The following is a 144,179-nucleotide window of genomic DNA, read 5'->3' as shown; positions in this document are numbered from 1 at the left end:
GACACACATAAAAAGAACATTAAAACAAGAGTCAATTAAGATTTAACATAGGGCTGCTCAACTATGAAAATGATCATAGTCACAATTATTTTGGTTATTATTGACATCACGATTAGACATTGACTTTAAAAAAAACATATCCTTTAAACAGTGGACAAAGATAAATAAATCAAATCAATTGTAAATAATATATAATCATTATATATTATTGAAATAATTACCACAGTACTATAAGTATGCTGAAGAAAAAAAGAAAGCATTATTGCAAAACAGAATTTAGCAATATCTTTCTATCTCGGTTATCTTGTTTTCATGTTGAAAGCCCAAACTGTAATTGAAAGTAGGATTTGATTTGTTGCCCAGGCCCAGTCCAATAAAGAAAAAAAATGATTGCAGAACAGCTTTGCAAAAAAACAGACATAAACAAAGACAGTAATGCAAGCATGTTATGACTCAATAAGAGACGTGCTTTTCAGCTGTTGTGGTGTACAGCATCAAACACAGTTCCCCATACTCACTTGTTTGTTTATTTTTTCTTCAACATCCAACAGCCAAGACTTAATGGTGCCATGATGAAGAAAGTCGTGGCGGCCATCCTGCTGTTGATGCTGCTGTTCCTCACGGCGCATGCAAAGGGAAAACGTAAGTGTTTTGGCTTGAACTGCAGCCTCTTGAGAGGTGACAAAGGTGATAAGTAACATTGTTGTTGCGTTGTTTATCTGTGGATATTTTCGATGGTATATTACACATCATTTACAATTCACATCTGGTGTTCTCTATTTGTATTACATAATACACACTGTTTGGTATATAATCTAGTATTTGCTTTAATTTCCTCTTCTTCCTGTGTGTCCTTAGGCTACAGCTTGCCAGGGAAGCCCGCACTGACCAGATGTCGTTCTCCTGAAAAAGAGACTTTCACCTGCTGGTGGGAGCGAGGTTCTGATGGGGGACTGCCCACAACACACGCCCTGTACTATCGCAAAGAAAGGTGAGTGGCTTCCAGTTTCATGCACTAACATGTCGTCTTCATGAGGTTTAATTCTGACTGTGTACAGTGAGAAAACAGAAAAGGAATGAAAATAACAAAACAAAATGATCTTAAATACAGCGTGCAATGTCAGGAAACAGCATGTGATGTAGCTGTATTGTCCTTTGAGTGGAAACAGTAGGTTTTTAATGTTTTAACGGCTTTACGCACACTGCACAGTGCTGGAAACAGGTTGTAAATCCGGAGAAATACAGGAAGATTTTGACCCCGGGAGGCAAGGAAAAGCGGGAGTCTCACATTGTACAGTGCAAGTCTCATTAACATAGAAGAAGAGCTTGATATCAGCTTAGCAATTGAAGCAAACACTATTGGACGTCTTGACATTGTCGAGGTCGGCACAGTTCTCAGTGACCAACCTACCTGGTGGTTTGAGGCATACCCGTGCCATTGGCCTGGGGAGGTTGTGCTTGCAGACCGTACACCATCCTCAGAGTAGCTGCTAGCTGCTTTCTTTCAGCTCACGGCTGGATGAGCGTCATACATCCATCTTTCCTAGATGTACCCTCTAATTAACAGGGCCTCCGACTAATCATTATCAGTTGCTTTGTAACCCCTACTTTCTAAAACATAAACGCGTTGTGTTCTTTAAAGCACCCAGGTCTACATCAAGTGTCTATGGAGTTATTGTCGATGTCCTGTTGAAAAGAAAACAGCCTAGAGAGGAAGCATATACCTGTAGTAGAAAAGACAGTTGTGTTGGGACGACCTGAAAAAGAAGATGCAAACCCAAGTACAAATAACAAACGAGCTACTGTAGGACAGTGTAAGAAATGGGAAATGCATTACACAGTACAGTAGTTTTATCTTTTGTTGTAGTTAATTGCTCCACTTCTGTCTGCAATTCATAAAAACATGGTATCTGTCTCATTTGTCCCACATACACACAGAGTTTCAGGTAATGTAGCATGAAGAATACATGCTGTTCTTAAGAAATGTAACAGTGCAGCACAGTACAAACGCACACATGCGATGACATGCCGTTCCCCTGCGTCTTTTGCAGCTCCGAGACAGTGTACGAGTGTCCCGACTACCACACAGCTGGAGAGAACTCCTGCTTCTTTAACAAGAACGACACGTCCATCTGGGTCAATTACAACATCACTGTGGTGGCCACCAACGCACTGGGCAGCGCCTTCTCTGATCCCGTGGATGTAGATGTGGTGTATATTGGTGAGGAAATGTGTGCTTTTTTAAAAATGATTTGTTCTTTTGATGATGGAGCCACAATTTCCTAATGAGGATTAAAAACGTGTATTTTAGCGCACACTCACGCAGCTGCTCAGTGACTCAAACGCTGGGTCACACTGGGGCTAATGCTTTCTGAGTGTACTAACCCTACCCCAGCTGTAACTGTGCTCTGAAGGTCACCATTTTAAAGCAGTGAAATAAAAATATATATATTTTTTCTGCTTTTTTTTTTGCAAGCTTATTTTCATACTTTGTATTTTGAGTCTCTACTAGAACACATTTACATGATTAAATGTTAAAGGAATAGTTCAACATTTATATCTATTCCAAAACTAATAATTTCCTCTTTGTTATTCTTCCATTGTCATTCAAAAACTATCAAAAACACATTACATTTCCACATTGTTGCACTGACGTTAGCTTTTGTAGATTATTTTGAGTCACTCCCTCATAACACCTTCCTGCTTTTTGGAAATACTCACCAGAGCACCAAAGTAATCCAAGGTTGAACATACGTAGTTCCCAACAACTGCACTATTTTCTCCTCTAGAGGAAGATCTACAGTGGCCTGCTGTTTTAGGAAATTACTTAGGCCTTTTTTTTTTTTTTTTAAATATATATATAAATAAATAAATATACTGTCTTTGTGACCCATCTTAAAAGTAGAAAAACATGGAGCTTGGGGATGAAAGCCACAAACAGCTTAGGGAAGTTTGATATTACTGAGAGGTGAACTAACACCACTGGTTTTGCTCTTTTGACTTTTTTATTTCATCGGACATCTGATTAAATATGAATACTGGGCAGATCTACTTTGTATTATGCAACAATATATACATATTGTATGAGGTATGGAGTTAGTCCCACCCTGTCATGTTGCTGAATTTCATGTTGTTTTTTTTGGTCATGAAATATCCAAAAGGTGTAAAGAATGCAAAGACTTAAGTATGTCCCTTGCCCTTGAGGCTGCTTGTCTGAATGCGCTCCTCGTCATGTATTGACCTGATTTGGTTATCAGCCCTACTGTAAGCTGTCTTTATCAAACCTCACAGTTGTCAGTTATTTTTCCTCCAAGAAGATAACTTAAAGCCTAAACATGAACATTTATCTCAACTATGTTGCCACATGCACGCTCCAACAAACGTGTGGAAAGTCACTCCTGCAATGACAGTGTTTGGCTGTTGGAGGTATGCATCAGGTTACTGTAACAGAGAGGAGGTCTATTGGGAACACTGGAAACTACACAGTCACAGTTTGATACTATTGTGTTACTGTGTAAAGAACATTATTAGCCGCTTAAATACTTCCTCCCTCCCTCTCTCTCACACACACACACACACACACACACACACACACACACACACACAAGACACTTATCTCATTCACATTTTCTCTCTCTCCCTCCTCTTGCAGTCAAGCCTAATCCGCCAGAGAAGGTAACAGTGACTGTAATGGAGGACAAGGACTGGCCCTTCCTCCGGGTGTCATGGGAACCACCTAATAAAGCTGACACCCGCTCCGGTTGGATCACTCTCATCTACGAGCTACGCGTCAAGTTGGAGGAGGAAAATGAATGGGAGGTACGTAACTCATTGCACGTCCAACGGAGTGGTCTGGCGGTTAGAATGTTCAAGCCTCATGAGGTGCTGTTCTGCACTTTAACCTCCGACCTTTTTTTATTTTTAGAAATTATTTACTTGTATACATCACTTTGAATTGCATTTTATGTATGAAAGGGGCTAGAAACGTAACTATAAGTAACTTACTATAATTTATTCATCCATCCATTATCTGTAAGGACTGAGTGGACTGTGGTTCTCACATGTGTCACTTGTGTGTGCTGTATTTCCAGATGCACCTTGCAGGCCAGCAGAAGATATTTAACATTTTCAGCCTGCACTCAGGTGGTAAATACCTTGTTCAGGTGCGCTGTAAGCCTGATCATGGCTTCTGGAGTGAATGGAGTTCCACTTCCTATGTCAAAGTTCCTGACTGTAAGCCATCTACAGTACACTACACAGTATATATATACTATAAATACATATATATATATATATATATATATATATATACTTTTTAATACGATATAGTGCATTTATTAAAGGAATAGTTCAGCATTTTGGGAATTACACTTATTCGCTTTCTTGCCAAGAGGAAAGAACCAGACTAACAGTTTCGTAATACGGGTTGTGTGCATTTGGCTGTGAATTGAGCAATTTGATACTTTCACAGTATTTATAGCACTACGGCCTGCTTTATAATAATTCAAAAAAGACATGGAAATTTTACTTTTTACAATATGGGACCTCTACTCATCTAATGACCAGTAAGAAAGCAACTAAGTGTATTTCCCAAAATGTGAATTACTACTTCCATTGATGGTAATGGAATATATGCAGAATTATTATCGTATTGTGCATTAAACTCAGCTAAACTAAATTATTAATCACCATTGGAGGAAATAGATCATAAGACAAGTTGTGTTGTGTCTTACAGATTTCAATCGAGGACAGTCAGTGTGGATTGTGGTTGCAGTCTTTTCTGCTTTCACCTTCCTCCTCCTCACATGGTTGCTATACACAAACAGCCACAGGTAAGACAATGATCATGAATGTGTTTGGTCGAATCTTATTTTTATTGTAATAAGAACACATATTATCCGTTATGTGCTACAGAGGAATGACCTTACTGTTCAGCTCTCTGTTGTTACATTGATCTCTGTGTATCGTGCCTCTTTCTGTTGAAGCATTTTAATGAACTGTGTTTTTAAAGGTGCAATATAAATAAAGTTACTAAATTATAACTGCTGATACTCTGCTGCTCACAAGCCCTGACATAGATCTCTTATTTTTTCCCATGTGTGAAGTCTGAAGCATTGTATTCTGCCACCGGTCCCTGGTCCTAAAATTAAAGGATTTGATGAGCAGCTTCTCAAGGTAAAGCGGCAATATGTGGAACAATGTTTTGATATATACAATAACTGCTAAAAATATACTTTAAATCAGGAAAGGGACTTCTGACTGATTCTGATGACTATTACTACTTTCTGTAACTGAATATGTATCTCTGTGTGTAGAATGGCAAGTCCGACGAAATCTTCAGTGCACTGGTGGTGTCTGATTTCCCTCCAACCACATCATCTAACTATGAGGACTTGCTGGTGGAGTACTTAGAGGTGTACATCCCTGAGGAGCAGGAGCTGATGCTGGAGGAAGGCAAGGATCTACATGATGGTTGCAACAAGTCTGAGAGTTCTACATCTGACAGTGACTCTGGTCGGGGCAGCTGCGACAGCCACACTCTGCTGATGGATAAGTGTGGGGAGGCAAAAGACAAAGAGAGGCAAACCGATCGGGAAAGCAATCGAATGTTGATGGTACAGAGGGCACAGAAGGGAGAGATGGTTAGCCCTGACGTGTCCAGTGGGAGGGTGAAGACCTGGCCCTCTGTGTTTTCTCCACTGCCCCAATACAGTTTAAGCCCACTTGAGAGGGCTAGACAGCATTCCCTCTCCACATCCTCCTACCTCATCCATCCTAGCCACAGCACCAAGGAGGCTTTTGGACCGAGCTACTGGGACTTCTGCTTGACCAACAAGCAACCTCATCTGCTCCATCCCCAGACGCAGGTCCACCAGCAACTCCAGTCCCACAGCGATGTCAACATCTCCAGCATCGGCCGCAAACAGGCACCTGCTGCTTGTCTGCGGCCGCCCGCTCTCCGAGCCACAGAGTACGTTGAAGTCCAGAAGGTCAACGAGGAGGATATGGTGCTTCTTCAGCCCGTTGTGTCAGGCTGTGGCCGCGTCGAAGGTTTCCCCCAAATGCTCCAGGGTGAGGACTACAGCAAGGTGAAGGGGGTGGACAGTGCCAACAGGCTGCTGCTCCAGAGAGAAGCAACGGAAGAAGACAGGTGCCTTTGTGTGGAGCAGGAGACGGATGGGAACTGCTACACATCGTCCACAGTTAGCTCTACTCAGAAACCTACAGCCTGCATTCACACTGCCATGCCAATACAGGACGAAGTAGCCTGGGCAGTGAATGGTTATGTTGACACTGCCACCATGTCTGCGCTGCCCACTTGCTAGGTGAACTGGCAGGTCTGGGACATTGCAAAACCTGTTTTAGGCCGGCACTAAGACAAAAACAGTAACACTGTGTGACTCAGACAATGGTAACTCAGACCCCACACACTAATGCACACAAACACACACACACATTATGCTCAAGGCTCAATATGGAATTGCAATGCCCAAGATGGTCTCTAGTTTGCTTTTACCTTTTATTTATTTTTCATGTTCTTCTCACGTGAGACATGATTATGCTGCAGTGACACATTTTGAAAAACCAAAATATTTTGGTTGAATGATCTGAATAACAATCTTTATTGAACTTTATAAAGAATATGATTGATTGTATACATCATTATGTGTTACCATATACTGTCATTAGGATTAATACTATGATGAAGTATTGAAGTACTATGATCAAGTCTTTAAGTCGTGTCATGAATATTTTTCTTTCATGAAATACATTGCTCTCTACTGGTGTAATGTGAGTATCTGTTAAAATTATTTGTGTCAAATCGAAATAGCAGAAAGCTCAAACATAAAAGATTTTTGTTTTGTTTCAATTTTTGTATGTGCTTATTTTCTCTGGTCCTGGAGAACACTACATCATAAGGTCTTTAGGGGTACTGCAGTGCCCCCTGCTGAGTGAAACGCATTGACTTATATAATACAATTATTTTAGCTTTTATACTTACTTTACTTACTTTAAACAGTTTTAGTTTTAAGAACTTGTAGATGTATCATTCTGCTCCAGTTGCGAAAAATCTGGTAAATTTGAAGGATAAACATATATATGATTGCCGACATGCCTCTTCCTCAGCTAAATGCTGTGAGGAGCTGCTAAACAGAACTGGCACATTAATGGCACAGAGTGTTAATGTTAATTGCCAATAACCAGGCAGAAAAACATGCAGGTTGATCAATTAGGTCTACATCTTGGTCTTCTAGTTTAATAATTAACGGGGGAGACCTCAAAACTAATTTGATGATGATTTAAACTGTCTTTAATTGAAACGTTCATGTTTTTGAACTTTGTTTACAAAAATTCAACATCATACTTTTTAAACACATATATATACGGTATATCTATCTAGATAGATAAACTATATATATATATATATATATATATATATATGTGTATATATATATATATATATGTATATATATGTGTATATATATATATATATATGTAGTCATTTTTCCTTGCAATGAACATTACAATCTTATATTATGATGATTTACACATAAGGGAAGTACTATATATATAATAAGAAAAAAGGAGTAGAAATAAACAAACAAACAATAAATATTGTATAAATAAATAAATACAAAAAAATCCTTCCTTGAGAAAATCTTGTAGTATATCAGTTGTTATTCATTCATTCTTTTCTTAATAATAACTTACGAAATTCAATTTTGCAGGGAATCACAATTGGATTTTGAATGGATGTGATACGGATACTGTTCATACTGTCCATGGTACATAGTTGTACATTTTCCTTGTACTTTGCTCACTAACTGTGTGTACCTGCGCACGCATCCTGTGACGTTGCAGAGGGCCACTCGGGTGTAATCCGGGGTCGTTGATTGGTCGCTGACAGCCCACCTCAGACTCACAAAAGTGTTCTGCTCGAGGCACCAAAGCCCAAAGTCTGCTGAGTGTCAGACAGTGAAGGCAGTGCAGAGTAGGAGAGCTGTGCACCGGTGTGCACTCTGTACCTGCTCAACATGTATAAAGTTGTTTCCTTCCTAAGTGGCCGCTGTGCAGTTTTAACAGGACAGTCCTGCTCTCGGCCCGGTTCGGTCAAATTCCACTTGGCAAGTGGTGAGTTACCATGGAGACGAACAAAATCCAGAGTTAAAGTTAGTCGGTTATGGTCTGTTAACGCCTTCAGTGTGAGGTAATGTAGAAGTGGTACAGTTGTTATAAAAGTGTTAGATAATAATACGCGAATAACTTCAACAAAATAACGAACCCCGAGTGGTGAGTTTTGCTCAGTTTTAGCCCAAATTAACACGAATAACAGTCCTCAACCGTTAACGTGACGTCACTCCGTTGCTTGTTTATTAACTTTGAACTTAAGTTTAAAATTGTATTGTTTATTGAAAGGAGAATTGGTTGCCTTTGTATACATTATACATACTATTTTTGAATATTTGAGATAATATGCAAATAAAGTAAAAGAAAAAAAAACGTTAACTCAAGAAACGTTTCACCTTGCTTAACCCTCCTGTTATCCTTAGGGTCAATTAGACCCCACTCAATGTTTAACATCTCTAACTACATGCTTAACACAATTTGTTTTTGCTTTATATTAAATGACTTTTCCTAATTTAACGGGGACAACTGGGAAAACCTAAAATATGAACATGATTATATTTTTTCACTGTCGTGTACACAAACTTGTCGCACTGGTGTTCCTTTGGGTCAAGTTGATAATTTGGACGATATAATCATTATTATTATTATCTAATTTCCAATAAAAATATTCAGAAATACATGCTACTGTCCTTGATAATGGAAATTGCTTTCATTCCAAATATGATAAATAACACAAAATTGTACTGACTAATAATATACTTACTTTAAAACACACACGAATATCCTTCAATCCAATTTAAGGTAAATTAGTAAGATATTTGGGTTATTTTCCTGTATATTTCCAAATACATGTATAAGAAGGTGTTTGCGGTGCTGTGTTTAATTTAAAACGCTATTTAGGCAGTCAACAAATACACATAGAGTACCTGACATAAAAACTTGAGTAAAAACTTTGACTAGATCATTTTCTGGATGTTTAAATTGCTGGGGTCAAATTAACCCCAGGGATAAACATTGTTAGTACAATGTGAAGGTAACAGGAGGGTAAAACTAACTTAATGCTGTGTCATACAACGGTTCTGCAATAAATCCGACCTCAATGAAGTTTATAATGTTCCGTTTTTGTAGAATTTACGTCAGAGTGGTAAATCTGTGTGTGAGGTATCCTTTTTCCATCTATATCAGAAACACCTGTCAGTTTAAGGTTAATGCAATACAGTTGAACAGAACCACAAACCCCATACAGTTGATTTAAAACCTCTCCAAAACAGTTGATACAAGGTAGGATTTACAGCAGGAATGTTATAATAGACTGCATTCATTTTAGTTACGTAAAACTGACATTCTATCTTACATTTTACAACGAGAGACCCAAGAGTATACAGGCGGGATTTTATCCTGTGTTGCACAATGTGATGTCTAAAGGGAACTTAATGTGGTTAGTGTCACCCAGGTTTTATACTAATTAAACACTGAATGTCTGAATGTTGTAAGAAACAAAACAATAACAGCATCAACACTTATTAAAATGGCTTGAATGTGGATCATAAGGCGAAAGAGAGATAAGAGTTGAAACACCTCTGGGTAAAATGTCACTGACTCCCCAATGTGACACAAAATGTCACAGTTAAAGCTTTGATTAGCCTCATCCAAGGAATGCATTCAGCTCCTGGAGTTCCTCAAAGAATAAATCTGTCTTTTACCTCTCTGTCTAAACTTCAATCGCAATTATTTCACAGGTGCATTATGTCAGAAATCATCCTTCAAACACCCTTCCACAGACATCCCAGATATGCCCCAATGCAATTTCAAACCAGAGGAATACACGGTAAGCACAATATCCTCCAGGCATACACCTTAAACATGCTTGTGATGACACTGACTGTAACTCCTGCCTTGTGCATTTGTCTCTGTCCAGGGTATGTCCAAAGAGCGGATGATGGAGATCCGCAGACAGAATTGCAACCCCATGATCATGAAGGTTACCTCCTATAAGAAACCAGTGTTCGTCCACCAGGGACACATGCAGTGGCTGTGGGATGTGGACGGGAAGCGATATCTGGATCTATTTGCTGGAGTGGCTACTGTCAGTGTGGGCCACTGCCATCCGTAAGGTCTTTTTTCTTAGTCCTTTATTCCAGTGATTGTAGGTTTAATGATGTACGGTTTATAATGTTATTTGTACATGTTCTTATATCTGATTCCTGACCTGTGGGTACAGGAAAGTAACAGCAGCTGCAGTGCAGCAGTTGAAGAAACTGTGGCATACTACGAACATCTACGTCTATCCTCCTCTCCATGAGTACTGTGAGAAACTAGCTTCCTTCTTCCCAGACCCTCTTAAGGTATCATGATGGATTTTTTTTCTTCTGTTTAGCTGACCGCAGCAGCCTGAATAAACATGTAGACTGTAATTTAAATGCTGGTCTGTTTCCCTGTCCAGGTGGTATATCTGACCAACAGCGGCTCAGAAGCCAATGACCTGGCTATGTTGATGGCTCGACTTCACACGGGCAACTTTGACATCATTACTTTCAGGTACAAGTCTTTTTTTAAATAAGATATCAATAGAGCGAGACATCCTTATGTCTTCTATGATTTTATAAAAAAGTGTTTTGTGTTAATCTAATAGTAATGCTTTAAAAATGATTTTGTGTAGCTAGTAACTTGCCTTCTATAAGGCTAAAGACTAAATACAGTCAAAAAAAGTGTAATAGATCTTATTAGTTTTGCACTTAGTTGTAATTTCCCCTATTAATTCAAGTTTCATTCACACAATTTGAGTAAATGACAAAATACAAAGTGGATGATTCCGGCTCCAACTCAGGGATCTAAAAAAATATTCTCTGTGAATATGTGTGTTTGAATCATAAGCTCTCTGTAACCTAAATATCCTAAATGTGATTTTTCTCTTCCAGAGGATCATACCATGGTGGCAGCCCGCAGACCATGGGTCTTACTTCCAACGCAGCATATAAATACCCCGTTGCCAATGGTTTAGGCTGCACAAATGTATGTATGCATATATTACAGTTCAGAAACATGCAACTGATGATGCACATTATAATTTCTATTCTAATGAAGGTGAATATATAATATGGAGATATAAAAAGAAAAGATAATAAAGATGTCACAGAAGACAGAGGGGAAGCTGTGTTATGCTAAAAAGTGTGTGAAATTAAATGTTCTCAATTAGGGCAAACACACACGCACACACACGCACACACACGCACACACACACAATGCTCAGGCAGCATCTGCATAAAAAATACCTGCAGTTCCAAGCAGATGGTCCAAACAATACATTTCTAAGCTTGAAATGTGTTTGAGTTAATTAGTGGTCAATCCAAACATCTTTTATGTTCTCACTGCCTCTTATTGTTTATATTCTGGTCATTGTCTGAACTCATTTCATTTCACAGTGTTTTCGAATTAAACAGCTTCCCTTCTGTTTTGTATATAATCTATGATAATGATGCGGTGGCAGCTTTCCCACTGCCATGATGTTTTCATGCTGCATTCATTATGTGTGACTGTTGCCGTCAGGGTGATCTAGCTGACTAGGTTTCTGTCCAAACAAACAGACCATGTGTCCTGATGTGTTCAGAGGTCCGTGGGGAGGAAGCCACTGCAGGGACTCTCCTGTGCAGACCATCAGGGACTGTAGCTGTGCCCAAGGTTCACACAACACATGGCTCAACACTGCTCATAAACAGGAAAAAGCACAACCGAGATTAGGCATTTTGATCCGTTTTGCAATATTCCAACAAAACATTAACCTTACTGTCTTTTAATGTGTTGTTGTGTTCATGCACAGTGATAAACAATGATTAATTCCAGAGGTTGTGTGCCTTTTGAGGTTGATTTTTCACTATCCAAGGTGAAAAAACAAGTATTTGCCAGGTATTTTTTTATTTCAGTACATATCTCTGTGACAGCGTCAAGGGATGTTTATTTTATTTAATTTGTGTAGAGTTGCAATTCACAAAATGTATTTCTTTCCATAAAATCTGCCTAAAAGTAGTGAAACAGGTGGTGTTGAATTTCCTGTATCCAGTTCAAAGTCTTCTACGGTTGATCATTTACCTCTTTTACCTTTTTTTCAGAAATTATAGCTATGTAGTGTCCTGTATCTCAGCTAGAGAGCCTTCCTGGAAATGCTTAGTATGTTAGCATATCTACAAGACTGTTAACACTAAACAAATAACCGTTATTCTGCTTTGATATATCAATATCAGTCAATAACAACATTGCTGCTCTGCGTTAAAATAAATATACACCTGTTTTTGTGGTGGGTAATTTGGAAAAAATGTATTTTGGGGAAACTAAATAGCCATATCGCTATACACAAAATACACTATAATTACAATAATGTTCATAACCCCAGACATAGAGTCAAATATCTCAACAACAACAAAAAAAGATGTTTTGTATTAGTTACGTATTAAGGTCTTTACACTGTGACTGATTTTTGGTAATCTTTTACTTCCATTCATTAATTAACTGTGACATTGTACTATACAGTAGTCTAGAATGGGAATGTTATCAATCCTCTAGCTTTTGTATAAAGATGAGCCTTATTTTTGGAATTTTTCCATTTGCATACTGATGCAAATTACTTTTTATCTGTCTAAAAGAAATTACTTTACTTTCTTTAATCCCACAGGTCATTGCATGGCAAATGAACAGTACATTGGACAGCTCAAAGAGACATTTGCTACTAGTGTCCCAAGTCAAATTGCTGCTTTCTTTGCAGAGCCGATTCAGGTACTAAATTCTGTGTTGGAGTATTATAAACAAGAAATGGAGTCAACATGTCGTAAATGATTTTGTATGTCTGATCTGTTGCTTTTGCTACATTGAATATTTGCATTATGGACTGCATGTCTTTAAAGTAATATATTATCAAGTAAATTATGAATGTATTGAGTAAATCCAGCTGACATCAAAGTTATTTGATAGTATACCACCCATGTTCATTGTGTCCTCATGCTCAGTGTCACGAGTGCTTGTGTTAATTACGATGGGACTGTGGGATGTGAATGTGTTTGATGTGTCCAGGGAGTCGGAGGAGCTGTGCAGTACCCTAAAAACTATCTGAAGGAGGCTTATAAACTTGTGAGAGAGAGAGGAGGGATCTGCATTGCTGATGAGGTTAAACACATTTTATATGTTTTAATTATTTAAGATGTTTTTCTTTTTTCAATTTAAAACATGTTTGATCCATACAAACAATATTATTAATTTGTTCAATATTCACACTACTTATAGCTCTGTTTTGCTCCCCTGAGAGAAAATATTTGACTCTTTTGCTGCTAAATGAATGTTCCACTATGTTCATCAGCTAGCTGCTAACGTCACCTGTATGCAGTTTGGTGCTGGGCAGGAAATATACAGTGAGTTTATAGAGCTGTTTTTGCTAAAAACAGACAGACTGTTGCTGCTGGAAACAAGGTTGAGTCTGCTTCTAACTTATCCTCATACAGATTTACTGATCTTGCATAAAAGATTCTGCACATGAGGCTAACAGTTACATGACAGTTAGTATATTATTCTCAAGAGGAATATACAAGCAAACACCATAACATCTGTCCATAAAGTTAACCACAAATGGACTGCCATGGGGTATACATTTGGTTCCCATCCGTTTTTGTTTCCTTTTTTATAAGATTCTTTTTTTTGGCAGTTTTTCAAGCCTTTATTATATAAGACAGACATAAAATGAGATGATAGAGGGGGAGACATGCAGTAAAGGGCCGCAGGTTGCAGTCAAACCCACGGCTGCTGCTTCGAGGACCTTCAGCCTCTTTACATGGGGCGACTGCTCTAACCACTGTGCCACCGGCCGCCCCAAGTTCCCATCTCTTTAACCCTTCTGAAAAAAAAAACTGTAGATAACCTGAACTATCTATTTTGCACCTGGCAGGTCCAGACTGGATTTGGGCGAACAGGAAGCCACTTTTGGGGTTTCCAAGGTCATGACGTCATTCCTGATATGGTTACAATGGCGAAGGGTATTGGTAATGGATTCCCAATGGGAGCTGTTGTTACAACAGCGGGTGAGCTAATATTGATGATTATTGAATTGAAAATGAATTAATGCTCTAAGACATAAAAGCATTGTTTGAAAATCTGCTCGTGCATTCATAAAATATTAAATGCAGTTATAAGGGAGTGCATATGGTGTATTATTCTTCCTCTTGTCTACTATTACATTGTCAAGATGCATGGGAAGAGATAAGATAACTCAGATATAGATGAATCATACAGATTTATTTTGTGAGTTGAGAGCTTGAACAACATTGTAATTTTAGGCAGCAGTTAGTGGACACTGGTGTGAGCTCATTTATTCATGTGTTTCCCAGAAATTGCTGCTTCATTTGCCAAGGGGGTTCACTTCAACACGTTTGGAGGAAATCCTGTGGCTTGTGCTGTTGCTTCATCAGTGCTTGATGTAAGAATTCATCTTTTCTTCGTACATAAATTTTTTTTTTTCAGTGTATATCTATGTGTTATTATTGTAGCCACATCTGAAAACTTGATCTTTAAAATCCTAGAAGCTCAGTGAATTACAACTCAAACACGACTAATGGTTTTTTAACTCAACAGACTATCAAAGAAGATGGCACACAGCAGAACAGTCTTAATGTGGGCACCTATCTGATGACAGAACTGGCAAAACTCAGAGACAAGTATGAGATAATCGGTGATGTCCGTGGAAAAGGCCTGATGATCGGTTTGGAAATGGTCAAAGACAAGGTATTGAGTTCGGAACAAAAGTGACATGCACCTCTCCTCACATGCTTGAACAACGTGTGTGTGTGTGTGTGTGTGTGTGTGTGTGTGTTTCTCTCTCTCTCTCTCTGTCTCCTGGGGGCATGGTTCAGCAGTGCCCCAGTTAACCATTAGCCGGAGCAGCAGTGGGCATCTGTAATTGTGAAGGGAACAATCTCAGCTGCATTACACATACTACTGACTGAAGCTCGGACATATTATTTTGATTGTTTATTTTGAATCTGTTGATACCGGAAGATAATTTTAAATGTATAATGTTCAGATTTGTTGATTCTGTTTTTTAAAACAACTCAGTAATTTTCAAGCAACTGCAACACTGTTTGGGAAAAATCCTGCTGTGTCGGGGATTTCATTTTGACCAGTGTTCCTGGTTACACACACACATACACACACACACGCATAATAAATAAATGCATAAGAAAGTCTCAGACCAAGGGAGCTGCCCATGGTAATGTGCTCTGAGCAGTTAGGTGCCTTGCTCAAAGGAAGCTCTGCAGTGCCCAGGAGGTGAACTGACAGCTCTCCAGCTACCAGTCCACCTCCATACTTGGAGTGTGTCCGCATGTGGGACGCGACCCTCTGGTTCCTAAGCCTACAGATTTTTGGTCGCACAATTCTCAGTTGAGAGAAGGACAGTGAGGACTGCAGCACCGTGGCACCCACACCTGCGTGTGTGTGTGTGTGTGTGTGTGTGTGTGTGTGTGTGTGTGTGTGTGTGTGTGTGTGTGTGTGTGTGTGTGTGTGTGTGTGTGTGTGTGTGTGTATGTGTGTGTGTGTGTGTGTGTGTGTGTGTGTGTGTGTGAGTGTGTGTGTGTGTGTGTGTGTGTGTGTGTGTGTGTGCCTGAGAGAGAGAAAAGATAGAGGGAAAGAGACATTGGACTATTGCACAAGTTTATTGAAGTTATTAATAACTAAGGCTACTCAGAATGTTTTTTTTCTCACTTTTTGAGCTGCACTTCTGGCTCACAGTTGCAACAGGAGCTTATATCATAATGTATGAGTTGATTTATTTTTTTGTATTATAACCTGAATTTGTAAAGTTATGAAAGAAATGTTGTTGAGGTTGCGATTAAGTGGGGTAGGAGTATAAAGTAGCATAAAATGGAAATAGTAAAGTACAAACACCGTCAAACAAGTTACTGTAACAGATTCATCCTTTCGCCCCTCTCTGTCACAGGCCAGCAGAGCCCCGCTGCCTCCTGAGGCAATAGGTGAGATCTTCGAGGACCTAAAGGACATGGGAGTCCTGATAGGGAAAGGAGGAGTCTACGGACAGGTAACAGCACTCACCCTCTGTCCCTCTCCCAGTTGATATGTTGCTTTGTGGTATAAACACAGCTGGCAACTACAACACCAAGCTGTTTGTTTTGTTAAAAAAAAGTCAATCAAGTTAGATTTTAAATGGGGCTTTTCACCCTGCATCAACAAAGACAAATGGTGCTTTTGGCAGTGGTTTGACAAAATTATTCACTCTGACAATTTGATTTGAAGTATGTAGCATGAACCCGTGCCACACGTCACAGCATTAAGGGCTGGGTGATAATTCAATGTGATAATTAATCGTCTTTCAGAGGAATTGTATCGTGATGAAATCATATATCATGATACACAATTGTGTTGTCTAAATTGATAATGAACATATATTAACTCAAATTTCTCAGGAAATCTGGTGTGAAATATTTTGACGGAATATTGTTAAAGGATTGCTCTTAAAAAAAAAACTTTTTCCTCTATAACTTCACTTTAAAATGTTATGTTCAATTTGCATTGAAGTTCTTAAGAAAATACTTTTAATTTGTAATATTTAAAATCACACAGGAGTATATAAAAAGGCTTTACCATGTTGTTATTTCGTATAGACTTTTTAATTACTGAATTTCAATGCTAGATCATGACATTTATTGTCATGAGCTATTAAATGACCTATATCGGTATAGAAGATTTAGCGATTCATAGCCTGAGCTGTGCAGTGCCCTTCCCAAGAAGGGACATATATATATATATATATAATATGGATTCATATTATGAATATTGGTGTCTGAATTATCTGCCCTGCTTTTACTATGTAACACAGAAAATAAAGAATCTGACCTGGTTACATGTTTTCCCGGTAATCTCTGGCGCTCCATAATCTCCCCTCTTGTTTCTGTTTTTCTCACTACTTAAGACCTTCCGCATCAAACCACCGATGTGCATCACAATGGAAGATGCCGATTTCTTCCTGGCAGTTTTTAACAAGTCCATCCACAACTACATGGAAAGAAGATGAAAGTCAGATAAGGGTCAGCTGGAGTGCTCAATGCCAAGGACCAAACTTGGAAACCACTAGACTGCATTTTGTACATCCTTTATAATGTTCAAAATGTTAGTATCAGTAATGTCAGTATCAATCATTTTGACCTTCTGAGGAAGACCAACTCTGTTATTGCTTTAGCAAAGCAATTATAAAAGGGAACTTTTTTAAAACTATGTTGTAATTTGAAGACTTAATTCACCTGACAGTGCATTTCTAATATCTAACTTGAAGTGGATTAGCTTTTTTTGGATCTGCTGAATCATGCTTGGATGTAATGTTTTATAATTGTAATTTCTGAACACATGCTTTATTGCTAAATATGGATGTAAATGTAATGATAATAAATATTTGATTTTGAGAAACAGCCAGTTGTACTATAACATACCTGCCCCCTGCAGGTATTAATTTCATAGTTTCTACCTGTTTCAGGTGCGAAAGCCGAAAAGGACTGTGGTTAAAGTCATCTTTTTAATCCTGTAATCTTCTAAGATTATCCACTTCGCTTGGTTCTGTATCAAAAGCAGGTCAGCTCCATAGTGTTGCGTAATGCTTTGCAGTGCCTCAGTAATGGCTTATTGAGTTTTTGTCTTTGAACACTGTCCTGGGATGACCTAACCTGTGTTTCAAGGTATTTTGTCCTTTCTATGTGTGAAAATCCGGCAATAAATATTCTATGATAAGAGACTCCTTCAGCAGCAACTACACACCACATTTGATCAGATGCTTACCTGCTTAACACTCTTAATTCTTTATTTTTAGTTTATTCAGTTAAAAGAGTACTTCTTCTAAATGCTTTCAATGCTGTTACACAAAACATGGTCCAAATACAAGACTGACTGATGTCTGCAATGCTCCATTGAAGACACTTAAATGTGCTGTACTTAACCCAAAGTGCATACAACAATTACCGGAGACAATATAACATGGCGCTCCAGCTAGAGCGTTTTAGGACTCAATTCTTGAAAAGGGGAAGTGGTCTTTTTTGTCTTTGCAGTGATCTGTCTTTGGTTCAAGCATACTTATATGCTTCTATCCTTTTTTTTGGAGACAAATGAGGGCAACCGGATCAAAACAATGTGGGATTAAACAGAGTTGGCCATGGCTTCCATCATCTGGCTGTAACTCAAGTCTCACCTTAAACAAAGGGCAGTTGATTTCCATTCTTTCCTAATACAAAATATAGAGCTTTCTATCACTGTTTGGATAACCCTAGCATCGTAACATCAAATTCAATGCTACTCAAATTATATATATTCAGACCATTTGGAGTTTGGCATTGTCAAAATATGATTTTTTTTCCTAAAGAAACTGCAATTGGTGTGAACATCAACCGTATAAATAACAAAAAACGAGTCCACAAACAAATTTGGAGTTTGAGTTTACTAAATGTTATGGAGATGCAGGAGGAGTGAGTGGGGTCTGGTTATCTGAGCATTTTTAAAATAAACAAAGGCGTTGTGGAGACCATGAGAGACAGTGACCTCGGACAGCAGGCCTTTTAGACACATGGCTTCTCCCACTCCTCGGGTGCAGCCAGATGCTCTGAGGACCTGCTGCTCTGGTCGTCAAAGCACAGGGAAAACGGGTAGGACATAAAAAGTACAGTCGAACTTGATGCACATCTCCCACTGACCTCAGAGTAAGGTTAGCATAGTGTTGTTTTTGGCGGCCTGTTTTACTTTTAGTCTAGTTTTAGCTAATTGTATATGAGTCTCTTTTTAGTAATGCAATTATATTTAATCAATATAATAAAAGTAGCTAGTAGTATTAACGAAACCAACATTTTCTTTTAACCAAACCCATGCACATATCTTTAGTTTACAGCATGTACAGGTCTAGAAGAAGTAATCCAATTTATGTTGATGCTAAATTCAGTTCAGTGTGATTTGCTCTGTGAAATACAAAACTAGTGAATGTATTTGGCCAACAAGGGGAAGTTTAGTGCACTTATAGAGTGAGTCAGTCAGGTAGGAACCAAACACACACTCACAAACAAATACACACACACTTATGTTGGTGTTTGCAAAAACATATTTGTCTAAGAAGAAATGATGCCCTAGCATTTTACATAGAAGGATTTGCGCGGAGTGAAACCGACACACACACACACACACACACACACACACACACACACACACACACACACACACACACACACACACACACACACACACACACACACACACACACACACACACACACACACACACACACACACACACACACACACACACACACACACACACACACACACACACACACACACACACACACACACACACACACACACACACACACACACACACACACACACACACACACACAGTTGTCGCTAACCCTAACTTTAACGTTAATGCCCAGAATCCAAATAATGCGCGTGTGGGGATAGAGGAAGTGACGTCGCCCTTACGCGAGACTGGGAGAAAACTACAAAATAATAATAATATAATATAATAATAACGTGACTAAACGAGACGAAACGACGTTATTTCGTCTCGTTTTCGTCGACGAAATTGAAGAGACATTTCTTCTCCCTTTTATTCCTTAAAGAAATTGCATTATATATTTCGTCTTAGTCGTCCTCACATGCCCAGCATTTTCGTTTCGTCACGTCTAGTTTTCGTCACGTGATAAAGACAATATTTCGTCATCAATTTCGTTGACGAAAGCAACACTAGGTCAGCGTCAGCAGGAAAGAACCGGCACCACCCAGCCTTCTTTCTAAACTCATCAGTGAGCATGTAGTGGACATCTAGTGACCTGTCAATGGTTATATATTTCTATGTGACGTCTGCAGGGAAAACACTGCAGTCTGGTGGGATCAGGGTACCATTGGCTAAGCACTGTCCACCCATCTCTGAGACCTTTTAGAAAAAGAAGTAAGTCTGCTGCTGAGTGTCAGACAGTGAAGGGAGTAGGACAGTTGTGTGAGCCCTCTGCACCTGCTCAACATGTATAAAGTGGTTTCCTCTCTGAGTGGCCGTGGTGCAGCTTTAACAGGACAGTCCTGCTGTTCACCTGGTTTGGCCAAACTCCATCTGGGAAGTGGTGAGTTACCACAGCGATGAACAGAAACATCATTTGCTGATCAAGACCTGTTGCTGCTGATTACACAGCCTGTATAGGAGGTGTTTTATGTAGCCATTAAGTTTGTCCAAAACTGAGAATATCAGGTGACAATGATTTTTTTTTCTGGTAAATCATATCAGCTTGTTAGCTCATGAATTAATGAACTAATATAATTGTAGGACAAGATCATCTGTGTGTGCAAAACTCAGGAATCAGAGATAAACATTGGTTAAACAGTGGTATCTTAGGCTGCAGTAGAGATTGGTGCACCATACTAGGTAATCAACTCACTGCCATTCAGATAATTCTTTTTCAATTCAATTAAATTGAATTCAATTCAATTTTATTTATAGTGCCAAATCATAACAAAAGTTATCTCAGGACAAACTAGATAATATTTCACATTATGCAAATAAAAATTGTTGTGGTGAGTTAAGATTTTAGGCAACTGCATAAAATTAAGTAGAGAACTTTTCAAAGCTAAAATCCGACACACAATGCAATAAAATACAGTAATTTTAATTAGAGATGTTCCATTTTTTCCTTCCTGATACCCATTCCGATACCTGAACTTGTATATCGAGTTCCAATCAGATACCCATGCGTTAAAAAGTATATATATATATATATATATATATATATATATATATATATATATATGTATTATTTATTTATTTTGTTATTATGGATGTGAAATTATTTTTATCATACATGCATACAGAGAATTAACAACACAGAACTTTAGTTTTCTATTATCCAGTTTGACAGGTCTGGTCTAAATTATGTGGTATCAGATCGGTGCAGACTTACGCTTGTGGATACTGATACACGTCCTATGGTTTATCTTGCTGATAAACTTGTTGTTTTTTTTAAAGGGGCTATATAAATAAAGTTATTATTATTATTACCTCTTGAACCACAGCTCAGGGGATAACATCATAACATTTTATTTAAAAATAGAAAAAATGTATTTGTTCAGTTTCAACTGACATTTTCCAACCATGGGTAGGCTGGAAAAATAGGAAGTGTAGTTCTTCCTGTGTTGCAGAATGCGAAGTTAATGTGGTTAAACCATCAACCCGATTTTGATAGGTTTAAATATTGACCAGATATTTCAGTATCAAAATTCTACAAATCAACTGGACAAAACGACAGTCACAAAAACAAATGTCACAGAGCTGTCAGGCTTTAATAAGCTCATGACTATCTCCTTTGTATCTTTCTAAACTTCAATCAAAACCATCTCACAGGTGCAGTATGTCAGAAATCAGCCACCAAATCTCGTCCTGCAGACCTCCCAGAGATGCCCTCATGCACTTTCAAACCAGGAGAATACAAAGTAAGAGTGTTGTCTACTGTCTATTTTGCACTGTTGGACTCTGTTTTCTGTTATGTTTTTTTTTTTTAAACGTTAAAATGTTATGTCATACAAAGGTGGTGCACTATAAATGCAACTTTACCTGGCAGGTGCTGCATGTGACATTGCCTTTACTTTAACTAGAGTCATTGGAATAATCAGCAATAGCACAGTACACACACTACAGTAATAAGAGGTTCCCTGTGGAGCTTTTGACCACCAGTAGTGCTGAAGAGCAATGTGTCATGTCATGTACATAAAAGCTTCTGACTGCAGAGGGTGGTATAATGCATATGCACTGCTGGTGGCTGTAAAAGGTAGAAATTCAAAGATAAATAAGGAGAAGAAGAAAAAGACTGCAACCAGTCATGGCCCGTTTTGAAACAAACTGCAATTTCCCAGCTTGGGATCGACAAAGTATTTCTATTCTATTCTTTTCTCAAATACTTTCTAAATATTTTACAAGGTTAGTGAATAATTTTACATTCTTTAAAGGGCATGCAGCTGCCCAAAAGTGAAATTTCAACAGGGTTAAAGCTAACTAAATGAACAATTATTCAAGTCAAAATATGAGTCTCAACCAGGGAGTACAGGCAGGGCAACTTGATTAACTGCTATGGCTGACAAGCTAACAGCTAACATGCTAACTAGCCAAGGACACACTAGCATGAGTCAGTCACAAGCATGGTCACAAAAGCTCTCTTAGTTAGCTACCTACGTCCCTAATGAGACTATGAAACATACTATAAGACAATTAATGCGGTTTATTCAAGAGATCAGTTTGTACTATTACACCATCCTTTGTACCAAATTTTATATTTGACTACTTTTCGCACATGAAATGAATTGCTTTCGCTGCCAAATTTAAAATGACAAAGGAAATTTAAGAGAAAACTTTGACCTGCTAGTGGCAATACAAGAAAAGTCAGGGGATCAACTAAATAATCAGGATTCATTTTCTGTGGATTTAGAAAGTCTTTACTAAATTTCATGGCAATTTTGAGACATTTCACTCGTAACCAAACACGTGTACAAACCGTATCTTTTGAAGGTCTGTACCTAGTACTAAAAAGATCTATCTTCCTATACTGTAACTCTTTGCCTGTGTATTTGTCTCTGTCCAGGGTATGTCCAAAGAGCGGATGATGGAGATCCGCAGGCAGAACTGCAACCCTGTGACCATGAAGATTACCTACTATAAGAAACCAGTGTTCGTCCACCAGGGACACATGCAGTGGCTGTGGGATGTGGACGGGACGCGGTATCTGGATCTATTTGCTGGAGTGGCTACTGTTGGTCTGGGCCACTGCCACCCGTAAGGTCTTTTTTCATACTGTGAGAGCATGTTTAATTCTAGTATTAAGTCAAAAAACACTGCTCATTGTTGCCCCAACCCTGACATTTGTGGGTTCAGGAAGGTGACAGAAACTGTAAGTAGGCAGTTGAAGAAACTGTGGCATACTACAAACATCTACGTCCATCCTACTATCCATGAGTACTGTGAGAAACTAGCTTCCTGCTTACCAGATCCTCTCAAGGTACAATGTCGATGGCAGTGGATTTGATCAGAAGCCTAGATAAATATACAGGCTGCAGTTAAAAATGTCTGCTGGTCTTTGTTTCCCTGTCCAGGTGGTATATCTGACCAACAGCGGCTCAGAAGCCAATGACCTGGCTATGTTGATGGCACGACTTCACACGGGCAACTTTGACATCATTACTTTCAGGTACAAGTCTTATCTTTATGTGCTTTATAATCACATACAATTAAGAAATGTTTAAATGTTCAAAATGTTTCTGATAATGTTCCATTTTTATTCTCCAGAGGATCTTATCACGGCGGCACCCAACAGACCATGGGTCTCACCTCCAACTCACCGTATAAATACCCCATAGCCACTAGTATTGGCTGCACAAATGTATGTACATTGATGTATCGCAGTGTCATTGAATGGCCACTTGATGCTGGCTCCAAAAGCAAATCAATCCCCATAGAGCCCCAAATTCCCAGCTTTACAGCAGACATAAACATGTTTACATGTGCTTAAAGCTACCGATCCATTAAGTGACAATGGGGTCTCGGTCAGTTCAGCTTCAAGATTTCTTGTTATAGTTGTCTACATGTACTGAGATGCCTGTTTATGGGTACAGAGGAGCTTGAAAACAAAGTTCACAAAACCAGCATCTTTTAACGATGAGCTGGGTCCATGCTGCTACACCTCATCCAAACACAAACACCTGATGCCACCACTAATGAAGCTCACTAGCTGTTACCAGAAACGGCTTAGCATGTTAAACAAGAGCATGGCACAGGCTGCACCACTAGCATTCGCCATATGTGTGCATTGATTGAGCCGTTCTGACTTTTCTTACCTTGTATAGGTAGATAATGGTAAATAATGTGACCGCATTGCCAGTTTTATGCTGATTTCTTTGTGCTGTGATAATTATGTGTGACTGTTGCCGTCTGGGGGATCTAGCTGACTAGGTTTCTGTCCAAACAAACAGACCATGTGTCCTGATGTGTTCAGAGGTCCGTGGGGAGGAAGCCACTGCAGGGACTCGCCTGTGCAGACCATCAGAGACTGTAGCTGTGCCCAAGGTTCACACAACACATGGCTCAAAGCACTTACGTTATCTCTCTTCCTGCTCTCCTAACCACCAGTGTCAATACTTTTGTATTAGATGGAAAGACATCAAACAATTTAGTAAATAAATGTTCAGTCCTTAATAGCTGCTGTGTAAAGTATTACCCATTTTGAGTATTCTGCATTTATACTGTTCTTTAATCCCACAGGTCATTGCATGGCAAATGAACAGTACATTGGACAGCTCAAAGAGACATTTGCTACTAGTGTCCCAAGTCAAATCGCTGCTTTTTTTGCAGAGCCGATTCAGGTATTAAATTCTGTTGACGTAACCTGAAAAAGTCTGATCTTTATTGCATTCTTTGTTATCATGCCGTCCATGTTCATTGTTTTCACTTGTTGAGTATGTCTGGTTGTGTTAATTAAGATGATGAATAAGATGTGACTGTGATAATGGGTTTTGTTTGAACAGGGAATGGGAGGAGCTGTGCAGTACCCTAAAAACTACTTAAAGGAGGCTTACAAACTTGTGAGAGAGAGAGGAGGGATCTGCATTGCTGACGAGGTTAGATACACAAAGTTATATTATCATGAAATTTGAATATTAAAAAAAAGTAAATCATTTCATCTGTTTTGTCTCACAGGTCCAGACTGGATTTGGGCGAACAGGAACCCACTTCTGGGGTTTCCAAGGCTACGAAGTCATCCCTGATGTGGTTACAATGGCAAAGGGCATCGGTAATGGATTCCCAATAGGAGCTGTTGTCACAACACCAGGTGAGATAATACTATAAGACATAAAAACCTTCTTTGAGGAAGCAGTGAGTGGAGGATTGAGCTTGTTTATTCACGTTTTCCAGAAATTGCTGCTTCCTTTGCGAAGGCCTACCACTTCAACACCTTTGGAGGAAGTCCCGTGGCTTGTGCTGTTGCTTCATCAGTGCTTGATGTAAGAATTCATCTTCTTATACCAGTCGTGTTCATAAGCACAACAGAGTTTAATCTGATCAAAACGATCAAAACCAAGTATTGTTTTACTCTAGCACAGGACCCTTTTGGGGGGAAATAGGGACGACCCACAACTCTTCACCTAGGCTACTAGCCCCCAGTACAGCCCCAGCATCACCATTTTCTGATGTGACCAGACCTAAACTATTGGCAATAAGTTAATGAAACATTATTCTTCACTGCAAAAAGAGATGAAATGTAATTTAAACAATACTTTTTTTTGTTTTGTTCGCTTTTTTAACTCAACAGACTATCAAAGAAGATGGCACACAGCAGAACAGTCTTAATGTGGGCACCTATCTGATGACAGAACTGGCAAAACTCAGAGACAAGTATGAGATAATCGGTGATGTCCGTGGAAAAGGCCTGCAGATTGGTGTGGAAATGGTCAAAGACAAGGTATTGATTTGTTTTGTTTTGGGGTTTTTTGCATTTTGTAACCTGTGTCTGTGCTGTTTGCTGTTTACTATCCTTACCATCTGATCCTTCATGTGCAATATCTGACACTGTTCATGCTGCTGCGTGTGAACTGCCTGCTTTACCCCTTGGTTTTGATCAGCCTGGAAATGTTAGATGTACAATGTAGTAACCTGTCAGGCCATTTTGCAAAATTGTTTAGTTGCTTGGACACAGGCATGTGGAAAGTGTTCATAATGTTATTTACATAAATATAGTTAACTTATGAATATGTTTGACTTCTTCTCTGTTATCCACAGGCCAGCAGAGACCCGCTGCCTCCTGAGGCAATGAGTGAGATCTTTGAGGACATAAAGGACATGGGAGTCCTGATAGGGAAAGGAGGAGTCTACGGACAGGTAACAGCACCTGTCCCTCTGTCAGTTTATTTTGCCAGCCTTTATAAACACTACAGACGAGTCTTAGAGCAACTCTGAGGAAAAAAGACAACAGGATTTCAAGAATAAGACTTCTGAAAATACAATACTACATATGTTGTTTCTGTTGCATTGGTTAAACCGACCAATTTAAATAGAAGGATATGGGGCAGATGTTTTTAAAAGTCAATTCACTGTAGTCACCACCACAACTACACGCCTTATCTTGTCATTAGAAAACTTTGAAGATCACAAAAACATCATCTTCTTCTGTTAAAATCGGTTTCCCATACATGATGCACAATAAATAACTACGATTATGAGTCATTTATAAATTCCAGTACCTCCTGGAATTCTAGTTCACTGAACGCTTGTGCTTTACACTCAACGACCTACTAACATGTGCCAGAAATGTCTCAAAAGTGCCTGCTCTGCCTTCAGTATGTGACAGAATAAATCACGACCTGGTTGTGCATGTTTTCCTGGTAATCTCCCCTCTTGTCTTCTGTTTTCTCACCACTTCAGACTTTCCGCGTCCAACCCCCGATGTGCATCACAAAGGAGGATGTGGATTTCTTCCTTGCCGTTTTTAACAATGCCGTCCACCGCTACATGGACAGGAAATGAACAGATCAGAGGAGTAAAGGACCAAACCTGGAAACAACTAGCCCTCAGCAGTAAACTGCAGCATTTAAAATGTTAAAATGTAATTATTCTCCATTTTTGTCATTTGTGAAAGACTGTTATTTACGTCGTAAATGGGAAACATTTAACATTTAACTCTGATCTGCATGGTATAATTATGAAGTCACTCCAGCTTAAAATGTTTTTCTTTTAGTGAGGACTCATAATTATTCAATACACTGCAAACATCACAACTCAATCATATCTTTCTAAATTGTAATTCATTCTGCCGTTTCGATCTACTGAATCAACATTGGTCTTTATCATAGCTTTGCAGAGGGTAATAATTTGATATGTGCTTTAATATGTCATTTTGTTTGTATGCGTCACCAATAAAAAAAACATATGAAAGGTACAGGTGCATGTTTTACACAGATTTCCAACAGAAAGTGGTTTATTGTTAGAAATGGTTACAGCCAGAGGCATTAACGCAAATCCTTACAGAGTTGGTGTATAAATATCAACGTGCAGTATCACCTTTATTCTTATGATGCAGTAATACCACTACAGGGCTCTTCATGACAAACGGTAACAGATCTGCTAACAGAGTGTATCCTATGCACATCCTGTATGTTTGTTCTCCACTGGTTTATCAGCACAGACGTTCATAAGTTACTGGGAAAAGTACTGACAACTTTTAAATCATTCCAATCTGGAAGACTCATGAAAGAAACACAATCGCTCACACATACATAATCAACCATCTCACTGAACTGGATTCTTGTGTAATTAAAAAATAACAACTATCCGCTCTCGGTCAGCCAACCAGTCCATTAAAAGTCCACTTTCAAAGGCTTCTTTTTGTTTATCTTCCTCTCGGGAGACCTCTCAGAGTTTACCGTGTCCCTGCCGAGTCCCATTTTTTTTTCAGGTTCATCCGCCTTGATGAAGATGTGCTATCTGTTCTTCTTCTTGTCTTTTTTGCTCTTGTTCATGGAGCCGTGAGGAGCGTTTGAGGAAAGAGCGCTGGCGTGACCGCTGCTCTTCAGATGGTCAAACAACTTGTTTCTTGTGGAGAACTCACTGCTGCAGGTCACACAGTAGAGGTTTACTTCCTTCTAGAGATGGAAATGGGGATATGTGATTACACAATAGAAGCATGGATCATTTTCTTACAGTAAATAATGTAAGAGGGTTATTTTTGCTAAATCAAAGGGTTGGCAAATAATAATAATAAAATGTATTTAGATGAACTGTACACACCTCAGCACACTGGTCTTCTGTATTAGACTTGACATTCTTCACTTTGTCTTTTCCTCCTCCCTTCTTTCCTTTTGTCTTCCCAGAGCTGATGAGGCAACATTTAGATGACAGATAAGTAAAAACCACATTCTCACCGTTACATTTAAAACTCAAATAACTCATGTTGGGAATAATTTACTGTTTAATCATTAAGAGACATTAAGAATTTTGAATGATAATATCAGTTAAATAGTTGAACATAAAAAAGAGAAAGATAGTAATAAAAAAAAAAAGGTTTGTTGCAAGCTAAAAGAAAGGGAGACGATACAACATATTTCTTAACTGCTACTTAACCTGCTAGTAACAACTCTGCACTAGCAAGTTGTGTTTTAAGTTATTTTTTTCTGCCGAGTTCATGGCTTTCAAGACTAACCGCTGGACAGCGCTCGCAACGGCCGACACATGCCACTATATCGATGAGGACTGGTGGGTTTAATCGGCCATAGTGGTGACGAGCTCGGACATATGTTCTTCATCATTGCACAGCTGCGGACATGTACCTGCCGGGCACGCACGCAACACTGTGACTGCTACAAGTCTGCAGCTGTCCGCCAACGCAGAGACAGTAGCAAGTCCAATTTTTCACACCAAGCAGAGAGAGTTCTTGCTAGTCCTTCTCTACAGAATCATCGGCATTTTTGTAGGTTTATTACCTGACTGTGCATTTCACCTCATCTTTATCTTTCAACTCAATGTTCCGGTTTTACAACCCACAAACCCCCATCAAGCTCACTGCCAACATGCAGTTGTATCCAGCGAAAAAGCTCCAATAAACTCTTCAGCACCAAACCACTGACAGACAAGGTCAGACTAAGTGGTGAACTGGACTGACCTCTTGACCTCTGTGGGAGTGGGTTCATCCTGCTTCTCAGGCTCTGTCGGGGTCTCTGACTTCTCGGGGGCTTCCTCCTCACATGTGGTTAGTGTTGGTTTCTCCTCCTCCTCTTCCTCCGGTGCACTTTGCTATGGAGAAGCAGATCATTGATAGCTTATAAGAAAGGTTCACTTCACCCTAAACAAGGCACAGTGTCTGAAAGAAAAATAGAAACGACTCACCTGTACTACTTTCTGCTGCTTCTTTTTCCTCTTTTGCTTTTTGGAAAGCCTGTGAAAGCGAAGGAAAAATGTCAGGTGTAATATTCTGATGTGTCAACACATTCTAACCACCCTGACAACTAGGGGAAAAGTAAGTCAACTCCACACCTCTGCTTTGGCTTGTCTTCCTCCTCCTCGTCTTCGTCCTCCTCCTCCTCCTCCTCTCCATCCTTTCCATTAAGGTTCAAACCAAGTGACTCATCTTCCTCTTCCAGCTGTTGCCGTAGAAAAGCCACCATCTCCCGGTGCTTTTTGGATTTTTCATGGTTTTTCATACTTTACAGAGGAAATGAAAGCAATGAATGGAGAAAAAAACGTGGTTTAATGCCATTTACCAATTTGTATTAATGTCACCAATGTTCCAAAGGTTTTAGGGATTAAATGCACAGATATTAACCATTTTAACGGCATTATTTGTCTGACGTGTGCATAACTACAGAGTAAAGAGTAAGAAAAAAAATGGCACAAATAAAAACTCCAATGCAAGCTTGACTTTTAAAGTTTTTCCCCATTGTTCAGACTCATTGTTGGTAACAAAAATCCCTTCACAACAGAGAAAAGAAAATAAGAACATAAGCTTGTAGCACATGAAGTCCACAATGTCAATCATTCAGTAATGAAAGTAAGATTTTAGTCTCATATCCTTTCTGTCATTTACACCAGGACGTGATTCAGTCACATCACACCTACTGTTTTATTAACACTTTGGACAAAAATATCTTTCACACTTTCACCCACGAAAAATCATTCACTGCTTATTGAGGGAAATTAGCATGTACTGTAGATCCATGGGTATGAGGTTACTCACGCTTTATCGGATTTGAAGGATTTGTCGCAGGCGGGGCAGTACAGACCATCATAATAATCATCCAGTGTCAGTTCCTCTCCATCAGGCTGCTCTGCATCTGTGAATAAATATAGATGCATTGGAAAAATAACACAAACACAAACACACAGGGATAAATTAAGCTTAAATCTCAAACACCGTCTCACTGACCCCCTCCCTCTTCGATGTTCTTCTCCTGTGTTTCCACATCCAGCTCTTCTTCCTCACTCTCTGATGCATCTCCAAACTCCTCTCCGTACTGAGCCTCCATCTGCTGCAGCTCCTTCTCGAGCTCAGACATGGCCGCCCAGCTCTGCTCCTTGTACTCCTCTGCCAGTCTGGGATGGAAACGCAGTAAGAGTATTATGAGTATGAGGAAGAAATAGAGAAAAATAAGTGTCACATTTACCAAACTATCCATGATCTATTTACTTGGCGTGACTGAGCTTCTGTTTCCGCCTCAGCTCCTCCACCTTCTTGGTCTTCTCAGCGTTCTGCTCCTCCACAAGCTTCCTATGGGCCTGCACACGGCGGTCACGCTTGCGAACAAAGGCCACGAGTTGCCGCACAAGCTCGTTGCGCTCTTTTCGAGCCTTGTCTCTGGTCTTCTTGTTGTCCTTCTCCATGGCCCTTTTCTCCCAGCGGTTGGAGGCCTGTCTTGTGTCATATTCCTCCTTCCAGGCAAAGTTTTTACGAGTGCAGAAGCTCTGCCAGTAGCCGTAAAACTTGTGCACTACCTGTAATACGGAAATAGAAACGAAATAGAATAAGTACACCAGCCGACTAAAAATCTTTCTGGTTCACTATCGATACTTTAGTCTTGTTGCTCTTTAGTTTTTATTTTTACTCAGTCCTAAAGCTTACTATTTTACTCATGTAATCGAATGATATAAAAAGCTCTTACATCATCCAACAGAGACAGAACTTCGAGATAAGTGTTTTAAGTGTGGTGCTGGCTTACGGTATCATAGTCACTTTGAGAGTCTCCAAAAGGAGGAAACTCGTCCTCATCATCGTCATCTTCCACCTTGGCCTGCTCCATCTCCTCCTTAACAATGGACTCAAAGAGATTCCTGTAGACTGTGTAAAAGCCCTAAGGGAGAGAGACAGAGTGGATAAAGCAAGAGGGAATAACACATGAGGAAATAAATGTTCTGAGATGCACAAAGAATTTCCCCAAAATCCTTCAAAGGATGAAGCTGCCAGCATCAACTTAAACAACGAAAGCTGTCTTGTTTTTCAAGCGGGGCTTTGTTTCCAGCTTGCACACATTTTTGCCACTGGGGTTCATGTTGTCAGTGCTTTTTATCTGCCCTCTGATAATCTCATTTCTCCTTCATCTTACTTGTACAATAATCCAACAATCCAGACAGTCTGGCCTTTTATTTAGTTGTGACTTTTTAAATCAGGAGACATGCCGATTTTGTTGTGTGGTATGTGTTCTGAGTTTAAGATTCCATTTCTAGGTCATTCATACTTAGAAACGTACGACTTAACAATAGTAGTTTTTCTTTTCTGGCACTCCTCAGCATGAAACATAGACAACATATAGAAGCGATCAGGCTATGCTAATTAATTTATCACAAAATCAGACTCCAAGGATGTTTGAAGCCATCTCAGATTGAGCATCATGATCCTCACCCATGACCACAAACACTAACCTTTTCATCATCTCCAAACCCAGAGTAGCAGGTGACCGTGAAGTACTGCAGCAGGTCAATGCTGTCATCTTCATAATCTCCACTGACTCCACCTTTCAGAAGAGCATCCCTGTGATTGTCATACCTGCCACACAGAAGGAGACATGGGCATCAAACTAAGGCATACTTAGCGAACCCACACAGTTTGTACATAAAAATTGTACAGATATTGAGAGTCAGAGGCTTCGCACATGGTGAAATGAATGTGTACACACCAAGCTCTCTCCTGTGGATCACCCAGGACATCATAGGCTGCTTGAATCAACTTGAAGTGCTCGGCCGCATCCTCAGCATTGTCCAAGTTTTTATCTGGAAATTTCACACAGAAACACGCAGCTATTGTTAGAGTGAAAAACATCACTCAAAGCTTTATTTATAATCTTGTAAGGTTCGAGTTTACAGCATTGCATGATGCAAAGGATTAGTAAAAGTACAAGTAAAAGGAATATACCAGCACAAAGCAGCATAGAGCATAACGTTGTTACAATTTTCAATGTACAATGTAATCAATATGTAACAATTTGTTGCAGATAGTACAATTATTTGGAAAGCTATATACATTACCTGTATAACTCCATACTTAGATGTAAAGATAAATGTTATATATATATTATCTTTACTCTTAACTGGCAGGTGTACTCGCTTGAAAGGTTTTAATGTATTACATACCTTTTTGAGGACATTACATTAGCCAATACCATATATATAATATACTTATAATATATATAATATACCATCATAATGTAGTCTCACACTATGACACATAAGGCTGAGTTACTATTCACTTTTAACACTTTTTTTCACATGATTATGATGGAGTAACTTAAGAATTGTTACTTTAACTTGAGTGTTAATTCAGATACTTTCACATCATAAGGCTTCTTCTACAGCAACTTACCTGGATGCCATTTCAATGCTAATTTGCGATACGCTTTCTTCAGATCATCATCTCCCGCGTCTCGTTTCACGCCCAAGATTTCGTAGTGACACTTCATTGTGACCTAACTGCGAAGACAAACCTGACCCTCGGATAATAAATACTCTGTAAAGCTGCTCTTCACGTTGCCCCACACGAAGCTAACTTTAGCATGTAGCTAAGTGCGGCATCTTTATTCTATCGCTTAAAGGAGCCAGACTTCTCATGTATATTAGAGAAGACGATATAATTATGTTTTGGCATTACTTATTGAAATATAAATAAAACGTCCATCATCACAGACTAACAGCTTTTGTACAATAAATTACGGTTCGTTTACGACCGGTCTTTGGGACTCTCGGCATAGACCCAACTAAATATCGCGAGAGTTTATCTTCCTTACTCTATAATTTCTGTAAACTTGAAGCTACAGCTGCTTGTTGCTGCCCTCTACAGTTCGGAATAAGGCAAGGCAATACAAACAGCAAAGACAAAAAAACAGTTAAAAACAGGAGCAAAGAAGAATAAAAAAAGTAAAATTAAATAAAATAGATAAAGTTAAAATTTTTTTGAAAGGAGCCAGTGGTTCGGGCATCTAGTAAGGATGCCCCCTGGGCGCCTCCCTAGGGAGGTGTTCCAGGCACGTCCAGCTGGGAGGAGGCCTCGGGGAAGACCCAGGACTAGGTGGAGAGATTATATCTCCACACTGGCCTGGGAACGCCTTGGGATCCCCCAGTTAGAGCTGGTTAATGTGGCCCGGGAAAGGGAAGTATGGGGTCCCCTGCTAAAGCTGCTGCCTCCGCGACCCGACCCCGGATAAGGGGATGAAGATGAGATGAGATCAAGTTTAAAGTAGCTCAGCTATAAGCAAGGCAAGGCATGTTTATTTGTATAGCACAAGTCAACAACAAGGTAATTGAAAGTCCTTTATATAAAACATTAAAAGCATTGGGAGAAACAAACGTATAAACATATACAAGATTTAAAACACACAAAGGGCAATTTAAAAAATATTGAATATTCAAAACACATGAAAGGTCATTAATAACATATAAAAGATTTAAAACACACAAAAGGTAATTTAAAACATATAGAAGACAGTTACAGTTACATTAGTTACAGTGTGGTTTACTGAAAAGTAAACAAACACGCAAACAGGAAAGTCTTCGGTCTTAATTTAAAAGAACTCAGACTTGTAGCAGATCTGCAGTTGTCCGGAGGTTTGCTCCAGATATGTGGTGCATAAAAACTGAATGCTGCCTCTCCATGTTTGGTCCTGACTCTGGGGACACGGAGCAGACCTGTCCCAGATGATCTGAGAGGTCTGGCAAGCTGTAAGCACATGGGAAGAGAAATGCTGATTTAAAAATGCTCACAGTTGGGGCTGATCTCAGAGCTCTACTGGGCTTATACTCTTTTAACATGTTCTTATTTTTCCGTATCTGTTATTGATGTCACTGGTTTGGTTGTTGATATTGTATATAACTTATATTATTATGAATATGATGTATGCCTTTGTGATTGTGCAATAAATATAAATAAAATAGATATATAATTGGACTCTTCTCTTCAATGTGGTGATAAAAAGTCCAGGGACAAGGGACACTGAAATGAAATGAATATATATATAAATGTACTAAATTATAATGTATATTATAATGTATCACAATGCACATTGACTACCACTTCCATCCCGTTCCAATTAACCAGTCTCTAACTGTAGATAATAAGTGATGTCTTTTTCCTATCATTAGTGATCACACTATGATGCCCTCTGGTGGTGACAGGGAGACTTGCATCCTACTTGCATTTAAACCATAAACAATATAAACAGGCCACCTATTCATGTGATTGTTTTTCTTTTTTGTAAGAATACTTTAAGGCAGACACAATGAAAATGTAAACGTAAAGACAGGCTTCAGCAGTTCTTCACCATGATGTTATTGTTTAAGCGGAGCTTTGAAGCAGTTTAGGAAATGTGGTGACGTTTTAAATAAGCAGTTAACTAAATAAATACAATACAAAGATTTTTTTTTAAATTAAAGAAGTTAGAGATCGTAATTTTCTGGTCCAAAATGTTAGAGGGTTGAGGGAGGAGGTAAATATCTGCTTAAAACTGATTTAAGTTACTTGACATGGAGTTGAAGGTGGAGGTGAGTTCACTGGTTTAATTTAATCGTTAACATTATTATATATATATTTTATTTTTTTGGTGAAGGGTACACTTTAAATGTAAAGAAAATAAAAAACATAAAATGAATCAAATTATTGATTTTTTTTGACTGAAATTGCTTTGAGGATTGATGAATAAAATATCATTTTCGTGTGTGTTTTTGGATGGGGTGACGTGGGCAGTACCACCGCCGCGCCGCCAGGGGTCTCTCCATCCTCTCCGTGCGCACGTGTGTTGTTGGAGTCGGACGCAACCACGCAACGCGAGACTTGTGTCGGCAGTCTTCGGTGCAAACATGTCGGCGTTCAAGAGAAAACGTGGAGGACAGGCTTCTGCTAACAAAAAGGCAAAGAAAGTGAAGTTTGTAGCAGATGTAAGCGAAGCAACGTCTGAAGGCGAACAGGAGAAGACACATGAAGTCACCATTCCAGCTCCGGTGTCGAAGGTAAATGCTCGTGTTTTGTTATTAGCCACGAGAGTTGGTAGCAGGATTTTCTGGTTATTATTAAAAACCAAGAGACCATGTGTAATTAACGAGGAAATGCTTTAAACTCTATAATAATAAATGTGTTTTGTTTGTAAAGACATTGTGGACTGTATTGTTTTGAAACAGGGCAAATGGACCAACAAGGAAAGGGTTCTCATTTTCTCCTCAAGAGGCATCAACTTCAGAACAAGACACTTGATGCAAGACCTGAGGACCATGATGCCTCATTCAAAAGCAGGTTAGTGCCTTGTGTCAATCATACACATACAGTAGTTCACCCATCTAAATGTGGAGTCACCACATTGTTGCTTCTGTTGAGCAGAGCAGCGTTTTGTTTATTCCACTGCCATAATAACAAGCCTTTCTGTTTGTCTGTTAGATACAAAGATGGACAGAAAGGACAAGTTGTTTGTCATTAATGAGGTGAGTTAATTTAAAATGTAACACTATATTCAGGCTTAGTATGGCTGCTGGAAATCTTTGAAAACATCTGGATTCTAGTGTGGTGTTTTCAAGGTTGGAAAAGTGCTTTGGTTTTGCATAAAGTGCTTGAAACTGCTTGATATGGTATGTTTTATGGGATGGCATATATGAAACATCAAAGGGATAAAAGATCTCCATATTTGAGAGAGTGAATACAGTATTTTCTGACATTTTTGCATGAAAAATGGCCTTATGATTAACAGATGATCAAAATAGTTGGTGATTACATTAAAGTCTTTTAGTCGCGTTAGTTTTCTTTTGTCGTCCTTCTGTAGAAAGCTTTCTCTCGACATCATGTTGGTTGTTTACAGGACAATGACGTCTTATTTAATGTCATGAACAAGTGCAATAATAAGTATACTGACTGCTAAGTACTTAACTGAATACAAATATGTCACAGCTGTAAGGTGGTGATTGACCGATACATCTAGCATTGGCCGATACTGATACATGTAAAAAACGCAAATATCGGTGGGCGCTGGATAGTTTTTTCCCGGCATTATTTACAGAAAGGCGTCCACAGGCAGCTCCATGTTGCTGGAGACGCCTTTATTAAGTTCAATAACTGTTTCTTTAAAAAAAATTGAGATCTGTAACATTTGTAATCACCATTGTGTAATTTTTATGATGTAAATTGAGGGAGCAAAAGTAATATTGGCTCCAAATATCGGTTCAAGAAAATCAAAACTGTATCGGTCATCGACTAAGGCTGATGAAAAAAAATCAGCATCGGTCCCAAAAAATCCATATCGGTCGATCCCTGCTCTATGTAGCTGGAAAAGCATGAACATTTACCGTGAAATGCTTGAAAAGTGCTTGAATCTGACTTTGGAAAAGTTGTAGGAACCCCGTATATATAATTTCATGCATTGCAGTATAACTAAAGAATCTGAATTGTTCACAGGTGTGTGAGATAAAAAACTGCAACAAATGCCTCTTTTTTGAGGCCAAGAAGAAGAAAGACCTCTACATGTGGTGAGTATATCTTTATGTTTTCTGCACCTTAAGCTGGCCTTTGTGTTTGTTTTTATAAAACACATTTAAGCTCAATGCAATAATGTTCTTGCCTTACAGGATTTCAAACAGCCCTCATGGACCTTCTGCAAAGTTTCTTGTTCAAAACAGTGAGTTACTAATCTCTTTCAATCCTGGAATTCAGTAGCCAACACCTGTCAGGGTTTCCCCCTTGTGTATATTGACCCTGGCCATGCCTAGACCCTGGCCATAAGACATCTTATAAACTACAGTTACATTGGGACAACTTAGTTGGAACTCCAAATTTCCAGTCTGTATTTAGCACTAACTTAAAAAAAAGACACTTGCCACTGGGCCTGTCAACTTTTCTAGGGTAAAAACCTTGTTATGTGCAATGAGGGAATCATAATCAGAAATACTTTAATAAAAAAAAAACTGATTTACATGATTGTCTTCTTCACAGTTCACACACTGGCCGAACTCAAGATGACAGGAAACTGCCTCAAAGGATCCAGGCCGCTGCTCTCGTTCGATCCTGTGAGTAGCAGGGGTCAGAGGGAGACATGCTGTTAGTTATTCTGTCAAGAATATAATTCCATCTGGATTATATTTTAGAGATGGGCTGCTGTGTGCCACCTGTAATCCCACTCTAACATGACACCAGACAATTTAACTCCATCAGCACACTAATTATTGTTTTAAAGTGTGAGAAATATACACCTGCACCCTGTTGGTCTGAGTAATAAGCGGCCTTGTATTTCTCTGCTGCTTTGACAAACTGTCTCAAATGTGCATCTGTGCACGTTGACAGCTGATAGATCGATGAAGGTAAGATCTTGTCACAAACGGAACAAGCTAAACTTTTTTTGTCTCCTCTGCTGTTTTTGTTTTTTTTACAGAAATTTGACAAGGAGCCCCACTTTGCTTTACTGAAGGAGCTCTTCACCCAGGTTTGTAAACAACGCTGTTTTTCTCTGACAATGTCCGATGGATCAAAAGCAGACATGATCCAAAGTCGCTCTTCCTCATATGTAGCACACAACAGAAGACCAGATTGTCTTTGCATGTAATATGACTCGGACGGTGTCAGGGGACATTGTTTGATGCAGCAGTGGATGTAACCATAAGCAAACTTTACTTTATTTAAAAGCTGAGTATGTTCATCTACATTTTATTTAAGGAAGTACTCATTCACTGTTGCAGACATTTTCCACCCCACGCTACCACCCGAAAAGTCAGCCTTTTGTAGACCACGTCTTCACGTTCACCATTGCAGACAACAGGATATGGTTTAGAAACTACCAGGTAATGTTTCACCGTCCCTCTCAGTCTTATCATTGTTTTTGGTAAATATTAAGTCGTTCTTCTGTTGTGGGTTCAGTGTTAAGATATTTTTTATGTTCTTTTCCTGTGCACGTTCAGATCATTGAGGAGGATGCCTCGCTGGTGGAGGTCGGCCCTCGCTTTGTTCTCAACCTCATCAAGATCTTTCAGGGGAGCTTCGGAGGGCCTACGCTCTTTGAAAACCCAGACTTCCAGTCTCCTAACATGGTAAAAATCCAGTGCATACTAGTTTAGATTGTAAGCATATTGTGTCCCTGATGTATTACTGTGATGCATCCCATTTTTTCCTGATCGTAAGTCACCGTTTCTCTTGCACACCCACAGCACCGGCGAGATATCCGACTGGCGGCGGCAGCCAGAGTGCGTGAGAAGCAGATGGTGAAGGAGATGCAGAAGATGAAGAGGGCTGAAGCAAAGGAGGAAGTGGTCAGAGACATCACAGCGGACGTCTTCGTAACACCAGCTGATGAGAAAACGGTTCACATCCAGACAGAAGCACCTCAGCCAAAGGTGGCAAAGAAGAACAAACACAAAGCTTTTAAAAGACAAAGGCTGGCACGCAGATAACTGGATGGACCTGATTACTCTGAGTGAATCAGTATGAGCTTTTTGTGAGGTTACAGAGACTAAATGTGCAACAAGTCATTTAATTACCACCGCCTTTTAAGTACAAGAGAATCTTAAATACGCACGTTTTCATCATCTGTTGCCATAGTTTGTGGATTCACACATTATATATTTTTCTCCCTCCCTCACTGAGGATTGTGTAGAGTATAGCTGGTCGTAAAGGTCTCAGCTTTTACGTGCAAACAATATATGCACATCCCTTTTGATAAAAGTAAATATTTCAGTGTAAAAAAAAACTTGTTTATTGATTGAGTTGACTACAGTTGTTTTCTATGTCATGAAAATAAAACAATTCAAACTTACGGTCTGCTGCTGATACATTGTCCACACAAACGGTCGTCAAAGGTGTCAGCATACACAAACATACAGAGCTACTGTACACACACTTCACTAGATATTTGAGGAAAATGTATCCATGTTCCATGTCTAATATTTTATGGGCTGTCCAGCTGAATGCCTGTGTCAAAGGGGAAAAAAGGCAGAAACTCCAGAAAGAGATGAAATACTGTAAGCAGATCATTGCCACAATTTGGGCTACAGACTGAGCTCGTAGAGTTGCATGTCGAGGAATTTAGTACTAAAAATACCTGGGTCTCCATAGCTAACAATACAATATACAGCAACTGTTAATACTTCCCCATGTATCTATGCAAGTATGTACTTGTGACATTCTAACTACACACAGGTACCTGACCAGACCAGGAGGGGGCATTAGCTTTCCACATATCCTGTGGCAATGCTCCACTTAAATGACTGTTGGCATATGATGAACCAGGTGATTTTGTTTGAAAAAAGTAACCTTTCCCACTCTGTTCATTTTCCATTATGCCTATTAAGTCAGCATTGGACACACAACTGGCTGGTAGCGCCTCCTACGGCACACTTTCCCTTCTCATTCAAAGCGACTGGCCACCACTGAAGTTAAGGTGCTTCTTTAAAGGGGAATTCAACAGTCCAATCAATCCTCCTCCACCTCCTCGTCAGGACAACAGTAATATTCTACGAAGCAGATCTGCCCGTCGTCGTTCCTGACCAGGTACTGCAGAGAGAGGAAGCCCCTGCTGTCTGTCCTCACAGAGACTTTACAGGACAAAGCTAGGGCCTTGGTGGACGGCTTCAGCAGGGACATCTTGTACCTGTCACAGTTAAATAGAGAGGACAGCACAGAAGGTGGAGCTTTAATAAAACTCATTAATTACGGGAGTATTCCTTAGTGGTACTCGAGGTGGACATAATGTAGAACAGTGTGTAAAAAAAACAAGCTGAAGCAGCTGGATGGTCCCATTTCATATTTAGATAGTAGGAAAAGCAATAAGTAAGTATATAGTAATTAATTAAAATATTTATAATTTTCTTCTTCTGGTGGTCTTGTTGCTATCTTTTGCTCCCCTAGTCTATCTCAGGGTTATAACCATGAGATCATTCCTCTGTGCTAACCTGTTGGTTTGTGTCTTGTTGCATTTGAACAGCTCCATCATGTCAGAGTCTTTGGGATAATCATAATGGGCATTTCCAGAGTTCCCAAACGTAGACAACCTGTAGAGCAGGACAAAGCAAACAATGAAGCCAAAAGATTGGTAAGAGAGATGAGATAAACTTCACTGATCCCACAGCGGGGGCATTCATATGTTCAGTTTTGATAACACACCTAAAGTATGGCTGGCTGGGGGACATGGTGATCTGCAGCACCTCACTGGTCATATCCAGTTCAGAGAAGGCTTCCTTCAGACTCTCTGACTGCAGGATCACCTTTGAAAAGAGCCAGAGGTACATGAGAAGTAATCAGTCATGTATTGTTTTCATAAAACTTGCAGATGCTGTCATATACATTCCTAATGGGTTTGTAAAGTAAGCGACATTGGGAAGAAACCAAAAAGTAATGTATCTCTTCTGTTGTCCACCTTGTTGGTGACGTTGGTGCTGCAGAACTCAAAGTCAACTGGCTCTTCTGGTTCTTGGGTGTTGATCTTGCACACAGTTACTACACCACCCTCCTCCAGGAACAGGCTCAGGGGGTAACCGTACCCCCTGTAGCACATCCGCAGGGCTGTGGATACTCCTGCAACGTCACGCAACGGAGATAATGAAAATGTTTAGTCATAAATAAGATGGTTAATAGTCTAAATATGGCTAAAAAGTTGAACAAATTTATGTTTTAAAAAGATTTATATCTGGTTTATTTATCTATTGCTTCCTTTTTCTTTACCCGGTACTGTGCTTCCTCCAAAGATATTGAGGCAGTCCAGCAGAACTGTGAGGTTGACCTGAAAACCCACTGAATCTTCCCTTATGGTGTACTCTTGAAAGATCTCAGCCTGGAATAAAAAGACATGTCTGTGTGCAAAAGATTGCTGGAAAAATAAAAATATATATACGTTTAAAGATTATTATTATTATAGATGGTGCAACTTGCTGCTGCTCATGGAGGATTTGTTGAGTCTCTGTAAATCATATATAAGTCAGTGTGTGATCTAGACCTACTCTATATGTAAAGTGACATGAGATAACTTTCTGATTTGGCACTATAGATAAAATGTAATTAAATTGAACTGAATGTAAAGCCAACCAACCTGGATGAAGGCATTGGCTTGCAGACATTTGGAGTCCTCCACAGTGACCTTCAGGCCGTTGGGTGTGGCGCTGAAGATGGCATGGTCTTTGAATGTAATTGCTTTCAGTATGTTGGACAGGTTGCGAGCATTATCCAAACTGGCCACTAAAACGTATTGTTCATCATCGGCTTGCGACTGGGTTGACAGAGGCATTGTGGTGCTGAAATGAAGACACACAGAACTTAATAAAAGGACACGTTTGGACGGCAAATCTTCAGGAGGTAAAGTACTGCAAGAAAACTATAAAACAGTTACTGTAAACTATACAAAACACGCAACAAATTTCCTTTTAGCTCTATAATGACTGATTTGAAGCTAGCTCATCACCACATTTAAGTTAAAAACAAAGTAAATAGCTAATTTAACGTCATGTAATGTATTTTCTAGCATCCCTGGTAAACAAATGTTCTTAGAAATGTTACTGTTAACGTTATAATGATGGTCGGTCACTTACAAAGTTGTATTTCAGAAACTCATCTGGTTGTTTTGAAGAAAGGCGCCGCGGTATACAACAACTTCCGCTTTCCCCTCAAGGCTAGTAGAAAGAGACTGGGTCACCCTAAAAAATGTCTGCGTTTTGGGGTATAACACATGCGCAGTAACATCTGGGCTTCTGGTGCGCTGTTATAGAACGAGAATATATTTTTTGTTTTTATTATTCTTCATTCCTTCTCTCTATGTTTTACTGTCTTTTCACATTTTAATTTGTTATTAATATTTCTAGATTTAGAAATACACTTGTAGCACTGTGCATAACGTTGGAACAAGTAAGAAAAGTAATGTAAAATTGAATCTTTTCAATAAAATTTAAGAAAAAACAAAATCACCGTCGCGTCCGCAGTATGCCTTGGGTTGGAAAATATTGTATTTGATACATTTATGTATATATTCGCCATCCTTTGAAGGTTATGTCAGACGGGGACATTTTGGTGAACCAGCCTCCTTCTATTAGCCTCGTTTCCGCTTCTTCGGAAATGGGAAATAGGTTCTGCGCATGCGTAAACTCATTCTGGAGCTTTCGCAGTAGCAGAGACCACAACACACGAGAAATATCCTGTCTATACCGCGGCAATACGTGACAAAAGTGGTGTCTTCATCATCCAGACAGGTGAGAATCATTACTCCGTTTAAACTCTGTGTTTAATCAGCACGTTGTATAGTCTGCGGGTTAGTTAAAGGTCCTCATACCTGTTATGTTCACCGAGCGACGGTGGCAGGAAGCTAACAGTAGCCAACAGCTAACAGTCACTGATGACGTTTTTTTTTAATTAATTTTTTTATGCATCATATTCAAGTTAATACAAGTTATATACAGTATAAACAACCACGCGAAGTGATATTAATAACAGCTCCATAAAATAAGAATAAGTAAATTACTAGATAAAGCTAAATTGGATAATAAAATAAAAGTAATTCTAAATACAAGAGGTCAATCAGGAAATTATGCACACAGATACTCTTACAGATGTAGGAATTTTGCGATTTTAAAACATTTTACATATTTTTTGTATAGATTCATCTTATTTACAAGAAACAATATTTGTGTATAAAGTATTTTGCCAAAACTAAGGAGATTATTGTTACAAGAAGTCAACACACAAAATGTCCTCTGGATACTCAAGAATTCAATAAACAGGTCGACGACTGAAGATGCAAAGGAGAGCCTTTCTTCTGCTTCTTTTCCTTAACATTAGCCTCTTAAACATCAGCTTACTGACATGTCGCTGGTGAAAAACCTCACCGCTTTGTGGTGGAGGGAGGTGTTTACTATTAGTGTATGGAGAATTAACTTTAGATACAGTCACTTGAATTCTGCTTGTTATACTCTCAAATATTCTATCCCATTATTCAATTCTCAATTTTTTATTTGTCCCCGGGGGGCAATTCAGGGCACACAGAGCAGCAAATAACGACAGTGCAACTATACAAAAACATTTTAACTAACAACAAGAATAAAGTGTAAAAGAAGAGTCAGGATGTTAGTGTGTTAGTACAGGTTAGATACAGAGAACATCGTCAGCGTGAGATGTAGAAAGACATGCGTGTATCAGATGTAAGCAGACATGTGAACGGATGTATATGATGTAAATAATGTAAACATGCAGTAGACTGTTAAAACAGGTATGAACAGAACTGTAGTGCAGAAAAGATGTAAGTGGACAATGATTGGATTCAGATGTGGTCAGACATGATACATGTGTGTAATGAGCAGACGTAAACAGAATTATAGTGCAGTAATAGAGTATAAAAATAGGTGATAGCGTATCCCTATAATGATATATATAACAATATAGGATTTTTCTGGTAATTCAATAAATAATCAGTCTGAAATAACCAAATGGTAAAGCTTATTTTTTATTTATTCTGAGGATTTCCTTTTAATTTGTTTAGAATGTTAGTGCAAAATAAAAGCGTAACATATTTCACATCAGAGTGTCAGAGAAATTTGACTTAGTATGTGCCTGATTATCAATTGAGATTGTGTAAGTGTTCACAATACGATTCCATTAAAAGACGATAAATGATCACATTGAATAGGCGTTTCATTGAAGTTCTCAGTAATCAATATTCAGTCAACTACACTTGTAATAACTTATGGCCTTGTAGACAGACGTGTAGGGTTTTAACCAAACCTTTCAAATCAGTTAAATGTCTTTCTTATGGTAGGTTTATCCACACTGAAAGTTTAGTTACATGTCTTGGACAATTAAATCAATATATATGTTGACCTTCTTAATATATGACAATTAAAGGTTTTACTCCCCTGTGGAAACTTATATAGATGCGCATTATTATTCGTATTATTTTGACAATAACTGTGTCCTTTCTCTGCTTCAGCTTCTTCGTTTTGGGCCGTCGGTCTGAGCCATAGTCATGGTTTGCATTCCCTGTATCGTGATTCCCGTCCTGTTGTGGGTCTACAAGCGGTTCCTGGAGCCTTTCCTCTATCCTTTCATTTCACCGATTATTAATACGTTCTGGACCAAAAAAGCGGTCCAGGAGACTGCCGCCACTGACCAAAAAGATAGTGAAAAGAGTAATGGGATTCACAAGGTAAGTTCATTGACAAGTAGTAATTTCATTTCACCATTTTATGAATGAAACCTTTTTTTCCTTTATATATTTATTTATTTGTGTAGGGTTCAAAATTGTGTGTTGAATAACAGCATAATAGAGAAGAAGCATTCTTTCTACATAATGTGTTGCTGTGGTGGTCAGCACTGTCGCATCACAACAAGAGGGTTCCTGGTTCAAATCCCGGCTGGAGCCCTTCTGTGTGGAGTTTGCATGTTCTCCCCGTGCGTGGGTTTTCTCCGGTTTCCTCCCACAATCCAAAGACGTGCAGGTGTTAGGTTAATCAATGACTCTAAAAATTGCCCGAAGGTGTGAATGGTTGTCTGTCTCTGTTCGTCTCTATGTGCCCTGTGATAGACTGGCGTCCTGTCCAGGGTGTACCCCACCTCACGGCCAATGTCAGCTGGGATCTGCTCCAGCCCCCTCACGACCCCGACAGGGACAAGTGGTTGAAGATGAATGAATGAATCTTAACCATATTGCCCTGCCCTAGTGCAGGAATATCAGATAAATGCTTCAAAATCAGTCTCTTCAAAGGAACAATTTCTGCAACTCACCTAACAGGTCCTCCAGACGCTCTGAATGTGCCTTCCCTCATATTTAACAAAGTGATGGAATTTTGCGGGTTAAGTTGACTTGACCTAATCGTGACTGAAACTGCTTTTAGTTTCAGAGCCACTTTCATGACTGTATGTTGTCGCCGACAGCATTTTTAAAGACATTTTGTTTCTCATGTGTTTCAGCCTGAAAGCAACGGTGAGGCCACTGCCAACGGATCCACTATAGCAGCAGATAAGAAGACAGATTGACAGCTCTAAATATGTATAATGCATCTAAAACAGTGTAAATATTCCATTAATATAATAGAGAGCAACTATGAATTAACTTAATAACGCTTCTTTAAATCGAGTGATTTTTAATAACCTCCCATACCTTGTTTTGTAAGTAAAATAAATTGTTTTCCTCGTTAATCATGAATTGATTCATGCATTTACTGTGTCGAATATTCACTCTGAATGGAATAGTTTTTCAAAGTCAAACTTGCAGTTTAATGAATAAATAAAAGGAAACCTTCAAATAAAAAAGACGCTCATTTATTTCTCCCATTCTAAACTGTGCCTCCACTTTAACTAGCTTGCTCACTTCATATTATAAAGTTATTCATTGATTTTGGGATATTTTCAACAATATAAATGTGACTGCAATATCATATCATGAAATGGCTTGAGATTGATCATTGCCATTGATTTTTAATGACAAAATTTTTCATGACAATTTTGTTTACGTATGACATGAAGCAAAGTTTTAAGATAAAACGGCTTGCATATACATTTACAGCTCTGGAATAAATTTAGACCACTGCAAAATGATGAGATGCTCTGATGTTACTATTTATATGTGTTTGAGTAAAATGAACAGTTGTGTTTTATTCTATGAACTACTGACAACATTTCTCCCAAATTCCAAATAAAAATATTTTCATATAGAGCATTTATTTTCAGAAAATGAAAATGGTCATAATAACAAAAAAGATGGTCTGTTTCAGACCTCAAATAATGCTAAGAAGGGGCGGCCAGTGGCTCAGTGTTTAGAGCAGTCGCCCTATGTAAAGAGGCTGAAGGTCCTCGAGGCATCGGCCGCGGGTTTGACTCCGACCTGCGTCCCTTTGCTGCGTGTCTCACCCCATTTCTGCCCTTTATAATAAAGGCTTGAAAACTGCCAAAAAAATCATCTTTAAAAAAAGAAATTCATATTAATTCAAAAACAACACAATAGTATTTTTTTTAACTTAGGAAGAGTTTAGAAATCAATATTTGGTGGTATAACCTTGTTTGTCAATCACAGCTTTCCGTGCGTCTTGGCCTGCTCTCCACCAGTCTTTCACGTCACTGTTGGGTGACTTTATGCCACTCCTTGTACAAAAATTTAAGCAGCTCAGCTCAGTTTGATGGCATATGGTCATCCATCTTCATCTTGATCACATTTCAGAGGTTTTCAATGTGGTTCAGGTCTCTAGATTGGAAGGGTCATGACAGGGTCTTGATCTGGTGGTCCTTCATCCACACCTTGAGTGACTTAGCTGAGTGGCATGGAGCGTTGTCCTGCTGGAAAAAACAATCCTCAGAGCAGAAGGAATGATATATATCACAATATAGGATGTTTTCTGGTGATTAAATACATTAATAGTCTAAATTAAATAACCACATGGTAAAGGCTACTTTTGTATCCTCCTATTTAACTAGTAAACAAATGAAAAATACTGAATATTTTCTAAATTTATTAAGAACGCTAGTGCAAAATTCAGGTATAAGCGCGAAATATTTCACATTAAGAGTTTCAGAGAAATTTAACATGGATGTCAATAGTATTTATGTATAAAAATGTGATGTCTTTGAATCTATTTTATACAGTCTATGGTTTAGATCAGGCACTTGGGATCTATTGATCCTATTTCTATCTGCAACGTCACAGACGTAATCAACGCCCACATGTCGTCATCACGCAAGGGCTGGTGACGTGGAAAACATGGAGGAAAAGGAGTATGTAGAGTAAACTTAATGGTCTCAAATTATCTACAGTATCAAGTGTTTGCCTTTGGAAAACACATTTGATATAAAAATAGGACAAAACGGTCCATTCGCTGTTGAAACAGTCTTCTTTTAACGGTCCTGGGAGTCGAGAGAGCCGCGGAAACTGCGAGAAGCATTTGTGACAGGTAAGCGGTCAGCTGATAGCAAACAAGCCGCGAACGTTAGCTGCTCTCTGGGCAGTAATATTCACCGGACACGCTGATGAATCGGTCATTTAAAGAGCCATGATTTCATGCTAACGTGTGACTGTCGGTACGCCGTGTTGAGGACACTCAAAATCACCGATATCGTTTACTGCACTTGAAACAGGACGAGCTAGCTGACGTCGTGTAACGTTGAGTTGGTTAACTCAAGAGGCAGATGCGAGTGCAGTGCTTTTTATACAGTCTATGGTGCAGTTACATTATGAGCAGATATATGCACAAGATGGCACACTGAATCTGGACTTTTTGATCTAGCAAGGTCACAAATGTCTGCAAGCCAGTCACAAGAACTTAAATATCCCCTCTAGACGTGTATTAAAACATCCAAATAGTCTTTTTTGAACAATGATGTGTGTCTGATATGTTTTTAATGCAAACAGATGTATAATTTCCACACTGAAACACCTTAAAACGGCACCTATTTGTTCTACCTTCTTAAAAATTCCAGATTCTATTATTATGCAAATGTTGTTAATTCCTAAAGTTTTCCTGCTGGACACAAGATGTCTCCTACTTCACTGTAAAGTGCATTTTCAGTTTATGTTCACCGGTGGCTTCAAGTTTTTACATCACACTTTTATAGTTGAATATGCTAAATGTACCAGGATTGATTTCCAAACTAGTTGTGATGTCACAAATCATGCCCAGAGGCCCGTCCCTTGAAATCAGATTTTCAATGAGCACAGAGTAGAGAGGTACTCATCCGACACTTGGATCGGATTTTGGCTCTGATATTGACTGATTAGCTGTCAGCAGTCATTTCTTTTTCATTAATATCATACACAGCCGTACAGTTACAGCGATCTAGTCACTTCACTTCTATGTTTGCCACACCGGTTAGGGTTTTATATTACATCTTCAAATATCTGATTGCAGTGCACTTTACAATGAAGTGTTATTTATTTATTTTTGCTGCTTATGTACACTTTATTTGTTAATAAATAATATTAAGTATGTTTATAATTGTGTTAATTTGTTATTGTTATTGTTATTTTTAACAAAATTAAATGTTTGAGCCTGATGCCTTCACTCACATGGATAGGTGTACGGACCATTCATTCAGCAGTCGTATCGGATCAGTCTCAGGTATTGGCTGATACACTCAGCCCAGGTATCGGTATTGGATCAGAAAAAACTGGATCGGTGCATCTGTATGACAGAGTAACTTTCCACTTTCTGCAGATTGATGTGAAAACAGCCTTCAAATGTCAAACTCTGCACAAACATCATTCTACAGAGTGAAGCTAAACATCCAAGAGGAGGAACAGGGAAATACATATTTCTGAGTGGAGGGGGGCTTTAAGCAATAGCATGTTTTGGCAGCATGTACAGTAATATGTCCCCTCCCAGCTCATAATTGTGCCCTTCATGTACAACACTAACTGGGGTGTGAACCATCCTTGTATTTGGTTAACCATAACTGTGGCTTCTAGTGTGCTCCAGTTTACTTGGGCAAATGTCAGCTTGCTGGCTACACCTGTGTGCTAAAGGTGTAGCCAAAACACACGTCCGGGTTCCTTTTGTGTCATCCTGTAGTGAACTTGACCTCCCCTTAAATTAATGCATTGGAGTTGGTGAGGGCAGATGATTTTACTCTCTATTTAAGAATTCGATTTGAAATGCATGGATAGGGAGATCAGAGATCCACATTAAACGTCCCAGGGGCAGCATGCTATCTTGTTATTGTTTCCTGGCTCCTCAGATTTCTACATAGAACAAAGGGACACATGATAACTCTGCTGATACATGTTTGCCATAGATAAATGAAACCAACTTAGAGGTGATGTTTAATCTGAATTTTAATTATGTTTACAAGTGCTGTGATATAATGACTCTCATTTAGGTGCATGTTACATCTCTTCTGGCCTCTCTACTTTACATTAATGTTTTTTAGCCATCCCTGTGACCCAATGTCCCTGTATTTAAGAAAGAGTCAAACTCTAGGTGCCTGTTTAATGAGTCAGGACCTGCAGTGGGGCAGTAATTGCTGAAGTATGGTTATAACAATGTTATAGTGACTGGATTATTTACTAAGCTAAAAATGAAACCTAGCAGAGAACCTGGCTGTGTGCTGAGTTGTGATATTTTCAGGTACATTTGAAATCAAGGAAAAATATAAAGTTTTGTAAGTTACTTTCCAACATTTTTTGAGAGAGATGGGATCGACAAGCAACAAACAAAGGTCCCCAGGCTGACTCAAACTGAGGATGCTGCGGCCGTTTATAGATTTTTTGCTGTCTGTGATAACATCAAAGATTTAAAGCATTTCCTCTGCCCCAGGATTTGGCATATGCCTGGTGAAAACGCAGTGAAGAGTGGTGAGTCTGGCTGAGTGGAGCCAGGAGAGAGAGAGAGATGGGGGCTAACACCAGCCAGGTCAGTGACCTGTCCGATAACTCCAGCCTTAAGGCCCTGGTGGGCACAGAATCCATATCTGAGAACGATCCTTTCTGGAACCAGCTCATCTCCTTCACCTTCATCAGTCCCACCAGCAGGTACACAAACACACACAACTGGAAAGTTTCTGTTAGACATTTGTTTGATTATGTGCCAAAATGTTGCACGATTCATTGATCATTAGTTTACATGTTGAAGTACCAAACATCGCCTGGTTGCATCTTCACATACTTCATTTGACAAATAATTACTAAGATAAGGTTCATTTGTTAGCTTTTTTCCATATCTCAAGATATATAATAATAACAAAAAATGCAGCTGAAAGCTTAGGAGAAAGAAAGTAAGTGAAGTTCGTGTGAATGTGATTTTCAGCCAAACTAAAGTCAAGATGTTTCATGAGAGCATATAGACTAAATCATCATCAGAAGAATCTTTTTATTTCATTTTAAAAACTAAACATTGAAATAAATGACAATAAGAACAACTGTTAGTTCAGCTCTAAATGAAGACAACAAAGGAAACCAGCCAGGGTGTAAAACTGATCATGACAATAGCGATGTTTCCTGAATTGTAGACCTTAAAAATATGTCCCCTGGGAATGTTTCTCATTAAAGTTTTTATTGCTGCTGTGTTTAAAAATGTAGACGACCAGACATGATAAGTGACTCCAAACAGCTACTTCAAAATCTCTAAACCCCCCCCCCCCGACGTTTATATAGAAGTTATATTATGCTGCTGTACCAACAGACATTTGGCACACAACAGGGATCCAGCATTAAAGTTTAGACAGGATGTTTGCAGAGCTCGGTAATGATCCAACAGGGTTATTGTCCTGGACTGAACTGGACTTTGACTTTACACATTTATCTGTTAAGGGTGGTCATTCATTCATCTCTAAAAACTCACATTCTGTAAAATGTTAGAAAATTGTACAAATGCCCATCCTAGGAGCCAAAAGTAAAAGTTTACATATTTACTGCTTGTCTTCTTTAATCAACAGCAAATATTAATTTTAAGTGTCAAACTATTCCTTTAAATGTCTTATAATTAATGTGAATCCCTCTAACTGATCTAATGAACCACTGTATATACTATATATTTGTGGTTGCAACAAAACTACAAATAGTTGCATGTCCCATTCAGACTTTGATCTTTAGATTTTATATTTTATGTCACTGCAGACTCAAACTGTCTGAATGTTATTTGTTGTTGGTTACACTGCAGTGTTCTAGCATGACAACAGAGGGCAGTTGATAAAAGCAGTCATCTTCTCCGATCGTTTTTCTCTTGCATATCTTTTATCCTTTTTTTCTAACTCTTTTCTTTTTCCCCTTTAAACCAGTGGAGACTCTAAGTTACTGGAAGAGGCTGTCATCCCCCTCGCCAAGATCCTCAGTATGTTGCCTATGATATAAATATGTTTCATCATCTGTTTTTCTTCTCTTTTTTTTACTGGTCAACATGTTGATCACAACGAGTATCGACTTCTGCAGAGTTTAAATACAAAATAAACATTTGCTTTTTCTTGTTGTATGCCAAACTATCCGATGTCTGGATCTTATGTAATGCTGCTGATAACTTCTCTCCTTCCCCTTTTTTTTTCCAAGTTGAAAACAATCCCAGATCGGGGAACTTTGGCGCTCTTGTGAGAATTTTCTTGGGAAGAACCAAAGAGCTGAAAATCTCTACAGAATGCCAAGAGTGAGTATGGGAACACCAGAGGAGAGAATTAATTCAGATGTCAGTAATGATGGAGCCTTTGCAAGTCTCTGTTCGCTGTGCGGGAATGCAGGCATGTTATTGTTTGATCGCAGGCAGTCAGGGAATCTTTATTTTTTTACAGGGGAGAAACACCGAAGTGGTTGTAGTTTCCCATGAGAAAGATCCTGAGGTATAACCATCAACACATGTGGCATTATTCCACACTCACTGCCAAGCTCCATTTCCACAGAGATTGACCCTGCCTTAGTCACCAACAGGCTTTGGGTGGGAACTTCTCATTCTCTATTAAACCTCATTAGAGGTTCACTCCCCATCCACTCCCATCTATTTTTCTCACATTTCGTAACAGATTTTGTTCTATAAACAAACTGACAACATAACTGATATGTGCAAATCCTCAATTTGTGGGACTGATTAAACACCCCTGTGTTGGTGTTCAGTGGTTGGGAAACATTGTGGCTTGCACTGGATGGTTCCAATAATTTTTTGTTCTTCATGCTTGATTTGTTTCTCACCAACTTTGTCCCAATTTTGACTCTGATACTACACGAGTTACTATATATTCACACAGTGCTATGGGAAAGAAGACAATATTCTCAGTGTTCTTGTTTATCTATAAAAATTAAACAAAGTTTAACAGAGTTAAAAACAAATAAGTATGGCTGCATTTCCACCCAACGTCAAAACACACTCAGCAGCCTGCATTTCAGTGTGTCCGCCTGATTCACCTAAACGCATTGGAGATAAATATAGTAAACATTGTGTCTTGTTTTTACTGTCGACCCGTGTCCCTGCAGATGAAACGCAGTGTCCCTGAAGAAAGTTGCTGCGGCCGTAAAGGGGCTTGAGATACTTGCTTCTTGTGTGTTTTTGTTCTCTTTCTTTTTTACATAATTTTGCCATGAGGAAATTAACTTTAAAGTTTGGGTCCAGTTTCTTCTTTCTGTAGGCAAAATACACAAGGGCTCTAATCCAGAGTATGTATGGCGACTCTTGAATGAATATGTGTAGCTGTTAACACTTGAAGGAACATATACTGAAGAACATACACGGTCAGCCAAGCTTTCCTGTGTAAATGTAGGACATAATCAATGGCACATGGCAAACCCTTACATAACATTTTTTCCCATCACAGTTCTATGTTTGATCTTGAACGTGATCCTTTTTCCTTTTTCTTTTTTTGTTTCTCCTCCGCAGTCAGCTGTTTATCTGGCAGGCACACAACGCACTGTTCATGATTCGCTGCCTGCTCAAGGTGTTCATCAGGGAGATGAGTGAAGAAGAGCTGCACCTACAGTTCTCCTACCAGGAGAGGGCACCAGGCTTCTGTGGAGGTGAGCTCCATCACAGATTGATCTTTAAAAAAGGAAGGTGTGTCACAGGGAGGCTGAAGTGGAGCCATAAATTGCGAAAAGAAATCAGCATCACAGGAATCATCAACTGATTTTTGAGAGATTTCTTTTAGTTTTGCAGGTACGGAGTGACTCAGCTGTGCTGGGTGAGACAAAATGTATGGTGCTTTAAATCAGTTTAGAGAATTTTTACACGAGTGCACTTTATACAGAAATCCACATCATTCAACTCATAAGGTGTGAGTTATTAGAATATAGCCACAAGGGTCAAATGTGTAACACTTTCTTTCATACCTAAAGAGAGATATGAAAATTATTTTTCATTGAGCATGAATACCCTCGGCTGCTGACCTGGATCAGCCGTGTCTGAGAGACTCATGTTACATCTTAATAGAAGTCTGAATCTGCGTTCACTGACTGCACGTCATTTTTTGGCCCAACACGAGCCCAGTGAAGTCTCCAAATAAACAATCTGCAAATGTGTTTCCTCTTGACAACCTTGATGAATTTAAATAACATGCACATTTCGTTGCTCACTTACAGAGACAATGAAAACATAATTAAAAGGAAAGTGTGTGTGTGTGTGTGTAGGAGGGTAGGATCAACTCCTTTTTTATTCATATCATCCACATGGCTGTTTGTTCCTGCTACCAGTATTCCCTGGCAAACATGAACTGTGACATTTTCACAAAGACAGAAACACACTCACTTGCAGCTCCCCACAGGCCGCACAGAGTTAGATCTGCTGTGTTGTTCTAAAATATCTTTCCGTGACTTGCCAGCAAAATGATACAGAGCTAATTACAGCTTGCTGAAAGAGGGGAAAAGAAGATTACCCAGGGGATCAAAAGGGCTTGAAAAGTTGAGTACAGTACAGAAATAATTTAATTCCAATCTCCAATCTTGTCTTTCCTGCTGTAATAATACAATAGTAAACAGTATTTAGTTCGAACTTTGCTAAAATGCTGAAGGCAGTAATGTAAGGTATAATACATTTTTGTACCTGATTGCTGCTGTTGCAAGACATTATTTACCTGTTAACAAAAAAGCAGAATTGTCGCAACATTTGTGCTCGCAGTTCATTCCTTTTTCTGGATCTTCAATTACCATCAGACCTGTAGCAAGCACAGTCAACCACTGCTTGGTACAGTAGCCAGGAAGCTCATCATCCCGTAATTGGCAAGTGTGAATTTAAGCAAAAAAATGAATTAGTCATTCTAATTTGGTTAATCCATCCAATCCTTTTCGGCCACTTATCTATGTCCAGGACGCATTAATTTGATTAATTGTATCGTTGGGAATTATTGCTCTATACTGCTGTGAAGTTCTGAAACTGTGATTTAATAATAAATAATATCATCTCTCCTGGTTTTCCATCATACTTTCATAATTTAGCCAGCACGATCGTGAAACAGGTCTTAAATTGCATTTTATGTGGTATTAAAAATGTCTAGAGAAACTATTAAATTTAACTCGGCGAACCCTGCAGAAACTCTGTTATCCCAATTAGCTAATTTCTCTCAATGTCAATCCTTTGTACTGCAAGCATGACATATGGATGGTGGGGAGGCTAGGCAGAGGGAATGTAACAGTGGGAGCAAAGGGAGACTGATCAACAACGAGCTGCCATTTATGTCTCATATAATTCCCTCAACCCCTTGTGTAGAAACGGGCAGCGAGGACCTCCTTGAGGAGCTTTTATCCAACCTCATTCACCTGATCGTAGAAGTGCCCCTGCTGTAAGTATCTCCCTTGTTTGTTTGTGTATGAATGCGCGTGAGAGGGAGGTGGAATTCAATTCCGCATTGTGTCTTATATACACTAAAAAGGTCAAACATGCAAGGCTGATTGGGATACACTCTAAAGTGACATTTTGCACTCTCCACAAAGGGAGGTTTGGCATTTATATTATCAGCATAATTTCACATGAAAACCTCAAGTATTGTTGACTTTTATGTTGTTTGTCAGCCCAGCCCCTCTTTTAATTTGACTTCCTTGTTTTTATTGATGCTTGTTGGTCATTAATGTGTCATGGAATCGGATGTTCGTCATTGAGCAGTTAATGAAAAGCAGTTTGTACGTGTAACTCTCTCTCTTTGCAGCCTCATTCGCTCCTTGATTTACTAACTAAGAGAAGCTGAAATGCATTACGGAACAAGGTCAGGCTCGGATGTCCATATGTTTCACTTTCAGAGTCGTCAGCCAGGCTGACGGGACAAAATGGAAAGGAAAGGATATGACTAAAAGATGTTTCGGAAGGAGAGAAAAGACTTGAAATGAAAGTTGGATTAGGAGCACTGCCAATGAGTGGGAGAGGAGGGAACATAATGATTGAAAAATGGTATTATCCTTTACTCTCCGTGGGCGGCGTGCACGCTAACACTCTGCTTTAATGAGTGAATATTTCAGTGTTTACTCATCAGTGCTGGGATTATCTCCTGCCTGCCACTCAGTCTGTCACAGAGAGACAAATATACAGCGTGTATGTCTCTGTGGACAAAATCTTCCCCTGCAGTGTCAAAACAAGTTCACAGAAACACGACTGACAATTGCTAAATCCTTGACGCAGCACCTTCCATTTCTCTCTCTTCCCCTGTCTTTATTGTGTCATTCTCTCTCTCTCTCTCTCTCTCTTTGTCTACATTCTCTCTGTCCCTCTCTTCTGTTGTCTCCGGATATCAAACCCTGGCTCTCGCACAAGTGTATTCAGCATTCCAACATTATTCATTGTTCCAAACATCAAGACTTCTACCTGTTTTTCTTCCCTCCACCACTTTGTGGCTGTCGGCCCATTTCCTCCGTACGTGCTCGTGGTTTGGACGGGAATCTAAGTTCCTCCAAATCCGTAACAGACTTTACCACCTTCTGTGGCTTCATTTCACAAGAAAGATGGATGCCAATAGCTTTTATGTAATTCTCTTTTTTTCAGGTAGGCAGTTGATGCGTATTGACGCTTAAAAGAATAGTTCAGATTTCTCTAATGGGGTTGTTTGAGGTACTTATCCATAGTCAGTGGTGGTCGGCACAAACCCAGTTTGGAGAAGCAGTGTAGACACGGAAGCTAAGCAATGTACTTCTTCTGTTGAAGGGGGCAGCAGCTAAATGTATTTAAGCCACCTAAAAACATAATCAATATGATTTTAAGCGTCGATATATTTAGAATATTTTCACTGTCTACCGTCAAACAGCCCTGTTTATGTTGACGCGGGGGGAACTGTAGCCAATCCTGTCTGTACTATTTGGATTATCTGAGCATGCTCTTCTTATACATATATTTACACCCTTGGAGGTTGGGATATAAGAGATTATAATTTATTTGCATTAACTCTACACGCATTTGTCTTTTACTGTAGTGACATCACCTATAGCATCCTGTTTGAAGCCGTGACCACGCTACTGGTATTCTTTTCCTATCAGCTCTTCCACAAAGACATCCTCCGAGATGGTTTAATCTACCAACACATCATGAAGGGACGATGGTAAGAAAACACACACACACACACACACACACACACACACACACACACACACATACACACACGTGTTACTACTCGACTACAAAAGCAAGAAATGTCTGTCTGCCTGTCCTTCGCATATCTCGAGAACCATTTGTCCGATGTGCTTCACACTGGGCATAGGTATTGTTGGGAACCCAAGGACATGCTATGTGGAATTTGATTTGGTCGGTGTAATTTGGACACGATTAATAAGATAAGATAAGATATTCCTTTATTAGTCCCACAAAGAGGAAATTTCTTATTTACAGCAGCAAAGTGGATAGCACATATAGAAGAAGCATCAATAAGAGACAGTAAATTGTAGAAAAACATGAACAAAATAAACACAGGGAAGTGTAAAAAATATAAGCATAACAGGAACAATATATACAGAATTGTTTAAGTATTTTAAATTTACACTAGGCACAGAGGAAAAATAAAAGTATTGCACATTCTGATTGAGATTGTCATTATTTATTATTATTGTTTTGGTGCGTGGTCTCCTGGGAGCAGTGCTGATGGTACTGTCTGACAGCTGCAGGAAGGAAAGACCTACGATAACGCTCCATCACACTGTTTAATGTTAGTAAACTTTGAATAAACAGCTGTATGCAGCAGGGGGCCAGGGCTTCAGGTCTAGGTTACAGCTTGTTAACCAAACAGTAACTATTAAAACTACATAGCTCAACTTAACCCTTATCTTTAACAATGCATTAAAGCTAACTTTAGCCCCCCCAAACCAAGTTTGCAATAAAAAGAAGTAAAAGTGTTAAACTGCTCTACGAGTTATTCTCACTTGTCTCTGTAACTGGGCCATCAACAGTCTGTCGACTACTTTTTTTGAACGCAGGCCCAGATCATTTTGGATCTTCTCCAATCCAATATGGCACCGTCTGATACAGCCTACTGTTCATCTATCTCTGTGCTTCCAGACAATCTCATCCTGTTCCAAACAATGTCTTCATGTGTTATTCAATTGATACTAAATCTAGTCAAACGAGACCTTTGTCTCCGTTTTGGTCTTGTGAAGTGAACCAACAAGTCTTTCTTTTTTATATATAATACCCATAAAAATTCAACAATATGAGATGTGGAGATAGGATAACTTAATAAATGCTAATAATGTCAAAGCAACCTGTACTTTTTTCACTTCTTTATTGAAGAGTGCAGGTTTAACCTTCATTTGCAAGGTCTAGCATTCTAAGGCTGGTTCAAAACATTAGTGGAAGAATGTAATAACAATACTACAATACTTCATTATTACAATCCCAACTATATGTATCCATTGCATTACCTTACATAGCCTCCCTGCTCAAGGAGGAATAATAAAACATTGTGACAAGCACAAATTAAAATGAAAATAAAAAAGAATGATAGTGAAAGAAGAAAAGATAAATGTGGAAGAAGAAAAAAAAAGTCGATTGAGGTTTTGTCTGGTGGTAAGGCCATCATTGAGTTGAGATATGTTATAAAGGGTTGCCATTTCCCAAAGAGTTTCTCAGAGTTACCTATCAGTTCATACCACTCTGAGATGGATGAGGCTCGATCAGATTTCCACTGGAGTAGAAGGCGGGGTTGTGTTAATGGTGTTGTGAAGGTTAAAGTGTATAACTGACTAGAGGTGAATAGACTGCAGTCCTGAGGGCCACTAATTTACAATGAACCCAATTTAACTTAGTTCATTATTAGCTTGAATCGTATTGGATGCCGTAATACAGCATGCATTTGAAGTCTGGTAGTGCCGTTTATGTGGGTGGATGGAGGATAGAAGTAATTTTCTTTCAGGGCTCTGGCAGCATAAGACCCAAACGAGAGCACTTTGGATTAATTGCCACTGAGCTGAAGAAAAAACCTTCCAAGTAGCTGATGTTGGCAAAACAGATCTAAAATGTTTTTTGCCATTTGGCCAGTTGAGAAAGCAAAGGCTGTGGGAAAAAAACAGTGATATTGGATATTGCGCACAACCAATTACAAATGTGTCACTCAGCGGATGAGAGCTGATGTGATGAGGAAAGAGTAGAGTCTCAAAATTGACACCTGATATGGACATCTGTGGACTGAGAATAGGATCTCAGTCTGTCTGGCTGTGCACACACACCTGCATTTGCATGTAAGAACAAGTCCTGTGTCTAGGCTTTGCTTTTCATTACACTATGACTGGGTTGTCAGCCACTCACATTAGTGGCAGATAATAAAGAAAAGTCGACAAATGAGCTATAGATTTCTTTTCTTGTCCAGGAATAATTTGCAATCTTTGTTCATGTTCTTAATTAAGCTTTACCCATTCAGTTTGAACTAATGATTCTTTTGAGCAGATGATGAACAGCTTTAATGGCCACAGGACTAGATAACCTCAGGGCTTTTATTTAGAAACATTTGCAGCTGAGCTCGCGTCTGTGTTGCAGATTTTCCAGTGTTTCATAGAGGCTCACATGATTCCTGAAATGTTGACAACATCACATATTATACCTCCTCAGAAGACAGCGTGCCCTAAGGTTTCCTGGTTTTGAGCTCTCTTTTCTTCTGTGTCTCTGTTCCCCAGCTTGTCTTTAACCAGTCGACTGGTTAAGACGCTGCTCTATAACTTCATCAGGCAGGAGAAATGTCCTCCCCCAACCCACATCTTTGAGCCGAAAGCCGAGGGAGGCCTGCTTTACGGCCTGGCGTCAGGGGTGGCAAGTACGAGAACACACATCCACACACAAACAATAAACAACAACAACCTGTGCAACCTACGTAATCTCACCACCACAGTTCAAGGGATACAAGTAGAGCTATCCCCAGTTTTTATTTGTGTCATCCTGCCATTGGTGCATTTACTCAAGTATTTGTATTTTACTTGAGTATTCCCTTTAATGCAGCTTTATACTTCTACTCCACTACAGTTCATAGGGAAACATTGTACTTTTGACTCAACTACATTTTTATAATATATACTGTATATAATATACAGTATAATGAAAATTGACACATCTCATTTTTACATATCTGATATTATAGCCAAGGGGGAAGTTCTCTGCATTTTTACTTCAGTGATATTTTACCTGTATTGAAGTACTTTTACAATGTGGTATTTTTTTCTTTAACGTAAGTAAATTATCTGATTACTTCCGCTACTGCTGCATCCTGGTTTAACTTAAACCCATCTGTTGTTTTTATTGCATTGAATGACTCTAATGGGCATTTTGGATGCTGTCCACATGTGTCTTCTGCCACACTATATGGCTTACTTCAGTGGTTCCCAACCTTTTTTGCATGTGACCCTCTAAAATGAAGCAATGTCTAGTTATGATCATCAGTCACAGGTTATGCCCTTGGTGTGAACATGATTGGTGAGCCTTCTAACAGTGTTTCATTTAAATGATAAATTATTTGTGGGAGATTCGAAGATGCAAAATGATCCAGTATTTCAAAAGATAAAAGGAAAAAGTCAACCTAATATTGCATAAGAGAAATATACGCTCTTCTTTCATATCCTTTATCATCCTTCCATATCATCTTGTTTGATTTATTTTGGAGTACCTTAAGGGGTGCGAACCTTACGTCTCATTATTTGATCCCTTGTGTTGCTTGCCCCTTTTGCACTTTGTTGCAGTGATGTCAAAGAAACGTCATCAGAAATTATAGGAATCATGAATAAGAGCCAGACGGGAAAAAAAAGAGAGTTGAGTGTCAGTTTTTCCTTTTTTTCTCTTGGAGTCAACAAGTGAGAAATTTGATTAATCTGAGAAATGAATGTGCGAGCCACACTGACAGCAATGGCAGCATGGATGAAAGTGATGAGTCAAGAATGAACAGAATATGTGTGTATCAGACTGGTAATGTGCTCTGTGTGTATGTGTTTTGAATGCATGTTTGTGTGAGTGTGAGAATAGGGCTGGGTTTCCCCCATAGATAAATGCACTTTGTCGGTTGTTGGTGGCAGATTCCTATCAGCGAGTCATCAGCATTCAACCCAGCCTGTCTGTCTGTGGCCAGTGATCGGCCTGATGAGTTATGGTGCCCTGTCCTGTTCTGTAATCCCCTAGAGCCTGTCTGTCTGCAGCCGCCTCCCTTATACACACACGCACGGACCAACAAAGACACAAGCGCTCTTATGCTCAGAGCTCAGAAACAACACTTGTTTTCTTTCTCCATCTCTCTGTCTCCTACACGCACACGGTCATCAGGGATTGGCAGAGTACACATTTTAATTTGAATGTTAAAAATGGGTTTATGCATGGGTGTCATTCTATAGTCAAAGTAAATATCAGTTGAATGTATTTAACTTTGCAGGAGCACATATTGAGCCTGTAAAGGGGAATTGCACCATTTTACACTATAATGACACTTGACTAGTTATATAAGTATCTTTTAATCTGGGTTATCTCAGCAGAAGGCCTGGAATCAAAGCATTTGTTACCAAGTTGTGAATGTCTAACAGAAGGACCTTTCAAACACACTCTATAAAGTCGCTAAATACCAGCCCAGTCGCCAGATTCTTTTTTGGCAATGTACGTTTCTGCAAACCACAGACACGTTGATATAAAACGTATTTGGAACCCTTATACGTCTGTATGAGACATACCAGGCTTTCAACTCACTCCAATATAAAACCATCCATGTACTCTGGATGTCAGTTGACGTAGTATAACGAGCCACAAACTCCGCTTAGGGAGGAGGTCGGGGTGAATGGACGTGTCAAACACAGACCTAGGAAAGCGGGGTTCATGTCCCGTCCGTGTCTTGTCACGAATGTTAATGCCTTAACAGACATACTTATTTTAAACCAAAACACTAACTTTTCCTAAACCTTACTAGTTTTGATGCGTACACCTAACGTTAATGTTTGAATTTACAATGTTGACCCTCGTTTTCCTCAACTGTGGAGCGTCAAGAAATGTCGTTATGTGAAAAGTAGGAAATCAGAACGGGTGGCACATGTTCAGAAACGTTGAGATTCAACGTATCTCTGATTTGCTGAAACGTACAATGCCTACATCTCATTCTGGTGTGGGCTGGTAAATCCCTGTACAGTGTTCTGGACGAGACATTGCCTTGCTTTTTATAGAAATCATGTTCCTCATGTCAGTAGCAAATAAAATCATTCATGCCTACACACTCACATTCATAGATGGTCTGTATTTTGCCCAGAAACAAGCACTTGGTCATTGGCAATGCAAAGCAGTGCCTGATTTCCGTAGCCATGTTAATGTGTGGGTGGACAGGATGTCTCTCCTCCTGCTTTTACACACTCTGCTGTCTGAGTCTGAACGAGAGTCTCCAGGGGGATTATCACCCAGACTGGCAACCCAACTCTTCTCCTCTCCTCTACCCCACTGTTCCTCTCCACTCCTTTACTCTACGCTCTACTTTTCTATTCAACTCAACTCTTACTTGGTGTATTCCAGTCTATTCTCCTCTACTCCTAGCTACTTTACTCTCCACTCCATTCTCCTCTCCGGCCCTCTCCCTCCCTCCATTCTCCTCTAATCTGCTTTACTCTACGTTCCTCCTCTCCTCTCCTATGTACTTTTTACATTTTTTGTGTGTTTTCCTGTAACTTTTAACATCCTCTCTCACACACAATACCATTTGAGCCACCATCTGCCTACAACACATGAAGATACGTCCTGTGCAATCCTCATGTTTCTCATTGCTGCCTCAGACAGGTTAACGGTAACTCTTTTGCTTCTCTTTTAGTCAATCTACTCTATAAGTGGTGACAGCCCCATAAACCGACAACTTGTTGTATCTACATGTATGTGAGTTAGGTCCTCATTTGTATAGCACACTTGACAGAAAATTAGCTGGTCAGACCGGGAAAGGGTATTTAAAGATTACTTTAGGGTTTTAGCCCTGTCTTTTTACTATGATTATGATCATTTGTAACAAAATCACTGTAAGTCTGTTGAATGTTTTCATATATTGTATAATGTATAATAATATGTTTTTGTTAGAAGGGCTTTGGATTGGTTTTGGATGAAAGTGCTGTGAGCACATATTTTCATTTGTGAGAGATTATCTGAATAGTGTGTTTGTTTATTGTCTGTATAGCATGTTTCCCCCCATGTGCATTTTTGGATAATCATCACGAGTTTTGGTGTACTTGTGTGTGTATCTGTGTGTTTGGCCAAGGCATTGGCCCAAAGCCCTGATGTCATATTTCATTCTCTGTTATGCAAGTAAATAAGTAGCACATTCTGTCTGTCTCTGTTGACCAGGCGTTCACGTCTCTGTCTGCACTGAAGGGTTTGTTCTCAGCTTTAATTATGAGGAAATATTTCCCGCCTCGGCTCCCTTTTTCTTCACAATCTGCATGTAGCAGAGAATGAAATGGAAAAACAGAACAGAGATTTAGTCTCTTTGGTGATGCATATATATACATATATACCTTTTTGAGGTTTATATTTTACCAGTGGTCTGCTAGTTGGTCTGTTGGTCCACAATGTTGGGCTTTGGATTTGAAATATCATTGAAAAAACCATTGAGTTGCCATGACATTTTCTACACACTTTCATGGTGCCCAGATGATCAATCCAAACTGGTGATCCCCTGACTTTTCCTTCAGAGCCACCAGTAAGTCAAGGCTTTCACTTATCCTGAGAAATATCTTCAGTGGATTGGCACAAAACTTTGCGCAGACGTCAATTTACAGCCCGCGTCTGAATATCTGGAAAAACACTGCAGATATTTTATTGTGTGATGATATTTTGGTTTCAATATAGAAGTCAGCTTTTGGCCAGCAAGGCTTAGTCAAACATTTAAAGCTCATATGCTGCAGAAAAACTTGTGGTGTGTAAATATTGTAAGGAGACCAGTAGAGATTTGTAGGTCATGAAGAGTTTTCAGAGATGTTGTGGCTCAAGTAAAGTAAGACTTTGTAGGTGCAGCTGTGTTGCCTGTCTCACAGTAGGATGCCTTCACTGCCCCCAAGTTCTGAAGCCCAGATACCGATCCCATCATGCCAGCCTCTGTGTCCGTGTGTGACCTTCTCTTTTCCTCACTTTCCCCTTCCCTTTCCTCCCCTTCATGTCCTCCTCCTCTTTTTCCACTGGGCGGCTGGCCAGGGCCGGAGCAGGCCTAAGCAGTGTAGCATTATTGGGTTTATGTGGTGGGCAGGCAGACAGGCAGAGGGAACCGAGCCAGGCGGATAACAAACAGCACCCACTAAGGTAAAATAGAGCTCTGTGACTGTGTGTGAGAGTTAAGTGTATGTGTGCAAGAGTGCAGGAAATGTGGCTGCCAGACCGGGCTCTCTTACACTGTCGGGCTAGTCACTGTGGTGCCAGCAATGAGACGAGCAAGGCTCAGTCACACACTTCTCTTTCTGAGCTGTAGAAGGACACAAGTGTGTGGAGAGAGAGAGAGAGACAGACTGAAAAATGATGTAATCTCTCTGTTGGGGATTTTTTCTTGTTGTGGAGGCAGTTTGTTGATGTCCTTTTGCTCAAATATAAACAAATCCATCCCCACTCCTCACTGGAATTACATACACATTTATACACAATCAGACTCAGTGTTGGAGTAGCCCTTAGCCATTAGTGAATTTAGAGGCAAACCAACATATAAACCACGGATGTTAGGAAGGATTTTACACAGTCACAAGTTGTTGAAAAGAAACCCTCAGGCAGAGCAAGTTTTGTCGTGCATAATTGATGAAGACCCTGTAAGGTTGAAACCAGTCAAAGTTTTAAACGAACACAAGTTCTTCCTTTCTTTCCATCCATGAGCAGAAGGACACTGGGATGTGACCTCCCATTTTCTCCTTGAGTTAATCTTTTAATGTAGTAAGATGTCAGTGCACGGAGAGGATTTTATCCCTACAATGTTTGGAGCTTGTTTGCTTGACTCTTTTTTTTTTTTGCTTAAGTAACCGAGTGAATTTATGATGTGAACATGATTTCCTCTCCCACTGAGAGTGTGTTCAGATTTAGTCAGATAAATTGATCTCCTCTTCAATCCTTCGCCACTAGATGGCAACAACTCTACTGGGCTTCCCCTTCAAATTCAGCAGCATGATCAATGTGGAGCTTCAACACTGTCTCTCACTAGTGCTGTCTTCGTGCATTCTGTGTGGCTAGACGTGCAGGAGCCAGAGACTGTCATCTGTGTACCTTGGTCTTCATGCTTCCCGTGCTTTTCGTGATGCCTGAAAGCGCCAGCACTTCTGTGGAAATTCAGCTCCCTCTCATCCCCCGCCCCCAACAAGAAAAACCAATCTCACTCCAGTTCATTTTGCCACTACTTCCAGTTTCTCTTTGTTCTGCGGCTCTGTCTATGTTTTTTCAAAGTTCAGTTGCCGCAAACCAACATGCATAACTTCATTTTGCCCATTTTGGCCTTGATTACATCCGTCCGACTGCACATACTCTTTTGCATTAATTTCCCTACAAAGTGTAAAAATCTGACTGAAGAGCTACAAGTTGTGAGAATACTTTAATGCTTTCTATAAAAATGTTGACATAAACAACCTGGCTGCTCTTCGTTGCTTGATCCTGCACAGATCCATCCACCCATCTGTTCTGTACTGAAAAAGAGAGCTGCAGGTCTCAGTCCATCAATGGGTATAATTAATAATATCAATTAATTGGTGCTTTGAATGTATCACACACTGGGGGAAAAAAGAGCAAAATTATTATTGTTAAAAGTCCTATATTATAACAATATAGCAAAAAAAGATAATGGAAAGAAACATGTATACATTTTTATCTGTGTACTATTTGTTCGTCTCAAGGTGGGCTGTGGAGTGTCTTCACATTGGGTGGAGCTACTGGCAGCAAAGCCGGGATAGACCAGGAACACAACCCCTTACCTTTGTCCAATCAGAGCCTTCTGTTACTGCTGGTCCTAGCCAATCTGACAGATGGGCCCGACTGGCCCAACCCCTACCGCCAGGCTATCACTTGTTTCAGAAACACACAAGGTAATATACTTATTTATTATAATCTGTAGTACATATTTCAGAGTGTTCATGTGTATGATCCCAGAGGTTAATGGTGTAATGGGACTAAATAATAATAATCCTGATACTTCTACCCATGTAGATACATCGTCACTGTCCATGGAGCAACCTCACACTTTCCAGATCAATTTCAACAGTCTGTACACAGCGTTGTGTGAGCAGCAGCGCTCCGACCAGGCCACACTTCTACTGTACACCCTCCTTCACCAGAACACCAACATGAGGACATACATGCTCTCCAGAACTGACATGGACAATCTGGTGGGTAGGATGGCTATGGAGATGGTTGTTAATTTACACACACATGAATGCACATTCGTTATTCCTGTCTCAATCTGACAGATTTTGTGTTGTCAAGGCGAAAGCAAAGAACACTGTGTGATTGGATAATCCTTAACAAAACACAATTATGCAGCCCTTCTTTACACACATGGGTAAAGCCTTGAAATCCTTTCATCTAGGACCAATGCCATGGCTCGGTAAACAGTGAGGATGTATGCGGTGGCAGCTGGTGCTATTCTGTCCATGTGGGACCGTGCCAGTTCTTCCTTACAGCGGAGTGAATGTACTGAGGCATTTAGTGAATGAAAATCAATCTTTAGCTCGGCATGTCAGATGGTGTAACATATGAGCATGGTAGACAGTCACATATGAGGCTCTTTCACACAGTGTAACACTAAATAATTTGATGTTTATTGAATAGGGTTGGAAGTAGGAGTACTGTATATAGTAGAGATGTCCCTGATTAAGAATTTACATGGTCAAATCTAATTTGTCATGTCCTGCCTGTAGTCAAATGATCGTCAAATTAGGTTTGTTTATTCTCTCATTTTGTGACATTGGCTTCCATTTTTTCAACACAGACAAAGGGCTGAAATCAGTTCTCATTTTTGTTTTTGACCCCGAGCATAAACAACAATATTATGAGATACATGATGTGACTGTTGCTTAGCTGTTGTTTCAGACGAACGGACAGCGCTGTTTTTTGTGTGTAGGTGTGGTGCTGTCCATCTAACGGAGAGGAGGAGGAGATAGACAGACAGATAGATAAACAGACAGAAACATGTCACTTAGTGCCTGCTTGCTTTTTGTGGTGGCAGATAGAACTTTTGGTCCTAATTGAAATTAAATTCCCCCTCATTCTGTAGGAAGAAACAGGAGTAGTAATGGGAAAAAACAGAGCTATAAGCCACAAACAGCTGTTTCTAAGCTTCTCCCCCTGCTGATTTCACAGAGAATCATTCATAAATTTAAAATATATTTAGTGCTCTGTTAGTGCTATGTTCCGATGTGAGTGGTATTCCAAAATAGGCTATATATCATGTATTTTTGGGGAATAAATTCTATGTAAAATCAGATATTCAGCACCCCAATATAACCCAAAAGGAATGAGCCTTTTTTTTATAACCACTTTTAACACCACTGAGACATTAAATAGTCAACTATTCCGGCTCACTCCTTGTATATTCTGTACATTTAGCCATAGTTTGAAAAGACTTGGCATCTTAACTAATTGCAACAGAACACTTCTCGTAATTGCCGAACATGCACAGGAAGTTATATTAATTGACAATCATATTTTAAAATTGCATGTCAGTTAAATTCATGTATGTCTGTCTGTATGACCTTTCTGTGTTATTCCCTATTTATATTTGCTATAATAAAATATCCTCATTAGCAGATCTGGCTTGAGCTTATTATGTAGTGGGGCTGCTAATGAGTCTAGCCACAATAAAGCATTGTTGCTCGACAGTGTAATGAGCTAACGCTGTATCTGTGTGGGTTCATCGCTCACCATTCTAGCTACTAACTGATTTCAATCTGACTGTATAATTCTGAAATATCTTGCACGCTGTTGTCATTAGCGGTTCACTTTTATTATCCATTTTGCATATTCTGAATATAGCATCTGCCTCCTCCTATATTTTAGCAGCCATGATTTAGTACATAATGTAAATGTATTCTCAACTAGCATCTGCAGTGCTGCTTTTACTGTTTTAGCATGTATTTTACTTGGTGCTCAGTTTGCTGTCAACACTACTATAGTAACAGTACTAGTAATAATATGATTGTATTGGGCTAGGTGATAGATTAAGCTTCACAAAAAGCCCCCTGGCAAGACAACAAAAGTTTCCTTTCTCTGAGTAGAACAATACAAAGAATACATTTTCGATTGAGCATACCTTATGTTTTGTTGAAAAGATATTCAGCTTCTCAGTTGCATCTGTTGCGAGTTTGATATTTACATTTTTGTGCCCTCTGGCTGTTTGGTTGTGAAATCTTGTAACAAGGATTTAATGAGTACAATTTCTGAAACTACACCTACACACATGCTCAGCTCTTCCTCCTGCTCTCCCACTCTTCGTCTCAGGTGTTACCAATCCTCGAGATCCTTTACCATGTGGAGGACAGAAATTCTCATCATGTCTACATGGCCCTCATTATCCTCCTCATCCTCACAGAGGACGATTCCTTCAATCGTTCCATCCACGAGGTGGTGGGTAGACACAGTTTAATACACATTGTTCACATTTCAGGTAGTGCCACTGTAGTCTTCCTTTATTTGCAATGGCCGGGATAACCATAATTATTCCTGATGTTTTCAACATCTCCTATTTCTGTGTCTCTTTCCCCCTCACAGATATTGAAGAACGTCCCATGGTACACAGAGAGAACATTGACAGAGATCTCACTTGGCAGTTTGCTCATCCTGGTGGTCATCCGCACCATCCAATTCAACATGACCCGAACAAGGGTAAGTCTAACTTTGACTTTAACACGTGCACTTGCAAAGCAAACCTTTACGCATTCCGAAAACCAAATAGTAATTCATCACATCCACATTTGTCATGATGGAACTGTACAGAAGAATCATTTGTCGTTAACAGTGGGTAACCTGTGTATGTTTCTATGTGCATCCTCCCCAGGATAAGTACCTTCACACCAACTGTCTTGCTGCACTCGCCAACATGTCAGCCCAGTTCCGATGTCTCCATCAGTACGCTGCCCAGCGCATCATCAGGTGAGGACATATTCTACCAGTACAAATGACATAGCAGACAGATCGGAACAGAGGATGATAGAATATGTTATTTTAGTAGCTTCTTTCTTCTGTACTCCGCATCCAATTTCTGCTTTGGAAGAATATTAAAAGTAGTCTAAAAGTTGTCAAATACTGAGGTTCAGTGACCAAGTCTATGTCGATTGTGTATTTTGCCCTTTTGACATTGAATATGTTTTATGTTTAAATAAGAATCTGGATCGTGACCTTTTTATTTGACTTATTTGTCTTTATATCGTTGCTGTCTGGCGGAAAACCTTGTATCTCCATAGTTTATGATTTTTCTTTTTCTTCATGAATCAGTCTGTGTGTGGGTTTTATAAAGTTTTAACCGATGAAAAGTATTAAAACGAGCTTGTGACTAAATCTTGTAACTCTATTTAATCTTTAAACTGCCAGCAATACCTCACATTCCTGAAAAATGGCAGTTTTGGTTTTCGCCCGACAGCAACAATAACCTCCAACTAGGAGGATTGATGATGTGAATAAAGTCCTCAGTATATCTTATTTTATAGTAAAATATCGGCGCAATTTTGATATGACAAATTGAGGAATTGTTAACAGATACAATCACCACACATGGACGCCTGTTTTTGGCTAATTCAGTGAATTAATTACCACAAAATCAAGTATTTCATCACAATATTTTCAATATTGACTAAAAATAACCCTGGTCTTCAACATGCAGAATTTACAACAATGGTCTAATACACCTAGGATGAAAAAATGACTGCAACAGTATAAATGGTACGGAAAAGTCTGACACTATTGTCTCATGGCATCGTCATATCTCCGAACCTTACTAACTCTAATTTGTGCTGAATGTGCATTTGTTCTTGCTGACGATTTGAATAAAAAAGGCAACATGTGTGCGAGAGAGAAAGAGTGCATGCACGAAAAATATCGGTTAATAAAGTGGAAAAAGGTGGCACACGATCAAAGCAGTAAATGCGTTTCCGCCAGAGGGCTTCCTCGGGGCGTGAATGTGGATAATGTGCTTTCAGACATTTTTTAGTTGCATGTAGTGAAATCAATAGCATAAGTAGTGTATATCACACTTAGCTGGCGTGTATTTCAACAGTTAATTGCTGCGTCAAGTAAGTGGCAAGTTTCGATGCAATCTTCATCTGTTTGAGGCGAGCGAAGGCGCTAAAAGAGAGACAGAAATTGACCTAAGAACCACACACACGTACACTCATTAATTTCAAAGATTGTTATAGAAACTTGACAGTGGCTGCAGCAGAAGAGACCAAGAAATGGAATATTGAACAAGTGGTGTGGCTGTGCAGAAAACGTTATGTACGGCGAGGGAACCGAGGGATTAGAGAGGACAAGGTTCAAACTGCACACACATCAAGTCATTCACGTCTGTTTGTGAACTCCAGACACACAGGAAGGAATGCTTCCTTTCCTGAAGACGTGCACACATCCACACACATAAGGATGCTCTTATCTCGCAGTCTGTGTCTCTCTCCATATCTGTGACTCTGGTGTTTTGAGCAGAGAGGAAAACTGTCTGTGAATGTGCACACGTCTGTCCTGTAGTGATGTAGAGAAACGGACTCCATGTCTGACGATAATGATAATGATGATGACTATGATGGCCAGGGCTGGGCTAAACTGACTTGCTGGCTGGCTAGATAAAGGGAATTTCCTGCCAGGAATTTCCAAATGTCTGCCAGGCAGTGCTGAACTCTGATCCTCACACACAGAGAATGACAGTTGGTGCTGCAGGCAGCAGTGGGTTTGAAATTGAATTGCGTTCCGCCACAACCACCAGCATCAGTACTCCCTTTCTGCTGCATTGTTCCTTTGTCCTGCATATCCACAGTCTCATCTGGCACCACACATGTCCAATTAATCCACTTGTTACTGTCTCTATTAATTGTGTGGCCAAAAACATGCCCATGACAAGTTTCCAGAGCCCACAGCGATCTCATAAATGGCTTGTTTGTTCTGACTAACAGTCCAAAACAACAATACTTAAAATCAAGAAGCTAGAGCTTAAAATCTTTGCTTAAATATTATTAGAATTACGAACTATATATCAAATTAGTGGCCTGAATTTCCTATCAGTCAAATAATCTGTTATTTGAGTATCATTTTAATGTTTTAGCTCTAGTTCATTTTTCCATATTGTGCATAAAAAACCCTTTTAAAACAAATTACTGCAAAAACACGTAAAACCTCCTTTTGCGTCTTTAACTGTAGAGGAAGTATTAAGGCCTTGTTTCCACTCATCATTGCATGCCTCTACTGCACTGCACCCGGAAGTCCAAAAAAATAAAGAATAAATAGAGCTGGGGTGGTCCATTGTCAACTGTCTGCTAACTTTGTTTGTCAAACAAAAACCCATCTGGTTTGAACGGAAAGTGCATTTCCTCTTCTTACTGCGTAGGGTTGTTGGGTATGCTTGTTTTCGTTAGGTTGCTGCCTACAAAATGAAACTCTTGCCAAAATTATTATTCCAGCAAGTGCTCCTGTCATGTTTTACATGTTTTACGCATTTGAGGCAGAACAAGCTGTCATTGGCTATCAACACGTCAGTCGTGAGGAATGTAGCCAGTCATTTTCCCTTTCCAACGGTGTACTGCACAGTAACACTAAATGGAAGCTGAGCTACATCAACACATAACCTATGAGTAACGTAGCGCTAACTCCCTCCTTTCACAGCCAGCCATCACATGAATGTGTTTTGACATAAAAATTATCAAAAATGGGGGCACCCGGTGGCTAAGCGGTTAGAGCAGGCGGCCCATATACAGAGGCTCAAAGTCCTCGCTGCAGCGGCCCCAGGTTAAACTCTCGCTCCTCTCTCTCTCTCTCTCTCTCTCTCTCTCTCCCCCATTTCCTATCACTATTCAGCTGTTCTACAAATAAAGGCACTTAAAGAGCCAAACATATATACACCGGAGATCAAAATTAGAAAATAAGTAAATAGTGCTTGATTTATTCTGAACTACTGCTTTTTTTTTTATTGTCCAGAATTTGAATTCTGCTGTGGCTATACCACTGCTGCACTAACATGTTTAACAATCATAGGCACTTCAACAAAATCTTTATTTTGAAAAAAAAAAACTGAGCGAAAATAAAGAACACTTTCAGATACCTCCCAGTTATTGGTGTTAATCTGGCACCTGGGGACAATTTACTTATTGTTGGACACACCCTATTTATCTGCAGCTCTTCTTGTTACTTTGCAATATGGCAAGCTGCTCTAAGGTGACTGAAACCATGAGATAGCAGGTTGTCCAGATGAAGGCCAAAGGGATGACCCTCTCAGTCATTGCAAGATAGTTTGGGTCTGTGATTTCATGAATATTGAAATTTTACAAGGACACAGATTCATTTAAGTCCCTCAAAAAGCTGCTTGTCTATATAAAACAAGTACACGAGAAAGATGGAGGACAGGACTATGCAAAGACTCTCTGGGGAATCGGTTCAACACTGCAGCTGGAGTTGCTCGCCAGTCCAGTGCTGAACAGGACAAGTATCTGTCCCGGCACACAGTGTTTCGTTGTGACTAAACCTCTCATCAGCAGAAAGAATAAAATGGCTAGACTTGCCTTTGTGAGGAGTACGTTGTGTGGACAGAGGAGAACTGTTCCAGAGAATAAATTTGTTCTCTAATTCTCATCTCCAGTATATATTTATACTGGATAAAAAATGATGATCAGCAATGTCTGAATGAATGTAAAATGTTTTACAATTATCTGAATGCTTCAGTATGTTTTTTTGCAGTGTCACATGTGTACAGGTGTGGTTGCATGGTGTGGCATGAAGCAGTTATTGAACTATGACTTATTATAGACGCGAACCAAGAAAGAGAACTCATTTTAAGCCACTTTTGAACTGATGTAATTAAGGTTGTGTTTTGACCACATGCTAAACAAGTGTCGTGGTTATCGAGATAAAAGTGATTGATGCACTAATTTACATTTTACTTTTCCCCCAAAAAATCTGAAATTCTCTCAAAACTTGAGCAGCATTTTAATAAAAACGTATTTTTGAGCAGTCACTAATGCTCGCCTTAAATTTGACGTGTTTACATATATACAAATGTCCACATACTGATTTAGATGAACTGCACACAACCACACACTGTGTGTGTCCAAAAAGAATCCTTTGAACTGGTACAGACAGAGCACCTTTACATCTTCAGTGTGTCAGGTGGGGACCACGTCTGTCGTTACTTGAGTCTCATAACTGATTTTGGGATCAGGTCAGCAGGGTGGAAATCCTTCTGTGTCGCTGCTTCCCTCGCCGTGTCTGTCACTGCCTTGGCCCAAATGAGGGATGTTATTGTGGGCAAACGTCCCAGGTGGTACATGGTTGGTGGTCTCTCTTTTGAAAAAGAAAAAAACTGAATAGATAGTACAACAGGTCTCATTTAAGTACTCGTAGCTAATAGGGCCTTTGACATTAGGTCTGTAGCTAACAAGCAGTCCTCCTCATCTCAGATATCTCTATTCAGCTATCATTTGGCCAATTATCCTGGCGAAAGAATGCTGAGAGATTGTGTGTGTGTGTGTTTTCCAATGCTGACAGATGGACAGGTGTAGCTCTAAGGGGCTTAACTGAACTCTGCATTTGAGCTCCCCAGCCCTTTGCTTTCATTGGATTTAATTTATTCTCTAATTTATATCCTTGATTGACACACAAGTTAAACATTCACCAGCCTTCGGGGTCTGGAAAGACTATTAAAAAGTTGTAATTAAAACAGAAGGTCACTTATAATTATGATGATAAACACTGCAATGAATACGATATGAGACTCTGAGAAATAAGACTGCGATAGATAAGATGAGATAAGAGAAAGATGTTTCATTTTTAGACAACAAATACAGGAGAACTTGTTTGCTTTTTTTAATTAAAAAGTTGTAAAAATGACTTTAAATGACAGCAACTTTTTTCTGTGCACAGGCGCTAAGTAAAAATTACTTTAAAAAGCGTGCGTTTTTTGACCCTGTTGCTACCCAAGGTCGCCCACGCATACTTTAGGAGTCTTGATGTATGGCGAGTCCAGCCATCACATATTATCATGCAGACAACCATACACACACACAATTAGGTGGAATCTAGTCAGTTAACTTGTGGGTCAAATAGCAGACTCTCACCCTACAAAGGCACCAAACACGTACACAAACACATGTATAACTACTGAACATTTTCGGAAAGTTATCGAGGCTGTGACCTGCACACGTCACAGGCAAATAAAAGCTGGAAAAAGCAGTTGTGATTGTAAATTGATGTTAAATGAAGTATACTGTTTTGATACATCATTTCTAAGACTGTCTCCTGCCAATTTCATGATTATTTTGTTATTACAAAACTAATTATTATTCATTATTTTAAAGGCCTCATTTAGAAAGCGAAACAGACCTGTCTCTCATAATAATCTGTCTTGAATAAAGGCTTCTCTCTTCATTTCAGCAGAGTAAAAGCCACTGTTGAGTATTTACAGCACATTACAAATTACTGGTCAACATGTGCAGTGTCACGACTGTGTATTTGGGTTCTTTGGTGAAATGTATAATTCATCTGTCGTTGCCGCTCTCACTCCTTCCCCCCCTCTCTGTGTCTCTCTTGCAGTTTGTTTGCTTTGCTTTCCAAAAAACACAACAAGGTTTTGGAGCAGGCAACACAGTCTCTGAGAGGCAGACAGGGAGACAACACGGCCTTGCCCGACTACGTGAGTGACACCCTCTGTCTATCTGTCTGTCTGTCTGTCTGTCTGTCTGTCTGTCTGTCTGTCTGTCTGTCTGTCTGCAATCAGTTTATTAGTAGTTGCTAATTATGTCTACCTTGATGAGGTACAGTAGTTGACACAGGCATTTGTGACAGTTTAGTGAGGTGTGAGCTTACTTTATTGTCAAGTTTAGCATTTTCAATATGTGATCTATCAAAGATTATCATCAATGAATCCAAAGTTGTCTTTTAGGATTTGGGGAAATGGCGCATATCACCTTCTTTACTGGGAGGTATGCTGAATCCAAATGTCCAGAATACATCGTTGTCACAATTCATTGCAATATGTACGTGAAGTTGTGCTTTTTCCAGTATCCGGTTTTTAAAAAAACAAACAAAATTAACTATTTATGAATTGTATTACAGATTTACATGAATCATTTAGGCAAGAAATAATATTCTACATCAAGGTACAAAAATATGTAGAAGAATGGCTATCAAGGAACTCTAAATGCATGCTATTATTGCAGCATACCTTATGAAAGCTGTGCAGTTAAATGCCAAATATATACGATATGTGACTGAACAACAACAGGCAAGTGCTGCACTGTACACACAGTGAACATAATTGTAGCTGGCGCTCGAACAGCAGTGAGTGAAACAGACCTTGAGGGCTGTCTATCAGTGGCTTTGCAGTACGCACGACTAAAGTCTGCGATGGCTCAGTCCGCAGGTCACGTGAATGGACAATTGGATTCAGCCTTAGGTGAGAAGATCATTGCCCCATTCATATCTGTCTGTTAAATATGAAGCTGCAGCCAGCATCTGGTTAGCTTAGCATGAAGACTTGAAACGGGCAAATTGCAATCTTATGCTTATGTACAGAACTATTTCTTGGCCGAGCACAATGTCACCCATGAAGCGCACAACACAACACAATTTTGTAATTTTTACACTTTGTAAAAAGTTTATACATTTTTGGAACAAAGCAGGTACAAATTTGAATTAGTGAGTTTCAGTGGTGCTTGTAGGCGGCTTTTGTCACCTTTGGATCCAGGCCAGCTGTTCCCCCTGTGTCCCGTCTTTATGCTAAGCTAAGTTATCCTATGACTATTTTTACCCAAATATTTTATAATGGTTTTGAAAAACAAACAAATCATCAGCATTTATATTCAAAGATCAGTTCATTAGACAATGCATTTATCAGCTGATATTGTTAAAGTAAACAAAAGACAACATAATGTCTTGTGCTGCTTTGTAGCATTTCTATAATCTGTTTTAGTCTGCTCTAAAAGGCTGACACATCTCCACATTTAGGGATTCATCCGAGGATGTGGTGCACAGTTTGACACTGTCTCTAAAATTTCAATTTGAGGCCTGTTGCTGCAGGCACAGCGTCGAGTTGCAGTCTGCAGCTCAGTCTACTCCGATCCTTTGTCTTCATCTCATGACTTTTCCAGCTCACGTCCCACACTTTTAATTTGTGCTGAAATGGAGTCTCCACTTGTGGAATAATATTTGATGAAATTATTGAGTGTTTGTCAAATGGGATGTTAAAATCAGTCATGCACAGTGGCACCGAAGTAATATTGAAACTTCTACGAAACATCACTGTTATCTAAAATTGAAATCTTAACAGCGCCACAGCAGTAACTAAGTGATGGAGCTTAAACCATTACATTTAAAATAATTTTGTTGCAATGCAGTCAAGTATCTATGGATCTTGTTAGTACACTAAACCTGACCACCGAGCGCTTGCTGTTGACTATTGACAGTCTTAAAGTGTATATATTTTTGTTCAGCAACCTCTGCCTTCAGGTTTGTCTGTAAACATCTGTGTCTGGCTGTCTCATTAGATTTGCATGGTCCTAGATAAGTGTGTGTGTGTGCGCGTAAACATATTTGTGTGTGTGTGTATTCGGGGGTTGGAGATGTATTAGGAGGTCCCCATAGATGCCCTTAGGTGATGTGGAAACGTGAGTGTATTTGAATGCTCCTTCAACCATGTAGCGACTGTCTGATGAGTCCCCCTTATAAACAGACATCTATGCACACACGTAAACACACACACACACACATAAAAACATATAAAATGCAATTATGCAGCTTTGTTTTGATGCTTCCTCCCTTCAGGGCTTATTGTAATTCTCTGTTTTATTTACACACATGCATAAACGCCCACTGTATATGACTGAAAATGGAAAAGAAAAACATAAATTGAGATTACTTTGCCTTGATTCAATCTTCAGTGTTTAAGATATCAGTCCAGACAGCTGTTTCCAAAAGAGTGCACTCAGAGTGAATACAATAATAGTGACAACAATAATAAGACAAATACGTGCACACACAGTTAGATGTCAAAGTGTTCTAGTGTGTTGCTCAAGGGCACAAGGCACATTTCCAAAAGGTTTATTTCATGGGAAGCTTCCAACAAGGGTTTTTTTTTCCCTTGAAAAGTGTCTGACATCCAGTCTGGGTCATAGACTTTAAGACAGAACTGGTCACCGTTTGTGATACCGTTGTTTATCCTTGAGCTTAGACTATACTAACTCAATGTGACATTGGTTCCCATGTCTGCAAGGGTTCCCGTGGCTTACGGTTTACAGCTAGAACTTGACTTTTAGCTTTATTGACATCTCTTTATTAAAAGGAACACATTGTAATGTTTGCCTTCTGAGCATTTGCACACATCACATTGTGTGTTGGACAGCAGAGTGCACAATGAGCTTTTCATATGTATTTGGTAGTGTATATCGTGGTCTTTTGTCAGTGGTGTTTCTGAGTTTTTGGTACAGTTTGGTAAAGTCCCTGTTCAGAAGGTTGGGGACCTCAGGTTAAGGGGTTAGGTCACAATCACAAAACGTTACAGGTGTTGGCATAGATGGTTTCAAATGTAAACATGATCAGTAGGGATGCTACTAGCATTTTCATCATCAATTAATTTAAATGTCAGAACTCAATGTGACATCTTTACATGTCAAAACAGCACTCCACAGACTTGGAGATCAGTTCACTATCACTTTTATTAAAATAAAAAAAAGGGAATCCAGCAAATTCTTACAATCAAGAAGCTGGAAATTGAGAATAAAATGTTCACTTATTTAAAAAGAACTTTAACGATTAATTAACGACAAAAGTAGTGGCAGATTATTCTTCTGACCCTTGTTTCTGCTCTACTGATCAGATCATTTAAAGGCTAAACGTACAACCGAACTGACTCATAACGCTGCAGTGAGCAAATTATGGCTCATTTGTTCATAGCAATGGAGGAATGAGACTATAGATGGAAAATAAATAGCGGGTTAATACAGCTGGCAAATAGAAGAGGACGGTTATTGCAAACTATCTACAAGCTAAACATTAGCTGACCAGCCATTTATTTCTACCCTCTGTCATCAGTATGAATCTTAACTGAAATTTACATAAAACCTTATGCATAGCTTTTCCTATCAGGGTAGTTTTGACCCTACGCACTGGCTAAAGTCTGAGGCTGTGCTTTCAATTGTCTTTTCAATGTGACATTCTGACACCTGATAGTGCGACAGTTTGCCAGTCTTGCATTGGGTTTTGATCTCAGTGACAATTTTATTAAACATAGGTCTCACTCACGACAAAAGGGAATCTGGGCTAGTTGCTGATAAAAATCCAACATTTCCGAAATTTTGCTTCTTCCAAATAAAAACTTGTGTAACAAATTAATGGGGGGCTTATATTGTGAAAAAGGGATATATAGGAAATTAAATGTGTTCATCACCGAAATTAGCAGCACTTTGTTTTTATTGAAGAATAGCCATAACAAAGGGCCAGAGCACAGCTGAGGCCCACTATCTCGCTCCTTCACAGATTATAGATGCACCTATTGTGCGAATAACATTGTATCCAAACAGAGATATATCCAGCCACTAGCCAGTCAGGCAGCTTTCATTAAAGTGTGGACACACGCGGACACAGCTGAGTAAATTTTGGCGGACCTGATCACAAAAGTCACACTGAAAAAACAAAAAAAAACTCCTCCAGTAGTAGTGGATGTGGCTGTATAATTGAAAGCAGCATGCTCTGGTGTTATTCACAAACTCCCGTGTTAACTTGGGCTGTTTTGGGGAGAGATAAAGAGGAACACAACATGAGGAGAAAAGAAGAACAATAGAAAGAGGAGAAAGAAGTAGGAGGAGAGGAGATGGGGGGGTTTGGTGAGAGGGTGGGCTTGTGATGGGCATCTGGAAACAATGTAATTTGGCTGGGTCTGGTTCTGGAGAGAGAGCTAATGTTTGTTTAATGTGGGATTGTCCTGGACATGTAATTGCTCTGTTTTACGAGGGAAAGACTGAGAAGAGGATATGAAAAAACGTCGCCAAATGCTCTAAGCTATGGGTTAAAGCTGGGCACATTCTGCTTATGTGTTAATGTCTCCCCCTCCATGTCTCTCCCGCATGTATGGATATATATATACGTATACATATGTATGTATATATATAGTATATATGTACAGTGTATATATACATACTATACTATACGCACACACCGCCATCCTTGTATGTATTTGTGCTGCTGTGTCTGGTTAGTGTCAGGGAAGAAAGAGTGAAGGCTAAGGGCCCCTTGAGCCCCCAGGGGACAGCCATAGGCTCCCAGTCCAAGCAGGGCAGCTCTCTTGGGGAGGACCCACGGTTGCCTCTGCAACTCTGATTGCACATGTTTTTTTTCTTGCCCTTTGAGTTATGTGCAGTGACACGCAGTATGTGCTGGTGCACACAAACATACATGAAAAGAACGAAGTATGCTCTGTGTTGCATTGCATTGCGTTGTGTGTCATTGTTTATGCTCCCAGCCAGTGGTAGTGGTAATGTTACTTCTGTGCCTCTTTGTCTGTTTACTGTTGCACATTTCTGGGAAGAGACTACAAGCACGCACACACACACACACACATACACACACACACACACACACACACACACACACACACACACACACACACACACACACACACACACACACACACACACACACACACACACACATAGCCAGCCAGAAGCATGTTGGACCACCCTGTCTATGTGTTTATGTGCGCTGGTTGAGTCACAATCTGTGATCTCTTTTTAATAGCCAGAGTAGACACATGCATTAGCTTTGTAGCGCCATTCCTTTTGTTTAGGGAAAAAGCGGAGCCTGCGGATGTATCAACAGATAATAAACATTATGCCTTCTGTTTATTATCGGGCCTTCCAGGAATTTGCCACTTTCTTATAAGGCTGCAAAATTGTTTTGCAAAATCCACTATTTTTTTCCATTAATTCTACCAAAGCTCATAGATGACTAGAAAAGACAATACATGTACGGCCTCTGAAGTATATAGGTGACCAGATAATTTAAACCAAACAGCCATAAGAAAATGATCTTTATTTTATTTCACTTGGTTGCTGTTTTTTATTGTCCTGTGTATGTTTTCCATTGTCATTTGATGACTCAAATATACTCATACACAATAATAAACTAAAGCACATGCTATTTGCACCCAGTTTTGTTGCTTAAACCTAACCAATTACCGTAGTATCACAAAGCACCTCTGTCACTCTTTATACTACTATATATACACTATAAGTAAAAGTTACTATAGGTGCCCCTATTAAGCAATATATAAACATTTAATACATTGATTGAAACACATTATAATTTAGTTAGCTACAAGAACATGTTGTGTTTATTAATGTACATTATTTGAAAATGTGTTTATGTAACTTCTCCTATGAAAACATTTTTTCTATTACTACAAATGTGTTGTGTGTAGTGTAATGTCAGTCATTATCTGTTTATACAGCTGCCTCCACTTTTGATGTCCACAGGAAGTCATTACATAATTAATAAACACTGCTTACAACTACATTATCGTGAGTTATAAACCATTTTAAATGCTTATATGCTGCTTATAAATGCTAAATAGAGGGGCTTAAAGTAGAATGTTGCCTTTGCTGGAAAAGTCTGTGGGAAATGTATTAATGCATCTCATAAAGTGTTCCTCCCTTTCAGTCTTCTTTTCCATACTTTTCCATCCTCCTGATCTTTCTCCCCTCTGCATATTTTATTTGAAACTACTATGTTCAGTGCAGCCTCCACACGGCTCAATCACAAATTAGAATCTCATGCAATTTCAACTTCTACTTCTCAGTCTCTGATATTGTTTAAATGGCATATTCATAGCCCAATCTTACGCTGACTTTCTATCATGTCCATTTCCTCTAATTCCACGGTGCTGACAGAGTCTCTGGGACAACATTATGTGCAAGGACAGAACTCTGTGTCTGCCCTCATACATGGTTTACCTGAAAGTGGGAATTGATTGATTAAAGTGTGAAGTATGCCATCACATTTTTTATAATCTTTTCAAATAGAACCAATTTCTCCCTCACAAGACAGATGTACATTATCATACCGTTCTCCCTGACATCACGGGGCAACAATACATTTACCTTTTTAATATTTCATACTGTCCAAACCTTTGATGTATTTGCAGATTTTGGCTTGTGGTCTGGAGTCTTGTTACATCAGGTGCTTCTGAATTGATCTTGTCTAGTGATGTAATGATAAGCAGCTTGCAATTGGCTAACTAGCATTTTACTCACTTTTTCGAGTTCTGCTTATATCTGAAAGAGATATTCGTCAGGCACAGACAACTGGAACTTGTTTTTAGGATCACATAAGATGTTGTGTGGATTTGCGTTCTCTAATCTCTGTTTGCCTGCGTTAGCCAATCAAATACTTGTGTGCGCACATTCCTGGTAGATTATTTTGTAACATGAACTCCATATTTCTACTGTTGACCTTATGATTGCTGCGATGAAAGATAAAATGATTGCTGTCCCAGAGTAGCAACATTACCTCCTCATCCTCATTTGGTGTCTGATAGGCTTTTAACAGGGATCAAGCTGGACCCCCTGAATCCTATTTCAGCAACCAGACCCCATTAATGCTGCAGCCCTCTTTTTAAAAGTTAACACAGGGGAAATAATGAATAATGACTTTGAGCTTCACAAATTCTAAGTCACCTCTTAGGCTACATCCACACTAATATGTTTTTGTTTTTAAACGCAATAACTTCTGCTGCTTTTTACGACTGGGGTCCACTACTCCCGCATTTCCAAATCCCAAGCCCCTAAAACGGATCCGTTTGTTAAGACTGTGGACCTTATTTTAATTTGAAAACTCTGTTTGGAAGACTTTTGGAAATTATAACATAGACACACATACCAAGTTTACGTGCTAAAACGCTTGTGTGGACAAAGATAGTTTGTGCTGTTTTAAAAACGTATTAGTGTGAACGTAGCCTTAGTCTGATGCTACCCTTTATATGTCACATTATGTTATCCTCTGGCTCAATGAAAGTCTTTCCCTTGTGTTCTCCTCATTAAGTCAGAGTCCTGCAGGGAACTGACTTACTCTCTAATTCCCCTTTTTAGTCTCTTATCTTCCAAAGTTTATTCCTCACCTGGCCTCGTGAAGAAGATGCAAGACCCAGTTGTTAGTTTACTCGTTAGCCTGTCCCTCTATGTACCTGTCAGCCTCTTATCATCTCTTCTCTCTCACTCCCATTCTTTCTGTGTTTATTCTCAAGCAGTAGGAGTGTCGCCCCTGCAGGCAGCAGGTGTTCAGAGGTCCTAATGATTGTCTGCTTCCAAATGGTAATTAGGGCAGCCCCGCTGCGCCCTGGTCTCTTCCTGATCGAGGCACAGCGAAACAGAGCACAGCTAGCAGCGAATCAATTAGCATTGCCCACCTATCTGCCAGAGTGCGGTTGCAGCTGTTGGTGTCATCTTTTTTTATCATTATCAATCGTGTCACCGTCATCAATGCTGTTTTTTCTCCTTGCTTATCTGCTAGCCATGTCTCCCAGAGGTAATGGGTTTATTTAAACGGATAATAACGTGTCTGTCTGCAAATATGCTGGACTTCCCCTCCACACAGACAGTGATGCAGTGATTGTCCGTTTCAGTCTTTCCTAAACAGGCAGACCGCATTGTTGGTGCTGTAGTTCTGTCTTTTGCCTCTGTGTGTGCGTGCGTGTGTGTGTGTGTGTGTGTGTGTGCATGTGGGTGCCTGTGTGTGACAAAGGATGTTTTGTGAGTCAGTGGGGTAATAAGAGTCTGACCTGGGCACAAAGGACTACGAAATGGTGTGATTATGACATGTTCGTGGTACCATAATGCAGGTCAGACAATGACCCATTTAAAAAAGACAGGGCAGGCTGCTGCTACTCAGCCAGTCTGACCCTCTCTCTCTCTGTCTACATTATGGGTTTCTTCTCCTCTTCATGTATCTTTCTTATTCAAACATTCCCTCTAGTTTTGCCCACTATAGTATTGCATATGTGATGAAACATGCAAATATTCTTTCTATTTCTGATTAATGGTTGTATACTGACACTGTGAAAACATCTGTCTTTTAGTTGTGGCTTTCTAACTTTCTCTGATCATCTCTGTGTATCTGTCTTTGTTTATCTCCATGCCCTTGTCTTTGTCAGTACTCTGTCTTAATATGTCTGGTTTGTCTGCCCTGCAACAGCACGCAGTGAGCAGCGGGGCCAGCCAGGGAATCACTAAGCTATTGGTTTAATGATGCCAGCCCCTACTTTACAAGGATTTACATGTCTGCGTCTCTAAACACCCTGTCCACATACACACAAACATGCATAAAAACATGCATGGGAATGATAGACTGGCTAGACATATACACACACACACACACACACACACACACACACACACAGACGCACACACAGTGTAGTGCCGGCAATGTCCTTCCCAGTCACTGATTGCATCTGCGAACGCTATAATTTTCCTTGTCAGACAGATAGCAAAGGTCAAACATACCTGCAGACATAACACATTTGTGCTCAGCATGTTGAAGTATTAGCAGCAGAATCAGACACCGAGGCGTATACGCACGCTTCCAGCAAGGGTTGTGTAAATGGCGAAACAAGTAAAATGGGGGCAGGCTCATTGAGACTAATGATATATTTCATGTCTGAGGACTGTGTTTTCCTGGGTGGAGAAAAGGCATTAAATAGCGGCGTGAATGGCTGTGACTAAATGACAATGCAGCAGGCTGGAAAATAGCACATGACTGGAGGAGAAGGAGCAGAAAAGAGGAGGGGAGGGAGGGAAGGAAAAAATGAGGAAGGGGAGCGAGAGAAAGAAAGGAAAGGGATCTAATGGTTTCATGCAGTCATACAAACACACGTCTGGAGTTCTTGGATACATTTTTGGGGAAAACAAGTGCAAGATAACGGAATGGGAAGTGGAAGAGGAGGGGCCAATATATTTAAATCCTGTCTGGGTTTCAAGTAGACCATGGACCTCTTAATCTCATCCACTTGACAAACATACACACAGGGCCAGGCAGACGTCTAGCTAGCCTATTTTCATGTGACCTGAATTCCCCAGTGTGGCATTTTTTTTCCTGCCAGGCTAATCTCATTAAGCTGGGCGCAGAGCTACAGAACAAACAAAGTAGGCATCCCTCACTCCCACTGCCTTCCTCTCCTCCTTTTGTCTCCTCTTCACCCTGTTCACTTTCTCCATCACCTCTCCCCTGTCACTCTCTTCTTCTATGCTTCTGCGCTGCTGTCTTCCTTCCCCTACCTCCTCTTCTTCCCACTCAGTTGTCTTCCATATCTGTCCCTGCTTTCTGTCTAATTACGGCCTGCCACAGCAGAACAGAGTGGAGCAGTTGGAGTAGGAGCTCAGAGAGCCACCTCTGCTTCCAGACCCACAATCAATTCTCATTATAGCCTGCTCTCTTGTCTTCCACTTACTTCCTCAGGTCTGTCTGGTAAAACTCCACACTGCCGCACACCTTTGTCTACCAGTCTGTGCAAATCAATGCAGTAAATGATTGTGTGGCAAGCCTGATTCATGGTCCGTGCACACCAGAATGCAGTTATTTACAATCATTCTAATACCCCTGCCTACTTTCTGTGTGTGCGTGAGTGCGTGAGTGCGTGAGTGCGTGCGTGCGTGCGTGCGTGCGTGCGTGCGTGCGTGCGTGTACGCGTGTGTGTGTGTGTGTGTGTGCGTGTGTGCGTGTGTGCGTGTGTGCGTGTGTGCGTGTGTGCGTGCGTGCGTGCGTGCGTGCGTGCGTGCGTGTGTGCGTGTGCGTGTGCGCGTGCGTGCGTGCGTGCGTGCGTGCGTGTGTGCGTGTGCGTGTGCGTGTGCGTGTGCGTGTGCGTGTGCGTGTGTGTGTGTGTGTGTGTGTGTGTGTGTGTGTGTGTGTGTGTGTGTGTGTGTGTGTGTGTGTGTGTGTGTGTGTGTGTGTGTGTGTGTGTGTGTGTAAGAAAAAAGCCACACAGCTAGCAAAGTTATTTATAAGATAAGGAGTTTTCGAAGCAGGGCACTCAAGATGGTATATAAAATGCTTCCACATGCAGTTCTGGTACAGATGGTTAGCCCAGATTGGAGGTGGAATCTCAGCTTGCAGTTGTAGTCTCACTGAGCTGCTGTTTTGAACCTGGTCTTAGCTGGTATTACCAAATGTTTTGGTCAAAACAGGTTGTCATCAGAACAATTATGTTTGTCGTGAAGAATTCTTGAAATGGACACGTAAAAGCTCATATTCTTTCCAATGTTTTTCCATAGAAACGTGATACAGAAACAGATTTAATGAACATTCTTTTTTTATTACACTTTCTAAGGTTTTAAATGTGTCTCCAAAGAGCAGAAGCAGCACACTTTTTTATCGTAAACCTTAACTGATTTATACATCTACACATTAAAGATTAAACTGGCTTGCTCAGCACCTCATTCTAATGTATTTTACAGAAATTATAATACTTCCTGGAATACACTTCTCTCATTTAAAGCCTGAAATGAGGCAGAATGTAACCCCAGAGGAAGTTGCTGACGAGTACTGTCTAAGGCAAGGCTTCCTCTAAGGCAAAAATGGTGTTTAAAGTTTTTGGCAGCAACTGGCTGAACTGGTCTATTTAGTTTTTAAAGAAGTTACTTATTTATTTCCACAATCCTACAATTGTTGCAACGATGCAGTAGTGCAGATTTAATGTTTTGCTTATTTTCCTTTTAAGGTGTTCTCTTTTAAATCCTCTCACATCATGATGGATACTACGCGGTCTGAATTTATTTTATTTTTTTATAGTAGCTAAAAGAGCGATGGTCTGTATGCAAGTTGATGCCCAAACACCGCAGTGCTGAGCCCTGGCCGTAGAGGCAGGTGTTAACAGAGTAGAGAGGCAGTCATGTAGGATGAATCTTTTAATTTATTTGCTTAACACAGTCATGTAGAAAACCTCGTATCCCCTTGTGTGTTGACTTCTAGTGCTATGTTGCCAGGATGGCAAAAGAAAGACACCTGAATGGATCACAGAGGCATCATTAATGTTCATTAACATTATTAGTAGCATGGGATTTTCCTACAGTAAAAATGTCTGCTGTGAAAAAAGTCAGTTGATAATAAATGCAAACATGAAGGTCCATTCATTCTAATGAGAGCACTCAGCATGTATTAGGGCAAAGAAAAATTACAGAGCCAGGGGAAGGAGGTAATGTTCAGAGAAAGAAATCTTAAATTTCAAGATTAAAGTGGCAAATTTATGAGAAAAAACTTGAATATCCTCTGAGATTATTTAGTTCCTGATGTCCAAAACACCTCATCCAAATAGGATGTTTTCTTCTAAAGAGGCCCAATTCACAACAGCGTCTCTTCAAAGTCTGAATCCTTATAATATTATGGTGATTCTGGGTTAAAATCATTTCTAAATACGATTGTAAAGTATAATTTGTAGGGCGGCCAACTCTTAGTTTATTAGTCAACTTGTTTTGGTCTTGGTCGACTGAGTTATCGTTAGTCAATAGTTTTTTTTTAAATGCTTTTTTCATGCTGAGTGACTTATTTTCAAGAAACATATGAGTACATCTCCGGTAAACACAAGATTAAAAGTTGTGTTTTTGCAGGAATCTCTGTGCAACGTCGCAAAGTAAAGCAATGTGGCTCCTGAAGAGATTTTTTGTTGTTGTAAATTTACCCACTTTAATCTCAGTTTTTTCTCTGAATATTACCCCCTTCCCCCCCGAGTTATGTTTTTTGTACAATGGCCATGATACACTATTGTATAAAATGTGCAAATATATATATATCATATGCACATATTAGGTTATAATTATAATATGGATACTTTACAAGGAAACAGTTTCATTTAAGTCCATCAAAAAGGCAGGTCCTCCACAAACAAGTGTAAACAAGTGTACAAAAGGACAGGACTATGCAAAGACTCTCCGGGGAATCGGTTCAAAACTGCAGCTGGAGTTGCTCGCCAGTTCAGTGCTGAACAGGAAAAGGATCTGTCTCTGCACACAGTGTCTTGTCTATTTGGACTGAAAGCCCACTCAGCAGTGACCAAACCTCTCATCAGCAGAAAGAATGAAACTGGTCCAGCGTGCACTTCAGTAATGAGAGTTCTGTATGATAAAAAATAACAGTATTTCAGGTTTAATCAAGTATTTATGAGTTGTTCTTTAATTTTGAAATATATATATATATTTAATCAAGTATTTATGAGTTCTCTCATTTTGATATTAGAGAAAATATATATATATTGGATTATATGTCCAGGAATGCCCAAAATAAGTTTGAGGTAATTCAGAAACAATGCAGCAACTCGGCCATGCCATTCTAGCGGACCACACAGGATCAGGGTTAGAGAATATTTGCCGTGTGTGTTACAGTGTTGGTCATTCTGCCATTGAACTTATCAGTGCACCACCGAATTAGGCTAAGCTACTTTGAATGTTCTTGACTTGCATTTTCTTAGTCTGCATCTTTGTCTCGGCTTCTTCCTCTGGTCTTTTCACTCTGTTCTGCTCAGCACACTGTTTAGAGAGTAGATTCTTCTCAGGGAAAAACGAGCTTCTACACTTTTTCAAATACACTTGCTATATATTCTTGTAAGGCAGTCATATTCTTTTATTTTTTGGCAAATGGAAAACAATGCACAGCACCTCAAGTCCATTTTGCTAACAGTGATTTCATCAAGATGAAGCATGTTACTATTCATTGTTTTGTATTTTTAGATTGGTTTTGAAAACTGGCTGCAGAGCTCTTATCTATAATACCATCAGTACATGACAGATTTTGCAGAGCTTCGCCCGCAGTTGTCACACCATGGCAAATCATACATCATCTCTTGAACTGTATTTGCCAATTCATCGCTGCGTGGTTTTATCTCTCTAAAGATTATTCATTTTCCCACAGTCTCTCTGTTGTTTCCTTTCTGTGGCACAATGGACAAAGCCATGTGGGACCTTATCTCGTCATGGTGGCGTCTATCTAACTATCTGTCCGTCTGTCTGTCTGTCTGTCTGTTTGTCTGTGTAGACAGATTGTTGTAAACTGCAACTAAAGAACAATGCATGATAGAATCTCTGCTCTTAAACCACAGGTTTCCAAAGTAGAGCAGATGGTTTTGATTAGATATTGCCTTGCTACTTTAATTTCCACGTTAATAAAAAGTCAGATCTCCATGGGACTAACAAAACTACTTGAAGTAGTGATGTAAGGCTGTAAGTTTACTTTTTTAGGAGCTAATATTAGTGGTGCAAAGTTTAAAGGTTTCTAAGCAACAACATGCTAAAATTCGAAAACCATAACCTACACACAATCCCAAAGAACCCAAACCTTTCTTGTTACAGCATTTTAAGTTCAATTTAATGATAACTTCATATTTACCGTACAGACATGAGTGGCATGGATCCTCTCACTTAACTATTGAAATTGTTTACTTCCCAAAACGTCAAACTATTCCTTTAACTTTCCCTTTGAGATTTGACCTTGAGCCCCCGTAACTACCCGATCTCTAAGTCTGACTTAACACCCTTTGAAAATACCTTTTTCGGGTACAAACAACAAAGGCCGAACCTGATCACTTCTTCCTGCGGTGAGACTCCTTTTCATCGATAGGAAAGCGGTAAAATAACAATACCGAAGTTTTGGGGTTTTTTTATTCAGATTTGTTCAAACAACAGGGAACCAAGCACTGCAGCATTGTAGAGGTACAATGGAGCGACCCAGAAATAGTACTTAGAAAGGGCGGTGAGTCACGACTTAAAGACAGGAAAACACAGTCATAAGCTGGTCAAAGAACCAACTAACATATGGCGGCTGTAATTGCTTTGTATTTTGATTTGTGACAAGCCTACTTTGTGTGAAAAAGTTTGTAAATAACTCGTCATGTCAGCCACTCACCCCCCTTTGCCTTCCTCTCCATCATTCCCACACCCTTCTCTTCCTATACTGTCACCTGTCACTTAACGATAGCCGTCTCTGCCCCAAGAGGAAACCTAGTGTGACATGACCCAATCTGTGACTCACAAGGTCCCCTATCTGTCCTTCACCAAGACCTTGGTTGTCAACTTTCATCCTTCTCGCCCTCCTTCTGCCCTTTCTTTCACCTCTCTTTCCCCCCTGCTGATCAATCTATCAGGAAGCAATCATTTAATAAACACCATTTTAAGTGAAACCAGTGTAGTGGGAAACCAATTAACCTTTACATCCTCCCTCTCCCCCCAGGCCCAGGACCTGAATGTGATTGAGGAGGTGATCCGCATGATGCTGGAAATCATCAACTCCTGCTTGTCTAACTCTCTACACCACAACCCCAACCTGGTATACGCGCTGCTCTACAAGAGGGAGCTCTTTGAGCAGTTCAGGACGCACCCATCCTTCCAGGACATCATGCAGAACCTTGACACGGTCAGTCGAAGTCTTCTCCTGGTATAGCCACTCACATATCGGCAGTGAATTAAGAGGAGCTTGAAGCCTGGGAGTGCTTTACCTTGTGGCTGATTTGTGGTAATTATTCCATAGATCAAGGTTATACAGATCTTCTCTGAATGTCCTCTCAGTCTGCAGGGAAAGTTTTAAAAAGCCAGGCAGCGCTGGAACATATGCGAACTGCATCGTTAACATGGTGTGCAGTTGGACTTTATGGCACGCTGAGCCCTGTGAGCTTAAGTAGTATTGATGAATTAATCAGTCCCCTTGTGTCGAGAGGCTGCGTGTCAAATATTCATTGAGTGTTGGGGGAGGAAGGAACAGTGTGAGAGAAAGCTGTCATTCAAAGCTGTATTTGTCATATGGAGGAAGGAAGGAAGCTTTGGTGTGTATGAGTATGTATGTATGTATGTATGTATGTATGTATGTGTGAGGGATGGGGGGTTGCTGCATACATAGCCATGGGTTTTGCTGTTATCCATAAGTATGAGGGAAGCATGCTATCTAGAATCCCTCAGTTAAGTCAGTCTCCCTAAGGCGGTTCTCCGAAGCCTTCCCTGTGCTTGCAAATCCGTGTGTGTGAGCATGAGATTCAGGATGAGGGGTTGCTTTTTTGCTCCTCTAAATTAACCCCATATGGGAGGCCTTCAGAGTTAATGAAGAGATTAGTATTAGATAGACACACACATACACACACACACACAGAGTGCTCATGTGGGCTCTGGTGTGTTTGAATTCTCTAAAGCAACCACAGAGCGTGAGCAGAGAAAACATTGCCTGTAGATGCGTTTTTCACTGTTGGTTTGACAAAAAAGAGCATTAAAAAGAATCAGTAATACCTAGAGTTTTTTTTAATGATCAAATATCAAACATTTCTCCGGGGGAAGAAGCTAGCACAGCAGTGGAAACGCAAAATACAGTTTCCTTGATCTCTTGTTTGGGCTTAAACCCAGAAGGCATCAGATAATTTCAGCTCCAGTGAAGTGTTCATTATAAGTGAGATGAAACATGCTCAAACCCTATGGTGAATTTGTAATCTAAAATAATGTATGTATGTACTTTCTGAGTATGTAGCCTACAGGCATATTAGCTGAGTCTGTTCGAAGCATTTTGAATTTGGTAGAGTGGTTTTTCTCGCTCTAAAAGTAGAATTCCTCAACTTTTATCCACTCATTTGCAATGATTTTCAAAACTGTATTGTCATCTAATTACCATAAAAATTAAAATAAACGTTGCTCTATATCCCTGCATCGTATAGACCAGGGGTGTCCAATCCTCTTTTTTTTTTAGGTTTCTCCCAGATCTAACACACCTAATTATAATGCTCTGCTCATTATCAAGTAAATGAAGTCCGTCACAAGTTCGATAATCGAATCAAGCGTGTTAGATCAGGGAGAAACCTAAAACATGCAGGGCAGTGGCCCTCCAGGAGCAGGATTGGACACCCCTGGTATAGACACATCTACTGTTGCTAGGAAACATGATGACCCATAGATATGTCTTGTTGGCTGTTGATGCAATAGCAGTGTTGTGTGCAAGTGTAGACTCAAACAGCTTGTTTTTCCGTCAACATGTAATGTTAACAACATTCACCAGTGTTGGTGTTTACAGAACGAAGCCCTCTGCAAGTAGCATCACACCACTTTGTTCTAACTTAGATCTCCATATTGCACCCAGTGTCATCATGTAAGGCGTGGCTGCTGTGACATCAATGTAACAGTGGGATTAGAAGAGTCAAAGAGCTTCGTGACAGAACTGGGAGTTGATATTAAACCTCAGTGAGATCAGGATGACATGAGATCCTGTGTGTGTTAAGAAACAGGAACAGGATTTCACTCTGGAAGATTTAGACCTGAGACGGATACTGATTCTTGAAAATAATTAGCAATATTCTAACAATATATCAGCTAATATTGTTGTTCAAACCCCTGACCTCTATATAACAGTGTTGTAATGTATCTTCGACCATTTTCTCTTCCATTCCAACGTAACAATGTATGCATATAGTGCTGTATTCTTTATACCATGACAGTTTTCCTAAAATTAGTTTTTAAAAAGTGGTGATATATCACCTTGCTTACATTATCGCACTATATTGAATCGTGACCTGTGTATTATCATACATATCGTAACGCCAGATTCTTACCATCACACAGCCCTAGTACACACAGAACATAACCAAACATTTTGTGATAAATGTGTCGCAGCAAAGTATTTTAGAGTAAAACAATAAACTGTAAATCTTTGTATATTGTATTGTTTTTACATATGTGCTAACAAACAGTGTATCCATGACAACCCAACACTGGTCAGTAACATCAAATGTCTGAAGTTGTGGTTTTCAGTTGGTTTGAATTTTTAGGTATAGATTAAATAATAAAATACATGAAGTGTTAATTAGTTAGCTCTAGAGTTGTTGGTTGGCAGGTTTTGTTGCCTTTGGACAGAACCAGACTAGCTGTTTCTACCCGTTTCCAGTCTTAATGCTAATCTAACCGTCTCCTGGCTGTAGCTTCGTAAATTAACTGACCGTGATATCGACTCTCTTGTCGAACTCTCTGCAAGAGAGCGTATAAGCATATTTGTCAGAATTGCATGCATTACAAATCATCTATTTTCGACCAAATGTATTTTTTGCAAATTGGAGTTCTCTGTTGTGATTGGCTGTCTTCCTTTTGTGTGACCTTTTTCAGGTGATCGGTTTCTTCAGTCAGCGTCTGGAGCAGGCAGGAAGTGACCTGTCAGTTGAGAGGGTTCAGGAAGTCATCATGAAAGGAGCCCAGGCCTTGCCCACAGACAGACTGAAGGTAAATATATCACTCAAACACACACACACACACACACACACACACACACAGGTACACAGTAGGGGGACAAATGTAATGGGCGAGCATGGAGACGAGGAACAATGAAATATGAGATTGGGTGAAGAAAAAAGACGTGGGACATATTGGCCATCAAGGTGCATGTGTAGAGGGGTGATATGTGTTGTCAACAGCTGCGAGTTATGGTTGGTTTTGTGCTGGGGAGTGGAGGAAAAGAGAATTAGTTTGTCTGGACAGGTGAGAGACATATGGGATAGGGATATGGAGTGGGGCGAGGAAAAGAGTTGGGACATGAGACAAAAGGCTAAAGCCCAGTACTCATTAGCATTAATGCCCATCTTCATTCCATCTCCGCTGGCCTGCTACATGCGAACATGTAATGTCATTTCAAGGAGATGGGATGTTGGGGGTTGGGGGCACTCTGTCATGGGCACATAAGATTGGGGGTGGGAGTGTAGTGCGGGGAGGGGTGGGGAGGGTATAAATCTGCCACCGCGCCTCGTTACCCAACACACCCAACACTCCTGGCGGGTTCGCTAACCCCCGCCCTTCCCGGTGCTCCTCCATTAATCAGTGAGGAAATATGTAACCAGTGGTCTCCCCGCTCCGCTCCTCACCAGCACACAAGCTCTTAATTGCATGTTTCATCATGTGTTTCATGTTCTATACTTGGCGGCTGGCTGCAAGGCATTTGTCTCGCTAGCTGATGTGGAAGAGGGATGGTGTATGGCCACGAGTCCACGTGTGCTCTGTCTCGCTCTCATTCGGCACCTTGGAGCGCTAATGTAGCGATCGACCAAAGAGCTGTAGAATTACACATGGAGTCATGTGTATAACCCTGCCATGTCCTTCAGCAACGGGGTGTGGGGGGGGGGGGGGGGGGGTACACACACTGATGCAGTCAGCTGTATTGGGGTATGTTTGTATGTTGTATGTATCTTCCTCTCCGTTTGGATTTGTGTGTTTGGGCTTCGTAAGTTTGTGCGTCGATGAGTGTGCAGCCATGTCTTTGTTTCAGTGCAAAAAAGTGTTGTTGAGTCTCGCATTGACTCGCCATCACCTGAGTGCTTTCCAGCTCTACAGGGTGACATGAAGCGAAGAAGATATCTGGACAATGTCTCCTCGGGGAGAAGTCCCCGCCGCTTGATGGTACCATCGCTCAAACAAACAGCTGTCTCGCTTCCCTTCATCTTATGAGCTCATTCTGCTATACAGCTCCCAATGCGAAAATCCATAGGCTGGATTAATGTTGTGTGGAATCATCGATAAGTTGGTAATTACTCAGTAGAAGCTCTTAGAAGGAGTATTGGTGTCTCAATCAGCTGTGTGTGCATGGAGAGAGCTGACAAGAAAGAGATGTAAGGATGTTTGTTCCTCTCTATAGAAACAAACACAAGTTGAATCTGAACCTGTTATTCAGCTGTTTTCATTCATTAGAGAAGTTTTTCCAGCCGGTGGTCACTTGAGGTTGTAGCCATGTCGACAAGCTGGCTAAAGAAACATTCTCGAGTAAGTCGGAAAACGCCAGTGTTGCATTCTAGTGTGAATGGCACAGACAGTTGGTTAGTTAATTGATGCATACATGCATACATCTACTTAACAAAAACTAGTACAATCTGTTTAAAAATTAAACCCCATTTTACCAGAGGCAACACAGCGGAGCAACCTTGTGACTGTTTTTACATTTCACATTAAAATAAATCAATCAAATCAGTATGTGTCCATGATCCTGTAGTTAAAACGATCCAGTTAATTAATTGAGTACCAGTTAATAAAGCCTACGCTTTCCAACCCTGCAGAACCGACTGCATTATCAGTCTGTGTGTCTGTGTGTCTGTGTGGAGTCTGTAGCAGCTAAAAAAAACCACCCTGCTCCACCTACACCACTTCTATGTTAGGCTGTTTACACTTGAGAACTGTTTTCGTGTGAAAACAAATTGTGTCCTCGTTAGCGTCGAGACCTCTGTTCGCCATTAAAACAATTGTTTTTTTTTTAAATGAGAAAACACAACACACAGGGAGAGAAGAGCTTCGCCGGAGAAGAAGTTGGCTCACAGCTAGCAGCGAAACCAGGGGCCTGTCTCAGCAGTACGGGCAGGCTGGGTGCGATGGCGTGCTTCCTTCCAAGACACTCAAAGCAAAGAAGATGCAGGTCTGCCGGGGCAATGATGCCGTTAGGGCAGACCGGGCAGGGCCGTTGTTCTTCAAGGGGCGACTCCATCCTTGGAGCTAGTGTGACAGTGGGCACTCGCCGGACGCTGAAGGTAAAAGGAATGAGGGCAGCTGGCGGTGCACCTGCTTATATATCCACAAAGGCGGGAAAGGTAGGCCCGCCCTACTGGCCGGCTACGTACACGCAAATTTCAGTGGGCCATCGCGCTTATGCGATTGGAGGAAAGTTGTACCCATAGAGTCCAGTAGAGGGCGAAGCCTGTGTGAAATATAACTGCAAAAACACCCAGCAGACAGTTCGGCTGACCAAATCATTTATTTTATGGTTTCTATGTCGTCTGATAAAAATGACTTAAGCACAGGCCCTTCTAACCTCTGTGATCTACTATACTGTGTTATAATACAGCCTAATCCACAATGTAGTTGGTCTCATTTGCCTATTTTTCTGTTTCTGTTGTCAGACAGTGAAACGAGTATGAGTAATAAGTGACACAACCGTTGCTCATAAATACTACCTGTTAACCAGCTGTCATTCTCAAACTGCTGATGTTAAAGTAGGATAAGGATGATAGATCCACCTTGTGTTCGGCTATATTGACTTTTAAAATGATCAATCACAAATGTGCTGCCTAGAAAACCGTTTGTCGGGAGAAGCTGACAGTTGTAGAGTAAATAATGTTTTTTTAGATTTTACTGACCATGTTGTTTTAGGACAGGGGGACATTGTAGACACAAGAATACACCAAAAAAGCCTGTTTACTTAAAGGATTTTAAAGCATTTACACAAGGACGTAGACATGTAAATTAGGTCCCAACTGAGAGAAAAGATTAAAAGAAGTTAGTTTATACCCCAGGGACGACCCTCGGTGCCTCGTCACTCAACCGTCTCTCTCGTCTTTGTGTGTGTGTGTTGTTTCAGGGTGTGTGAGGCTAAGTGGCTCTCATGGGCAGTGCCTGTGGAATGTGTTGTTTAGCCTGACCAGCTGAAATCTGCCTTATTGAGCAGCGATAGCCTACAGACTCTCTGGCTCCTCGGGACAGGACGGAGGGGGTGGGGGCGCTTACCAGCTGTTCCTCGGTACCTGAGCCTTTATGGGTCTGATGGCTGGTCAGCATTACTTTCCCACACTTTGACAACACAGGGTATATGCATTTTCTCACTCTAAAGCCTCTTTAAGGACAATGTAGTAACTCCAGAAAAGCGGGTTTGTAATACACCCTGTATTCACAACTGATCTTCTGTCCTGGGTTTAACAAAAACTCACTCTTTAACAAAAAATCTCCACTACTTGAGCGTGATGTCAGCATGTGAGTTGTTGCATTAACGTTTCATAAATTAACCAATTAAAGACACAAATCTATTAACCCTAGGGTTGCAGCTATTTTGATAACCAAACAATTAATCCATTTGTCTTTAAAATGTTTTTTTTTTTTTTTTTTTAAGTGAACAAGCTTAAGGTTGCATTCACACCACTACATTTTCATCTTAAAGCAACGATCTCTGAAAACAATCAGAAACCAGCCCCTGGTATCATTTGTATTCTTCCGGAAAAGAGTGATGTGAGAGGAATCAGGGAAGGACACATCAGTACAGATACGCTCAAGTCTGTGTCAGTATTTCCAAAGATCTCTGTTTCTGCCCATCCAGACTAAAAAGCAACCCTGCATTTTTCAAACTAAAACAGGTCCAGCTGCTTTTCCAAAAGTCTCCATTTCAGGGGCTCCGAAACGTAGGAGAAGTGTGGACGCCAGGCGCAAAAGTAGCAAAAGTTCAGTCTACATCCATGCTCTCAGCTCTGTGAGACTGCAATGTAGGCACAACAGTGCTTTGAGCTAAATGCTAATGTCCACATGCTAACATGCTGAGTTTAGAATAAACATTTGCTAATGAGCACTAAACACAAAGTACAGCTGAGGCTGATGTGATGAAGTATTGGTCATTGTTTATTTTGTATTCTTGTAGTTTCTTTTTTTCCCCTTTGTCTTTGTCATATTTCTCTGTTATACCTTATATAATGTTTATACATCCATGTCTTTTATCACTTTATTACACAATAAAAAAACATAAAACAATTCATTCTGTCAGGGACATGAATTCATTTACCAAATTTCATGACAAACCATCCAATAGTTGTCGATACATTTTACTCCAAACCCCAAATGTCAACCTCAGAGGATAGGAAAGGTAATTAGGCTTCATCCCCAGGGCACCATGAATGTCTCTACAAAAGAATAAACTAATATTTGTTGAGATATTTCAGTCTGGACCAAAGTGGTGAACCGTCCATTACCTCTAATAACATTAATAGAATACCAAGAAGAGCAGTATATCCTCACATTTAAGGAGCTGGAACTCGCTGACTTTCTGTGTCTACTTCGATTTATAACTTCAAGTGTGGACAGGAAATTAGGACAGTGGACTTCTAACAAACTTATTTGGAAATATTAGGGTAGATTTTCGGTATCACGGCTGTGCGAAACATGGCCTGAATTTTTCATTTTGAAATATGACCTTTCAGTGCTTGTTTATGTACCTGCATTTGTGTGTCTGTGTGTGTCTTTGTGTGTGTGTGTGTGTGTGTGTGTGTGTGTGTGTGTGTGTGTGTGTGTGTGTGTGTGTGTGTGTGTGTGTGTGTGTGTGTGTGTGTGTGTGTGTGTGTGTGTGTGTGTGTGTGTGTGTGTGTGTGTGTGTGTGTGTGTGTGTGTGTGTGTGTGTGTGTGTGTGTGTGTGTGTGTGTGTGTGTGTGTGTGTGTGTGTGTGTGTGTGTGTGTGTGTGTGTGTGTGTGTGTGTGTGTGTGTGCGCGTGTGTGTGTGCGCGTGCGTCTGTGTGTGTGTGTGTGAGTTCATATTTGCTCCCTAGCCGCATTCTTCTCCGTCTGGCTGAGCTCTGACAGCACAGCAGTGTGCAGAGGCGGGAAGGGAACGCCGAGTCCTGACTAAAGATATGGGGCCAGCCAGTCAGTCTGTGTTCAGGGGCGAGGGCCTGACCTGCCAGGACCCATAACTAACTGATATGAGCCCGGGCCAAGTGGGCCCAGACAGCTGCCAGACCGAGTACAAAACAGAAGAGGGAGGGGGCCAGAGGAGAAATGGCCACAGTGCAGAGAGAATAAGGGGCGGAGATGATGTTGAGGATGGTCTGATAGATGCTCAGATTTTCCCCAGAATAATCAGCAACATATTTTGCTGTGAGGCATGTCGTGATATCCGAGTCTCTTCCCTTTGCACCAAATCCCCTGGTGGTTCTGTCCAATATAGAAGTGGGACCAAAAATCTTGGCCATTGTGATTCAGGGCTAATTTTTCTATTTTCTCATTTGGTGCTCATTATCTAGAGAAAATGGTGGCGGGGGACTGTAACTTCCTGCTGTTTAGGTTAATAATTTCTTCTCCTGTTGGCACTTGTCTCGTAGACCTCTCATTATGTTCTAGGATGATTGTTTTAGTGGCACGGGGTGCATCATTTCCACTTACTATTCAGTCTATGCACTGCCGGCTGTACTGATGTGGACACCACATTGACCGCTTTTATCGATTAGCAAGTTGAGAAATATGCTTTTTTTTTTCATCCTCTTCATATTTGTATGCTTAATGTCAAGGAGGTTAGCTTTGTTGAGCATAAAGACCCGAAACACTGTATATATTAAAACCAAAGAATATAAACAATGTTGTGGGTTAACAAGGGTTTAACTGCAGTACTTTTTTCTCAACTGGGAGATATAACATGCATTAAGAAGTAAGCTTTAGAGGTGCTGGTAGGCAAAGTTTACTACCTTGGGACAGAGCCAGGCTAGCTGTTCCCCCTGTCTCCAGTCTGTGTGCTAAGTTAAGCTAACTGGCGGCCGGCTGTCCATATTTAGTGTACAGACATGAGCGGTATCAATCCTCAAATTAAACTCTCGGCAAGAAGGCTGCAATTATGTAAAACATTTGTATGCTCCGATGTTCCAGTTTTAGGAGCATTTTGTTCTTTTGTTGGTAGTTTCATAAAGCTCTCACAAAATACTATTGAGTTAGAAAATGTTTTAACGTAGTACCCATGCTTTTAGAACACGTGTGTGTCAGTATTCTTGATGTTTCTTTATGTCCCGACAGTAACCTTTGCACACAATAAACAATGGCACAATACACCAGAGAGGCCTAAGAGAGGTGCATACTTGTTTCTAAGAGAAAATGTTGGATAGTGCATTGGTTGAAAGGAACACTCTGCTTTTATTGTTGATGTTAGGCCAATTAGAATTGTATTTTCAAAGGCACAAAGCATTCAAATGTCCACAGTAGTGGCTGAGAAAAGATGATGTGTGAGCTTGTAGCCAAGCTCTGATTCGTTTCGTTTGTTCTGTAAACTGAATGCTGCATTCAGGGGTCATGATGAAGTGCTTCTCATATTCAGTTGCAGGTTAGTCGTGGTTTGAGAGAACACTTGAACTGGAATACTGTTCTTTTAATGTCTTGCTGCTATGGAAATCTGCAATATGAAACATTATATTGCCATATTGGTTTGATGTCCCTCTATAGATGTGTTCTTATGAAAACAGTTACTTCAACGTCACGACAGTTACTGCTCACATGTTCCTCATATACATAGATGATCTGCTAAATGTTTGAAGCATGTTTCCATATATCTGCAAATTAATGAGGGAAACGTTTTGATTCCTTAATGCTTTAAGATAAAAACAATGTTGATACAACACATGTTTATTGACATAGCAGTGTTTGCTGATTCATGCTGGAATTATCTTAATGACATAATTAGCTTGTTATGAAATCAGGATTATCATGGCATGGACATTAATCAGCTCACCTGACTCCAAGTTTGTTTGTGCTTCTAGGTGACGGTTCATGTCAAGGTCTTTTTAATAAACCTTAGTTAATAGGTAATAAGGGCCTTTTAAATATAATATATATAAGACTAGTGTTAATAATAGCACACTTTATTGTTGGATTATAAAACATCTATAAGCACTTATTAGAAACACATTATTATGCATTTATTAACATTTAATTCTGCTTTTGAGGCCACCAGGTCTAAAGCAAGCATATTGCATGGTTAGGGTTAATAAATCCTTGATTATGCAACTATTAACAGTCAACTCTGCTTTTTTCAGCTACCAGTTCCAAAGCAGGGACAGTGCCTTGTTAGGGTTGATCTAATGTTTAGTATTTATTACAAGGACCTTAATATAAAGCGTTGCCAGCTGCTAAATAGAATCAAATGAATTTCCATCTTCAAATTTAAAAACTTTGCAATATAACATCTCATATGCAGCAAGTAAAAGTGAGCCTGGGTTGAGTAACTGTCACCATCAGTGTCATGAACATTTGATGAGTTGGTAAGCTTGCCTACGAGACAGTAACCTACACACAAACACCAGCCAGATAATACAGCTCCTGCATTGTGTCTAGCCATCACAATGGCGGTGGTGTGTGTGGTCTGGCCTCAGTAGCCTGGCATATGGCCTGTGACCCCGTAGCCCCTCTGTCTGTGTCATTATGATACCGATAGTGTGGCAGTGAATAGAGCCAGCCAGCACTCAATAGACCGGAGTGGGACCTCAGCGTCTATCTTTCACTGCAGACTGATTACGGGCCGTGTGTGTGTGCGTATACATGCGTGTGTAGACAGGAGGATTTAATGAGGTACCCTTGTATTATTGATGCCTTTCTTTTGCTGCCTACCTGCTGTTAGGTGGGTTTGTGTTGGCTTCAAGTGGGTTTGGAAAAAGACTTGAACATCCTTCTTATGTCGACAGTTCTGAGAGGAGCCCTACATCTTGTTATGGAAGGAGATTGGGGCACGTTTTAGTCACTGTTCAAGCAAAAGAGTAGATCCTTGCTTATGTGAAGATTTTCTGTTTCTCTGTTTTTTTTGTCATTGTAAACTTGGGACATTATAATGAGCATTTATCACTTTTTCCGTATTATTCCTTTTATAGAACAAACAATTGATTTACCAATTAATTTGATTCAAATGCCAAAATAATAAAACCAAAATGATTATCACAGTTCCCCACAGTCTTATTAAAATGTCTTGTTTTGTCCAAAGATATTTCATTTATTATCATAGGAGACAGAAAACATTCTTCTCAATTTGAGATGCTGGAACTTTGGAACTTCCACATTTCGTTCTGAAAAATATGAAAATTATTCACATTATCCAAATAGTTTGAATCATTACTTTGCAATCAACGTATTGCTTTATCGACTAATAATTTCAGCTCTAAAATTCATCCATAGGTGCGGCTGGTGGCACAGTGGTTAGAGCAGTCGCCCCATGTAAAGAAGCTGAAGGTAGCAAGGCTTCGACTCCAACCTTTGCTGCATGTTTCCCCCCCTCTCTGTCACCCCATTTCCTGTCTGTCCTACTCAATAAAGGCTTGAAAACTGCCAAAAAAAAAATTGCAAAGTATGCAACATAGCACCGGCCTAATCAACACTGAGGCTCTACACAGCATGAACTTGATAACCTCTCCTGGTCCAACTCAGTAAGTGTTTTGTCCATTATCAAGCCATGTCATGACAAGCTGCAGGTTGATGGGTTGAGTGGCTATTACCAAGTAATCAGGTTACTCAGCACTTCTTCACAGGTCTCAACAATAAGGTCATGGTGGCTGACTGCTCTGTAAAGTTACACCACTATGTTTGGTTTCAGTTTATTATATTGCCTTTTGTTTGTTGCTTATTTCTTTACTTGTTGTATGTATCGAGGTCTAATTTATCTCTGGGTAGTTTCTGAGTGACAGGTGGACTGTAGCTGTCGATATCCAGTCCTCTATGGGGTCCTGAAGTGACGTTAGCACATTAGCCGTCCCTTTAAGAGGTCAGTGGTCGGACCACAGAGTGATACCTGTGCTGCAGGCAGCTGTAAGCAATTTTATCTTACAGACAGATGGAATTACATCTGCCAGGCAGAGAGCTACTGTACCCGATGAAGAGTGATTACTGAGAGGCCTGAACAAGTTAACCTACCTGTGTAGCAGCAGAGATGTCACTGCGTTGGTCACAGCTCTTTATAAATATCCAATGTGGTTGAAGGCAATATCTTGGTGGTGTTGACATCTCAGGCCACGCTCAGGCCAACAATCGCACTGTTGTGTGAAAAACTGTTGCAGACATTACATACAAACAACGAAGGGTCATCTGGCACGAAAAGTCCGACCCTGCTCAACTTCTGTCACAATTCAATGCAACATCAGCAGGCAACGCACAGTAGTCACCACTCAAATATGTGCAAGCACACATTCCCAGAAGATGATTAGCCTGAACTAGAGATTGTATTCTCTGCTTGAACCTGATTAGACCCGGCCCGGGCTGTAATTTCTCAAAATTCCCCGGGGCTTGTATCGGGGCCGGGTTGGCACATATTTCCCTAAGTTTTTTTTTTTTTTGTGCGCGTGTGTTTTTCAGTCATGCAGTAATGCTTCGTGCTATATTGAATAACCTAGTGTTATGAGACTCCCGCCTCTCATTAACTAGGAGAAATGTTACAATCTCTATGGAATATGTCATGGCAGTTCTTGAGCTGTGCAGAGCATTCAAGTCGGCACGTCGGAAATAGTGACACGAATGTCTGTTACTGCACTGAAAAGACTTGATTTAAGCTTGTAATAATTCTGTTAATGTTACAAGTACAAAAAGTAAATCATATTTATTTTATTTACAGTTGGAATTGAAATCTTGCCCAGTCCAAAAACACTTGGGGTCGGGCTTAGAAACTACCCAAGTTCATATAGAGGCTAATTTTACCCTGTACCTGGCAATCATTATGACGGAAGATTAAATGTTTATCACCATGTTCATTTTCTAGAGTTGTGAAACCCTGTCTCGAAGCGGAGCCGCTGTGCCCGGACGGGTTTTCCCCCATTTTTTTTTATGTTTCTTTATAAAACAGAAGGATACTCGGCACATCTGTAACTTTAGACAGTTGTGTAGGAGAGGTAGGAATAAGTCCAAAAAAAGTTGAATCCTCACACACACTCTTTTGGTACTACACCTTCATCAGGAAAAATGAAGGTCTAGTACCGAAATGCTGTAATTTAATAAATGTTTCTTAACATTATTACAAATAGTGTCAATGTTACTGAACGTTAGACAGAAATATCTTGATTGTGCATCCTACCAATTTTCTTTTCATTCTCTTTTTCTATCAATAGAAGTTTCCGGAGCTCAAGTTTAAGTATGTGGAGGAAGACCAGCCAGAAGATTTCTTCATCCCGTACGTCTGGTCCCTGGTCTTCAACTCTGGGGTCGGCCTCCACTGGAGCCCACATGGCATCGAGCTGTTCAGCATGGACTCTGGCTGAAACACCGGCTGTAGCAGAGTTGTGTATGTCTTCATCCCTGTTCAGTATAGGAAACAAATACTGACGGCATGTGTGTGTGTGTGTGTGTGTGTGTGTGTTTGGGTGTGTGAGTGTGTTTTGGTGGGTGTGTGCGCATTGCCCTTTATAGTATGTGCACGCTGCTTTGAAAGTGCCTCGACCTTGTACAGACTAGTGATTCTTTTTATGCAGCACAAGCTCTTTTTTTCCCTCATATCATAATAAATCCTCTGCTTCAACACTGTGAAGCGTCGTCTGGACTGGCTAACAGTTCACACAGTAGCGCCCACTTATGTACGGTCAGTCCTGTGGGGAGTACCGATTTAACACCTGGGCAGCTTCACCTGGTTCCACAGCACACGCCGAGTTACATCCCTTCTGTAAAACTGCTCAGCACACTGGCGATGGATAATCCTACGTGGGTTTTTTTTTTCTTGCTTACAAAGAAAAGGTCAATCATACACATGCACCTAAGTGTTACACTGCTCTGGTTCCTTTTCACTGCACTGAATGCTAAGAAATAGTACCGACTTCATATTCAAGACTTGAAAGACGTACAAAGAACTTATGAATAACTTATATGATATTGAGTTTTAAGTATCTCATCATAATTTAGCGTTTTACTTTGACCTACATTGTTCTCCGGATACGATGTGTTTGTATAAACGATTTGTGTTTGTAAAATAAACTTTAAAAAAAAAAAGGTCAGAGAAAGAGATCACGAACAGAAAGTCCTGTTTGTCAATATGCATGGTGGCTACTTCCAGTAGACCGCATTGGATTATAGTATAATTAATGGTTCATTTCAGTCCCTGGATAATATTACACATCACTCTAATTTGATTGTTGCTTCCAGCCCGTTTATTGACTTTACCCTGACTTTTCCATTTTTCTTCCGGATGAAATCCCAAGGCAAGTACTTACATGTACAAGTCATTAAACCTCCTCCTGTCCGATTGTGCATAATTACAGTTGTCTCTTTGATTTGTCACTTTATTTGCATGTTTAACTAGAGACTTTGTATTAAATTATTTATTTTCATGTATATTGTTTTTTTTTATACATATTCAACCCCCCAAAATGTAAATAGTAGTAGTGCTTAAATGACTGCTACTAATGAAAGAAAAACTGAGGTACTATACTTTGATTCTTCCCAGGTGGGAAACTGGCTTTATATGATTACATATAATACGGCAACAGCTGTCATTTTGTGGCGAATATTACTTTGGAAATAGGAGTTTAAATAAAAATATGAAATCAAACCAACCAAAGTGTCAAATGGTTATTCAGCAAAGTGAAACAGTGTCTCGTTCAGGGAAGAACATGGACATACAGTCAAATCAAAGTCTTAATCCATTAAGATAAATTGTTGCATTTACAGTATATTTCACATTAACCAAATAAATTGGAATCTCCTGTTCAGCATCCTAGGTAGCTTGTTTTATTTTGAAGGTATGATATACAGAAAGTAACGTTCTGAGTCGGCCCTGGCTCAATGCCGTAGAGCGCACAGTGAATGTTGAGCAAGCTAGAGAGTGAGGACAAAGCAGTAAGTCAGGGAAATAAAACTGTATTGTCTCATTATTTCATGGTGGTTACTTTCAAAGCGCAAATAAACACACACACACCTTCGCAAAACTCCACTGAAAGGTGCTGCACTGCTGGATTATGAGTGAATGCAGAGCTTCACCCTGTCTCTTTTTGTGTGTGTTGGTATAACAAACCCACTGCCTTGTACCCTGTGTGTCAGTATAAAACGCTGAGGGGGATGGGCCTACACGCTGTTATTAACTGGGAGTTAAACAGCCACCGCAAACGTCCTTCACAGACCAAGATAAGAATAAAACAGGAAATCTGGACAGAGGGCAGGCTCTCTTCAGATACAGACACCACCACAGGATTCTTAGGATAATACTACATACTGTATTACACCTTTTAACAAAAGTAATATGAGCCTCGATATAGACAGAACACAAGCTTGTGCTGTCTGATATTTTCAAATAAAAAAGGAGAAAATAGAGCAGAGTCATAGTATGTAGCAGAAATAGGTTTTTGATTTGTCCTATTCCTTATTAATCATCTCACAACCCCTCTGGTGGGGAACCACTACTGTCATCGGGCACGTTTGATTAGGAAGATATTGACTTTCATTTTGAGACCGTTCTGTTACTTTACTTGGATACAGTAACCAGGACAGTCTGTCAGCTGTATGGGCTTCATCCCTGCTCCCTCGGTTCATTTACTGCTACAGTGCTTTCGTGCATCTGCACAGCAAACACAAAAGAAAATCTGCCTAAAACTGTCACATGCTGTTTATATCTGCATCACAGAATATCAATAAACGTTAGCACTGCGTGTGTCTCTCATGTCTCATTGTTGCCTGTTGTGGTCATAGCTGCAGAGGCAGCAGAAACGGAGGCATGAGACCACTTTGGGGGGAAAAGTTTATGGCACAATGGCACCCACTGTGTCGCTGCAGCTCCCACTTCCCAAGAGAATTTCATGCCTTTCGTCTCTATTGTATTGATTTTCATGCCTGAAATTCTCTCATTCTCAAGGACAATATAATGGATGCAATTTGATGCAAAGAATGGCCCATTTTCTACACGGGGTCGTCAGTAGGTTACAGTGAGGCTGCACGCTCGAGGACAAATTATCCAGACGCTTTCTCTCCCGCTCACCTGCTTCCAGCTCTATTATCGCAGTGCCAGATGGTTGAGGGGAGGTTTTCACAAAGTGACATGGCCCTCCTTGTTCCATCATGGTGTGGGGGGTCACCTTACCATGGGCTCCCGTTTCAGGTGACAGCAGGAAGATGGATGGGCCAGGGGATTCTGGGATGGGTAGTTTATTTTACAGGCTGGTACATTTTCCTCAAGGTCTGGGCGAGATTGTGTTGCGGTGTGCCATCGCAGTGTGGCTCCAGAAGCCGAGGTCATACCCGGATCAGCGTCTATTGAGTGATGGAAAAAAGTAGGGCACTGTAGACCAGTTTACCGAAGTGGCTCTGTATTAAGTAGTGGTTGGCCCTAGTGACACAGAACTCATTAGTATGACAGATTACCACGGTAACGATGGAAGGTTGTTAGGCTCGGTTACAGCAAGGGGGGGAAGCTCGCGCGCAGCATGAGAACAGCACCGAGTTAGTAACTATGGAAATAAACAAATATAACACCTATTGTCATTCCTTCCTACAGATCTTCAGTGGAATGAAAACAGAGTCTCGATGAGCTGGACCGTCTGTTGAAAATACACAAAGAGATATAAAGACGAGACCGACAGGCTGTGCTTTTGATGTCTGCCAGATACCAGCAAACCTAAGTTTACAGAAGGTGAACAATATCACCTCACCTTACGAAACCTTACGAAACACTTTAAAACACACACCTGTATCCTCATTTTCTCGTTCTGTTTCATTTATCATGTTTTTTTTTTGTTTGTTTTACATTTACATGTTTCTTTGTAGACCAATTGCATACTGTATATGCAGATCTTCCTAATTTTTTCACACATGGCCTATAAAGAGAACTGGGTCACTGAGGCCTCCAGCTACCTCGATAAAAATGTCACAAATTGAATTCATGAAAAAAAAAAAAAAAAATACCAGGGATAAGAAATGTGAACATAAAATGACCTGTTCTATACAGCATCCGTCACTGGGTATTAACATTTTTTATCAAACTACAGCTTCTAGACACAAATCCCACATTAAAAAGATGTTTCGACAAAAACCCCTTTGAATAAGAGAAAATCTCACACACAAACATGAGGATAAGAAATGTTCCTGCAGAGAAGGAGACATGAATAAAACACTATTTTAGTCTATAAGGATCGTAGAAAAAGGCTTCAGTGAGCCTGCGACTTCCATGCGTTTTATAAGTGCTTGTGATGGTTTTCTACATATCAATTTTTAACAAGTACATAAATGTATGATGGTGGTATGTGGGGGTGTAAAAAAAAACATTGATGCATCACAATGCACCAGTCTGAGTTTGATCCATTTGAAAAGTTCTGATCAATTGAAAGTGATTAATATTGTATCACGGTGCTTTTTATTGACCGTCTACCGTCTGCAGGCTGCGATGTGCCTCTGATCGAGTTTCCGTCTCATCTGACGGAACAGACTGAGCTGTTGTTGGTGGAAGCTTTGAACTTTTAAAGAAGTTTTGAACTGTTAGTTTTCTGTGCGTTTAATGTTATTAACTTATTCTGTTTAGTTAGATTTAAGATAATACATCTGTAGAGTTCTCATACGTTTTGTAAGTAGCTGTTAAAAGAGAAAGATGCAGAAATATTAAAAGGATTAAATCGTCTTTCATGTTTTATCTCTAGTGTTTTAAGTTGCCTTTCTTAGAAAGGAAATAGAAAAGAATAGAAATACTTTATTGATCCCAAGCAGGGAAATTGCAGAAGCTGGGACATTTCAAATGAGGTACACTGTGTTTCATTCTTGTTTGACTTTTGCGATAAAAACCCATTGAAAAGTTTGTGTGACTTTGACATCAAACTTAATGTAACGAGTGGAGAAGAGTCAAAAGTTGTCAAAGTCGATCGGTAAGGTCACAGAAGTACTTCCATTTTTAAAAGGTAGAATATGTTATTACTGTTTAAAGATATACTATGCAGGTTGTGCACGTCTTTGAGTTGTGAGCAGTTAAATCAAAGAGCTACGTTGCCTCTCCCATTGTTACAGTTCAAATGTTCAAGGCCTGAAGAGGAAAAACTATCCATACTTTACAATGAAGGCGGGCAAACCGGTCATTAAAGTCATTCATTTCCATAGCTGAGATTGTTTTCCCTTATATTATTAATAATCTCACGGCCCCTCAGGTGAATCTTGGGACCTCCAGATTGGCTGGATTGAACCACTGCCTCGGGATACAAACATTTACATTCCTTTATGTCAACAGTTTCATAATGAGCTAATTTACCTTGTGATTCTGCTCACATTTGATGGTACGTACACCTGTGATGTGTACGTACCGCGCTTACAGATAATGTGGGAATCCTCGATGCAACATATTTTTATAGCTCTGTTTATCTATATTGTATCATGTCATCTAAAGGGAAACTGTGGCTGAATAACACTTAGAAATATACTTATTTCACAGGCTTTATTTGCATTTAGCACACAAATTGATTAACCAATGGGCACAATATGTATGGAATAGAAGTCATTTTTAAACCAAACGTTCCTTATTTCCAGCTTCTCAGTTATGATTATGTTCTGCTTTTGTTGTTTCATGTGATAATAACATTAAAGGTTGAATATGTAGAATCTTTATTAAAAGCTTTATTTAAAAATAGTAATAATAATAATAATAATAATAATAATAATAATAATACACCCACAGGGCATTTTGAGGGGGTAAAAATTGAAAGTATTGCTTTTCCATAAAAAAATATATTTAGTCTGAATTAAAAAAAAATGTTTTAATTTGTTTGACAATGATGTTCTGTCACGTTCTGTTTACATTGTACCAGCCAACAGCGTTGGGAATCGTGGGTTGCCATGGTTGTCTGTTGTTGCTACAGAAACAGGAATCATTTTGAGTTGAGAGCTAGCTAATCGGTTACACACGACTCAAAGGAAGACTTCCAGTTGAAGACTGGCTAACATTAAATACTGATGTAAAATGAATTGATTAGTCCAAATCAGTCGTTACCCTGTATGATTCATCACTTGACATGGTGCAGGCTGATCGCTTGACACACTCGGCAACGAACCTGGCAACCCGACTGCTGGATTATATTTTGTTGTTGCGACTACGATCTTGAGACACTAGATGGCGCTGTTCTGCTCATTCTCCATATTCCACCTTTAATATGTTTGGGTTTTGGAGCGTTCATCTGCCAAAGGAAGTCATTTGGTGACACCCCCTTAGGCTTTTGGAATTGCATGACCATTTTATGTCATTTTATAGACCAACCAATTCATCGATGATGAAAGACATCTTTTGCCCCACTGCTTCTGTTTTAAAGCTCCCCTGTTGAGATAATGTCTGTGATTTGTAGCTATCTGTCTCCTCCTGCACCCAGAGGTGTAATATCACTGACCAATATTTTCTGGAGCTTTCCTGTTCATTTGACATTGTAATGTTTCACTTTGTGGACCCGTGAGATGAGCTCTTTGGTTATTGGCAGCTTTTTTATTGTGATGTCAGATTGTATTTTACCCACTTTCCCTTCAACAGGACGACATTTTCTGACTTAGAAATAGAACTTGTGTCAGAAATCTCCTGCAGACCTCACACACATGTTCTTGCTTTGCCCTTCCCTACACACAGTACTCATTGGACAGAGATTTTGAACAGCCCATCACATTTGACTGGGGTCTTTACCTCATTATCTTCCCTTTCTACATCAAAAAAAAGATGTCTAAACGTTTGTCACCCTACTGCTTAGAAAATTAATATTGACCAATTGGAAATCTACAGTATCTCCCATTCATACGCACTGGATCAAAGACTTCCTTTATCCTCTTAGATCGGAATAAATCGGACTTCCATTTCGTAGTTCCTCCAATAAATTTGGGGAACTATGAGGTTAATTCTTCCAGTTCATTAAATATACAGTACATTTCCCACTCATTTCTGATTGAAGCGACTTCTGTGGTTTGAAGATATTCCTGTCTGTTACGGACACTGTTTACTGTTAGCTGTTATCCTTTTTTGTGTGTTTACAGTCAAGTTATTTGTTTAGCAATGTCATTTGTCACATTTTTATAATGTTTATGTATAAAGGGAGGGAATGTATACATTTTATTTTTATAGCCTGGCATCATTTATCCTCAGTTCCTTTTTCCGAATTTCACAAACACAGCCAACTTTTTCAAATTTCAGATAAACAGTACACTAAAGTACTTAATGTGAGATATAGCGAAGGAAACTTGCATGCAGACTGGACAATGAAGCTGTCAGTCATCGTTTTTAAACCCGCCTCACATGAGATAAATGGTCGTGATTGGTCTGCACAGGGTGTGGATGGCTGGAAATGGGTCTGAGCGGGGGAGGGGCAGGACCTGTCTGCCAGAACAAATTAAACTAATTTCATAAATGCTCTGATGACACAATTGTATGTGCATGCCTAAAATCTAATAAACGGTTTTTTTAAGAATTGGGGGGGGGGAAAGGAAAACTTATCTTTGTTTTAAACAGATAGAGGAGAAAACGTGAGGTGACCTTTGACCTCAAACCATCCACTGAAAGGTCAGCAAAAAAAGAGTGTTCGGCAGGTGAATCTACAACTAATATTGTAATCCTGGCTTCTTTGTTCGACAGCATGTTCGCGGCCGGGACATCACACCATCCCCTCTCTCTCTCATTATGGTGGAACCACAGCTGGAGATTAATTCAATAAAATGAGAACAGAAGCACATCCAGCAGTTTCTGGCTATTCACCCCATGATTATTATTTTTTTCATTATACAGTGACATTTACCAATATAAGTACTTTGTGCTTTCCTGAACATGTCAGATTTGCAAGTGGTGAAAAAAAAAATCTCCTATCTTTTTAATTAAACTTATTTTTATTGTTCTTATCTTTAGCACTGACGAGCTCCCTGTGTGCCATCTCCAGCCTATTCTGAGCACTGTGGTTCAGACAGAATAAGCCTCTTTAATTGCATATGCATGACCCCTTGTCTGGAGGCAGTCACTGTGTCAATAAATTATAGTAAAGGCCAGGACTGCTATCTAGAATATTAATCATCCTTCTTCTGCTATAAGTCTGCTTTACCCCGCTGCGTGCCCTCTTTTGAATCAGCTCTGGACTATGGCGGAGGAAATTAAACATTTGATGCTACAGCCCAAAACGTTTTATTTATTTTTTTAACTCGTAATATTCAAACTCATAGAACGTAAATCATCTCACATAACAAACCTTGTGAAATTATTGGTTTAACGGGGAACAGTGTGTGTACGTTTATACTGTATCAGTGTATATCTTGATATTGTTAAGTCACTTATCTGGAAAAATAAATTGACAAACAGTTTACGGACAAAACAGCCAGACAGGAATGTCCATTTCTGGCATATCCAGCACTTTAAATACCTGACAAGTCCAGGTACTTCATCACATTGATGCAAAAACCATATAAAAAGCCAATTAAGCTATTACGCAGTACTGCTCATTGATTTGTGACCTTTCCCATAATGTCCAAAGACAACAGAGACCATTGACTAATTAATATCCTCTTACAGGATATATCATTACCGCGGAAAGCCTGACCCAGGCTGGTCTGGTAGGAATACGTTGAGAAATGTAGTGCCAAAGGAAAGGGCTGTCTGATGTCACGGTAAAGTGGTTAAAATATTCTAAATATAGTATACACAATAGGTGTATACACTTAGCATACACCTATTGTTTTTATAGGTGACTGATGCTGCCCCCAACAGCAGCTTCCATGTCTGTCCTCCGGCCTGCTTCTCCAAACTGAGGCTGAGCTGATTGTCATCTACTGTAGGTGATACTCTGATAAGTATGTCATACAACCAGAGGTGGATTAATGCACAGGCTGGCCTAGGCTGCATCCTAGGGGCCCCAGGTGTGCAGGGGCCCCAGACTATTTCATTTTTTTTTAATTTACTAAACTAGGAAAAAAAACGTGACTCCTATTGGGACCCTTAGAAACTTAGGTCACTGATTGGACAGATATGGGACACATTCACACAATCAGCTGCCATCACATGGCCGGGTTCATAAGGCAGGGTTCACACAATTCACAATTCACACAATTTTAAGGTCCATTTTGAAGCTGTTCCAGCACCTTATGGCTACGATAAATTACGTTCTACGAATGCATATTGCAAATTATTATTTCACCTTTTTTTAAATCACATTAAAAGAGATGGTATTACACTATAAAGAACTAAAATTGTGTTTTGTAATACCAGAAGGATAAGAAATTCAACTTCTATTCTATAGCTGCTTGTTGTGAAAGAAATGCAATACAGATACAATTTCAAGCATTTTCAAGCACGTTATCCAAAATTCAAGCACTTTTCAAACTTTGAAAACACAACATTAAAATTCAAGCATTTTCAGGGATTTCAAGCACCTAGTACGAACCCTGATAAGATCAGTTTTGTTGTCAAATGATAGTCACCCACTGTTACTAGACAGTACAGTGGCGACATGTCATAAAGGTAATGGGATAGCAGAGCACAAAAAAGAAAAGCACAGCGACTGAGAGAACAGCGGGACCAAGATCTACTATAGAAAATGACAACCCCAATTAAATAAAAACAGACCCATCCCTTAAATAACCTTGGTAGCAATTTATATTTCGTCTCATTCTCTGCCCTAATCATTTTCATACAGTCCCTAACATGCAGTCTGTAAGGTCCCATACATAAGTGGTCCACAGCCCCATTTGGATCAGGCCCCCATAGTTTAAGAGACACTAGACTATAAGATTGGTCCATGCAGCTGGGTGCACCGGTCTGTTAACTGGGTTTGAAATAAATAAAGACAAGGGTTGTGGTTCAAACATGGCGATCCATAATGTTAAATACAACTCTCCTCGCGCACCTTCATGCAGACCAGAATGCAGACAGGCTCTCGCAGTCAGACTGAAATGGAAAACGGTTAGATAAAATTGGCTACTTCCTGGAGTCTAGAGAACGGTCTCACACACACACACACACACACACACACACACACACACACACACAAAGGAAGGGCAGGGAGATGTAGAGAGAGAGAGAGAGAGAGGGGAGGGGACAATGTGCGTCTGCAGCCACTTCCACAATCCCTCTGACAGACCTTTTCCCCGGACTGATTGCTTCCAGACAACCTTAAAAAGCGGCGCAGTCCTGTGAACCGGTTGGGCTCCTGCTCTGCGCTCCTGCGCGGCGCCAGTGGGGGATCCATGGGACAATGTGGGGATGAGATATTGACTACCCCCATCCACACGCACGCACGCACGCACACACACACACACACACACACACACACACACACACACACACACACACTCACACAACACAGCACAGCACACTCCCCTCCCCTCCCCTCCGTCGTCCGACTCCGCACATCTCATCATTATCAGCCACCCACCCCCCCTGCCCTGCAGCGACACTGGCTCACTGACACATTAACATACTGCTGCCTGCACCCCCTCCCCTGGACTACTGTCTGTCTAGGGAACACAATTAGGCTATACGGAGGACACACACGCATACACATTAGGGAAAAAAGCCATTCATGATAATGCAGATGAGTGTGACTGAGGGCTGCCAGAAGTGTCTGAGGTCTGCAGCCACATATGTCGTAGCCCAGGTATCTACTGTTGTTTCAAATTATATTTTGGTGTGTGTTTCAGGCTACACGGTTCCGATTTATGGTTTAATTTAATATGCATCATTGCAGCACAATGCAGCCATTTGACCAACCAACTATTTTTATTAGGCAATGTATGAATATAAAAAATAAAACATAAACTAAATTGACACACTGTTAGCGCATGTCACTGCACATCACCGTAAATTGATCCAATGAAACCATCGCGCCTGTTATAATAAATATGGATTTAGCTGATAAATGAAGTGGGCAGATCCTGTTACAGAGGACAGGAAATTGATCCTCAGCCGATGGGCCGTTTTACTGGATAAATAAAGAAGGGTGGAAACTGTTGTGTTGGTAATTAAGACGGGCTGGACATTTACCTTTCAGGTGGGACAAACAAACCCTTAAGAGTCCTTTGTGTTTGTCCACCTGAAAGATAAACGTCCAGAGGGCGGCAGCAGCGCGCTCTCATCTGTGTTTCGGACATGTTTCCTTTTTCCCTATTTGCTGCCCTAAGTAGAGACTCGCAGGCGCAACGTCTCTCTCCTGGCCCATTCGCTTGCAGTAGAAGACCCCAACTACAGTCCTGAAAACCAAACCTGAACAAGGTCCAACTATTTTGTTAGTAAGTACTAATTGATTGAAAATAAAGACAAAATCAAAATGTTTTATATATGATATTATACGGATTGTTGCCGTCCATATATGGGCTACATTTTATTTGGGCACATTGATTTCCAGCTCCTTTAATACAAAACTTTAGCATATATATGCTTTCTTTATATGAATATATTGCTAATAAAACACTGATCAAAGGTCCAAAACAACAGAGGGATCAAACAATAACAATAACACTCAAAAAGCTGCAAATCTGGAAAGTTTTGTCATTTTCATTCATTCACGTCATAGAAACTCGTTGAATCAAGCACACGCATGAAAAAAGGAGATTTAATAATGTAGGCCACGCGTATTTCTCTTCCTCAGTTTCACCACTTATGTAATATTCATTAGTTTAACAGGAATGACTTAAGAGTTTGTCTCTTTTGGTCCAACTGCGTTAGTTTCCACAGCCTCTTCCTCATATAGTCAACGTTACACTTTGTCAACTTTTATTCTGGGTAAATGTTAACTTTCCTACTCCTTTTTGTGTTTGTTTGTGTGTGTGTGTGTTCGTGCCTGTGTGTGTGTGTGTGTGCGCGCGCGCTGTGGGCTCTACTTGATCTGTTGTTTGCGCAACACAATCACATTTCTTTTAAGCGACAGGGTGTCTAGACACACACGTGACCGGGCGCGTCAATGCGCACTGGAGACTGGAGACGGAGCAAGGGCACCCAAACCATCCGCCTCATTTACAGACAGAGAGCCTTCCACCCCCCTCGAGATCACTCGTCGGCTCGCTTTCTTCCACACTCAGACACGGAAACTTCGTGTGTGATAGACGAGGTTGGATTATTTCATATTAAAGCAAGGATTCGACTTCTAAAATAGGTTGCGAGGCTCGGGTGCGTGGACGTAACCCGAGGGTCCTTCTCTCTCGCTTTCTCTCGGGGCTTTTCAACTCAACTCGGGCGAGAGAATCAGTTCTGGATTTGCTCCCTGGCTCTTTGGACGAGGCTCATTCTTGCCAGCAGACCACATCCTCTGCAGACGAGTGGCATATTTAGACGATAACGGATAAAAAAAGCCTCCGCGAGCCTGCTGGAGAGCCCTACTCTGTGCAGTCGGATCAAGGATTTTGTGGATTAATGCTCTTGAAGACACGGTGGCGAGCTTCGGTTTTCATGGGATAATTGTGATCGCGTTTAGGTTCAATTAGGCCCCAGTTTGTCTGATTTCAACCACAGCCAATGCGCATAGATAAAAAAAGATGTTTTGACATTGTTTTTGATGCCGGGGAGTCAGCACTGAGTGCGTTTTAAAGGGGGTCAGTTCACAGCGCTATAGGCTGCACATCACCAAGTGAATAGAAGCCGCTCAGGCTACATGCTGCTGTGCTGTAGCAGAGGTGTATGATCTGAGAGATTCATTTTTTAATAGGCTGGTTTTATTTGCCTGTGAAGTGATGTTTATTTATCCCCGGAGGAAAAGCTGACTGTCCGGGGAAACTCGACTGCTTTTCGGTGATCAAGTCTGCAGGAGAAGGCAACAGAGACTGGCGTATGCTACAGATTTCCTCTGCTTATCCAGCTCCCAGTTTTTCCACCGTATTTTCTCAGGCTGCTTGTCATTGCCTGGACTCGGATCCCGGAATCTTCATGATTTGCGGACACCATGCTCGTTTTTTAGCCGGGGAACCCTCTTTTCGTCCCGCATGTTTAGGACCAAACGATCGGGGCTCGTCCGGCGACTCTGGAGGAGCCGTGCGCCCGTGGAGGGCGACGGGGAGGCGGATAGAGGGACGCATGGCTCCGGGGGCTGCTGCATGGGCAAAACGACAAAGGTGGCCAAGTCCAACGCCGGGTCGGAGGCTGAACTGAAGGCGTTGACCCACTCGATACTGAAAAAGATCAAAGAGAAACAATTAGAGGTGCTTTTGCAGGCGGTGGAGTCCAAGGGGGGTGTCCGAAGCCCCTGCTTGCTCCTGCCCAGCAAAGTGGACGCCAAAGTGGGTCAACAGTCTTACTCTCTCCCCATGCTGCTCTACAAAGTGTTCAGGTGGCCGGACCTCAGGCATTCCTCGGAGCTGAAGAGGCTGTCTTGCTGTGAATCCTACGGGAAAATCAACCCAGAGCTCGTTTGCTGCAACCCGCACCACATGAGCAGACTTTGTGAACTCGGTGAGCTTTTTTTTTTTTTTTTTAATAATAATAATAACAACCTCCCTCCCAACAAAAGTTCTGAAATTGCGTTTAATTCTCTGGTGGTCGGGCCTCCTTTTAAATGAAGCACACTTTCAGACACCGTGTCATTATGTCAAAGAATTACCAGAATCTTAGAGGGATAATTAGCCTAATTCAGATGACATCACCTCTGTTGGCACGGTTGTCTTCAGTTTCCATAATGTCAAAGTTGACCGATGTGGAACGCGTGCCAAGTGGTCCTGTTCATCTTTGAGACAGGACGGTGTCATCAAACTTGAATTTGACAGATTACATTAAGATAGTCACATTACATGTCTTTTTTTCCATCCATTAATGTATTAATGGTGTTATTATTATTATTATTATTATTATTATTAGTATTATTATTATAGGGTTTGTCGATTTAAATGCTAAATGTCATTATTTATTAATTAGGCTTCATCCCGACTTTATTCCACCTTAATCAGGATATTTTCAACTTCATCAAAGCCCCGCTTTTTTAAACAAACAACCGTCTGGTATTTAAACATTTCACAATTGGCATTTCCAAAGTGCAAAGCGACTCATCCAGGGCTTTACAGTCTTTCCACGGTGAAGTTTCCAGGGGCTGTGTGTGTGTGTGTGTGTGTATGTGTGTGCGCGTGTGTGTGTGCGCGCGCTTGCTTGGCGTCCCGGGCCAAAAGAGGCCCGTATCTCAGTTTGTCCTAGACGCTGATAGTGGCCCTCCTGGCGCCAGGCGGCCCCCTGTTTATCTGCCTGCCAATGAAAGGCAATAGCCGCCCGGCCGGCCTCCCTGCCTGCCTCTCCAGGCTGAGCTGACAGACACAAAACCTTTTCCCAGAAGAATGACAACTCTTATCATAAAGTTTAGATCCCTCCCTTGTTTTTTTCTCATGCTCTGCTTCTTTTTTTTCACTCCATGCAGAGTCTCCTCCTCCCCCATATTCGCGCTATCCCATGGACTATCTTAAACCACCAGGTGAGCTTAATGCACGCATACATAGATGCATCTCTTCTCTCATTTCCTGCAAAACATGCACATTTTAAAGGCCATCTTGTATTCATGAATGTTAATGTGTTGTCTGACATTACATACGCATATGGTTTTACACACTCCCCCCCCCTGTGTGTGTGCATGTGCGTGTGTGTGCAGGAAACAGCTCCATGTTATGTTGTGATTTATGATAGCAGTGGAGTGGCACGCCTGGCTGGCTGGGCAGTTCTAGCATGGCTGGCAGCCAGGGCAAGGCAGCACAAAGTTGAGATACCAGCTATACACTGACTGGCATGTAACCAGGGGCTGTGTGTGTGTGTGTGTGTGTGTGTGTGTGTGTGTGTGTGTGTGTGTGTGTGTGTGTGTGTGTGTGTGTGTGTGTGTGTGTGTGTGTGTGTGTGTGTGTGTGTGTGTGTGTGTGTGTGTGTGTGTGTGTGTGTGTGTGTCTGATGGGTGTTTGTTTGTGTGTCTATCTATATATTGTGAATCGCAGCAGTCAGCAGCGTCTGTGGAGCCAACTTGCCTTTAACACCTGAATTCATCAACAGATTAAGGTTTTGGACCTCTGTGTGTGTCACTGGTCCTGCATCTCTTGTTTTTAGGGATCGGCAGAGGGTGTGTGCATGTGCCATTTTTTCCCCCAAACAGTTTCCCCCTCCTTAACAAGCTTCAGTCTTGCTTTATTGTTTTCTCCCTCCACCTGTGCCAGACTCCACATGCGGCTGTGGTTGTTATCCTATTCCCCAGAGCTGGAAAGTGGCATCGGGTTATTATGTCATCGCCTATTAACTCAGTTTTTGAAGTGTGTTAGATCCCAGGCTACAACCAGAATAGCGCAAAGTCGGGGAGGAAGAGATGAGAGGGTGACAGAGACATAAAATAAAGTGCAGTATACAGTTTTTAATGGTCTTGCTTCTTTAATCACTTACCTCATACTTGCCTTCTGTCAGTGCAGGAAAAAGCTCAGAGTTGAACAATGACCCGTCAGCCAGTTAGTCAGAAGAAGGAGAAAGTGGCTTTCAGTGAGTGGAAACAATAGGAAGTCATTGCAGCTGCAGCTGTGGTTCTTCACCCCCCTCCCCCTGTCTTTATTTACCAGGCTTGTGTGATATTGTTTTACCTGAAAAGCATTTCCAGAGCCTTGAATACAAGCAGAATTGATCTAAATTGATAAACAGTGAAATCCACTTCATACTCAACCTCCTCCCGATGTGGCGTCTGTCTCAGAGTAGAGCTAGCGTGGCGTCTTTGTATGAAACATTCCAGTGATGAAAGGAAACAAGAAGGTAAATAGGAAATGCAAGCTGGATGCAGACAAAGGAAATGATTATACAACCCCTTTAACCACCCAGTTCCCCCTCTCTGAGCTAACTGCAGAAACGTGAATTGGTTTGACTGTGTGGGAATGAAATGTTGCCACAGAACAAGACGAGGGGAATATTGAGTGTCTCCCAAGTATTTTTCTAAAAAGTTTAAATATGCCTTTTTGTAAAGTCATACTTTTGTAAGTAATTAAGTGAGAAAGTGCAGCAGGTTCTGGGTCACCTGTCATGCCGTTTCCTCATTCAGTCAGTGCAGCTGCAGTTGTGGTTGATCAAAGGAGACTCTGTCCGTCTGTCTGTCTGTCTGTCTGTCTGTCTGTCTGTGTCTGTTTGTCTGTTGGAGAAGGAGGGTGAATGACAACATATATTAATAGGACAATGGAGCAGGCTGGAGGGTGCAGACACACACACACACACACACAGAGGACAGATGAGCTTATCATGCAGAAAGACAGGGTTTTTTCCCCCAAGTGGCCCCGGGAAGCTGTCAATCATCAACTCCTTCTCATTACTGGAGGCTATTACAATTTTCTCCACTCTTCTCTGTATTTTCTCTATAATAGGCTGAGTTAAATCATCATGACATTCAGAAAATCTGCATAGATAACTTTCAGAAGGCAGTGAGACGTTGTAAAAATCTGCATGAAGCGGAAGAGATATTTTATGATGATGGTTTTATTATTCCAGTGAGCAGGAAGTGGGGTTATATGTGTCAGGGTGCCTGTCCGCTCCAGCAGCGGCGGCCAGTATGAAAGCAGCCGAGACGTAAAAACGCTACCTTGTTTCAGCTCTGGGGAATATAAATCACACACTGTTTAGCTCTTTCTCTCTGATGCCCCCTCAGCCCTGTGGTCAACTGTGAACTGTTGCCCGGGAGACCAGGGCAAAGGCTGCTGGCAGCCAATGAAAGTAAGGCAGGCTCGGGCTATGCCCGTGCATCTAGTTACTGTGACCACAAGCAGCATGGGCCGCGTCCGGATGGGGCAGGATGGCAGGGAGGAGGGCTAACAGTGAAACCGTTCTGGTCGCTGTCTCTTTATTACTTAAAAGCTACTGCAGCTCTGCCCGTTCAAACAGGAGACCAATGAGACGATCTGTTAGCTTGAGAGTGGAATTATTCAACAGAAATACCATCCTCTTCCTCTTCGCCATATGTGGATTAATAACTCTTCAGTTTTCATCCATTATAGTTCTCACAAAACACTTCAGATTAGAGCATGCAGATTCGTGCATGAACTGAGTGGCGGCGGTCACCACCATACACCGTGGTTCAATGGATAGAAGGTGTAGTGCAGACGGTGTTGACGTGCAGCAAGAGGAATGTATCATTAGTGAATACCAAAGCTACCAGCAGCAGCTCTGCAGCAGAGCTAGCTTGCTCCCAGTGGTGTGCTGCTCGGCTCAACACACACACACACACACACACACACACACACACACACACACACACACACACACACACACACACACACACACACACACACACTGTTTTTTGTTAAAGCTCCATTCATTTGTCATGTTGAAACTGTTCTACATTACAAGTCTTAGTGGGAGTTAAGCATTCAAATGTTAAGAGAGGCAGAGTGAGAGAGAACAAGTACTTTTTTCTTTTCTTGTCTGCCTTGTTAGTTTTCAAGGCCTTTCTAAGCTCTGTCAGCCACAAATACATATATAACTTGATGTAGAAACATTTCTGATACACTTTAGGTGCTGGTATTAAAGCATATATGTCTCTGCCCTTAGAGAGAAAAGCAGAAGCAGGAATTATATTAAGAGATCAGAGGAGTTTGGACCTCTATTAAGAGACCACAAACACTGTTGATTATTGAGCAGGGATCAGACGCCTCCAGCCCGAACCCTCGTCTCAGTCGTTAGCAGGAAGAGTACAGCTCCTTCTAGATCAGCAGCTCGCCTGTGCAGAGATGCAGAGCTTACATACCTCCTGAAGCAGTGGATTATGGGGGATTATCAGGGGTGTAAGAAACTCCTCTGTGTGTGTGTGTGTGTGTGTGTGTGTGTGTGTGTGTGTGTGTGTGTGTGTGTGTGTGTGTGTGTGTGTGTGTGTGTGTGTGTGTGTGTGTGTGTGTGTGTGTGTGTGTGTGTGTGTGTGTGTGTGTGTGTGTGTGTGTGTGTGTGTGTTTCGTCGTCAGCGTCTTCATTAGGCATTGATTTCACTGGAATGATTGACGGTCCCACAGCTGCTGCTTTGCCTTCTCCGCTCTCTCTCTCTCTTTCTCTCTCTCTCACACACACACACACTCATACATAGGAACACACACAGTGCTAATTCAGCGTCTCCCTCTCTCTCTCCATTAGATTCTCCAGACTCTGGACCATCATCCAGTGATACTGGGGGAACGACATACTCAGCCCCTGTGGGGCTTTCAGGTAAATATTCCTACCAATGGATCTATCTCCATCTTTTCTACCATCTCTTTAAAAAAAAATCGTATTATTTTCCTCCTCTCCTGTTTTCTTTTCCTCCTCCTGTGCTTTCCTCTCAACACGCTCACACACACACACACACACACACACACACACACACACACACACACACACACACACACACACACACACACACACACACACACACACTCAGCTCTTCTCCATACTTGTGATGATGAAGTAGTGATTGTGGGGGCCCCTGCTTCCCCTCTGCAATAAAAAAAAAAGCCAGTGAAGGAGGGTGGTGTATTTCTCCCACATCCACATAAATTCCTCCCTCTTGGCTCTTTGAACAACGCTCCTATCTTCTCCTCTTCCTTCTTCTCTCTTTCTGTGTTATGTTGTAATGGAAGACAAACACGCCGAACCGTTGTTTGGAGAAGAATGTGCTCTGTGCGTGCAGTATTCTGGGAAAAAATAGCAGCAAAAAAAAAAAAGAGGCTTTCGACTGACATGCGAGTGTTTGTTTGGGTGTGTTTGTACGTACAGGGGATGTCTTTGTGGACAGTTAACTCTCCTCTGGGCTCTGTGTGTGGATAAGAGCGAGACACAGGCGCCTTTCTTTCTTCCATCTCTCATGCAGGACGTGTTTCGGGCTTCCTCAGCTTTTCTCCCATAATCCCCATTGGCAGCGTTGGCTTCCTTACCCAGCGCCCTGTCTGCAGGCTACAGAATAAGATGGTGTTCACGAGAAAGAGAGAGAGAGAGAGAGAGAAAGTTTGCTCTCTACTGCCTGAGATTTCTCTGTGCTGTTCTCTGCTTTCCTTTGCCTCAGATGGTTCTCATTACTGGGCCTTTAAAGCCTGTTTTATGTCAGTTGGTGTTCGCTGCCCATTTTCTCCCCTCCTTTGTTTGGTGGTAGGGAGGTTAGCTTGAGTGTGTGTGTGTGTGTGTGTGTGTGTGTGTGTGTGTGTGTGTGTGTGTGTGTGTGTGTGTGTGTGTGTGTGTGTGTGTGTGTCCGTGTCCGTCCTTAGATGGGGGAAGTGATTGGAGCAGTGCTTACAAGAACAGAGGAACTAAAAATCAGTCTCTCCTCTCCTCCACACCTTCAGACAGACACTAAAGTCCTCCCTGTGTGCATTAACTAAAGACACATTTTAGACCCAGTTCACACTGTGAAACTCTAGATCTGGAGTGCTAACAGACGGCCCCACGGTCCCTCCCTCACTCCTTCCCTCCTTCATTCGAGGCGTACACTTCGTCCTCCCCTGTTTTCCTTCCTGTCGAGGATGACATGGCAGCGGCGGCCAGTGCTCCAGTGAATGGGCCTCCTCAGTAAAAGCAGTAGAGGTAGAAAGGCCAGGGTGGGATGGCAGAAGCGCTCTGCCCTCATGATTTCCCTGGCAAGCCAAGAAAAAAAGGCTGTTCCGTTTCTTCCTTGATTCCCCCCCCCCCCCTCCATACTCCCTCCGCTTCCCTCCGTTGCTCCCTCCCTCTGGGGCTCTGACAAAAGAAACATGGCTCTCCCAGAGGCCCGCTGCTGACCTTCTAATTCACTCACTCTGCCCTTTTTATGTTCTTCTCCAGACATATTTACAGAGAGGAAGAAGGAAGAGAGAGGAGGGTGGCAACGACTTGAAGTCGGCTAGAGTTGTGCTGTTACTGTTTTTTGTTTTTTTGCATTATAGTAGAATAATTAAGTGCTTGTGGACATTTAGAAAAAATAGAGTGGAATGGTAAAGCAGCTGTTGCCAGGCTGTCAAGCGAAAAACCTAACCCAAAAGAGATCCTCATTCATCCACAAAACCCACTTCAGACAGAGCTGATGAGGTTAAGAGATAACATCCTCCTCTGCCGTCTTTCCTTTTTTTATTCTCCTTGTGTATCCATCTTGAAAGAAGCCAAGACCATCCAGGCTGGAAGGAGTTAAGTGAGCTGCGACAGCGACAAGCGCAAATGCAAACTAGGCTGCCTGCCAGGCTACCAGCTCCAAAGCTCCTCTCGCTGGCTCACGTCATCAGCTTGGAACAGAGCAGAGAGGAGGGAAGAGTGGGGGGAAGAGGAGTAGGAGAGGGGGAGGTCGATGGCTTGAGGCCTGGAGCCGGGAGTCAGGGTGCTGATCTTGGTTTGAGCTAGCGTGAGGGCTTAGCTCAGAGGTTTAAGTTCACCCAGGAACTGAAGAGAGAGAGAGAGAGAGAGATTTAGAAACGGGAGATCGGGTCAGGGTTAAGAAGGCGCTGGATTGTTGGTTACGAATCTGAGGAGTGTTAAGTAATATTTAAACTTGTTAGAGACTAGATGGTGTATGAGCAACTCTGGTGGCGTCTGTGTAGCCTAGAAGTCTGGAACAAGTTGTCTTCAGTAAAAGACCTCTGTGAGCTTAATGAGAGGTTTTGAGCTGTGGGAAAAAGTGTGTGTGTGTGTGTGTGTGTGTGTGTGTGTGTGTGTGTGTGTGTGTGTGTGTGTGTGTGTGTGTGTGTGTGTGTGTGTGTGTGTGTGTGTGTGTGTGTGTGTGTGTGTGTGTGTGTGTGTGTGTGTGTGTGTGTGTGTGTGTGTGTGTGTGTAAATAAATTAACTATAGTGCTGCTACGATGCGTGAATTTTGGTACCAATACTTTGTCGATTTTTGACAGCTACAAATCCAAATGTGCTCACGTTTTAAATGTTGTGTAATAACAAGCCGCCATACAAGAACATTATCAAATAGTGTGGTCTAAAATTGACACCATTTTGAATTGAGTCTGCCACATCCTGATCAAAGAGTAATTAAACAGGATTATAGTTTTTGCATGCCCTTCTTTACAGTGTTTGTTCCTCTTATTGGATGTGTACATCAGTATGGCTGTGTGTGTGTGTTGGTGGCGGGCCTGCTGGTGCCATCGGGGACTGACCCGGAGTGCCTGTGTGTAAGAGGATCCAGTCAGGCTGCGATGACATGTACGCACACACAGGCGCATTTTCACACATACACACAGACGGGCAGATAGAATGACCTGGTGCGAGCCCTGGCGCACGGCCGACTGTCACACAGGCGCTTCCTCCCACTGCAGGTTAAATTTAGGCCGAGTTGTATTCTTATACCACCAGCCAGTCACCTCGCTCGACAGACAGTCGGCCAGCCAGCCCTTCAGTCAGTCAATTAGTCATCCAGTGAATCGGCTGGAGGTATAACCTTCATCAGGGGCTCTGACAGAGATTAAATTTAGTCATGGCACCTCGGCTCATTAAATCAAACTAGTTCTGCTGTCATGTAGAAGGCCCTGGAGAAACGGCCCCATTTTTGGTGCAAACGCAGTGGGAGAGATGGGCTGTGTGTTGTTTTTGGATTCGTTTTTTATGGGCTTTTTTTTTTTTTTTTACAGGGAGTGAGCTTTATATCATACATCACCAATATTATACCTAAGACACCACCTTTATAAGAAGCTTACTTCCAGCAATCAAGTCAGAAACAAAGCGCCTTTAGTCTCCCTCTCTCTCTCTCTCTCTCTCTCTCTCTCTCTCTCTCTCTCTCTCTCTCTCTCTTTCTCCCTCTCTTTCGGCATTCCTGCCTTGTTTGGGTTAGCAGTTAAAGGAAAGGGCAGCACAGGATATGACCTCATGTCTTTGAGGAAAAGAGGAGCGGACAGGGAGGCAGTCGAGGCCTCCTCTTGACAGAAAACAAACACTGGAGTGCACCAACCAGAAAGGAGGAAGGATTAAAACAAAGAAGAAAGAAAGAAATTGTGCATTTGTTGCTACAAAGATAAAAAAGGTATATGAAGCCTGCTAGGCTTGCAACAGAAACTAGTTTAGGAGAAATATTAAATCTCCTTAATCTTGATTTTCCTTTTGCTTGAACAGCGAGAGGAAGGAATGAAGCAGGGAGAGAAGATGGCGGCTTTGGGTGGAGGGAGAGATGGCCGGCAGCTCTGCTCTGTTCTCTGTAATTTGGAGGCTGTGTGTTCAGCCAGCGAGTTGAGCAGAGCAGAGCCGGGCCGCTCCGTGCCGGGGCCAGGATCTCTCATTACTCCCCACTTCCTCTCCTTGTGCGGCAGCCAAGCCGCCTCTTGGCAAGGGACTTAATTTTGGTTTTGGCTGTCCTCTGTTCCCCACCCTGTGTCATTATGCTGCACAAATCGAAAAAACAGCACGCAGAGACAGTGGAGGATGGAGAGACGGAGAGAGATAGGAGAGGAGAGAGGAAAGTTAACCTAGCTTGTTTGTGTTTAAGATTTTTCGGATTGAGATGCTTCATGCTGCGTCGTTGTCAGCGTAGCTTCAAGACAGCATTTACGGTTGAAAACACAAGCCTACCTTAGCATTAGCCAGTTATGCAGATTTGGCTCCGGGCCCGAGCTGGAGGGAAGCCCAGAACAAGATGAACATTGTTTTGGTTTACAGTCACTCTGTGGAAGTGGATTTTGACATTACCTCAGTGTATGTAGATATGAAAGAGAGACTGAGTGTGTATTTGTGTGCGTGTGAAGGTGAAAGAGGAAAGGAGGGAGAGAACCCCCCCTATAGCAGGATAAAGACGGAAATGGAAATAAGTGGAGAAACATTCCTGTAAATGTGTGTGTGTGTGTGTGTGTGTGTGTGTGTGTGTGTGTGTCAAATTTCTAGTGTGACGCTCAGTACTGCTGTCTCCACCCTCCCTCCTGCTCATTCATGTAGTCGGTTTGTCTTTTGTGTACTGGAGGGGTGCGTGTGTGTCTTTCTCTCAGCGACATACTCAGCCCTGTCAGTAGCCACATCTCTATCACAGACCACAGTGCTGGCAAAACCACACAAACACACACACACACACACACCCACACATTCACAGACATACAGTGGTGCCTAATTATTAATAACAGAGCAACAACACAACAAAAGCTCAGACCGCACACACACAACTGGCTCTACTGGTTGTCTGCCTATCTGTTTGCGGGGTTTGTATTTTTTAGTTCTCACGGTGGTTAAGCGCCACAACAGAATGCGCGATTGTTCGTCTTGTCTATCCATCTGTCCGTAGCAAGTGATCCCCCTGACTTGTGCGCTTGCAAAAGTTAGCTGATGACATCATTATAGCCTGCCTGGCACCTTGTCTCCAACTAGCCTAGCGTTTATTTGTCCTGTCACCCTAGGAAAGCTGGGCTGCAGGGGATCGTGAGTGTGAGGGTCAGCATGATGAAGTGTTGGAATAATAACTCGGCAGGAGTAAGCAGGAGGTGTTACAGAGGAATAAAAATGTCCTTCATTGAAAAAAAATGTCCTTCATTGTAGTCTTATGATAATCCATAGAAGATGCAGCCCATTTAATTATGAAACGTTGCTGTGTTTTATCTCAAACTGAGATAAACACTGAGCCCGAGCAGCATCAAGATATGTGGATCATGTAATTATAGCAGAAACTTCCACTCAGAGGAAATTATACTGTAGATGGAGGCTTTAGGAAAACATGCGCCATTTCTTCTCCTTATCTACTCCCGGCCGTGGCCCGGGTGGTTCGTGTTAGAGATGGCGTGTCTGCAACTCATTCTCTCTATCTGTGTTTCTGCAACGAGTCAGATCTGTAGATAGCGAAACTGTACCACTCCCCTGTGTGGTTTTCCTGCCATCAGGGCTTATTTAGGTTTCCTGAAGTAGGGGAGGAAGGACTTTACATCTTACGTAACCTGCCACCCTAAAGAGGCGCTTCCTGTGTCGGCTACTCTGACAGTCTGTCTGTTTATCGACCTACTAGGGCTTAACAATGTCTAATTTCTTCTTCAGAGTCGGTGAATAAGATCAACTTGGTACACTTTTTACATACTTTTGGAGATAGAAAGAAGTGAGCTTTGCTGCCACTCAGCCTGCTCCTCATCTGTGCTTGAGGGATGCAGTTAGAGGCTACATTAACCGCTAATAAGCACCTGAATTCCCAATCATTGGCAGTTGATTTATATGGCAGGTAGTGTAGGTTTTGACAAGTACTCTTTTAGTACTCTTGTATGTGCAATCCAGCTGATAAATGACATAATTTAGCCGTTTTTTTGTTACAGGTTGCATGCGCTTCTGCATGACACAGAGCCAACCACAGTCATTTTAAGAGCAGATTGGCTCATTTACATTTCAACAGTAAAAAAACAAAACAAAAAAACAACCAACCAAAGACTTAAATGTACGAAGCTGTGGTGTTGCACTGACGTGAGACAACAACAGCTGACCTTTCCCTTTCTGAACGGGTCGTCATTGAATAAGAACAAATTAAGAGAACACAACAGGCAACAACCCCTCAGTTGAAGACTCTTGAAGACTGGTATTAACTCAAAAATCAATGAGACCAAATAGTTTTGTGACCACGGAGTGAGAGAGAGAATTGCACAGGCAGAAACACACACACTCAGGGCTGAACATATATACGGCGTGGCAGAGAGAACAAAAGGAATGCCTCCAGGGTGACCCTTGACCTTTGGAATAGACTTTCCCCGGCTCAAGAGAGGGTGTTGACTTAGAAAATAAGGCACCATGAAGAGTCCTTCCTTCCCCCTGGAGCTGTTTCCTTCGTGTCTTCCCCATTCCTCTCCTCAGCCGCTGTGTGTGTCTGATGACGACAGGGTCATTACGTGTCTGAGGCGAGCGAGGCACAAACACACACACACACAAACTCAAACACACACAGGTCGCTCAGGAATCGATACGAGACAGTTCTCAGGAGCCTCCTCAGTATTTACCGATGTTGATAGTTTTGTGACCAGGAGTGAAGGTTAAAAATTGTAGCGACCGGGTGTGTGCGTGTGTGCATGCGTGCGTGTGCGTGCATGCGCGTGTGTGGAGTCAGACAGGGATAATGATTAACCTTTCTAGACTGGCCCTGAGAGAAGCACCCAGTCTGTCGCCTCGACCCCCGCCCCCTGCCCCCCCTAGCCATCCCTCCTCCCTTCAACCAAGTCCAATTGTCTCAGCTAGCGTGGCGTCCACTCTTTAAGACCATGGACCATTACAATCCACAGGGGAGCTAGCAGTGTGTGTCTGTTTGCCGAATGTTACCTCCCTGTGCTGTGGTTTAAATATTTTGCATTGCACAGGGGGTTTATTCAATCACAGATATTTACAGTGCCCCCCCCCCCCCCCACACACACACACACACACTCCCACCCCAACTCGCAGACCATAAGCTGATCATCCATTAAATACCTCGAAAACATGAGGGCAGTATGGTGATTTTGTCTGCATAGTGTTGCTAATGGCTAACGTCCACATTAACATCCACACTCACCAGCTGCTTGTTGCAATAACTTACATAAAAAATGTAAAAAATAAAAAAAAATTGCTCTTAACGGATCATTTTTATCACATTAAGCACACCAATCTGCTCCAGTATCTTTCAGCAATGATCCATCAACACTTTAGATCTCATTTTGCATCACAGTGGACCAGCAGGGAAAGTCTTTTTTTTTTTGGGATGGGGCCCCATGGGACAAACCAGACAGGAATTGGGACGACTAGTAGCAGACATCTGACTGGAGCAGAGCATAAAGGGCCGGGGTGACAGATGGCCTTGGGCTGCCAGCTAGCCCGCTTATCTCTAGCGAGGAGAAGCCCAAGATACACAGGCTGAAAGGCCGCAGAGCAGACGAGCAGGTGGGGGCGGCAGACAGATAAACGGACTAATGCTTTGATAGGCAGACGTCCAGAAAGTAGACAGTCATGCAGACAGATGTACAGACAAGCTCTGTAAGTGTTCAGGGGCTGGAGCTGACGGAAACACACCACTCCAAGGACAGACAGACTCTGTGCAGACACTCTGACGACACCGTCTGACACACACACCTATGTGAGAAGCATCTGAAATAGTGTCAGACCGTAACATGAGGAGTGTGACTGGCAGACACCTTACACGCAAACACACCCAAACACACGATGTGTTAAAAATTAAAATTTAGTTAAATGAGCCTTGGCTTTGGAACAAGGTGTGTCGATACAGGGCCACTCACATTAGTGTGTGTGTGTGTTTATATATATATATATATATATATATATATATATATGTGCCTGTGTGTGTTTGGCAGCATTACTCATGAGGTATAAGCTCATCTGCTGTCAGAACAAGCTGTGAACATCGTCTTCACAAGGCTGCGCCCCACAGATGGAGGAGTCTATCTGGCTTTCACTCTGCTCATTTATTGGACAGAAAAAAAGTTTGGTTTTGTTTACCTGTGAGTTGTTTGAGCTTGACAGAATGTTATTTATTTTTGTGTTATTTGTCTCTCTCAAATTAGCTTTCAGTCTGTTTCTTATGTAACTGTCGCTGTGCTATTTTATTCTTTTACTTTTATTTGTACTTGGCGAAAACATATTTATTTAGCCCTCTGTGTCTCTTGAAGAGAAGTCTGATATAACAGATATGTCATCATGGTTGTCTCAATTTGGATTTCAAGTCTATAAGATAGAGAGCCTGTGTTACAAATCAGTGGCTAGGAGTTTAAAGATGTGGAAATTCTCAGTCAGGGCGGTCTTATCGAAAGAGGCTATTGAGTTGCATTGTGGGAAGTATAGGATCCAGTGTCTTTTGGAGCTTGATCCATACTTGGGACAAGATATCTCCCTTAAACCATTCTTATTGTCTTTCCGTCTCTGGCAACTTAGGGAATTTTACTATTTCTACATTGTGGTATTGCAACTTTGACACTTTGCTTTACTGGCTGAGCCTTTGTGTTGCCCTTCATGTTTCCCTCTGTTGTTTATCTGTCTCTCCTCAACTCTTTGCTTTTATCCCTCCCTCGCTTTTCTCTCCTCTGTGGTTCTCACTTGATACCAGCCAGAGTTTCTGAGAAGAGAAGAGAGGAGAGGAGAGGAGAGGAGAGGCGGAGAGGGAGGGGAAGTGGGGCAGTTAGTGTAGTCCTGAATAGCAGGGTGTTTTCAGGCTGCAATGACAGGCTCAGACAGGCAGCCTCTCTAATGACCTCTGACGCCAGGCCCTGTCTCTCCCAGCAATAACAAACACACACACAGGGCCCCACAGGTGAGCTCCACCAGCAGGCCCTCTGTCAGCTGTTAAGAAAGTCCAAAGCATCCTTCTCCTTATCATCTGCGGCTGTTCCTGTACGTACATGTAAAACAGATCTCTAGAGCAAAGCTCAGCCTGGATCGGAGACTCAGAGTCTGACATCAGACACAAAAGACACTTTCTGTCTCGTATCTCAAAGATAAATGCTTTTTTTACCCTCCATTTAGTCTAAAGGTAGATATCTGGGTACTTAGTTTCCTCCAGCACCCCATGAGGATGGATTTACGATAAACTCCCCGAGGCTCGGCTCTGACCAACTTCAAAGAACACAGCCCCTCTTGTTTTATGGAAGGCATGCTTTCAGCCCCCCCCCCCCTTTCTTTCTGTCTCTCTTTTCCCAGTGTTGTATTTTCTTCTCTTTTTTTCCCTCCTCCTTCTCCCTGCGCCTAATGAAGGCTAATGACAGGCCGCAGTGAGTCCGCACAGGCCGAAAGAGATCCTGCCGCATTAACATTGCAGTTTGTCTCAGACGGGACCTTCCAAATTACCGGTTACATTCACAGCCACTGCCAGATGAAACGGGAGGGGGGGCTGGGAAGGACGGGGGCGACTGAAATGGCTCTGAGAGGGGCTCTGTTAATTTTTTCCCTCACTTTTCCCCTCTTCAAGCTTTCTTAACCTTTGAATGTGTCTTTCATCGCTACTGTATTTGAGTGTGTGTGTGTGTGTGTGTGTGTGTGTGTGAGAGAGAGAGAGAAGAGAGGGGGTGTAAGACATTGCCGAGCAGTTGATAGGAGTTCAAGTCGGTGACGACCCTGAAAGCACAAGAGATGCTTGAAAAAAAATCAGGAGAGGAAGCAAAGTTGCAAAAGTAACAGTCAAAATATGTGGAAAGCATTCCTTCTCTTCCCCACCCCGCCCCCTCTTTCTTTCCTCTCGCACTCTCTCTGTCTCCCTTTATTTCCCTTGCGCCTGACTGGCTCCCACTTTTCTAGCTGGGAGTAGCTGGAAGCCAGTTTTCTGTGCAATAGAGATATGAAGGGGGAGAGGGACGGCGCAGGAGGCACACTAAAGGGAGATGGCAGAGGGAGGAGGTGGAGGCGGGGGTTTGGAAACTGGAGCATGGCCAACGCTACACTTCTTTTACGCTCAGGGGAAACTTTAGACTGGAGAGGCCTAGCTTGTCAACGATTCAGACACCAGGGCCTGAGAGTTAACGGGCTGCCTTGCTCGTCAGCTAAACACCATGTGCTTCACCATAGACGGGGAATGGTTTATGTGTTTATGCGAGAGTCATTCCGTCGCTGCGGCCCTGCATATTTGAGCATGAATTCATAGATTTAGTTTATAATTTCCTCCAGCAGGGTGAAGCTTGTTGCTGTAGACAGATGATTGGGTTGACGTCACTACATTGTTGGCCACGCCGCTACAAAAATACAGCGAGCCAGACAGAAGATAAGCATTTAATGCTTAGACAAATATTGTACTGCGTGTGGACACTTGCCTGCCAGCGTCTCTGAGTTGCTTCTCTTGTCTGAAGTCCAGGAATTCCAACATGGTTTTCCTGTGTGGCAGAAATTGAGGATGACAGTTTAGTTTTGGCACTTGACTAAAGGAAATTCTCTGATTCCCAAAACAGGCATAAGGAAGACGTTGTGAAGAAGTGGCTTTTGCTTTTTATATGAAAGCCTCATCATCCTTTCCTTCTCTCTTCTTATTTCTTTACTTCTTGATCTTTGTGTTTTATTATGCAATGTTTCAGTGCCATCATGTCTTTACTGTGCAGCTTCACGCAGGTCTAACCATATCCTTCTCTCTCTGTGTTTCCTTTAGATTCCCTGGCGTTGCAGGAGTCTGGCGATCGGGCCCATTGGTGCGTGGTGGCATACTGGGAGGAGAAGACACGTGTCGGGCGCCTCTACTCAGTCCAGGAGCCCTCTCTGGACATCTTCTATGATCTACCTCAGGGGAACGGCTTCTGCCTGGGCCAGCTCTGCTCCGACAACAAGTCCCAGCTGGTGCAAATGGTGCGGGCCAAGATCGGCTATGGCATCCAGCTGACGCGTGAGCCAGACGGGGTGTGGGTCTACAACCGCAGCTGCTACCCCATCTTCATAAAGTCGGCCACACTGGACAACCCGGACTCGCGCACGCTGCTAGTGCACAAGGTGTTCCCCGGATTCTCCATCAAAGCTTTTGACTATGACAAAGCCGGCAGCCTGCAGAGGCCGAACGACCACGAGTTTACTCAGCAGCCTCGCACGGGCTTCACGGTGCAGATAAGCTTTGTGAAAGGCTGGGGACAGTGCTACACCAGACAGTTCATCAGTAGCTGCCCGTGTTGGTTGGAAGTTATCTTCAACACCCGATAGCAGCAGCTTTCCTCTTCTTCTTCTCCCTCCTCGTCTCTTCTGCCCCCTCACAAACAGACTGCACCCACTTTTCCTTTTTTGTTCCAGAGGATCAACCAGAGAAAAAAAAGTTTTAAAAGAAGAAGAAAGTATAAAATTCTGACGGACTTGTTTAATAAATGACTAAGATTTAATTAAATAAAGTAAGAAGCGAAAATGTATTTTATGTTATATATAAATATATTATTAATTGTAAATATGAAGACGTTTTATATGCATCATTATTTATGTATTGTGCAATGTGTTGATGAGAAAAAGAAAATAAGATGCACTTTGCTTAATATAAATGCAAAACAAAGAAATGCCAAAATAAAATTAAAAAAATACAAATAACTTTTCTTGCTGAGTCTATGTTTCATCTGTGGGTTTTTGGTGCTGTGCATAATCCAAATAGGATTCTTTCTCCAAACCCGTTTTAGTTTTGGTGAAGAATATTGTCTCCAACGTCCACATTGGATTAACTTTGTGTCACTGAAGGACTTTGATGTTATGTTGTGGTTTGCAGACGCATCTCCCTCCCAGAAAAAAATGAGTCAGACTGTGACAGAGTCATAACTCATTGTCCCTGTCCACAAGCTCATTACGCCTCAAATGGTCTGTTTTTGAGCTATTTTCAGACCAATGTCCCTCTTCCTCTCTGTCATTAACCAACTGATGACATCACAGCCAGGAAGCAGTAATGACAAATTTCAGGAACCAATAAAGTCAACAGAGGGTCCAGCATCCTGGAGGAGCCCTCTGCATTTTAATGGCTGAGAGCAACAAAAGGAATGCATCAAACAATCACACAAAGAATTCAGTGCCACACCTGAGGAAATGACCACATAGTGGGAAATACACTGGACGATTCCACCTTCTTTTAAAGACATCTTAGATATCAGATGAAGACATCTTAGATATCAGATGACTGGCCTGAATATGTGATTGGTCACCATGACTGTTACGACCTATTGCATTTCCTAAAACAAGAAAAAACCAAATAGATTTCCTTCTAACAATCTTTGTGTGCGTGCGTGCATGTGTGTCTGGGCCGCGTCCTGTTGCTAGTCAGATGGGTGTCTGTGAAGAGGATTACTACTGTAAGCCTGCTTTACCCACACACTGTCTCAAAGACCTACATTCACAAGACCCACTTTCCACGCCATCCAACCCCCATCTTCTGTTCTGTTCAATAGTGCTGTGAAAAACCTTGAATTTTATTCAGAATATAAGAGAAAAAACTACACATTTAGTGGCAGTGACTCAGTGTAGGCAGGAATGAAATGGAGCATGTATGTTTACCTCCTCCCTGTCACGTCGACTCTTACAAAAGAGATATTTTTTCTGGCACAATTAAAAGCGTTCAATTGCTGAATAAGAAGAAAAAATAGACAATATCTAATATTTAAACATTAATGCGGTATTAGCTGACATGTACTATAACCCAGAATGATAAACAGTGATAATACAGCAGCCAATATTTGTGGCTTACCATTGAAAGTCTCTGAGTAAACGCTTGTCTGATGATACATATTTATATTATTTCCCTTTTGTTTTATAAATGACTCGGGCCCGGTGCATACATTAATGTATATATCACCGCAATTCCTATAAAAACCCAGAAAGAAAACTTTTTCAATAAAGAAGATAAATTATATTCAAAAATCATTAGAATAGAGCTTCACCAGGGGGGCGGAGCCACACGGTGGGCCCATGTTCCTTGACATCATGCACTTTAAACTCATGGCTGCCTGTATGCCCTCACAACAATAATCCCTAACCCTGCTAATACAACTAAAGCGGCTCGAAGCTTTGTGTGTGTGCGTGTGTTTGAGAAAGAGGTATGGCGTAATATAATGACTTCCCTCAGACACGGTGACCCTGATTCTACCCGGTAATAATTCCATTAAAACTATTACAGATTTCACCATCGTCTCCAGTAAACATCAACACATGAGAGCTGTTTTAGTGAGCGGCTTCTAAGAAAAGCACTTGTAGGTTCAAGTGTTATTTTACCGTTTATTTTATAAGATACGGCCTTACTTTGCTTTTTTTCTTTTTATATGAGTAATGCTTGCCTTTGTAAACGCAGTATGTTTACATTTGACTCACAGGACGGGAAAATGAATAAATAAATAAAGGTTCTAGCTTTGTTGGCTGTGTGAAGAAGGCCTTGAGTCACTGCCATGACTTGACCGTGATGTACAGAAAGTAACTGAATAAATAAAATAGGATAAATGGAAATAATAATAATAAAAACAGTTTTATCTCTAAGATCCTATGTAGTATATTCTCTCATGAACTAACACTACTTTATTACAGAAACTAACAGCGGTTGGCATTTTTAAAAAGAGATATCATTGTTTTCTTCTGATTTTGTTGTGGCGTTCCCTCAATTTAGTGAAACAGCGCCCCTCTGGATTGTAACGGCCGGCACATGTATTTCACTTGTGGTGGTGAAAAAGGGTATGACACTTTATCGGTGTGAAGCAGCCAGTTGACCGCCTCTGAGTAAAAACACTAATAACTTAACAGTCAAACAATCAAATGTAGGTCACGCCGTTGTGAAACTGTTAATGGTCAAGTGTCTGGAAAAGAAAAGGCCTCACCCCAAACTCATTTTAGGGTTTAGGGTCTTTTAGCAACGTGCGAACAGCCAGTGCAGTGTGGGGCATGACTATCACCTGGATAGGAACGACAGGTGTGTCAAGTAAGGTAAGTCAAAACATCATCCCTGTCTGTCGCTGTGTGTCCATCTTTGCTTGCTACTGGCTTACTTGTGCTTGAATGCGTGTATTTAACTACCTGCATGTTATGGAGGTGGTCTGGTTTTATGTGGTGTTCCTGGTTTGTCTGCAGCCTGTGCCGCCTAGACAGACAGACAGACAGACAGAAAGAAACCATTTGAGCAGGGAGTTTGCATTGTTGGCTGTAGGTGGTTGTTGGTAGCCAATGCAGATGGCCTAGAGACTGTGCTTGTTTACACTTCTTTCCTTGAGTGGTGTTTTATTTTGCACAAGTTGCTTGAATAAGTCATTTTGTGATATTGTTGTGTAATGCCTACATACAGTGTTTGTCCACCCTTTTAGGATTGGTTTCTTATTATGACACATATGGTCAGGACTGCTATTGTTAACTGGTTGTTTTGTCTATTTAATGTCAAAAAATGTTGATAAATGCCCATCACAATTTACTAATATCCTCGCTGATGTTTTCAAACTGCTTATTTTGTCCAACCAACTGTCCATAATACAAAGGTATTCAGAAATGACTTAGAAAACCAACACATATTCAAATTTCAGAGGCTGTGTCTAGTGCTTTCTCTGGCAATTTCTAGCTTTGAAAAATTGAAACCATTCATTATTAAAATGGTTGCATTGAAACGTAAATGATTTCAGTTCTACACATGGTCATTATACACCTAAAGAAATTATTGGATGCTGTAATCATTCCTCCTATGCATACTATGAACACATTTCCTACATTACATGATCCCAACTATATGTGAGATGAAGACTATCTTTTTAAAGTTCAGAACAAGCTATTATGAGGCTTTAACAGTCTGAGTTAGACAAATCAAGTTGGTATCTTCCAAAGTTAAGGCCCTCGTGTACTCCAAAACAGACAATATGGGCATGTGACTATTGTATTAAAATAGAGCCTTAACATTTTCTCCATCAGGTTGACAAAAAATGCCATGTTTATATTTTATGGTCCACCATCTTATTCCACAATATAATAAAATACTATCATCCTCTGCATGCTGGACAGCTGTTTGCAAGAATCAAACCAACATGCAGTTTCTGTAGTTCACAAAACCCATGCAGTCTACAGCAGGTTAGCCACAGCATGTGTGTGTTTTTATGTGTTTATGTGTTTGTGCGCGCAGACCCAGGGGGGTAGGGAGGATGGACAGGGTTTTGTGTAGGTGGGGCCTTATAAATCTGTCTAGGTTAATGGGGGGTTGCTTAGGCCTGTTCTTTGTGTGTGAATGGGTCCTGATCTTTTCACTGGCCAGGAAATTATTTTTTTTCTAATTACAATGTCATCTGATATTCAATGTAAACATCCTCTCGATGGTGATGTTGTATACTTGTCTGGAATGCGAGTCATCTTAAACTGCATTATTATATGTGCAGTATATATAGAGCAAAGGTGTGTGTGTGTGTGTGTGTGTGTGTGTGTGTGTGTGTGTGTGTGTGTGTGTGTGTGTGTGTGTGTGTGTGTGTGTGTGTGTGTGTGTGTGTGTGTGTGTGTGTGTGTGTGTGTGTGTGTGTGTGTGTGTGTGTGTGTGTGTGTGTGTGTGTGTGTGTGTGTGTGTGTGTGTGTGTACTGTATGTCCATGTATTCCTGCATACGTGTATGCATGCATGTAGGGATGCAACACAAAGTCCTCTACCGTGCCGGTAGACACAAAGCCAGAACCCCCATCCCCCTCTTCCTCTACCCTGGGGGGTGGGGGGGGGACAGTCTGTCTGCATGCCCCCAGCAGGAGGGGGGAGGTTATGGAGGGGTGGGGACAGTCTAGCCATACTGGCTGGACGTGTCTGTTGGGGGGTTTAAAGGAAGGGGACAGTCACTTCTGGCATTCTTATGCTTATTTAGCCTCAGCATGGCCTGCAGACATGTTTTCCTAACCTCAATGATTCACATGAAAAATCAAACACTAGCCTATATTCAGACAGACACACACGCATAGACATACATAGACACTGCAGCTGAAATGATGTACATGCATGCACAAACTAGGTATGTTAGACTGTCTTTTATCTCTGCTACGGATAATAGGACCTCTGCTTGGAACAGCCATGCACAAGACCACATTTGTATGTACTGTTGTAAATTAGTAAATTAGAGTATGTGAGTTAAGATGCCAGTACTTATTCATCTTCATGCCAACTGCTACATTGCCAGCGTAGAAAAGCAGTGACAGAAGCATGTTTGATATTTTTTGGAAGGAATATTTTGAAGCCTAAAGTTTGTTTTGCTGCACTCTGCCACCTCTGCCAGTTACTAAAGCCAGAATAACAAAAATCAGGAAGAAGGCCTCTTTTAAAATACTAAATAATTTGGGGGTTGTAGGCAAATAATGGAAAGGACAGAAATGACCTTACTACAACAGTATAAACTAGAGGACAAAATGTGATCTCAATAATTGTAAATGTGCATTTTTACCAAAACACTTTTATTTATTGCTTTTGAGATAATATAAGTAGTGGAGATCCTCTGTTGGTATTATGGTGAAGCACTTTGAGATGATAAATGAATAACAACTGACTCACCTACTGCAACCGGTATGACAGTGGTTTTGTTGATGGACTCAGACCTTTTGACTGATGTGAGCAGTGTTTCATGCATCACTGGGTTAGGGGAAGAAGTGAAGTCGTTCCTTCTTCACCACTGTGTGACCACTTTGCTTTTTGTTCAATTAACATATATTATGTAGCGTGTCCGTCAGTCCAGAACTGAGATACATGTGACAGAATTGCTAAATAATATCATAAAAACTGTTGTTTTGGTTCGTCATGAGAAGAGATGTTTCGGTACCAAGTTGATGCCAATATTCTTAAAATGTGACGGTACTTTTTCTTTACATTACTGCAGGTGGGATGCAATGCTAGCTAGCTTATATTAGAGCTTGTTCCATTGTGTGTATATATACATTATACTATATATATATATATATATATATATATATATATATATATATATATATATATATATATATATATGGTATAATGTATGTGTTCTGCCCTCAATACCCCCCCCACACATCACATCACATTAAATCAGTACATACAGCTCCCTCTCCGATGCACCTTCTCTTTTTGTATATTTATACAGTCAGTATGTACGTATTATTACTGTGATAAATCAAGAGAAATGTCAGTGAACACACAGAACATACCCTATGAAATATGATTGATAGGTGCAATATCAGCATGAGACAAGCTCGAGATGACTACAATATCCTTTCGTTTTTCTTTTTCAATTACCTTACACAAGAAGAGCCATTTCCTTGCCTTCCTCTTGATTATAAATTGCACTGTCCTCTGTCCTATTGGGCTTTCCTCCCAGAGGCCAAAAACCCCCACAGAGGAACAATGTTGATGTCAGAGTGACTGACAGAGAGCTGAGTTTAATAAAGCAATGGGAAATTCATTTTCAAAGGAAGGAAGCAGCGTGTGGAGACAACAGGACTCTCAACACGAGGCTGTAGGCACGGCTGTGCACACGAGGCAGAATGCAACAGAGATACCACTGCAAGCACTGATGTCATAAATTGGATGCTCTCTGTGAAAGTACATAACGTCCTGTTGCAGTATCACACAAGAACTTTGCAACAAGCAGCCATATGAGCAGCTGATTGGGTGCCTACTTGGCCGACTGTAACGGCATTCCTTCCAGCAGGAGGGAAAGGGACGAGGTCGAGGGCTAAACCACCACATTACCGCTGCTCCCCTCACAGTTTGGTGTGAGGTAACAAACGCCTCCATGTGGATTACAGCATTTCTGGCATTTTACAACCAGGTTAGCACTACAGCGGCAACACAAACCTCAGCCACGGTCGAAGTCGTTATCCAAACTCTCAAGTTGTGTTGCATTTTTCGATTGCCAAAGAGTTAGTGACAGGGAGAAAAGGAAGAGGAAATTTGAAGAAGTGGGGGTGACGACTGTGGTAATTTGAGATGAATGTTTTGAGTTAAAAGTTGGTTTAACATTTGACTGGAAATCTGTTGGGTTTGTTGGTCCCTGTGTTTATGTGTGTGTCTGTGTGTATATGTTCTGTGTGTAGTGCAGACTTTGCGAGATTCCTGTGTGGATTGGAGTAAATGAGGGCTGTGGAATGTGAGTGGAGGGTAATCATGGCAGACCTACAGGAGTAACCAGATACCGACTGCCAGACTTCAGAGGAGCGGGAATCCCTCCGTGCCGACACACCACCTCCTGCAGGAGACACTTTGGCTAGAACCTTAAAACCTCCCCCCTCCTTCAACCCAAACCTGGCCCTTAGTGTCTGGCCTCACACCCTCTCTCCAAAAATCTAATTTTTGTCTGCTTGTCCTTGTGTGTATATTGGGTTTTCTGCCCCGTACATGCACATATGGGTTGCATTGATACTACTATCCAATTCCATCCTCTCAATTTCTCAAATTTCTTTAAGTCATATGTGAAAGTAAACTGGCTATATCTGGGAACAAGACATTTAAAGACATCATTTTGACTTTAGGAAGTTGTGACAGCCATTTTATGTTTTTAGGCCACATGATAATCAGTTAATCTAGAAAATAATCTGCAGAATAATTGATAATAGCAATAATGATAAGTTACATCCCTACTTGTACTACTCATAGGCTTGGGCAGAAAGTATTTGTGCAGCTTTCCTACATCAGAAATGACATTATGTGATAAGAGTGGGAACTGGATGCTTGTTCATACATTGAAAAAAATATATATTTTTCTGCATTTAGAGTAGACAGTACCACTTCCTAATAATCATTAAAAGGGTGGATGGGCAGTAAATTGCCTTTTCTGCGGTTCATTTAGTAAGGCTTTATATGCGTTTTTTGCAAGCAAATGTATGATGTTGGAGGATATACACACAGGAACCCACAAACACACACACATGATGCAAAGGAAATGGTTGATCTTTATCATACTTTCTGGATCAGACCGTGACCCTTCTGTCTTTGTCCTCAAAACATCCTGTCTGACAGAGAGAGAGAGAGAGAGAGAGAGAGAGAGAGAGAGAGAGAGAGAGAGATACAAACATGATAGAGTATAAGATGTTATTTACACTAGCAAAGAGAAACACTAAATCTAAGCAGAAATAATACTCACTCTAATTGCTGGGGAACATCCTGTCCTTGCTTTGCAGCCTTCCACTTTTCTACGCGTCTCATTACTCATAAAACCTTGTACCTTTCCCCATTCCCCAACTTTTAAAGCCTCACAAATCTTGCAATGATGTTTGCAGATGATCTGTGTACAGTTAGAAAATGTGCTGATTATGGCAACAATGGGATGAAAATGAGCCACTTTATACTATCAATTTGGCCCCAATATTATGGGTACTTTTCAACAGTTAATGTAAGGAAACATAATTAAATTAAATTTATCACCTCCTGTAATGGCAATTTAGAGAATCACACTTTCATGGCAATTAAGCATCCACAGAACTGAACTAAAGAAAAAAAAAATCACCCAAGCAGCATTAGTAATAGACTGCGATATCCGCCTCTAATAAAAGTGGAGTGAGCGTTTAACATAGAAAAAAAAAAAAGACCTTGAAGAATTAATCCCTGAGGGAAAATTTGGTGAGTGTCAGACACAAGCAAGAACGTATTCAACACATACTTTTAAGTATGTATATTCATATACACATGTGCATGGGCATGTGCACGGTCACACACACACACACAAGCACACACAGACACATGCACACACACACACACACACACACACACACACACACACACACACACTCTGACGTTTTGACTTTTTGTACTGTATTGTACAGTAGACCCTGGGGCCTTGTTATGTGAAGAGCAAGATCAAAGCAAGAGTGCTGATCCAGGCAGGAGCAAGAGATACAGAGAAGGATGTACAAAGAGCGAGAGAAAGACTTAACATCCTGGGATTAATGCAGAGATGACTATAAGTTCAGCTTTTACTCTAACTATCTCCCCGCTCAATGCCAGAAGTAACACAAGTAACACAGAAACGACTGTCTATTTATTCTTTAACACTTGACAGAGAGCTTGGTAAAGATCCAGTTTAAAAACCTGATTTATAATTGGGTTAAGGGCATGCCCAGGTTTCTCCAACACCATGTAAACACCATACCCCGGGTAAAATCGGAGTTCTCATATCTGGGTTAACAGACCTAGAGAACTCCTTCAGTACCCCGATTATTCACGCATGTAAACAGTGATCTCGGGTTACTATCGGGTTTCGCATCTGCGCAAGCGCCGGGGGCTATAACACTCCGCGGCAGTGGCTTTTGACTCAGAAATAGAATAAACCAGGAAGCAACAGTGCTAAAAACAACGTGAAAAAACAACAACAATAGAGCATTACTTTAAAACCGACAGAGGACTTTGCAACGGCAAGTAACATCACTACCAAGAAGACCCGTTTCTGTCGTAATTCTGTCCAAGAGTCGGCCGTTTGTGATTTTGACAAAGGTGAACCGGCATAAAAGCCGTATTCAGACCAGCTGTATGTTGGCGGGGCGCCACCTACTGTACCAGAGGTCGAGTTACTCCCTCATTTTCCATTCAACCCCCTTTCATGTATACAAGGGGATCCTCACTAATCGTATTATTCCCTTAACCGGGGTAAGGCCATTTTCGGGTTACTGATGTGCGAGTCATTATACAGACAATACAGATTTACCTGGTAAGTTTCGAGACTGTTTTTTTTTTTTAAGCTTTCTGCTTCCAACTTGATACAGTGGAGCGATATTCTCTTGACGCACTCACATTGTTGCCACTGTTCAAAGGCAGTGTCTCTTTCCAGAAACTGTCCTTGATACCCTCGATAACCCCGCTCTGCACCGTTTTGTTTGGAGCTACAGTTTTTTCCTCAGAAAACTGTGCGTGGTTTCTGTAGATTATTCAGAGTGACATTAACACATATTTTGGAAAGAGTGGTTGCTGTTGAATTTTTTAATTAAATATTTAAATGTTTCAATGCTTTGAGCGCCACACTGACATTCCATTTAGCTCCACCATACTGAGGTGGAGGCAGAGATCTGAGAGACATGGCTACATATGGCTAATTAAATGTCACATCGCTACATATAAGATGTATTTTTCTTTAAATTGCATTTGAAAATGTTAGGGTTGTATAGAGGACTAAGACATTTACACAATCACAACAGCAGATATTCTTTTTCAATGTAGCAAGCAAAATGTAACTCAACTGCATTATGGGTTGTTTGTAGCCTTATTGTGCTGAGGCAGTGAGTGTCTTCTAGTCCCTTTATAGTGTGCCTGTTGTTGTATTAGTGTGTGTTGTAGTGGGTCAGTATTGAAGTAGGCCTTCAGAAAAGACCTCAAGAATGAAGACTCTGCCCCTTGGACTAATAAGATAAGACATAAAATAAGATATTCCTTTATTAGTCCCACAAAGGGGAAATTTCTGTATTGCAGCATCAAAGTGGATAGCAAACATAGAAGAAGCATCAATAAGAAACAATAAATTGGAACAAGCAATATAAACAAGGACATCTAGAAAAATAAGAACATTATAAAAACAGGGAAATATAAAGGAACAATTTATATGATATTTTCAAATGTACACTACGGCACAGAGGAAATATTAGTATTGCGGGGAAACATTCCCAACAAGTGCTGAAAGGGAGGGTCGTCTCATATTCTAGTCAAAACAGTGCATGCTGCTGTAATTTAGGTGAGCCAACCGTTGAGATCTTTAAGCCGTTTTATCAAATGAACTGTTGGACGAATCGGGTCCGGACAGTGTCCAAAGTTTACCGTTCTCACATGTAGCACACAACAGGAGATTGTTCCATTCTCACTTAATGGAAATGTGTCTGGGCAGAGCGTGCAGCAGCAGGACACAGCGTGAATTACACTACTGTCACGGAGCTGGTTTGAAATTTGGTCATGAACAGCTGAGTCTCTTGCTATTCCTTGAAATGTGTCTGACGATTCGCCGTCGGCCCTTACCAACAGAAGTTCCTGAATCTTGTTGCCTCTCCAGTAAGACATTTTCTTTGCTGTCACTGAATCTGTTAAAGAGGGACCTGGAAGCCCAGTTCAGACCAAAGATTTGCGACAAGACGAGTTGAAACTTGCAACTACTTGCAATGCGCAGGTCCTGCAGCGTTCTCAAACCTGCCAGTTTACACCAATGGGACAAAATGTGTCATCTCTATAGCAAGGACTCTCTACTTCCGTTTTGACTTTAACCAGATTATAAATGACAACAATGAAAGTGAGCTACTTGCTACAGCTGCGTTTCTTGCAGTGATGAAACAGAGGAAATATTGTATTATTTCCCAGATTAACTGCTTTGCTCTCGATTCTGCCTCTCCTTATTTATTCTATAGTTTGCTTGACCATATCTCTCTGTCTTTTTATTTCTCTCATGCGGTCATTGAGCCTCCGTGCAAAACTGCCAATTCGACCAGCTGATAGTTTGTAGCTGACTTGACCAGCGGACTGTGTTATGAGGTTGTTCAACCAGGTGACCTGACTTGCGTTCTAAAACCGGCTTCTGGCGACTTGACAAGAGGAGGCGCAGGAGACAACATCAGCGGGTTAGAGTCTCGATGAGATGGGCCAGTTCACACCGCTGCAACGTTCTAAAACGGTTTCGTCTTGTCGCCTAGCTTTGGTCCGAACTGGGCTTAAGACACAAAAGAAAAATCTTAAACATCCTGTACTGTGCATGCACCTCTCACTATCCGTCCCTCTTCGTTCAACCTTCTCTCCTTTACCTCCCCCCCTGTCTCCTTTTTTTCTGAGTGGTCTCTTCCTGTTGCCTTTTTCTAAGCACGAGCCAACAAGGCTGACGTACTTCCATGTCGTACTGGGCGAGTAGTCTGCTCCAGAAAGAAGATCAAGATAGTGAGGGGGGAAAAAACCACCACCAGGCTGTTTGTTAAAATGAGATACCAGAGAAAGAAAAAGACAGTTTGATTTAGTTGTGCTGTATGCACTGTGCTGCACAGACAGTAGATAACGATATTGTGAAGGGTATTAAGCTATATTATCAGCAGAATAAATAGATATGTTCCTTCAAAGTTTCTAATATTAAATCATAGGAGAATAACCCGATTTTCATTCCTGAGAATGTCTTTGAATGTTTTGCTTCTGTATAAGTGTACTGTGACTTTTAATCACAAGTCAGTCTCAAGTAAGTTTTGCACTGATAGCTTGGTAGCATATGTCAAAGTTTAGTTGTTCTTTTTTTGATTTATTGTTTAAGATGAGTGTGGCTCATTCAGAATCTGAAACTGCGTTCACAAGCTCACATAAGAAGTTGCCTCGCACTCTCTAAGCCTTTTTGTCTGCTTTTGAACACCATATTGACAAATGCCTCACTCTAGATTGCATTGGTCACACTTGATGGAGCTAATCATACGTGAGCAGCCGGGTGCTCTTTCATCTTAAACCATTTTATCTCTCTATTACTCATCACTCTTTGGTTTGTGTAGCGATGCCTGATATTGAATGGCACTGAATGAAACGTTGCAGAAAGACTTTTAGTTGAAGTGAAGCAGATGCTGGCTTTCATCCAGTACCTGCCATCATTCATCTGGACAACAGGGGTTATTGAGAACAATCACATACGGAGAGAGAAGTGTGCTGACAGGCTTTATATGCGTGATGATGTGAAGGACTCCTTCTGCAAAGAGCCTGAGAAAATGTTTTTCATTCCAGCTTTCTGCCACTGTTACTTACAAGCAAGCTTGCAAGCTATCACATTACAGGAACGTAGACACTTTATTGGAAAGCCTAATAAGATAAATACATAGGTCTACTGTAAAAAGCAAAACCTTAATGCATCCTAAAATCACCTAAAGTACTCAAATATCTATCCTAGAAAAATATGTATAGAGGAATAAAGACTTGCTGACTGGATCTTTTAGCATATTTTGTAGAAACCTCCTATCATAAAGCTCCATTTAGGAATAGTTTTCAACATTCAATTAAATAACTAGGGCTGGACCTAAATATTTGATGATCCAATAGGGTTGTCCCATCAATAATTTTTTGAACTTTGATGCTTTGATACTAATCAACAGCGAATAGTTGGATTTCCATTATTGGCGGTGGCGGTGAGGGTTGAGCAGCATGAATCGGGAATGAGCCAACCAGTCAGGACCAGGGTGCATTGGCATTACACGCAGCCATTCACTGCGTTTATCATAATTACATTAGACTGCTCGGTTATAACGCGACTCCGCCAGAGAATTTCTCCATTCTCAGCTGAGATGGACAGCTCAACGCTGCAGTGTTTCAGTGTTTACAAAGCCTAAATGAGCCAAGCGGCTAGCGGACTTCCTCTGCTCAGAACACAATGGTTGTCTGCGTGCACATTTTTTAAAGCCTAATATGTTTTGCAGCTCATATTGGTAATGAGAGCAACAAGTAAGTGAACTGCTCTCCAGCTTCATGCTGTGCACCTAGGTTACGTGACAGTAAATTACAGCAAACGTG

At 40.9% G+C, this 144,179-nt stretch overlaps 9 protein-coding genes across 10 annotated transcripts in view; 7 read left to right on the top strand and 2 right to left on the bottom strand.

The window, feature by feature from the left end:
* The window catches only part of prlra (prolactin receptor a), a 13,354-nt gene extending 6,621 nt beyond the window's left edge, over positions 1–6,733 (top strand). Inside the window, exons 2-9 of the mRNA XM_083929990.1 lie at positions 552–642; positions 859–991; positions 2,052–2,221; positions 3,653–3,819; positions 4,092–4,233; positions 4,736–4,832; positions 5,106–5,175; positions 5,316–6,733. Of these exons, the coding sequence (XP_083786116.1) occupies positions 570–642; positions 859–991; positions 2,052–2,221; positions 3,653–3,819; positions 4,092–4,233; positions 4,736–4,832; positions 5,106–5,175; positions 5,316–6,326 (1,863 nt within the window). The 5' untranslated portion in view covers positions 552–569 and the 3' untranslated portion in view covers positions 6,327–6,733. The remainder of the gene's footprint in view (positions 1–551; positions 643–858; positions 992–2,051; positions 2,222–3,652; positions 3,820–4,091; positions 4,234–4,735; positions 4,833–5,105; positions 5,176–5,315) is intronic.
* A 1,303-nt stretch (positions 6,734–8,036) lies between these two features.
* On the top strand, positions 8,037–17,194 carry LOC310958885 (alanine--glyoxylate aminotransferase 2, mitochondrial-like; the record flags this gene model as incomplete). The annotated part of the gene is made up of 14 exons (XM_083930035.1): positions 8,037–8,133; positions 9,870–9,958; positions 10,049–10,239; positions 10,352–10,475; positions 10,574–10,668; positions 11,049–11,142; positions 11,715–11,808; positions 12,797–12,897; positions 13,192–13,284; positions 14,057–14,189; positions 14,496–14,584; positions 14,740–14,889; positions 16,103–16,201; positions 17,093–17,194. 14 exons carry the CDS (start codon positions 8,037–8,039, stop codon positions 17,192–17,194), a joined length of 1,551 nt encoding a protein of 516 aa, XP_083786161.1.
* Positions 17,195–20,172: 2,978 nt separating this feature from the next.
* LOC310958983 (alanine--glyoxylate aminotransferase 2, mitochondrial-like) lies at positions 20,173–26,703 on the top strand (the record flags this gene model as incomplete). Its single annotated transcript, XM_083930146.1, has 14 exons — positions 20,173–20,269; positions 21,541–21,629; positions 22,772–22,962; positions 23,062–23,185; positions 23,280–23,374; positions 23,473–23,566; positions 24,156–24,249; positions 24,445–24,545; positions 24,708–24,800; positions 24,880–25,012; positions 25,096–25,184; positions 25,493–25,642; positions 25,960–26,058; positions 26,602–26,703. 14 exons carry the CDS (start codon positions 20,173–20,175, stop codon positions 26,701–26,703), a joined length of 1,551 nt encoding a protein of 516 aa, XP_083786272.1.
* Positions 26,704–27,158: 455 nt separating this feature from the next.
* On the bottom strand, positions 27,159–32,896 carry dnajc21 (DnaJ heat shock protein family (Hsp40) member C21). Of its 2 annotated transcripts, none has more exons than XM_083929417.1 (12): positions 32,522–32,896; positions 31,839–31,932; positions 31,585–31,708; positions 30,885–31,016; positions 30,356–30,660; positions 30,095–30,261; positions 29,906–30,002; positions 29,206–29,373; positions 29,059–29,107; positions 28,835–28,965; positions 27,964–28,048; positions 27,159–27,818 (listed from the first exon to the last, which is right to left on the bottom strand). In XM_083929417.1, exons 1-12 carry the CDS (start codon positions 32,616–32,618, stop codon positions 27,657–27,659), a joined length of 1,611 nt encoding a protein of 536 aa, XP_083785543.1. In that variant the 5' UTR covers positions 32,619–32,896; the 3' UTR covers positions 27,159–27,656. The 2 variants fall into 2 exon arrangements, with proteins under 2 accessions (XP_083785543.1, XP_083785544.1); XM_083929418.1 differs by having other exon boundaries at positions 29,906–29,996.
* A 2,111-nt stretch (positions 32,897–35,007) lies between these two features.
* Positions 35,008–38,845, top strand: bxdc2 (brix domain containing 2; the record flags this gene model as incomplete). The annotated part of the gene is made up of 10 exons (XM_083929981.1): positions 35,008–35,157; positions 35,326–35,437; positions 35,579–35,622; positions 36,587–36,657; positions 36,757–36,806; positions 37,121–37,194; positions 37,557–37,607; positions 37,861–37,962; positions 38,080–38,208; positions 38,326–38,845. 10 exons carry the CDS (start codon positions 35,008–35,010, stop codon positions 38,566–38,568), a joined length of 1,026 nt encoding a protein of 341 aa, XP_083786107.1. The 3' UTR covers positions 38,569–38,845.
* Positions 38,846–38,985: 140 nt separating this feature from the next.
* rad1 (RAD1 homolog (S. pombe)) lies at positions 38,986–41,393 on the bottom strand (the record flags this gene model as incomplete). Its single annotated transcript, XM_083930359.1, has 6 exons — positions 38,986–39,764; positions 40,066–40,164; positions 40,277–40,377; positions 40,530–40,687; positions 40,835–40,943; positions 41,199–41,393. The coding sequence occupies 6 exons, from the start codon at positions 41,391–41,393 to the stop codon at positions 39,587–39,589; spliced, it is 840 nt and encodes a 279-aa protein (XP_083786485.1). The 3' UTR covers positions 38,986–39,586.
* Positions 41,394–42,257: 864 nt separating this feature from the next.
* Positions 42,258–45,335, top strand: c21h18orf32 (chromosome 21 C18orf32 homolog). The gene is made up of 3 exons (XM_083929345.1): positions 42,258–42,348; positions 44,079–44,294; positions 45,059–45,335. Exons 2-3 carry the CDS (start codon positions 44,115–44,117, stop codon positions 45,122–45,124), a joined length of 246 nt encoding a protein of 81 aa, XP_083785471.1. The 5' UTR covers positions 42,258–42,348; positions 44,079–44,114; the 3' UTR covers positions 45,125–45,335.
* Positions 45,336–46,840: 1,505 nt separating this feature from the next.
* Positions 46,841–103,064, top strand: dym (dymeclin). The gene is made up of 17 exons (XM_083930007.1): positions 46,841–47,031; positions 49,390–49,604; positions 50,849–50,901; positions 51,114–51,207; positions 52,426–52,562; positions 54,247–54,319; positions 55,934–56,059; positions 58,620–58,756; positions 64,794–64,982; positions 65,104–65,282; positions 67,393–67,518; positions 67,663–67,776; positions 67,949–68,043; positions 73,675–73,774; positions 88,336–88,518; positions 91,233–91,346; positions 101,690–103,064. Exons 2-17 carry the CDS (start codon positions 49,465–49,467, stop codon positions 101,837–101,839), a joined length of 2,010 nt encoding a protein of 669 aa, XP_083786133.1. The 5' UTR covers positions 46,841–47,031; positions 49,390–49,464; the 3' UTR covers positions 101,840–103,064.
* A 10,456-nt stretch (positions 103,065–113,520) lies between these two features.
* smad7 (SMAD family member 7) lies at positions 113,521–131,296 on the top strand. Its single transcript, XM_083929333.1, has 4 exons — positions 113,521–114,921; positions 115,871–115,924; positions 119,578–119,649; positions 130,430–131,296. The coding sequence occupies exons 1-4, from the start codon at positions 114,456–114,458 to the stop codon at positions 130,966–130,968; spliced, it is 1,131 nt and encodes a 376-aa protein (XP_083785459.1). The 5' UTR covers positions 113,521–114,455; the 3' UTR covers positions 130,969–131,296.
* Positions 131,297–144,179: the final 12,883 nt, after the last annotated feature.

This window comes from Echiichthys vipera, assembly GCF_963691815.1.
Source record: "Echiichthys vipera genome assembly, chromosome: 16".
Classification (NCBI taxonomy): Eukaryota; Metazoa; Chordata; class Actinopteri; order Perciformes; family Trachinidae; genus Echiichthys; species Echiichthys vipera.
The sequence above is the reverse complement of the archived record's forward strand: the minus strand, read 5'-3'. Positions and strand labels throughout refer to the sequence as shown.

Coding starts and splice junctions, on each gene's coding strand:
- smad7 (XM_083929333.1), top strand. CDS start 114,456: ATGTTTAGGACCAAACGATCGGGGCTCGTCCGGCGACTCTGGAGGAGC. Junction 114,922..115,870: donor GAGCAGACTTTGTGAACTCG/GTGAGCTTTTTT, acceptor CACTCCATGCAG/AGTCTCCTCCTCCCCCATAT. Junction 115,925..119,577: donor GGACTATCTTAAACCACCAG/GTGAGCTTAATG, acceptor TCTCTCCATTAG/ATTCTCCAGACTCTGGACCA.
- c21h18orf32 (XM_083929345.1), top strand. CDS start 44,115: ATGGTTTGCATTCCCTGTATCGTGATTCCCGTCCTGTTGTGGGTCTAC. Junction 44,295..45,058: donor AGAGTAATGGGATTCACAAG/GTAAGTTCATTG, acceptor CATGTGTTTCAG/CCTGAAAGCAACGGTGAGGC.
- dym (XM_083930007.1), top strand. CDS start 49,465: ATGGGGGCTAACACCAGCCAGGTCAGTGACCTGTCCGATAACTCCAGC. Junction 64,983..65,103: donor TTGTTTCAGAAACACACAAG/GTAATATACTTA, acceptor CTACCCATGTAG/ATACATCGTCACTGTCCATG. Junction 73,775..88,335: donor ACACGGCCTTGCCCGACTAC/GTGAGTGACACC, acceptor CTCTCCCCCCAG/GCCCAGGACCTGAATGTGAT.
- dnajc21 (XM_083929417.1), bottom strand. CDS start 32,618: ATGAAGTGTCACTACGAAATCTTGGGCGTGAAACGAGACGCGGGAGAT. Junction 30,262..30,355: donor CAGAAGCTCAGTCACGCCAA/GTAAATAGATCA, acceptor TTTCCATCCCAG/ACTGGCAGAGGAGTACAAGG. Junction 30,003..30,094: donor GAACATCGAAGAGGGAGGGG/GTCAGTGAGACG, acceptor ATTTATTCACAG/ATGCAGAGCAGCCTGATGGA.